The sequence below is a fragment of the Chelon labrosus genome (assembly GCF_963514085.1).
Source record: "Chelon labrosus genome assembly, chromosome: 22".
NCBI classification, from domain to species: Eukaryota; Metazoa; Chordata; class Actinopteri; order Mugiliformes; family Mugilidae; genus Chelon; species Chelon labrosus.
The window spans coordinates 12,288,093-12,417,275 of NC_140355.1; the positions used below are offsets into that span (position 1 = coordinate 12,288,093).

Consider the following 129,183-nt stretch of genomic DNA (forward strand, 5'->3'; position numbering starts at 1 on the left):
AAAGGATCCAGAAGATTGACAAAGCAACATGCTTGTGCGATTGAATGGATCTAGATTTTAACGTGAATATCTGAATGACCATTTGAGACGTGCGTAAAGCGTTCCAGAGATACTCGAGCTTAGCTCAACAGGCTGTGAAGTAAAAGTTTTACATGTCATTTTACGAAATGGCATTGCCTGTTTGCTTCATATCCTGGTTACAGTAGGCTGCCACGGGCTATGCACTGAAACCAAAGGCGATTTAGTATCTGCATTCTCGGGTGAAGACGCACGCCCAGTGCAAGGTGATTGTACTCATATTTATAGCATTATCGAAAATATCCAAAATACGACGAGGTCTGAAGTTTGCGGAGGGGTTTTCCCTGTTTCATTTGTCTGGGATTTTGTCTAAAAATATCAAGGACAGTAGCAAAGGGTCTGCCAAAACTCCGGAGAGCTAGGCTATATGAAGATCGCGACACAGTTGTTGCTTTTCCCTCGCAGAAATGCCAGTGCGTGCTGTGACCACCAGGTTCATGTACAAGGGACTTTGCACTATTCCAGATATCCTCTCATACCGGACCCCTGTTAACCTGCCTGAAGATGAAGTGGAAGGTGAGACTTTTGCTTGTTTGCTTGGCTGGATTGTGCTCGCAGCCTGTTGTTGTGATGTTAACAGCTGTCACATCTGAATGCAACGGCCAAATCAGTTCAGGACCCCGGAGAGCTCCTGTCCGTGTGCGCTTCTTTTCATTTTCCACAAATATTAAATGAAACTGGTGAAAGGTTCAGCCGTGCAGGTGTTCTACGTTATGGTACAATATCTATACTGCTGAACCTTTGGAAGAAGAGGCACAGACAAGCTGAACGCTCTGTGGTCACAGTTTCATCTCTTCAATTGACCTTTCTTTGCGTTATGTTGCTTCTGGTTTTTGGCACAAAATGAATTCATAACTTAATCTGCTGCTTTTTTATTGTGGCTACATCAACAAAAATGCAAGTCTTTCTCTAATGGTTGTAGTACACCGCTAATTAATATTCTGCAGTATATAATACACAACATATTGTGCAGCATGCTTATACATTACTGTGTTATATTTCCCGGCTATATCTATGGCACCTATGAGGATTAATGGCACTTAGTGTAGGTAATCTCTGCTTTTACAAAAACACCAACCTGAAAAAGATCACTCCAGCCCTTCTCCAAAAAAGAGAGGAGCCTCAAATGGAGAAAAGAACTGCGATAAAAGGAAAAATCAATTACAAGTGTAAAATTGCTGATTGCTATAATATTTCAGCACAATCAAAGTCTGATGAAAAATGATAAAAGATGGATTGATTCTAAGGTTTAAATTACATCTTCTCGTCTTTGATGTCTTTTCATTTTGTCGTTAATAACTAAAAACTGCCATCGATGCTGTACTTATATAGGCCGCCGAAAAGAATCACTGGAGCATTAAATTCACTCTTTTCCTTTGTAACTGTGGTGCATAGCTGTTAAAAACTGAGGTTTTGTTTTAGGCAAACAGTCCTCACAATGAGAAAGCACAGCTGGCAGTGGTTTGGAACAAAGCCAGGCAGACTACAATGAAGAGATAAGTCAGATCAGATGTGATATCACGAAGTCTTTTGTGCAAAGGGAATTCCATTTCCCCTTCTTCTGTCTTTAGGTTGCCCAGGCCCACGAGTTGCTGCCTGCCCTTGCTTTGAGCCACTCATTTGACATTGAAAATTCACTATCTGCAATGAGGATGTAAATTTAATTAAACGGCTGGCTATTGAAAATAATAATTACAACAACAGCAAAATGGAAGTGGGAGTGTTGCATGATGCATGCTGTGCCTTCAGTGATGATACAGCTTTTCAGGTAATGGAGGACTCCTTTCAAATTGTTGTTTAGCAATCGAGAGTCATTAAATATTCAGTCAGACACCATTCAGCCATTAATGCATTTACCCAGGGAAGATTCACTGAGCATGTAATGCACTGCTACATTTACATGGCCTCGCACCTCAGCAGTGGCCAGAGTAAACAGCACTCTGTCTTTTGCAGCACCACTGGCAGGTGAAGTGTGTTAAAGAGCACTTCCCTTGTAGTTGTCGAGGGATAAAGGAGTTTCAGATTAACCTCTCACATTTACAAACCCTCAGCCAGTCTGAAGGTTTGAATCTACAACCTCCCACTTACTCTTTACACTGCTGCTGCACCGCCTCATACTGCAACCACAGTGTGGGAGCTGCAGCAAATGAATGCTGTTGATCTGTAAACAGTGCTGCAGTCCGGCGCCTCTGAATTAAAATCGCTCCTTTTTTTCACAGAACACTGAAAATCAGCCTACACATATTGTTTCATCCGCACAATCTTTAATTACTGCAGGGCACAAGTTCCCCCGATTGCTCATGTAATTACTCTGCATAATCATATTCATGATAATAGCTTTTTCTATGCAGTGTGCATACATACGTATACTCCCAAAGTAATTTGACATGAGTAGAATCATCTGTGATTCAGGGGGTGTCAGTCACCCCGAATGAATTTCACAGCAAATCATATTAACATTTTGTACAGGATCATTATTATTCTCTCATAACGCCTTACCGATAATAACTAATTTTAATGTGGAGCATAAGTATTTTTAACTTGAACCATCCTTCTATTCTTAACGACACTGATCACATGATTACGTTAACTTAGCCTATCATACTGTATACTGTATATTCTTCATCAGCTCATGAACACTAGACAAACTAATTGGATGAAAATTTTGAAATATGCATCAATAAATCAACAGGGTTTTTTTTTTCTTGGTGATATTTTGGCAGAGACATGCTGTGGGTTGGTATTCACAGAGGCAAAAAAAAAAGATCTTGCATATCATGCATATGTGTTACACAGTGGACTTTACACGGTACAAACTGCCCCAGATAAACAAAAACTAAAGAGTTTCAGCATCGAGTGGAGTCACAGATTATAGCTGGAAGAAAGTTATGAGAAAATAATGAGAGTTTCCAAGGGTCTCCGAGATGAAATGTGTTGACTACTAAAGGAAAGGTAAAGTTAAGTCTTAGATCTGTGGCTGGTAATCAAAATGTCCATAATATCACTTTACAATAGCACAGAGAAAGAAAAGGACACAATGCTCTGAGCTCCTAGCAGCACTTTAAAAGTTCTTCTCAAATTCGGCCGCTCATAGAAATTAAGCTTCCCTTATGTACACGCATTAGCGAAATGCAATATTGCTTAAAGGGGAACTACTGTTTTTTACAACCTGGACCTTATTTCTGGCGTAAAATACGATCGTTTTCTAACCCATATAACTTTTGTGTAATTTGTAGTCAATCGGGAGATATTTAGATCTGCATGTATCCATATAGTGGGAGTGACTGGGGCACCGAAACGCAGCCGACCGTAGCGGGTGCGCGCGGCGCTCAGAGATGACATCATCCAAGTCAGAAGACATCGTCCGGGGTCTGTAGGTCAATCTACAGAGCTCAGATGACAATAACAAGTAACTCCGGACTTAATGGGGAATAGTACTAGTGTACGATAACAAAATATTGGTGAAATGAACAAGTTTCGCGGCAGATAATGCGTTATTTAGAGGCTGCGTTTCGGTGCCCCAGTCACTCCCACTATATGGATATACGCAGATCTAAATATCTCCCAACTGACTAGAAATGTCACAAAAGTTATATGGGTGATTAAACAATCGTACTTTATGCCAGATATAAGGTCCAGGTTGTAGTTCCCCTTTAAATTAGCCATACCTTGAAAAATAATGAGCAGTCAAGATAAAAAAAGTAGATTCTACCATTTTTTTTTTTTTTTGTATATGTCATATTTCTATCTCCCACCTTTAAAGATGAGTAAATATTCAGATACCAACCTTCTTGAGACCGTTAGCTGATTTGGTTCAGTGTCTTGAGCTGCAGTTTCTCAAATGGCCACAAGAGGCTGTTTTAGGAGCTCTACTCAACTTTATCAAACTAACTGACAATGCAGAGTTTTTATATGTGTAGAATAAAACTAACACTTGATTTTGTCTGTACAAGACTTAGGTACCACCAAAGATGACTTAATTTCCTGTGATTTTGCTCATTAAACAAATTAATGTGACTTATTTATTGGCTCATTTAACGCTTAAATTAATGATTAAACCGAATGAATTAACCAACACAGATAATTATTCCAGTGATATACTCAACAGAGATTATGCGTAAATCTTCATAATCCTGCCGGCGTATTTCATTAGGATCACAATCGTACATGCAATATATTGATCCTCACTTAATTGGAGACTGGCTTCGGTGTTTGTGGAGATTAAGGACACTTACTTGCACTGCGCTGAACAGAGGGGACATTGTCCACGTCGGGGTGAGCTTTAGGGAGGCTGATAAAGTAGCCGCAGCCCTTAATGGATCTGGAGTTTCCAGGGGATGTTTTTCGAACAGATGGTTGTCTAGGTGGGCAGGGTCAGTGGCGAGGATTCCTGCCCTTCCCTTTGCCCTTGTGTCACGCTTTGTCAAAAACCCTGGTGTATACTCAAACCTTCACCCTTGTAAAAAGCAATTCTACTCCTGCCTCTTAAAAATCAGCACACACGCTTTTATGTTTGAACTTTTTCGACCCCTTTAAATCCTCATTAATTTAACTTGTAATTACACTATATTCTGAAACCTTAACCTTGGGATTTATGCTGTTTATGACTACCTGTCTGTGAGGCTGTGTAATGGAAAGCCCATTCATCTATCACAACTTACACATACTGTATGCTACGTAAGCCGCACGGGCTGTTTGTGTTAATGGAGATGGCTATATTAATCATGTCATGTGTGTGTTTATGCCGTGTAACACAATAAATACCGCTTGATGAATGTCTATGTGGACGTAAACCTGCGCCAAGTGGCTTCCCGTTTAATAAGCACTATATTAATACTCAGGTCCAGAGCCAAGTTTAGTCCATTATGCATGACAGACAGAACTAACTCAATACACCCATGATACTTTGACTAATGGACAATGACATGTCTCATTTTCATTGAAAAATAACACACTTAAATCCATACAAAGTCATTTCTAATCATGTGTGAAGGTAGATATGTATGAGGTAACTGCCATTACATTAACTGTACTGTAGACTTAATGGATTAGACTGATAATAGAGATCAGATATCAATAATAGTTCTCATGACGCTGTATAAAAGCCGGGATCTTACGCTACCAAAACACAGCCCATAACTTACAGTGAAACAGCAGATACTTTAACTACACATGTGGCGGCACAGATAAGACTCTCGTTTTATGGCTGAACAGCCGCGGGTTCCCGGCAGTTACACTCTTGGAGGTCTCCGCGAGCTTGTACCGCTCCTCGGCGCACCGCTGACAGAGGACGTAAACAATATTTATAGATCGCAGCCAACGGGAAAATCCCCCAGACATTGGGCATTGTAGTGGAGTGCAGACCATCTTCCACTTTGTATGCAAAGCTGCCTTCTTTTGTGGGCACAAATGGAGAACATTTTGCAGCAATAGCGTAAGCACTGGACTGTGTGTGTGCAGCTGTCAGTGATCTATAACTTTAGTCTGTACTGTATAACATTCATGTCTTCTTCTCTGTTCATTGTGGATTTGCCTACATGCCTTACATCCCTACAAACCAAGCTTTAAGACTTATGTCCTCCGTGTGCAGATGTTTCATCATTACTGCTGTTGCCATCAAGATATAATCACAGTTTCAAACAACAACACTATTACAATATGTTAATTACAAGACCGTGTCCTTACCCTCCCCTTGTCTGCCCAGTCGACAGCAGCCATATTTCATTTACATCATCGTGCCGGAGCGGGAAACACTTGGACACAAAGCAAATGATCACTATATAAATATAAACTCTATGTTCCCACTATCCTCCACTGTCACTCAGATGGGAGTGGAGCCGCGGGTCAAGTTATGCATGAAGATCAGCTAAAAGGTCCCCGTTGATAATGTCAGAAGGCCGTGCATCCGTCTAATTGGAACACATGTGGACAGACTCTCAACAAAACGCAAACGCGACTTAACGAGACGCGGCGCGGGCCAGAGGAAGAACATAAATATTGTCTGTTTACTCTTAAATCCACTCCGCGGTATTTTATGGCGAGAAATCCGTCACGCAACTGCAGCTTTCTAAAGATACGTAAACCACTGCATGTAATAAAACGGCGCGTAAAGCTCACAAATCTGGGCTGTTTACACGAGTGATACATCATCTGATTTGTCCATTCAAAACAGCGACAGCAGCTAATAAAACCACACATCACAGGACTCCTGCTCAGCACACACCTTGTCTTCAAGTTATAGAAGGGGTTCTTTTAGGTGCAGGTCTTGTGCAGCCACAACGTTATGACCACTGACAGGAGAGGTGAATAACACTGACCATCTTGTGATAATACAATGTTCTGGTAGGAAACTTTTGGACCGTGAGGATGTTACTTAGACATGTACCTCCCACCTGGAGGAGACCAGACCAGGCACCCCCACCCCATAGTTGCAGACACAGTTTAGGAACAACTTCCCAAACTGATGAAGTATCCGTGGGATGATCCACAGAGGCCTCTCCCCTCAACCCATAGGACCCAAAGGCCCCCACTAACAACATCCTGTTGTTAGACACCACAAGACACCCTCAGAAGGTCCATGTCCATTCTCTGATGAGTCACAACTGTTTTGGAGGTACAAGGGAGACCTACACAATATTAGGAAGGTGGTCATAATGTTATGCATGATCGCCGATATGCGAGTATCTTATTGTAAGACAACAAATGATAGTGTATCAAACCCTCCTGCGTCATTGTCACATTGTATTTTCCGTCACCACACACAGGAACTGAACACACAACAAGAATATGTGTGTCCTTTAACAGCCCCTACATCCACTGCACATTAAGGCATGTTTGTAATTATTTTGCAAAAGGCCGGTCCTCCTACAGAGGAAATTATGGTCTGTGCAAATTAGGAAATCAATACACCATTTAAGCAGCACCTTAATTCACTGTTATGGATTTGTTACAGAACTAAAAGTTATTTTTACCTCTAATATCAGTTGTATGCGTGGACCTATTTTCATTCTGCTGAGAGTGCATTAGTAGAGCTCAGCCACTTTAATACGATTCACGTGTTTTCCCGCCTTTCATCATCAGAAAGAAAGGATGTCAAGGGTGTCTTCCTGCTGTTATTGATGTATCCACCTGGGAGGGGCTCTTATTTAATGAAAAGGGTCTGACTCATCTCCGCCTGAATATTTCTATCCTCTAACCAATTTTCAGTAAGCCGCCTTTTGATGAGCAAACCGCCGTGTGTTCCCGATCTACGGAACGAGCTCTGAGACGTTTACTTTTAAATGGAGCGTCTCAATTAGGGCAAGTGACTTTCTTTGTGCTTTGTCACCTCTGAAGGTTGCTGTTGTAGAAATGCACATAACTTAGGATTTGATTTATTTACATCCCTTTCATCCCGGCGAGCGGCTCCATCTCAGACGGACACAGAAGATCCTGTTTGATCACTAATTAGTGGGAGGGTCTGAGTCTCCCTTTTTCCTCCCTAAAGTCTCTCAATGTGGCTGGACACATAAAAAAACAGATTCACCTAAAATCTGAGAACATTTGCTTTAATAGCGTGGTGACGGTCATGAGATGAAACCTGTTGTTAGAAGCGTGAAGTCATGCTCGTGCAGCAGCTTTGGATGCCCGAAGACTCCCCCTCTTCTCCTCTGCTCCCGTGGAGCAACGAGAACTCTTCATCTACCTCCCGCTGCAGCAACTCTATTATCGTATTGTTCAATGTCATGATCGTTACTGAAGGTGAAGAGGGTGTTTTTGAATTGGACAATCACGGCGGGGCCCTCTCGGTGGTGGTGATAGGCTTGCACAAGGTGGATGCTTGTACTCAAGGATAACATTGTTTGGTCTTTTGTTCACAAGGCAGCACTTGTTTTACAGCATCCTCTCAGTTGTATGAGAAGAATCCAGAAGTGCCCTCTTTTAAAATGAAAAATAAAACATATTAGTTTGTTTACCCAGGAAGTGGCTCACAAAGTTGGACCGGCCAAAAGTGGTCTCCCGAGAAAAATTCAATTAATTTTTATTTTATTTTATTTTTCCATTGCCAATAACAATTTGCCTGACACTCCCAGAGCAAACACTAAAACTCCTAAACCTTGGGCAGAACCCGGCTCAAACCATCTGCTTGTGACCAACTGGGTAGAGAGACAGGTGAGATAGAGGAGAAGGGAGGTAAGGAGAGAATTAGAGGCATACATGCTAGTCACATAGTTTTACCTGTAGAATCCCAATCAACTATCAAATGTTTGGTGCGCACAGATGTTTATATATATATCACTACAAATTGAGAAGATCTTCTGCAGTGGTGTGTAACCAGTAAGCTAGCAAGGAGCTAGGAGAGCTGTGACACAGCAGAGATGGGATATTGATGGACCTGTTGGTCACCCTGATTTTGGAAACAAGTGGCTGAACACCGTAGCGAAACCTCGCGGTTATAGAGCTTGTAAAGAGGGCAAATGTGACTTCACAGTGTGCTTCTAAAATGAATGTGACAAGAGTTGAAAAAGTCAGAAAGTATTGATTTTAAAACGCAACACCTAGTGCACAGTACAGAAATCAGAAATGTCTGGTTAACTTTTCTTGAAACGCAAGCGACACACTTGGGATATGTAGACGATTCACAAGAGTGTCGCCTTACTCCAAAGGCCGGGTCCGCCGGTGCTCTACATTTAGCTCCCAAAAATGAAAAAGGGATTTCCTCAGTGATTTTGTTAGGAGAGCTTCTGTGGCTTTCTGCCTCTGCCAGCGGCACTGACACTCTGCCAGCGTGCAGCAGCGGCTCCAGCCTCCGTCACGGACCATTTTCATGGATGTTTTTAGCTAACGGCCAGCATGAATCAGCCTGTCGGTCGGTCGGTCAGTCGGATAGAAAGGTCAGCAGGACCAGTTGTTCTTTATGTTCTGTTTTAGTTCACTTGGAAGGTCAGGAGACTTTTAAGTCCCGACCTCAGATCTCAGTATTGGAAAAAAAAAAAGAAATCCTTTTTGATGTTTGAGACACATCAGCTAAGGGTATCCGTTTTATATACTGTACATTTGTTACGTTTTCGAAAGGTTTAGTCTTTAAACAATGAGTTTGGGATCAGGGTTGCTTGATGAATGACAGACAAAGGCGTTAATCAAACCGCACATCAAATAATCTGAGCGCTTACACTGAAGATCAACATATCAACAAGCCCGTCCAGATAACAGCCAGCATCAGGTTTCTGTTGACAGCTGTTGGTCCAACTTTGCCATGAAATTGTCAGTCAGTATTTCATTTTGTCTCTGAGTGGAACAATTTGTTCAACTGGTCATACCACTTCTGTTCCTGTCAACTCAAAAGGGAATTTAATGTATTATTTTTTGTGCATTTTATGAAATATGCTTTCCCCATTTTTTCACCTCAAGTCACATTAGTAATACAGGATGAGGTTTAGGGCAAATAGATGTTCCCAGTCCCCAATGTCCATGTGTTTTACATTTGACTTGACTCAGTTTTTCAGCCAGTGCAAAGACACTACACACAATGACATTTTTACAGTATTTTCACGACATTCATTAGCAATTTCACGCTAATATGAATAGTTAACATCGTTCTGAAACTGTTCTCCGGCTGCAGAGGGAAACGCAAAATTCATTTTATTTTTTTTTCTGTGACTACATACAGTACAGGGATTTTCATGACCTGGCTTTGGCTTTAGATAACAGAGAAGTTTAATCCTCACAGCAGCGCAAGGTTACTTTGATTCTCTGATCGAGGACTCACAGTGGAAACAAAGCACTTTGAATGCAGTTTTAAGCGTTTGCTATTATTACGTATCATGAGTTTTCTCTCTGTAGTTACAGCTGCAATGTGAAATATTCAACCCCCTCACCTCAAGAGATACGATAGTGATGTGGAGGAAAGATAATGACAATAAATGACAAAAGAAAATCATTAAACTTTGACAATAGAAGTAGAATGAAATGAAAAATGTAACTCTTTTAACACATGTGCAGTATTATTCAACCCCCGGCTCCAGTATTTTGTGGAGCATCCATTCGGTGGGTGCCGACAAGCCTCTTACGCCTTTCGATCAGAATCTTTGCCCATTCTTCACGTGCAAACGCCTCTAGCTCTGTGATGATTGATGCTCCTCCGTGCTGCAACCGCCTTCTTGAAATCCCACCAAAGATTTCCAATCGCATTGAATTTGTTGACTGAGAAGGCCACTCCAGGACGTTTCCAGGATGTTTTTCTCAACCAAGCTTTGGCTGAATCGGAGATGTGCTTGGGATCGTTGTCTTGCTTGAAGGTCCGATGATCACCAAGGTTTAATTTGTCAACACGAGGCATCACGTTCTTCTTTAAAATGGCCAGGTGCACCATCAAGATTGCCAGTTCCTGTCCACATCATTATTGACCCACGTAAATGCTTGACCATGGGGATGGTATTCTTCCGGTCATAAGCCTGGCCTTTTGGCTTCATCAGTCCATAGAGCTGTCTCCCAAAACTCTGTAGTCTTAGCCAATGTCCTTCTAGCATATTCTAGTCCACCTTTGATGTCAAGAGTAGAGTGCGTTTTGGAGTCTGTCCATGAAGTCTTTCTTTATTCAGCGCACGTCTTATAGTTGCCACTGAAGCGCTTGTACCAGGCTTCATCACATCATCCGGTAGGTGTCTTGCAGTCACACAGGCGCCCTGATGAAATTTTGGGCTTTCTTCCACGGCCAAGCAGGTTTGCATCTGTTCCATAAGTTTTAAACTTCCTTATAATACTCCCAATGGTGTCTGTTGGAATGTAAAATTCTTTGGAAATCCTCTTATACCCAAGGCCCTTCAGGTGTGATGAAATAATCTCCTCTCTCAGCTTTTGTGGAAGCTCCTTTGTCTTTGCCATGATTGCAACTTGAATACATGTGTTCATGTGTGGGGGTTATATATAGCTGAACAAATACAGGATAATTATATAGTTCCCAGTGGCTTAATTAGGTTTCAACTCTACTTCAGGCCATAAAAACTGTTATATAGGGGTTAAAATATACGTTTTTTTTTCTGAGTTGAGTTTCTCTCACTCATTCACTCACTCACCCACTCACTCATCTTCTGTAACTGCTTGTCCTGTTAAGGGTCGCGGGGTCTGCTGGAGCCTATCCCAGCTGTCATCGAGCGAGAGGCAGGGTACACCCTGGACAGGTCGCCAGTCCATCGCAGGGCTGAGTTGAGTTTCTGTATCAGTCAACTCATAAAGAAGTCATCCAAAGCAGAATTTTGCTCTTTGATAAATCCTTAAAATCTTGGGGGAGGGTTTTAATATTTCTGATGCAACTGTATGTTTACCTGGATCTCTTTTATGCTGATATGTTTGCAAGGATGTGTAATGCGCATTGTTATCAATTCATAATAGTGTAAAGTATTAAGTATAATACTGCCTTTGTTTGAGACTGTATCAGATATTTAAATTCTAGGTGGTGGTGCTGCGCTGTATTATGGTGTTCATGTGTCTGCCTTCTGCATTCCAGTAAAAATGAGCATCAGAATGACGTCCCACAGGAAATTAAAACATTGCTCGGTGCATTCACCAGCCTCCGTGAATGTTAACTTTAAATGTGCCAGAGTTAAGTCTAAATCCTCACCAATATAGAATAAAATCAACATTTATGATGGATAAAAGTGGATATCAGAGAGAGAGAATACGGTGAACTATTTTAAAACACGGAGTTCAAAGAAAAAAGGCAAACATTTGCATATTATCTGTTGTAATTAATTCTAATTGTTTGGCGAAGTAAACACATACTCGTGTCTCTTGTGATTGCATCTGCGGATTTTTAAATTTTATTTATTTATTTATTTAATATCCACTCCACACAGTGTGAAACAATCAGTAGTCCAGCCACCGCTCAGCTGGCTCAGTGAATTCATTATTTATCACTGGCACCAGAGGTCGCGACATTGAATCTAGGATGGTGCCTAAGGAAGATAGCGAAAGCTCAAGCGGCGCTGCTGTCTGTAATTTAGACAAATATGTGGCGTCTGATATGTCAGCATATTGTGTGGACGGTGTCACTTGTCCGCGAGGAACTCAATTTACATGTCGATGACTTTCCTCTTCTAACGGGTTCTTTTATTTCCTCACAGGAGTGTAGGCTGACACTACTTGAGTCTTAGTTTATGAGCTGCAGTCACTCATGTACACAAGATGGATGGCCGGTGTTTGGCCACTTGGGAGCTTGCATACAAATTACGTTTGCCGAGACACATACGTGCGTGTAAATTCGTTTTCTCAATCACTGAAGCACTTGGCACAATCACGTACTTTCAGTGCATATGACCTTCATCAGTTCATCAGAGCTCTTAGATTAGCAGAGAGTAAAATATATAGATAAGTTAACGCTTTAGGTTGTGTTGATGTTTCACGACACAGTCTGTTAATTCTAGTGTTTTCCTCCTCCGCATCCACTGTCAATATGTTTTATTCATAGGCGTATAAATGCTACCACTTCATTTTGTTTCTTGTTTTATCTGATCACATGACTTCTGAGGTAGCGTTGACTAGTCTTGAGGATCTACATCAAAAACAACCACCGAGGTTCTGCACCTTTGATGTGCAACCGCTCTTTTTCACCACTTCAAACAGAATACCGTGATGCAGGGCGAGGACAGGAGCCAAATGGCAGTGTTTATGGATTATTTACCAAAAGTTTGTGTTTAATTATCGGCACATGAAACCTGCTCGCTACCTGCTGTCACAAGCAGTTGGGCTATTGGACACGCTAGCAATTACTGGATCTGAAGGAGGTTTTACGAGAAAGTCAGAAAAGCAAAGAAGTCGCAGTCATAAGATCACAGTGGGAAATCCTTTAAAAATATATTACAGACCAGTTAACTGACTAACTGAACGCCTCTCAATCAGTGACTGTGTTTACATACATGGACAATATTCCTTCAACCCAACTGAAATCATTCTGGTCAGAGATTCCAACTTCCTAATATTGTGTAGGTCTCCCTTGTGACTCATGGGCCTTCTGAGGGTGTCCTGTGGCATCTGGCAACTGAGTATTGTTAGTGGGGGACCTTTGGGTCCTATGGCTTGAGGGGCGGGACCTCTGGGAATCATCCTGCAGATACTTGATCAGTTTGGTATCTAGTGAATTTGGTAGCCAGGCCAACACCTGGTGCTGTTTTTTATGTTTTTTTTTTAGTTGTTCCTAAATTGTTTTTGTGTGCGTGCCTGTGTCAGGCTGCATCCTGCTGGGGATGGCTGCTGCCATCAAGGGGTGTCATTGCTATGGGGTGGGGATGTCTGGTCTGGTCTAGGTGGGTGGTACATGTCTAAGTAACATCCACACCAATACAGTACCAGGTCCAAACGTTTCTCAGCAGAACATTGTATTGTCACAAGATGGTCAATGTTATTTACTTCTCCTGTCTGTAGTCATAATGCTGTGGCTGATCGGTGTACACGGACAATAAATAAAATGATCCAGTGAGATTACACCATACAATCCCCTCCTAAAGCGTTTTTCCTCCTCAAGCTTACTGACATTGAATTCTTTCGGTGGACCCACATTTTCAACGCCATTGCTAAAATAGAATCAGACCTCAAACATTTCTTTGTACAACTCGTTGTTTCTCGTCACGTCTCCTAATGTTTGTTACATGTGGTGGTTATATGTGGCATTTTTATTCTGGCTCAGGTATTATTCTGATTATTAGTGGAATCTCTAGCATCATATCTGTCCTGAAATGTTCAAATGCAGTGCATGCACTCTTACTGAGGACTGGGACGTCCAAAGTTTCAAAGGTTTCACCAGATCAATAACATGATGGAGTTGACTTTGTGGAGTAAAATCTAATTCTATCAAGATAATCTTTTTGAGGCTGGGGATTTTTTTATTTATTTTTTTCTTTCTTAACAAGTCCTGTGAATAAAACTAAACCCACTCTGTCTTCCCCACCAAGTCTAATGCTCAAAATGAATGCAATTAGTTTTATACTTAAGACTTAAAGTCTCTGTAACGGCAGCCCAAAACAGCATCAAATAGTGCCTTTGGAGTCTATGTTCAGCAGCAGATTTAGTGCAGTGGCGAGCATCTACGGCAGCGGGACACTGTGTGTAGTTGTGTCAGGGATTTACTCAAAATAAACCACAGTTTTACCGCAGTGAAGGAACGGGGCTCATGGAAAGAAGAAAAAGTTTTAAACTGTTTGCACCCTTCAAACACCAAATATTCAGCTACGGCTCCCCTTTTCTCAAAACATAAATATCTATGGAAGAGAGATTATACTTTTTAAGCTGTAACCCGAAGTGACTGTTGGAAATTCTCCTTTTACTTTAAACTCTTTATATAAAAATTCACATATTTCTAAGTGTTTAGCCTTCTCGCGTGGTGTGAAACTGTAAAGTGGTATCTCTGTATAAACGTGCTTATTCTGCGCCTCCTTCCTCCCCACAGAGATTCGTGAGGCTTTCAAAGTATTTGACAGAGATGGGAACGGCTTTATCTCAAAGCAGGAGTTGGGGATGGCCATGCGTTCCCTGGGCTATATGCCCAATGAGGTGGAACTGGAGGTTATCATCCAAAGACTTGACATGGATGGTACGTCTCAGTCTCTCCGCAGCACATAATCCAACACGTGGGCTGTACTGTACGGTGACATGTTTGTATTTCTGCTCGTTTCGTCAGGCGATGGCCAGGTCGGCTTTGAAGAATTCGTCACATTGCTTGGCCCTAAACTCTCTGCAGCTGGGATGCCTGATAAGTTCCACGGAGCAGACTTCGATTCGGTTTTTTGGAAGGTACTCGCCGTCACTGGTATCATCAGTCATGTCTCATCAACAACTCATTGCACAAAATCTTCATTCCCTGCTTTTAGTTGCATAATCAAACGTGTTAATGCCTGATTTCCCTGAAGACACATGCTCTACTATTTAATGCTGACCTGCAAATTGCACGTAACTCTGAGGGGAATTAAGGCAGAAGCTTTTAACTCTGCTAATTAGAACGTCCCTGTTGTTTCCCGTGTTCCCAGTGCGACATGCAGAAACTGACTGTGGACGAGCTCAAGAGACTGCTCTACGACACGTTCCGCGACCACCTCACTATGAAAGACATTGAGAACATCATCATGACAGAGGAGAGCCACCTGAACAGTCCAGAGTCCCACGTGGACATTGATAGTATGTCTCCACCAAAGATTTTATTTCACACATTGCTCAGACGTGTTAGGACACACGTGAGTGCTGATCATTTTTCTTTCTATATCTCTCCACAGCGAGCCCAACACAACAGGAAAAACACACATGTGTGCGTAAAAGCCTGATTTGTGCCTTCGCTATTGCATTCATCATCAGCGTCATGCTCATCGCAGCAAATCAAATGCTCCGCAGGGGGATGAAGTAAATGCACGTCGGCAACTGGAAACAGACGGATGCTAAAAATGGAAATGTTAACCAAAATACTTTATCATCTCTGGTTTTACTCACCTGACACCCACTGACTCCCATAATGATCCTGTCACAGCAGGAGATTACGTCATGCAGTGGTTCTGTATGACCACTAATGAAACAGAAAGGTATCTCAAGGGCTGATTAGAATTCAAAACTAGTAGTACAGTAGCTCAAGAGTCAAATGCTGAAGAAATTAGACAGGAAAGCAGATTTTAACTCAAATATTTTAGACGATAGAAACTCTGCTGTGTCAATGTTGTTGATGAGAACGCTGCCAACTGGGAGTGAACCAAATGATGACAACGTCAATGATAGCAATAAAGCAATACAAAAGACGGTTAGCTAAAAACATAGGGAGAAATCACTGAGCACTGTGTCCCTTGTCCGTTCACTGTAGTGTGTCAAGATTTTCTGTCCAGCAGTACAACTCACATACACTTTAAAGGGGAATTACCGTTTTTTACAACCTGGACCTTATAAAATACAATCGTTTACACACATATATAAGTTTGGTGTCATTTGGAGTCGTTTGGACGATATTTAGATCCAGTGGAGCGCCGCGTATATCTATATAGTGGGAGTGAATAGGGCACCTAAACGCAGCCTCTAAATAACACATTATCTACCGCGAAACTTGTTCATTTCACCAATATTTTGTTATGATACGCTAGTGCTATTCCCTGTTGAGTCCAGAGTTACCTGTTATCATCATCTGTAGATCTGTAGATTGACCTACTAACTTCTGACCTGGATGATGTCATCTCTGAGCGCCGCACGTACCCATGACGGTCGACTTATTTACCTGTAATTTGCTACTGCTGGTTTTTTGCAACATGGCTGAATATTTTTCCCATTCTGAGGTTGCGGACGACGACTTTGTTTATGATGGACATCCTTACTGTGTTGAGCCAGAGTATACGGATGAGGAGCTCGTTGACAGCGAAGATCCGAAGGCAGAGAGAGGAGCAGCTGGCCAAAGAACAACAAACAGCTGCATGTCTGCAAATAGATAACAGGTAACTCCGGACTCAACAGGAAATAGCACTAGTGTATCATAACAAAATATTGGTGAAATTAACAAGTTTCACGGCAGATAATGTGTTATCTAATGTGTAATGTGTTTAGAGGCTGCGTTTCGGTGCCCCATTCACTCCCACTATATGGATATACGCGGCGCTCCACTGGTTCTACATATCGTCCAAACGACTCCAAACGACACCAAAGTTATATGGATGAGTAAATCATTGTATTTTATGCTAGAAACAAGGTCAGGGTTGTAAGAAACGGTAATTTCCCTTTAACAAAACACAGGGATGGCCTAGTCAGTCCTGTCGCTCAGCCAACTGTTAGTTAGTCCACCACTTTGGTCGAGACGTTCATGGTCCTCAGAAGATGAGTTCTAATGAATTTATGATTTTGTTCTTCCACCATGAGGTTGATATTTTTGGTAATTTTTTAGTTTAGTGACACATCATAACAAATATCAAATGACTCATCACCTCGTCCATCCTAAACGTTAGCATGTTAACACTGTAAATATCTTGAAAATGTTGCAGTGCTAACATTAGCATGTAGCACAAAGCCAGGCAGTTTCAAGCTCAAGTGCAGTCTCACCAAGCTGCTAGCATGACTGTAGCTTTATAACAGATCATACTGTGAAGTCACACACAGATTAAACCTGTCAGGTGCACTGATTTGTTAGCTACTTATGTTAGATGCAACAAATTTCATCCAGCTAATCCCTGCTCAGCTTGAACTAAAGGCACATGAATGGAACAGAATAAAAAGTCCACCGCCCAAATTTTCTACAGTAACGAGTACAAGATACCCACCAACTGGAATAAACTGGTAAACAAGCACAGGAACACTCCAGAAAGCAAGCACTGATGACAAGAGAAGGATTGGAGACGTGCAGACACAGACTCTGATCCTCAGCCACATGCTACGAACTCCAGTCAGCCCCACGGGGCAGCAAAACCACACAGTCCATGTCTAAAGATGTCACGGTTTTCTAAGAATTAATTACATTGTTTTTGAAGCTCAGAGGGCGACTTCTTGGCTCAGCAGCTCGGGATTGATTTCTAAATCAAACAGAACTGTAGATTTAAGAATTACTCTGAAGCGAACAGCGACCTGCCAATTAAAGGCATGGCTCAGAAGAAAAATCACAAAAGCCCCTCTGACAAATATTAATCAAGATCATGTTCACTGATATTTCTGTAAAGAGCGCAGACACCGAGGAAAATATTGATCTCTTGACCAGCAGACAACTGATGTACGTGCTTTATATTCACAGTATGCCTGTGATACATGCACAACGTTGCGGCATAATTCAAATCTGTGCATTTATAACAGGCATGAGTCACAATGAAAGACATCTGAGTAGCTACGTGATCTGAGCTGTCAGCTATGAATAAATAGTTTAGATGTTAGACAAAGCTATCAATAGTAATATTTATAACAATGAGTGTACAATGCATGTACATTAAATTAGAAATAAATGTATGTATAAATGTGAGTGAGACCAATTTTGGATTTCTGCCGTATGTGTTCAAATAATTATGCAATTTGTAAAGTGATCCGTGCAAAAAAAAAAAAAGTATTTTCCTGTAAATGTCGAATTTTATTTTATTTTATTATTTTTGTGGATGTGCAGATGATATCAAAATACTTTGCAGTATGCTGTGAACAATAATTTGACATATCATGGGGGGAAAAAAAGTTGTTTTCTGGCTTTTACATGGACCACCAAAACAACATATTGTTTAAAGAATAACATGGTTATATTTTCTTACTCGTATAACATTAAATCTATGGGATTTTATTAAGAGTGTTAGCATAATGTTTTGTAAAAAACTAACAGAAAATTTTGGGGGAAAAAAATAATCAGATTTCTGATATATACATATAATTTCCAGGTGTACTGGACATTCAGATACAAGTTCTTGTGTGTATTAAGGCCATGCACTTACATTAACTTTTCTGATTTGTTGAGATTCATTTTTCAGAATGTTTTTTCTTCAACAAATATTTGTCAAATCTGACAGGTTTTACAAAATCCTATATATTTTTTCTTGCTCTTTTTATCTTAAAAAGCTATACCGCAGGAGGGAAGGTACGAAACGGCGGCAGTCACATTCGCAATAAAAACAATATTTTATCTTGTATTAGTAAAGCTGTTTGTGTAAAAACCGTTTATATATGACATCACATTACCTCTTCGTGCAAACATATCATGTAAGGTAAGGGTTTTGTGTGAATGTAAATTATAGTACATGTGCCAAATCTTAAGACGTATAAGAAAATATTGTGTCCTATTCTGTACGTTACGGTGTTTTAATGAGCAGACTTATGTGCACTTTGTTGATAGTCTTAATTGTTGTTGTTCATTTTAGACGTCTTCTGTTCTGTGCCTTTGTCATTTGGAGGTTTAAATACTGCGCTCTCATGCTACTGAAATAACTTCAGACAGAGTCAATTACACAAAATGTGTCACTACTGACAATGTTTGTTTTTTTTTTTTAACCGAAATGACTCATCGGTTAAAACAGTAAGCATTTCTATTTCATCTTTCTCTCTCCTTTCTAAAACCTCCACGCATTATTTGCTGTGCCACCCTAACGTGTGACATTACCTGTAATTTGAATGTTTAGATTGACAATATCCTGCACTGTTTTCTTTCTGTAACTGTTGCCGCACACGTAGAGGTTACTGCATCAATTATACACTAATGTAAGCGGTGTCTAGATGCATGTAGTCCAATAAAAAAAACAAAAAAACAAGTGCATTACAACTGAGCCAGCTGTTTGTTTTTCTGCTTGCCAATTAGAGGATGGGAGGAACCTTATAAAGGAATATTGCACTTCACGGTGTCACAGTCGCACAAATAGCTGATACTATTATCTAGAACAGGGAGGAAAGATGGGAGATGTGTCACTCCAATTCAAGGGACAATGCAAAGGAGAATTCATAAAGACATGGGAAAAGATGGTGGACACAGAATCTGACCCCAGTGGAGCGGGGGACATTCTTGATGTGTGTCCAATATTGATTGATGTGGTAAAACTACAATGTATCTGAAGGTGGACTGCTTAAAGAATATCTAGTTAATAACATATTTTTTAACATACTGTTGAAAGTTCAATACATATAACATAAGAAGTTAACGCAACAGACGGAAAATGTAATGGTAACTTGTGACCATGATGATGAACTTGTGATCATGCGCTTGTGAATGCACCACCCGTCACTGTGGGATAGCACTGGCTACGTTTACATGGACGATAATTCTTTAATCCAACTTAAATCCTTCTGGTTGGAGATCCTAGCTTAAACGTTTTACACGGACACTAGTTGATCTGGTAAAATATATGTGTTTACATGATCCAGAACGTATGTGCAAAGTGGTTCTGCCCAATGTGGAGTCGTCACTAAGTCAATGTAGTTTCCTATGGAGCATTTTATCAAAGGTTTACAATGCCAAAAAAAACAAAACAACTGAAAAGCCATTCTGAATAGGCTAGTTCTTTTGGACTGAGGTAATTACCTGAGGCATTTTCATTCAGATCGGGCTATTATTCTGATATTAGAGGAACACTGGTGTCTCCTCTCCTTTCATAAAGGCTGCTCCATTGTAACCTAGGCTAAAGAAGATAAAAACTAAAACAAAAGCTCATTTCCTTAACATAGGGGAGCTTTAATTGGTCGAGTACGCAGGTCAAGTCGCAATAAAGACATTTTTGCACAGCCAGCCTTACCAGGACAGCAGATAAAACACGTTAATGAGGATTCTGCTTTAAATATTTAAGGTATAGAACATGCCTTTTCTGGAGTATATTCATTAGAATTATAACCTGTGCAAAGAAGAATAGCCTCAATAAAAAAAAATTATTAATCCATAGTATCTTTACTATTTAGGGTTTCAAATTGTGTCTAGTTCCTGTGTCGGAAATAAAATGCAGTGACGAAATCCGGGAATCCCCTGGTGTTGCAACATAGAATTTTAGTAAAAAAAATAAAAAATCTGCTCTGAAATCACGCAATCCTTTTGGGATTACGTGACATCAAACGCAACTCCTTAGAGAAGTCTTACTCTCCAGGCACGCCATTGGTGCACCAGTTAACAACACTGTCAGGATTACTTTCCAGTACCTGTCTATTACTGCTAATCTCAGATACTGATTCTAAATAAATAAAACTAATATTTCTACTGATATGCAAAATGACATTTTTTATTTCTAAATTGAAACAAGTTTTTAGTGTCAATGAAAATCTGAAACCCCGATTAAATTAACAGTGATCCAGTGATTTGTACCACGCAGTTAAAGTCTCTCAGCCCCATTCAGTGTTCATGTTGACTCTCCATCCACCCGGAGGAGGAGGTAGGAGCGAGGGTGGAAGGTCAGGAATGGAGAGGAGTTGTGGAGGAACGTCACTTTCTGCTTGACCCTCTTCACTGTCTTCATTAGATTTTAGATCTCTGCAGAGATGAATAATTGAACAGCTGAATACCAAATCAACGGGTATAACCATTACTCATTACCGCTAACCGTGCAGGACTTGGTATTAAATCAAAAATGAATGTGCGTACCCTTTGTTACTGAGGGAAGATCGCTTCTTTTCCCTTCTTGACAGCCATTCTTCTATACTTCGCCCTGGCTTTATTCTGTCAACAGCGTCCTCTCTCCGCTGGTTCTCATCTGAGGAAGAAAATTATAAATATCACTATTTTATTTACACACCATTTTTATTACAGTTTGAAACATCTTCAACATTCCTCATCTAACAAATGTGTTTGAGGCATCAGCAATCTGGTGAGCATTTCAGAGAGTAACACAAAATGTTCACATGAATATGAAAAAATTATTATTGAAACCATTATGAATTGTGAATGGGCTGTGTATTGAAACATGCGCCGTGCTTTGCTTTAAGAATCTAAATTCACTTGAAATTTATCACATGGCAGACAGCACCATCATCTGGTTGTAGCTTACCTTCCACTTGTCTTTTTAAGATGTCTAAATCCTCTTCGGACATGTGAGAAAACCTGCAGTTGGGGCCAAAATCACAAATTCCTAAAAAAGAAAATTACAACTGTGAGTTTCTGATTAATAATTATTTATACATTTTTAGTCCGACCGTTTCTGTTACCTCTTTGGAGAAACTTCCTGCAGGGTTTCTTAGCTTGCTCGTCACACAGGATTGCTGTAAAGTCTGTGAAAAAGAAATGATTATGTGTCTATAAAGTTAAATAATATTCCAGCCTAAATGATACGCAGTTAAACACAGCCATGCGGCTATGATGAGAGGTGCAAGGACTTCATTCTCCAATCACAGTTTCAAAAGCAGTCTTATAAACTTGAATTTATATATACAAGCAAGCAGATTATTGTCTAGTTTAACACAAAAAAAACACCACATGGCATGACATTCTGTATAAAATGTAGGTTGACCTTAACTGCTGCCACTCCTCAAAGGTCTTCAAAACAAATGTCTCACCTCTAAAATGGTCAAACCAGGCTTTTTTAGCTCTGTGATGCTGAACACCATTCAGGTGTTTTTTCCTGTTATGCATGTTGTCCTGAAAGGACCGGTCGCAGTAGTCGCAGTAGTACCTCCTCCCCATGGTGCAGGTTATTTGTTCAGACCAGTGAGATGTCACTATTTTAATACCTGAAAGAAAGTTAACAGAAAAAAAATATATATAGTGTTTCTGACAACTTATCATGAATGATGTTCCATGAAAATAAATGAGAACTATATTGGCTTATTCTCATTGAGCTACAGGATGGCGAGTGATGTTGCTCTATCCTGCTATTAGCTGTGTTCTGCTAAACCTGTGTTTGTTTTGACACAACGGCCAGATCTACCTTAGCACAAAGCTTAATTTAAAAGCCCAGACAACTTCCATTTTTGCTGGACTTGTTAAATGACAGCTAAGCTAGCCCAGTGCTAAGTCATTTAGCAACAATGATGGCAAATGTACATAACTCTAGAAATATGCACTCACTTAATTAATTTGACATGCTAGTGGTATAACAGTCTTGCACTAAATCTTAGCTTAGCTTAAGGTTATGGTATTCAACATTTTCATAAAATGACAACTGTGTTTTTATTCTGGAGGATGCAGTTTGCAGTACTATTGATCTCTATTGTGTTGTACAGACACGTGTTTCTAAATCGTTCAAAAACTCCAGTTGGCCAAATAACACTAGTTTTTAATTCAATCCAGTTTTGCAGCAACGCAAATTGCATCCTCCATAATGATCATACAGTTGAATTACCACATTTCTTAAACTGTTTCAGCATAAACTGAACATTAAACCAGTCGTGAAGCAAAGATTTAGTGCAGGATTGTTATATGAAAAAGTATTAGTCTCCACGTGTGTACCTAATGTACTGTCCAGTGAGTTTATATGCAGTATATACTTCTCCAGTTGCATTTATTTTGCTGCCATCTACTGGTTTAGAAGTTGCATCGCCTGAGACTAGTTTTATTTTGAAAAGATGTGACTTCCTGCTATACTGTTTGTACCGTAGACATCAAGGCTACAAATAGATTTAACATTTAAACGGACACAGTGATACTAGAAATATTCCCTGTCAAATCCTGTAATAATATTACAAGATATCCACGTCTAAACCACCCTACAAATGTGGATAGTTAGCTAATATCCGGTTTGTCCCACTAATAAAGCATTTCCAGTACTTGTGTGCATTAATGTGAAGCGTACCATTGACGAAACTGCTTTCCTCCTCAGGGATATTTGCTCTGAAAGACCCCGCACGCTACAAAATACTACCGTGAACGCTTCCTATGGATCAGGAGCGGTCCTTTCGCAAGCTTATTATTTCTACTTGACTGCTAACCGACAAGCTATATACAGTCAATGCTAACAACTAACGTTCCAAAAGCGGAAACGGAAGTGTCTCGCTACAACATCCGCTCATGCGCAGTGTTCACTAAACCGCCGACATGTCGCTGGCTAGGTCTGCGTACAATCTCCTCTTCAGGAAAACATCCCATTTCGCTGTAACCGTCATGGTTGGAGCGGTTATCTTTGAACGAGTATTTGACCAAGGCGGGGACACGTTATTTGAGAAAATGAATAGCGGGGTAAGTGCGCTCTTTGGTGTTTTATTATCGCTGACCTTGTAAGCAAAGGGCGAAGCGGCGCTCGCTAGCATTAGCTAAGTTAGCTTGCCCGCTAAGCCGACTAGCAACTTCCTTTTAATAACTCTAATGCTTGTTTACAAATCTCGCAAGTTCGTGTTCAGTGTTTATCCTAACGTGACATTTATTACAGAAACTATGGAAACACGTCAAACGCAATTATGAGAACCAAGGCGAGGAATAAGACGTGGCCCGGGGTCAGACAAGGCTGAAGTGCAACTGTTGTCACACTTCCATTACCCATTCTTCCTGGGACTCCAACACCTTGAATCAAGCAGCAGTCAACATGAACAATGTTCCCCAAGTCATGACCAGGCTAGCAGCGGCTACCAGAGGACCTGTAGGAGCTGACTGATCCAGTCCACAACACCATGAAGATGGAGCAATGGTTCCTGTCGCCTCATCCCCGTTCCTTGTTTTTACCTGTAATTCATTTGTTCTCCTCACAGATTGTAAATTGTTAAATTAAACATGTGCACACGTCTTATAAGTCTCAACGAGTACTCATTTATCTTATTGCATATGACAGTGCAGTTATTAAAATCATAGGAACCATGAGCATTTGTATTTAATGTTCATTATTACTAATTTTATACACCCTGGTTATGTAATACGACTGCGTGAAGAACCTTGCATATACAAATTAAATTTTGTTGGCAAAGGGACATGGAGGTGTTTCTACATAATGCAGAGGCCCTTACATACATGCACTTACAAAAAAAAAAAATACACTTAATATATATATTTGTGGCCTTTTTGTCAGTTAAGTAAATAAATCTTTTGAACAGTGATCAGGCATAACACTATGACCACCTGTATACTGTGTAGATCTCCCCTGTGCCTCCTGGAAATAGGTATCTGTGGATCATCCATGTTCCAGTGCATCCCTCAGATACTTGATCAGTTTGGGATCTAGTGAATTTGGGAGACCAGGTCAACACCTTGTGCTGTTTTTCATGTTTTTTTTTTTAAGTTGTTCGTAAAGAGTTTTTGTGTGTGTGCCTGTGTCAGGCTGTATGCTGCTGGGGGTACATGTCTAAGTAACATCCACATGAATGCCAGGTCCAAAAGTTTCCCAGCAGAACATTGTATTGTCACAAGACGGTCAATGTCATTCACTTCTCCTGTCAGTGGTCATAATGTTATGCCTGATTGATGTATGTTGCTGAGAAAAACTGATCTGGAATGAACTTGTACGTCAGCCTAGAGAATTTTGTAGTATTTCTACACATCACATGCGCTAAATAACATGAACCAATCATGGTGGGTGTTGGAAATGCAGTCTATTACTGTGAAAGGGTTCATACTGAAATCACCAGAGTCATAAACAGTAATTTTTTTTTGCAAGACTGGCTTTTTAAGCACTTCTCCTTTATTACACAGTTCAGGATAAAAATAGACAAGCAGTAGAGGGGCCCACAAACAGGGCAGACACATGTGAGCACTGTCAGCTGCCATTAGCTCCAACATCTACTACATTGTAACAAACATGCATGCATCGGACAAAAGTGTTTATCATAATAATAATATTCATATCATATTAATGTTTACAAAAAAAAAATGGCTTCCAGGTAGATTTCAGTGACACCAGTCACTTGTTTTACTACAATTCAAATATTGTACAGTACAAACATTATAGTACATAGTGACTCACGCTACCCCCAGAAAGTTGTGTAGGCTTTGACATTTATAGTAAATAATTTTCACACATATGGTGATTTAAATTTGTCACTGCATGAAAAGACTACCTCTGAGGTTTGGTTGAGAGTTCTCAGTCAAAACTAATTCTAAGATAAGTCACAAAAGATTGCTTAAGCGTTATTACTGTTAAAATGTACAAATCAGTACGGTTCAATGACGGCGTCTCATGTAAACTTTTGACACGAGGTCAGGAGAGGCCGCAGCTGTGACAAACAACTGCACTTGAGTCTTGGGCCTCTAGAGAGCACACCAACACTGTTTGTCCTACTGCATAATGAGACCTGCACTTTCAAGAGCAATCCAGCAGTCAGTGACGGCTCACACTCTGGTTTGCTTTGAGAGGGCAAATAAAAAAAATGGCACCGGGCTCACAAAATTTGTGTTATGAGCCTTGGAACCGGAGAACAAAAACCAAGCAATAGTTTGGGGCTCTATGTAGAAAAAAAAAAAAAAAAAAAGGAGGAAGGGGTTTGTAGAAAGCATATTTTGCAATGACTACCATAAACTCCATAAATAAATAAAGGCTCCTCAGTGCATCAACAATACTCCACAACCCTCCCATAGGAGCCCGCTGCCTAAAACATACATAAAATCTTTGCAGTAGAAAATCTAGGAAACTTCGCTCAACATTGTAGAAACATTTATCATTTAACTCAGCCATGGAGGCAGCCTCAGTCTTTAGATACAACATCAGTGCTGTTAATGACACGTGGACATTGTTAACATTTTCTACATAGTTGTGGTACACGTGTGTTTCTCTATCTGGGGCCCATCTTTCTGCCATTGTGAAAGCGATGAACATTTTGTTTCTTCTTTTGTGGTATGTCACAAACAAGTATTTTCCTTCAGATTAAAAATTGAAAACTGTACTTAAATAAGTAAAACCATTTGTTAATGTTAAACGTTGGCACCGTGTAGACATGCTGCAGGATCAATGGCATCATTTCAGTGTAGCACACGTTTCTAACTCAAGTTCAGTTATAAAAGCACTCAGTGATTTTATCTTGTAACCATCCCCATAGTCTGGTAACCCACAGGCTCACACCCAAATCTGACAAGTACTGAATTTCAGGTGTGAGCATTTTCTCACAAATCGTCCTGAATTTGGGATCTATATCTTTCTTCATGTTGTAGCCCATTATGGAGGCCTCTCCAACTGGCTGCCAGGGCAGGAAATGTCTGTCCTGAATCTTCTGGGCTTCGACTGCACCTCCACCTTCAATACAGGTGGCCTTCATCTCAGCATTTCTTCTCCTCAGCTGGTTAACCTCCTGCTTCATTCTTTCTCTTCCGTAAGCCTCTATTCTGGCCCAGAAGGTAGCGTTGAAGTGCTGATAGAGTCTCCAGTCAGCCCCGTTCCACTGCAAAGCTTTGGCTCTCATCTCCGGGTTCAGTCGAGACACGGATGAGCTCCTGCGAGCGTTAAGCTTAAAATACAGGATGTCCTCCGTGCTCCAGCAGAGTAAATCCCTCAACAAAATAAGAGACTCTTCAAAATATTCCGCGATGAGGACCAGATGGAAATGTTTCGATAAGTTATGAATGTCTCTCATCACGCGGGGATCATCAGCCTCGAGGTTGTTGTCCAAACCGAAGTCAAAAAAGAGCAAATTCTTCAGGTAGAATGAGTTGTAAGCCTCTGGACTGTAGAAGGCCCGAGGATTGTTCAGAAACTCTTCCAGTTTGTTCTCTCCGTTGATCCTCCACGTGAAGGGAACCGCTCTGTGGTAGTAATGGAAGGCTGACTCAAAGAGATCCACGGGGTCACGCAAGATGGTGATGTACATGGCGTCTTGAGGCAGAAGCTTAGCTACTTCTTGTTGATTAAACCGCATGTGGTTGCAAACGATGTTGAAACACTCTCCGGGCCTGTAGTCCTTCACCTGGGAGCACAGGAAAGGTGACGGGTAGAAAAAGTCATTGCGACGGTCGGGGAACGCAAACCTGAGCTTGTGCTTTTCTCCAAATCTGAAGAGGATGTTGAGGATGGTGCTGCTGGCAGTTTTATGGGTCTTCATGAACATGATGTTCACTCTGGGCGAGCACTCCTCTGACTGGGTTTTTGTGCTTTGATGAGGCTTGGGTGAACTGAATGATTTAGCAGTGCTGTGAGGACACGTGTCTTCTTGGGGGCCCCTGCAAACACAGCATATTCTATGATATTTTATGCCAACGTATCATAAGAAAACAATGCTCTTGTTTTAAATATTTACCTGATGTCCACTTGTCTTGGGTTTGCCAAGCAGTACAGCACCAGGATGATGTTGGGCAACAAAACCCAGGGAATCATCCCTCGTATTACGGACATGCACTTTCTTCCTTTCATCATTAGTCCAAAAGGATACCTAAAAATAAAATTCAAGAGCATACACATTAATTCATTTATTTATTTATTTGGATCCCCACGATTTCTACTTTCAGTGCACACAAGTAGGGAAGCTGCGGTCTGGAGGCTAGAAAGGAACAGCTTTGAGGCCCTGAGGTCACTGGTTCAATCTCCCCTCTTTGTCTACAGCTGAGGTGCCTTGAGCAAAAGCACCTAAATCCCTAAACTGCTCTCCGGACTCTGTGCATGGCTGCCTACTGCTCCAAGTGTACTCACTTGGATGGTTAAATGTAGAGAACAAATTCCTTATACATATACAACGATCAGGCATAACATTATGACCTAATATTGTGTAGGTCTCCCTTGTGCCTCCAAAGCAGTTGTGACTCATCAGAGAATGGACATAGATCTTCTGAGGGTGTCCTGCGGTGTCTGATAACAGAATGTTGTTAGTGGGGGCCTTGGGGTCCTATGGGTTGAGGGGAGGGGCCTCTGTGGATCAAGGTTGTTCCACAGATACTTGATCAGTTTGGGATCTAGTGAATCTGGAGGCCAGGTCAACACCTTGTGCTGTTTTTCGTGTTTTTTTTTAAAGTTGTTCCTAAACCATTTTTGTGTGTGTGTCTGTGTCAGGCTGCATCCTGCTGGGGATGGCTGCTGCCATCAAGGAGTGTCATTGCTATGGGATCGGTGGTACATGTCTAAGTAACATCCACGTGAATGCCATGTCCGAAAGTCTCCCAGCAGAACATTGAATTGTCACAAGATGGTCAATGTTATTTACTTCTCCTGTCAGTGGTTTTAATGTTGTGGCTGATCGGTGAATGTATGGAAATTAAGTTCATTTGATTTAACAAGTTATCATCATGTTCTATCTCCCAACATTATTCAACGGAAGTATAAATTCAAGTCAGTGAACAATAAAAGGCTTCCGTTCACCGCCTGCTGGATGTGAATCCTCTATGAGTGTTGTGTTCTCATTGAACCATAGAGCAGCTGCATGATACTCATAAACATTTATGCCCCGCAGCAGTTTTTGCAAGGCAACCAGTTTCCCCGTTACCAAATCCCTCGAAGCAACTATGTCAGTGGGATTTGCAAACACGGCAGGCCCGGCCTGTTTAAATTAAACATTAGTGATCACATTTATTATCGTCAAAGACGAGGTTTAAAAGAAGATCCATTTGATAAACTGTGAAAGAGGAAAGATTAAAATCTGCTGCATCATTCTTACGGTCAAATAAAACACGCAGCCCCCATGTTGACACTTCAAACATGTTTGTGGTTCTTAAATTTCCTTTCCAACAAACAGGAGAAAGGACAGCAGAGCATAATAGCTGCTTGAATGAAACAGACATACGAATTCCAAAAGAAAAGCAAAACCATTCCCAGTAAATTTAGGCTGGTGGCATCATGTGAGCAGGTGTGTATGTTCAGACCTCTGCTCTGATTTCTTATCTTACCAACCGATAATCATCCACTTGATACATTTGCTGAGAATACGTCCAAGTCGTTCATGTCTTGTGAAAATGAACTTAAACAATGACAGGAATTTAATTTGATCAAGGCCTACGCGAATGGAAGATGTCTTCCTTTGACTAGCAAAACCCTATCAGACCATGAACGGCATGGCAAACAATGCAGGGTGTGGAAGTATTTGTAGAAAAAATAAAAACAAGCAGCCTACCTGGAGATGAGACCATTAGGAGTGCCAGGCTGATTCAAAGAAATCAGTCTCTGTTGTTCAGCGTGCTGTGCACACTCCCAGAAGAGGCATCTTATTGGTGGCTGGGAGGATGGAAGGAAGTCATGTGTAAACTCTCCTCCCACGGGGGTTTGAATTGGTTTGTAAAAAAAAGACGTCGAAGGACACACCTCTAATAACAGCAAATCTAAAAGATGTAAAATCCCAGAGGTAAATGTGAAAGGCGCTCCTGTAAGTGGAGCCTTATTCAAATTGTGCCATCATTGTGTTCTTAAAAGTAATATGGCCGCTGGTGGTTTGTTTGAAAGCAAATTTTGCCCCACAAAGTAAAGGACCACACCTTTATTCATATCTCGACCATTGTATAAACGGTTCAAACGCGGTTTCCCTTAAAGTGAAACTATTTTCACTGCACACCTTTGCCAGGTTTGATTTGCTGCAACGCTCACCACCCAGGTCTCAGCCGAGTGGCTTCATTTGCCTACGTTTAACCATCTAAAAGGCAGCAGAGATCAGAGAGGGTAGATGCACAGGTTATTTACAGATTAACTTGCTGTTGTAACTTGTTGGTCTAGTTATAAGAACGCTGGTTGATTGCCAACATATTTTCGTTGCTGTGATTAAAACAGCTCACTCCGATCACCTGCTATAGACTATACATCAGTTGGCTGCTGTATAGTCATTTATATTGCAGTTTTGGTCAGCACATGTGTCCACAGCCTGTAAAGTATGGCGGTAAAATATGGGAACTTAATTAATCAGATCTCTAATGTGGGTCTAATGTACACCGACCTTATCACAGTGATATCAATACTGTGCAAACCAGCTGCGCACTGGGCACTGGGCACTGGGCGCTGTGGGCGGACTGTTTTTCTTCAGTCTCCAGGCATCTGGGCTCAGGTGCTGCCTCGGCTGTTGACTTTACCTTTGGCTGTGAATGAATCATCTGTTTCAGTTCAGGTCAACCGCAGTTTGGTACTGATATCTGAATACGTCAGAGCACGTTCAGATGATCCACTCCAGCGAGAGATAAGAGCGGAGCCGCATCTGTCCAGTCGGGATGACGACACTGACAGAGGCTGCAGTTTGCATAACTTTGAATGACGAAAGAAAGGGGTGTCTTCTTACATGAACTGGATTTTATTGTATTAATCTACAATCCCACATATTTTTACAAGTGTACAAAATGTTCTCTACTGAAACACAGAAAAAAAACTTGAAACACAACAAATTAAAGCACATATTGAAGCATTACTGCATTAATAACTGATCTCAAATCAAAAGAGGAGCCACAGGTCAATAATGGCAGCATTGTTATACGCTATTGTCACTCGTAATGTTATGTATGTCTACATTACTATAGTGTAATACACAATAACCCCAACATCAGCTACAAAGGTTCAGGTAGGTATGACATTTTCAGATCTGGATTTCTTTTCAAGTTTTCTATGCTATGCTTTCTATGATTCTATTCAACCAACCACGGCCTTTCAGAGGATGACACTGAAACCACATGATCTGACATAACCAGTCTTCGTAAAAATCTTCTCTACAGTACAGCCACAGGCAGTTTCACCGCCCAGGCAGATTATGCAACGATCATAGGCTACTTAAGATGTATTGGGTGAAGTTTCCACGAAAAATCTGAGCAGCAGCCCGTGGCGTGTTTTGGGAACATTCTGGGACATAGGTCATAACAGATCCAGCTTTGAACACCTGCTGCTGTGCGTGTTGAATAACCAGAAGATGTTCTTGACCTCACAGAAAATTTTAGGTAGGACCATCTGGCACGTGTAAACAATGGAACCGCCTGAAGCGTGACTGATTCTTGAAATGGATCACGCCGAGCCGCTCTGTTTGGTGTTTGCTTAGTCAGACACGAAATGCAAGTTAGCTACTGCAAACAGTCACTTCTAAAGAACAGGTGGTTTAGCTGGCTTGCGTGAATCCACAGTAAAGGTTTGCGTTTTATCTGCTTTTTGTCTCGGGGACATCAATGTGCGAGGATCGTGAGAGACTGAAATGATAATCGTCTGAAACGTGACACAGCCCTTTCAACAGTTCGTGACTCAAAACCAGACACATAAATATATATCTTTTTACAAACCAATGACACTTTGATGCATTTAAAGTTACTCCACTGCACTAAAGTTGGCAAACATAATATCAGCAATAAATATACTGATTAAAACAATTTACAATCCCCCTTTAAGGGGGGTTAAATACACACAGAAAAAAAAATAATAGTTGTACAGTAGCTGATTGCTTGCAATGAATCTAGTTAAAAACATCCATAAGGCCCTTTAATTATTAAAAAGCAAATGACAGCTTTTATGTACAAGTAGGCCACCTTTGGTATTCAATCATACCACCACGCTGATTATCAGAATAGATTATCATTTAGAAACACGGTCCGTCTTTATGTTTTTTGGGGGTTTTTTTGCACAAATTATTGCCGGGATCACACAGCCAGCTAATTTTTTAAATAAACTAATGCTGATTTAGAGACAGACAGCAGCGTGTGCATTGCTGCGTTGTATAGTAGGATGGTGCTTTAAAGGGACAGTTATTTTCTTTTCCACAATTAATGCACAGTGCATAGAACAAATGGTTCGGAGACGCAGATAAGAGTACGAGCAGTCGTCACACTGATCTACTGTCTCCTTCCACTCCTGGTCAGAAAGACTGATAATGTTCTAAATATAAAACAAGGTTGGATCAAATCTGGTTGGACTGGTCGTTCATTGCTTGGCTTCTGTGGTGGTTTTTCGTGCCACCATGACTACAAGTAAATACCACGTACAAGCCCATTTCTATTATAAGTATCCCTTTAAGCTGCTCTTCATTACATTAACTTCGAAAAGAAGAATAAATCCATCTCACAATCCACATTACTGAGGCCAGTCTGTAATAAATTCTTCCTGTGCAGGCTAGCAGCCCATAGAAAAGACATTAATTTTCCACTATAGGGAGGAGCTAGCTGGTAGTGATACATTACAGACAGTGGAATGCTTACAGACACATCGGAGTTAGGGTCTCGTGACTCAGTAGACGGGCTTATAGAAAACCTGCCCGCCCAGCAGCCTACGCTTCAGCTCCTTCCACAGCAGGCTGCGCTCTCTCTGGGATCCCTTCATGAAGCCGCGGTTCTCTTGAGCACGCCGAGACAGATAGGGAATCACCTCATTGACGGGACCATAAGGGACATACTTGTAGACTGGAAAACCTGCTTGACCTGTTTTCAACACAAAGCACAAGATGCCAGTTTTAAAAAAAAAAAAGAAACGACGTCCGCTGTCTCCACCGTGCGTGCATTCATCGTCATGACTGACATGTAGCAGAGAAACAGCCAGAATGGTTACAAGACGTAATACAGTTGATATGCTGTTTAATATGAGTGGTAAAGTTAACAAGGTAGATATAACTGAGGAACAAACTGTCCAAACTCGCTCAATATTTGTTTGGTTAACAAATATTGGCGCAGTATATTAAAGCAATGTCTATTTTAAATTCAGAAATAATTATAAACACTGTACACATATAACAACCCACTATATTACTTACTCAAGACAATTATCTTTTTTATTAGAAGTTTGCTTAGAAGGATTATCTAATTAAACACATTTCCAGAACAGAATGTGTGAGGGTTGGATAAGGCCAGGCACCAATGTATTTGTTTGACTTTATTGCCAATTTTTTAAAATCTAAACTTAATAGTGTTTTTATCATAAGAATATTTTTTTCCGCCCCTAAATCCCTAAGTCACAAAAAATCAAATAATAATAAAAGGTATATATATTTCTTCTGTAAAACAAAATGTGTGTGGAAAAACTAATTAACAGTACATAGTATATCATATTACCATGAAACTTCTCCAGTTGATTACTTACATTAAAAAAAATGAAAAAAAAATGAAAAAAATTCAAAAAAATTCAAAAAAAAAAAAATTCTATTACACATTTTATGAATTTTGTCTTCCAGTCTTGAGATCTTGTTTAAATAATAAATCTTCAATATGTTATAACTTCAAGTAATGTCAAACAGAGGAAAGCGCAATAAAATGAACAAATAAATGATAAATTCGATTTTTTTGTCAAGTCTGAAGGTTAAGGTTACACTGGTGTGCAAAGAAAACGGCGTGGGTGATATCACGTATCACGTCAGTGGTGATATCACAAGGTTAAACGAGTCGTTATGTCTCCGTTGAGTAATAAAAGCTACATTATCCCCCACTATTTATCTGCAGTAAACCACATTCTTGCACCACTGTTTAAGCAGCAGTGCACATTTATAAAATAATAATAAAGAGCTTAAAGCCTTTCTCCCTGTTTTGAACTTAATGTTTGTGTCTCAGTTACCCGTGGTCTAGAACATTAATATCCAAGAAAACTGTACATTATTTACACAGTATTATGTCTGATAGCAGCCACAGGATTTTGGGAGGTGATGTGTTCAGACTGATAGCATGCCCTCCATCAAGACAGTCTGTCATAACATTCGGTTGCTCGACAGTTGAGGACTCTGAGAACTTGGGAGTGTTTGCTCTCAACATATCTACAGATTGCAGAGACCATGTCTCGGGGTCAGCAGCCGTCTGATTATAGAAAAGCTGACATGTGTAGGTTCTATGTTTCAGCCGCCACATGACCGTTTGATGTAAGACCCCGTGATTCTGTAACATTCTGTTTGCTCCTAGTAAACGAGCTGAGTGGGACATACCAAGCGGGAAGCTGATCTGGTCACACATGCCCAGCAGCTGTCCAAAGTAAACTTTGTTCTCAGCGGGTGAAAGGCCCATCTCGTTCATCCTGAAAGAAAAACAGGGTGACGCATGTTAGAGGGCTGTTATGCAATCAATACCGCGGCGAGGTGTTCCACCATTGATGTCACAATCTCTGCAAATCCTATAACCGCTTTGGAAAGTGTGCAAAGGATATGTTTTAATTAAAGCGATACCACAGGCATCATGGTTAGCCATTAGGGTTAATCCTTTATGAATGAGAGCTTTACATCTTTTGTATGTGCAAAGTCTGCACTTAGTACAGGCCATTAGCTTCTTTCACGCAGGACTGAGAAAAACAGAACGTACTTATCCAGAGTGAATTTCACTGTGTCCTCGTTGTGAGTCGCGACCATGACGTTCGCCTTCCTGCTGTGTTCAATTTCCTCCAGCACGTATTCCAAACACCTGGACAAACAACAATTCAGATGGTCAGGATTCGTGCGTTTCTCAGCTGAATCACGAAAGGCCTCGAAAATAATGAATCAAGACTTACTTGTGATACATCCTGTTAGTGGCCTCGTAGTCTGGGTTTATTGGATCTTCGTAGCCGATCTCCTCTGCCCTGGCTCTCTCTTGGTACATGTAAGCTCCACGGACGAGTTTGGCGCCAAAGTACCAGCCCTCTCGGCGAGACAGCTCAACGTCCATGGTCACGTTGTCATAGGCATCCTAATTAACATTAAAAAGAAAATAAACCATTTGTTATGTGTCCACAATGCTTTTCTAATATGGCTGTGACAAAAGAGCATTCACTAAAGAAAGAAAATGTTTGATGTTACAATATAATTAGGACTTTTCTCATAATTAAAAGAAAACAACAGATTATTGGGAAAAAGAAGTACAATATTGCTGGATCGGGCTACATTTCACAAAGCTGAAAACAAACATTCAAGCAAATACAGAGTAAGAGACTTGTTACACGGTGATGCAACATTGCTGTTTGTCAGTTGATATAAATATGACATATCAGTCATAAATTGTCAGGCTTAGCTGTAACGTGCTGCAGTCTCACCTTGAGGTAACACTGATAAGTGTTGAAAATCACCGGCTTCTCTCTGTTGAATTTTCTCTGCATTTCCAGCGTCAGTCGACTAATGGCCGGCTGGAAGTACGTCTGTTCGGCGTCCACCATCAGCCTCACCCCATGCTCCATGGCATACTGTAGCACAGAGCATTTAACCGTATTTTAATAAGGAATATCTTCCTATTCCTACAATCTTGTGCACAAGACCAAAGAAGGCATTTCTAATTAACTTAATTTCCATGATCCTTAAATGAACGAGGTTTCTGTGTTTCCTCTAACAAATATGTTTAATCAATAAAAAACTACATATTTTTTATTTGGTTCGCTCACCTTGGCCAGAACGTCCACTCTCTGCAGCATCCTCTTCATCTGCCTCTCCTCCTCAGATGTGAATTTGTTCAGTAAAGGTTCCAGGTGGCCCGTCTACACAACCAAAACACACAATTTTTTTTTTCAATCACTTGCTTGCCCCTAGCATTTTGTCCTGTGTTCCATTTCTGTGATCTAGTTTTGCTTAGTCCCACAAAATGTCATGTTTTTCATTAATCAGACGTATTATCTTGATGGAAAAAATGGATGGAAAAGATCCAAGACTGGTTCCAAGTCTGTTTCTGCCCTGCTGTTTCTTTTTTATTATTATTACTACATCATTAAACTTACAGTTACAAATCCCTGATCATTTTAGGCATCAGGTATGTTGTGTTCAGGAACAGGTAACACATTCATACCTCAATGTCTGGAAATTAAAAACCGTTTCAACTGGTGATCAGGTTCCAGTTGTTTAATAAAGGCTTTAAGTGCAGACTCTTTATTTATATCCAAATAGAAGGAAAGGTGTAGGAATTACAACAATTTTTACATGCAGTCCACTATTTTCAGGGGTTGAGACTTGAATATTTTTTGTAAAACATCTAAACTGACAAAAAACACATAGTCCAAACATATATGGACCTCACTGTGTGTGTGTGTCACCTCTGGAGAAGGGTATCTTTTGAAGATTATTTTCAGGCTTTCTCTGTGTTTTGCACATTCCACAGAAAAAAGTGAACCGACAAGGTGCCAGACGGCCATTAACGATCGTACACAAACAACTTTTAACCTCTTGAGATAGCGGCAGTCAATTTATTGTCCCGTCCCCTTTCCAAGTCAAACCACTAAAGATCAATATGACTCACCTCAACATTTGGCACCATAAGCAGATTTGAGATTTTTGTTGTGTCGTTTATTAAACTGTTCCAGTCGAGCAGATCAATAGCTCTGAAAATAAGATGTGAAAAATAAATTAAAATGCAGAGTATTACATTATGGAGTATTTTAAAGTTATATCTTGGACACAGATTAATCAGAAGTAAAGATTCTTGCACAACTGAGCGCATGCCCTACCCTGATAGGCCCAGCTTCTCTCCTGTAAACCAGTTCTCAATGTCATCTTTGGCTCCAACGCCCAGCTGAGTTAGACTTTTCTACAAGGAAACATTTCAACGATTAAAAAAAATCCAGTGGCACAGAAAGTCAAAAAGGCTTGAATGCCACCTAACACCTTTAAGACAACAGCGCTGCATGAGCATGCATGAACCTGCATTAGGCATTTCTGAAGGCCGGACACACCTTGAGTTGTTCCAGCTCCAACTTCTGTTCCAGTACCATCATTTCAGATTTGCCCTGTAGTGCTGCAAGTGTGTTAAAGAACTGTCTCCATTTAACCAGGACTTCTGAAAACTGGAGCTGTTTGAAGACAGAACAATATATTATGAAGTTAGAATATTGTATTTATAATCTTTATAGAAAGGAAATAACATGCATAATACATATTGTGATGTCAATAATTGATTTAGAGAGAATTGCACCTTTTATCTCAGTATTAATCAAGTGCTAACCTTGAAGCTAACTGTCAATTGAAGCCAATGCTCAAGTGCTACAAACTGCAGTTCCTTAAATGGCCACTTGATGGCTAACACCAAAAGCGAGTCAATCCACATGAAGTTAAAATACCCAAATTTAGAACATAAATATAGTCGTCAGCACTCCTCCTCAATAATGCATTTCTGCTTCTTTGCTAATTTTTGAATTAGCTTGGAGTTCGTTAAAGTCAAGCACTTGCAAGATGGCAGCAGGAGGAGCGCCACACTGAAATGTGGTTCATTTCCTTGTCACTTGTTCGTGCAGAAATGCTATTGCCAAACGAATAAAACTCCCTGTTAATATTAAAGCCATGAAGATTATCTTACAAGGAACTGAGGACGTCCCAGTGCAGTCATTTTAATGGCGGAAAATCCATCAGACGAAGCTCCACCTAAAATTGATAACAAACTTTATGTGTTACTGTGTGTTATGTTGATGTTGCATAATTGTATTTTCGTTTAAATGCATTCTGTAATTGATATTGCCTTTAGACAACAGTTAAAACATTTTGTCACTGTAAAAAAAAACAAAGTCTTACTAATATATTATTTACTTACCAGAGGCTTTAATGCAGTTTATAAATGTCTCCATCTGGTTGTCACATTTGGCCTCATCTGCATAGAAGTAGGTGCGAGCACTGATAACTCCGCCACGCCTGTCCCCAAACTGGCGATGGGCCTTGTACTTCTTCTCACGATGATCAGCACCTGAAGTGGCAAGCAATTTGTTTTAGCTTTTAACATATTTTGAAAGAAAGTTATATCTTGATAGATAATTATTAATTTGGAGCTATATATATCAGTGATAGTTTTATTACATTTCCCTTACTGAGATAAGACACAACATTCAGACTTTACAGCATACTGTAAAAAAAAAAATAAAAATATGGGACAGGATGCAAGATAATATTTAATTTCCTTTATGCTTAAAAGTGACTCTATAATGGGATTTATGGTGTCATCGTCCACATGCTTCATAGGCTCTTTTATAGATTATCAATTATTAAATTAATTTGAGAATAAACAGCCCACACCAACTCCCCAACAGAGCCCAAGCTTTATGTCAGTGTTGACCTGCTGAACTGGACATTTCAGGCCACACTAGATCCAGATATAACCAGAACTAACCGGGCAAGACCACATTGCCACATGACTATGAATACCAACCCTGACACTGGAGCCTAACTGAGGGAAATGAATATGAAAGTGCTTCAGCCCCACCTCCTAAGTGCACTGCAGTTCTTTAGTCAATGAAGCGTGCAGGAGCTGTTAAGTTGCATTAACATTAAATACATTTGCATTTTTCCTTAGGTACATACCTGGACTTTCTTTCTCTGCTTCAGAAACACATGAACTGAAAAAGAAGTAAGGAGTGATATTAGAAAAAGCAAAAAAATGTCTAATTATAGCAGTTTACATTATGGCGTCCACAGTTTTATAACTTCTCATGGCCTTTTTAATTTTTTTAATTAATTAACCAGACACAATGGCAAAAAAGAACACATCAGAGTTTGATACCCTTTAATTGTGTTTGTTTAACCCGTCCAGCTGAAACCTTGCCATGCAGTCATGAGGGTGACCTTTTTTTTCCATTTCCTTCTATGGATAGATACAATCTTAATCTCAACCAGAGCATACATAGTGTTTAGTTTCAGCATGTGTACATTCGTGCTCGGTGAAACAATCCCAAATGTGGTAAATTCCTTCAAGGGGCATTACATAACACTTCCTTGTGTGCGCTGGGGATCATGAAAGGACTGAGCACAAGGACTGCCAACCCTCCGGAGCGGAGGGTTGGCAGCCTGTTTAGGAGGCACACTCCCCAGCCGAATAACTGGCTCAGCCAATCACGGGAGAGGGGTCTGTCCTGGCTGACCAATAGAGAACAAGCACTGTTTTGCTGCTGGGAGTAAAACACATTAGGTTTTGATTGTAGGCTGTTTATCTGGGGGAGTCACACTATAAATTACATGAGAGATTAGAGGTATAACAGAAGCCATACCTAAAGTGATAAGATAACAATGAACTGACCTCAAAGTACAGCCCAGTCGAATATTTTGCACACTATCTTCTGAATGTAAATAAAGGAGCTAAAAGATATTTCGCAGACATATGATATGGACATGGGTCAAAGATCACAGAGTATTTACCTGAAGTGATAAAAAAACAGACGTATAACTTATACTTCAAATACAGACGCTATATTCTAAATCTGTACAATAGTTGGTATAACCTATTGGAAGAGCCAAGGACATAAAGTGCTGGGGCCCATATAATATGTACAGTATGAACTCTTCATGTGGAGAGCCTCATGACTCAAATGCCTTTAATGCTTTGGTGTAAACTTTGATCTGGCAGGTAAATATAAATCTAACAGTTCATATTAGAACAAATTCTTACTGGACCTGTTATAAAGATGCTGTTACTACATATGTGTATGAATATATACGTTGCTGCATTTTTTATTTATTTATGTAACTGCTGCTCTCAGAATGTGTCTCCTATTACAACCATGCATGGATAGGGGCATTGTGAATGGCTCTCTCTATACATGGCCTCTTCAAGGTCCTTCTGATTTCCAGGTTTCATTGTCGTCAGGCATGGGATCAGACCAGACCAGAAACAAACACTGAAGTGGAGCCGCTGTGCCCACAATATGTGACACCATACAGGGTGATACTCATAAACATAACTCGTGCTGCACTTTATGAATTTCAGTCGGCTCTGTCACATGTGATCATTACTTACTCCATTTCCTTCTTCTCTGCCTCCTCTTGAGTCAAGTCTTCTTCCACGCTGTAGTCCAAAACTGCCCCCACACCGAAGGCCTGGTTCTTCTGGATTAACGGTTTGATGGAGTTGTGGTCTTCCCCCGCCACAAACTGACCATAGAAGGTCATCTTCATCATCTTCTCAAACATCCGCTGACCAAGAAACTTCTTACTTAGGTCCATCAGCTGAAAGACAGGAGGGGAAGAAGTTGTCATGTAGTTAATTACATGACTTTGATTTTTAAATGCTATTTTAAATACTTTATACGTTTAAAATAAATCCCTTTTAATGTATGTATTTATGCATTTTTAAATAAATATAAAAACAATGTTTTTGTTATTACACGTTTGAGAAAAGATCAACTCACCTCTTTGTTCTTTTCAACGAGGAAGTCAATGGTGCAGAGTTTGAATACCAGCAGACTTCGGAGCAGTTCCACGTTACCTTTGCTTTTGTAGGCTTCCTCGGTGTTGTCGAAGTCGATGTGGATCTTCTTCAGCGGTGCGTTTGCAGCACTTTTGGTCTGACTAATGAGTTCAACCGGCACAGCTTCCACCACGGGGCACCCATCCATCTCTTTCTCTTCCTGGCTCTTGGTGGATGCGACTGTTGACCGACATCTCGCAGGTGAAACGCTTATTTTCCTGATATTGCCGGAGTTCGCCCTGACGAGGGCTGCTGCAAACTTAGTGTACGACATGGTGTCCTTTCCTTTCTGAGCTTAGAAGACCACAGACCGAGAGCCGATCCTCTTCAAGCCGGTACTGATGTTTCGTAATAAACGTGCTCCCTCTGCACATAGGAGGATGTCATGTCACGCAGGGGGGCGTGGCCTCCCTCCTTCTCACGTCACGTTGTTAGGCATCACGCGCGAACTCATGTTATACACTCCCCTCCAAAAGTATTGTAGCGAGGCAAATTCCTTTATTTTTGCTGTAGACCGAAAACATTTGGGTTTTACATCAAAAGGAGAATATGAGACAAGAGATGAGCGTTTCAGCTTTTACTTCCAGGTATTTACACCTGGATCTGATACTTATCATTATGTGTAACAGAACACCAAATATTTAGGCAAGCAAAGGTATTGGAACAGACAGATTTAAAACAAATTAAATTTAATAAGACTAAGTATTTAGTTGCAAATCCTTTGCATGCAACCTATTGACATCACCAAACATTTGCATTCTTTTGTGAGGCTTTTCCAAGCTTGCAATGCAGCCCCTTTCAATTGTTTGTTTTGGGCGGTTACTCCTTTCAGTCTCCTCTTCAGCAGGTAAAATGCATGCTCTTTAGGGTTTAAGTCTGGAGACTGACTTGACCAGTTTAAAACCATCCGCTTTTTGCTCCCGATGAACTCCTTTGTTGTTTTGGCAGTGTGTTTTGGGTCATTATCTTGCAGCATGGTGAAGGATCTCCCAATCAGTTTGGTTGCATCTTTCTTTAAATTAGCAGATTTTATTTATTTTTTTTCCAGTTCATTTTGCTGCTGCTATCATGTGTTACTACATCATCAATGAAGATTAATGAGCCTGTCACAGCATGCAAGCCCAAGCCATGGCATTGCCGCCACCGTGTTTCACAGGTGAGCTTGTATGTTTGGGATCATAAGCAGATCGTTTTGTTCTCCAAACTTTAGCCTTTCCATCACTTTGGTAAAGGTTAATCTTTGTGTTAATCTTTCCCTCACTGTTCCAATACTTTTGGAGGGGAGTGTATGTCATAGTCACTGGTTATAGTTTAATTTCAGGCTCATTTTCAGTGTTGTTATAAAACTAATTTTATTCTATCGCCTGTTAATACAAACATAAATAATTCCCATGCTTTCCCTTCAATTGCTTTATAACACTCAACACTGTCAAAATGAAGCAAAAGAGTGTGTTTATTCTAATATGTAAGACAGATATTTTGATCTACACTTCTTCCAGCTGGCCACCTCCAGCAGTTTCACCCTGTGTCACCTTCGCAGCTGTCTGCGGTTGTCTCTCACATGAAGCCCACCTTTTGTCCCTCATGATATCATTCCGCCTTAATAGCTGTTTAACTAATGGTGTTGTCCCTGCCAGTTTTAAACATGCAACTGTACAACCGGCAACTGGCATGTCAATTGTGTTGAGAAGGGAAGTTTTTATCAGCTCAGAATCATCACCAAATTAAAGCCATTTTATTTTATTTTATTTTATTTTTATCTCTGGAGGACCTGGAAACAGTTATATAATCTTCCCAGCTTGACTACTGCAACTCCTTTTATACAGGGCTGACCCATTCTACCCTGTCTCGGCTGCAGCTAGTGAAAAATGCAGCTGTGAGACTGTTAAAATCTTACTATTTGGTTTTAAAGGCCTAAATGGTTTAGCTCCACAATACATTTCCGACATGCTAATTCCATATTCTGCCCCCAGGTCACTAAGGTCATCCTCACAACAACTCCTCTCAGTCCCTAATTCTTGTCTTAAATCGAAAGGTTACTGGGGTTTTTCAGTTGCTGCTCCAAAGCTCCATCTTCTGTCCCACATAAAGTCCTGCTCCACTATCGACTGTTTTAAATCTAAAATGTTTCCTCTTTTCTCTTGCTTTTAGTTAGGTTTGAGGTTGCTCTATGGCTAATTCTGTCTGATCTAATCTAAACTGATTTTGATCTGCTCCGAGTGGAAAGCACTTTGGGTCAACTGTTGTTTTTAAATGTGCAATATCAATAGAGTGACTTGACACTTCTTACCAACTGGTGGCGGTATTGTGCGAAATAACTGTTAACCACCCGCAAAGAAGACGAAAACCGCCGTCACTGCTGTTTGGTGTCTACCGGAAATTGAGAGTAGAAGAAGAAGCTAGCCGCTCGTTAAGGCTGCTAACTACCACGGAAGCAACCCCGTGTGCTAACCGGTAGCATTAAGTCTACAAAAGAAGACCTCTTCACTTACTTTGAAAGGTAATTGCACAGTTAATTAACAATAATTCAAGTATTGTTTTTTTTTTTACATATGTAATTTGCCTTGGTGCTATGTTAAAGTGTGAAATATATCCCTGGGTCTTAGCCGAAATCGAAAGAGCCGACCTTACATTATCAACAAAGAGACTGACCTGGTGTCACTACCGCTGTTGTTTGTATCAAGCTGTCGTTAACGTTCAAACCACACGACCGTTGTGCTGTCCGGTCGAGCCGTTGGTGTTACGTGGTTGCATATCAACGGTGCACGTTAGAAATCGCTTTCTTTCCGTTAGCAACGGTCGTTAGCTAACGCTAGCCACACGGCCGCGAGCTACTTAGCCGTAGCCCCAACGTTTTATTGAAGTGCAACATAAAGGTGAATGATTTGCAGCCACCTTCCTTTGCATTTAGTGTTGCTATTTTATTAATGCTCAGATGTATTAACCAGGAGATTTTTCCGATATTCCAGCAAATTATATTTTACAATGAATTATCAAAATGTGATTTATTTATTTTTTCCTGTGAGGCAGCAAACAGGTTTAGTCTGTTCAGCAAGTGTGTGACTAGACGGGATCATCAAGGCCCCGGAAATGTCTTGAGGAGTTTTGAAAAAGAAAAAACAAAGAATTGTGTGTATATATAATATATTTATGTACAACGCAACTTTTTATATAATTTTTATTTATAATATTGCAGCTAATTATATAATTTTGCACTTTTAAAACGATAAACGCAGTTTAAAATGCACATGTTTCCAGATTAGAGGCTGCATACAGGATCAATCATTATATGAAAAGGGCATGACTAGTTTGCGAGGGTCACCAGTTATTAAACTAAACACATGTTTTATATTTTTTTTGTTACCCGTCTCTTCTTATCAGTGTTACAGCTGGACTTAAAAAAATCTTATCTCAGACAGGCTTCTCTTCCTCGTTCCAAAACTTACAGCTGCAAAATACGCATAATGCATGTCTCATAGTCTCTTCTTGGTACATCGCTGCTAGCCTCTTCTTGTGTCTGTGTGTCATGTTAATAAAATTCAGCGAGTTGTAGCCATCTCCCTCCGTACACCACCAATATGCTTATCTTCACACTTGGAACGTGGAAAATATACAAGAGGGTAAGCTAGAGAACCAGCGCCTGGAACGTCCACTACCGAACAGCTGCGATCTTCAAAGCATGGGACAATGATGACATCCTGCACATGTAGATGGGGCTTAATGGTGAATATCTGTGTCACGTGGGTTTCACCTCTAGCCTGCCTCTTATGCGAGACTCGTAGTAGGTGCTCAACCTATTCGCTGCAATTAGAGAAGTTGTTCGAGACCTGTCCACACTCTTCGCAAGATCTAGCAACGCAGATCTCTTACAAAAGTCATATAAATCTACCAAAACTATATTGAATGGGCGCTTTGTTTTTTGCTAAAATATCAGGGTTCCCACGCATCCTGGAAAACCTGGAAAATGATTGACCAATTTTCCAGTCATGGAAAACATATGGAAAATTAGAAAATTATTTATCCTCCCCCTGCCTTCTGACCAAATGCAAACGGGTTAAATGTTATGCGCATGCATGTCTTCTGGGCAACATAAGGCACAGAGTTTCTCTGCTTCTAGTCAGCGCACCGCCCCACGTGACACTACCAGCAAATCAAATTTGATTTTGTCACTAGCTTTAGCAGAGAATTTCTGGCTTTAGCGACTTTTCAGACCCCGCGCCTAGAGACAAAACTCGGGACTACGGTAAGTTGAAAAGTGCCAGTGTCGCTAGTATCATTCCAAAGAATGAGCGGGACAGGGGAATGTATTAGTGTATGACATGATAACTTGTCTCTGTAGCAGCTGAAAAAGTCCTGGAAAATAATTTCAGGTCAGGAGTGGGAACCCTGAATATTTATGAGTAACATTTGTTACATACACATATTATCTTGTTTTTTTAAAGAAAAGACATTACCAGTTTAGCATTAATGTTAGCCAGACTATGTGAGAATTTTGAGCTAATATCAAGCTAGGAAAAGGGAGTGAAGTAATGGGTATTTAAGCAGATTGGGTGTCTTCATGTGATTCTTATAGTTTAAGCTTCACTAGCACAATATGAAACAGTTTATTAAGATTGTTGGACATTCATTACCCTGTGTTTTAAAGTTTTCAGGCTTGGATCCGAGGTCCTGTGCCATTTTTCTCGTCAAAAACTCGTCATTTACTACTGTCATGGCCGCATCCCCCGTTTAAAGATTTATTTTTTTTGGAGTTTTGGATTGGATCTAGGAATAGGATAAGGACCAATCCCACAGCTATTTGTGAAAGCAAGACGTGATCTTAAAGTCTGCAGGTGCCCCCCCATTCTGTGTCAGCAGTGCCATCCACTCCACCACCACCACCACCACCGTCATGTCCGAAGGCCGGATCTACGTGGGGAATCTTCCCATGGACGTTCAGGAGAGAGACATTGAGGATCTCTTCTACAAATATGGAAAAATCCGTGAAATTGAATTAAAGAACAATAGAGGCACGATCCCTTTTGCCTTCATCAGATTTGAAGACCCACGGTGAGTTTTTTTGGAAAGGTTTTTTGCCAAGTCGAATCACATTCCCCTTGTTGGACACCTTAAATTTTGTGGTATAATATCATCTCCAGTGACTGCCAGCAAGGGATAGATGGAGACAGCCTATCCAACCTATGTCCGCTAGGCGTACTTTGGTAAGGAGTTCTTTGCTCTCTTCTCTTAGGGATGCAGACGATGCCGTTTATGGAAGGAATGGATATGGATATGGGGATTCCAAGCTCCGTGTTGAATATCCTCGATCCTCTGGTGCGAAATCTGGTCCAATGGGGGGCGGTGGAGGAGGACCTAGAGGAAGGTTTGGACCCCCAACTCGAAGATCTGAATTCCGGGTCCTAGTGACTGGTAGGTGTAGCTCATGAGTCGTAGCCGGTTAGAATTTATCTCTCTCCCGGTGCAGCCTGGAAGTCAAGGCGACTGGTAGGAAGGTGGACATAGGCGCCGTAGGCAGATGTGTTTCTCACTTTCTCATGGCGGACTCGAGGACAAATGGACAAGTAGATGGACGTCATTAGTCGTAGGCAGATATGTTTCTCTCTCATGGCGGACTGGAGGACAAGGGAACTAGTAGAGGACGTCATGAGGCATAGACAGATACATTTCTCTCTTTCTCACGGCGGACTGGAGGACAAGGGAACTAGTAGAGGACGTCATGAGGCATAGACAGATACATTTCTCTCTTTCTCATGGCGGACTGGAGGACGAGGGAACAAGGGAACTAGTAGAGGACATCATGAGTCGTAGAAAAATACCTTTCTTTCTCGCGGCGGACTGGAAGACAAGGGAACTAGTAGAGGACGTCATGGGGCATAGGCAGATACCTTTCTCTCTTTCTCGTGGCGGACTGGAGGACAAGGGAACTAGTAGAGGACGTCGTGAGTCGTAGAAAAATACCTTTCTTCCTCGTGGCGGACTGGAAGACAAGGGAACTAGTAGAGGACGTCATGAGTCGTAGAAAGATTCCTTTCTCGCTTTCTCGTGGCGGACTGGAGGACAAGGGAACTAGTAGAGGATTTCATGAGGCATAGGCAGATGCGTATTTCTCTTTCTCATGGCGGACTGGAGGTCAAAGGGCTCAAATGGATGAGGTCAAGTCTGCTCCTAAAGTCATGAAAAACTAAAGAGTATACTGAAACCGGTCATGTTGGCTGAATAATCCCAAACACCGGGCTATAGTTACTGGTAGGTGTAATTTTATGTACCATTAATTGTATTATATTGTAATGTAATGTTTACACGACCCATATAAGCAGACTGCATATTTAACACAGAATCCTTCTAAGGTTTCATTTAGTTGCCTGTCTGAACTGCTCATATTACAGCACAGTAGAGTTACAGTAATTTGCCTAAAACACTTTCATTTAAATATATTTACCGCCTCTTTTATCAGCGAGGCTCTCTTTGGCCATCAAAGTGGGTAGAGTTATACCTCTCTAGAGACTTCAAAAGCAAAATAAATAGTTTTTTTCTTAGTGACAGTAAAGGTTTCTGTCCATTTAAGCATTCCCAACTCTTAATTAAATGCTTATCTTTGCACTGGAGGCCCAATCAGCACTGCCCTAATAACCTGCCAGACACAAAGTAGTTCAGTGGCTTGTTGTGATGCAGTTCAGACAGACCATCTCTTTTATCCTGGAGATCCTGCTATATACCTAAATATACACATTTGTGAGCAAAACCCAAACCTACTTCTCCATCTATTTGCATCTTGCTTCACTTTAAATTGGCATTAATATCAGACCTCATAAAAACCCTAGGACAAACAATAAAATCTGTCACTGCAATGATTTCAGGTTTAATGGGAGGCAATTAAAATAGGGGCACTAAATTTACCCCCCAGTCACATTGTTTGTTTGTTTTTTTTTTCCCTCCACATTCCAGGTTTACCACCAAGTGGGAGCTGGCAGGATCTGAAGGATCACATGCGCGAAGCAGGGGACGTTTGCTTTGCAGATGTGCAGCGAGATGGTGAAGGCGTAGTGGAGTTTCTCCGCAGAGAGGACATGGAGTACGCATTGCGCAGACTGGACCGGACCGAGTTCCGTTCACATCAGGTGAGTCCCGACGGTGTTGATTATTTAGTTGTTCTTTACCTTTAGTCGGTGGAAGGCGGAAATGTCATGAACGTTTCTTTTGCAGGGTGAGACCGCTTACATCCGCGTCTATGAAGAGAGGGGCACTCCTAACTATAGCCGGTCGCGATCCAGATCCAGGGGTCGCTATTCTCCTCCTCCCTACCATAACAGAGGATCGCCACCTTCACGCTACCAGTCTCCGCCCCGCCACGCCATGTCGCGGCACAGTCCACCCCCCAGGAGGCACGCTCCGCCGCACCATAGCCCACCACCACGTCATTATCGGTAGAAAGGCTCGCCAGTTATTGATGAATTTGAGGAAAATTTTTGTAATTCTGAATTTTATCTTCTTTTTTTTGTAACCCCAGGCCTCCTCACACTATGTTGATATTTCTTGATATACATTCCATTGTCAGAAACCTCTGAACAACCTGCTCCTCCCCACAGCCTTAAATCATTTTTCCCTCTGTTTTTTACGCGCCCATGTGTTATCTGGAAACAGGATTCTTGTCATTTTGTTTTTCTAAGATTGATAGCTGCATTCGACCGTTGTATAACACATTGGATGTTTCTTTTATAAAGAAATCCTGGGTTGTCATGTAACACAAGTTAATGATATATTGTCCAAAAGTAATTACACAATTCTGCAACTATCAAGTTAAATGGTCAAACTGCTTCTTAAATTAACAAAATTTTCCTTTTTGTGTGTCACATTTCCGTAGCTTTGAATATGAAGTTATTTCCAATATAAGAACCTGTGAAGCTGATCCGTATCGTAAAATTAGTGAGCCTTTTAGAGTAGTGACACATGCTGACCATGAGCCTCACCTGTCTTTCTTTTTAAACGTGTGAATTGCTGACTGAGGTGGCCTGTAGGTGGAGTGTAATTTGTATGCATCTCTGACGTTGCTGTTTTTTCTTTACCAATAAAAGGCAAACTTTTGCTGCGACAGTTTTCATTCCTTAGCCTAAAAACCGTTGAATACATTTGAGAAATATAAACTGAAGCTTGCTTCAATTTAAACACGATTCCATGATCTATTCTGAAACAAACTGTTATAAAACCAACACGTGTGATGCGACTACATTTAAAAAAACTTCATTCAAGGTTTTAACCAAAGGGTATAAAGCAGCTTGAGACAACTTTGTCCAAACTCTCAGCTTGCAACAAGTTATTTACCCTCAACTGATGCAATGAGTAGCTTCTCATTTCTTAAACAACCATGTTGAAAGACACGTCTCGTGCTTGTGGTAAAGATGTTAGTCTGTTTGAGAAGGGTCAAATCATTGGCATGCATCAAGCAGAGAAAACATCTAAGGAGATTGTAGAAACTACTAAAATTGGGTTAAGAACAACGCATTATTAAAAACTGGAAGGATAGTGGGGAACCATTGCATCAGGGTAAGAAGAGAGGTAGATGAAGTGATGCACCCATCATGCCTAGTGTCTACTGTAGAAGCCTGTGGGGGCGGTGCTATGATCTGGGGTTGCTGCAGTTGCTCAGGTCTAGGTTCAGCATCATTACGTGTCCAAAGAATGAGGTCAGCTGACTGTCTGAATATACTCAATGACCAGGTTATTCCATCAACGGATTTTTTCTTCCCTGATGTTCACGGGCATATTCCAAGATGACGATGCCAGGATTCATCGGGCACAAATTGTGAAAGAGTGGTTCAGGGAGCATGACACATCATTTTCACACATGGATTGGCCACCACAGAGTCCAGACCTTAACCCCATTGAGAATCTTTAGGATGTGCTGGAGAAGGCTTTGTGCGGTGGTCAGACTCTCCCATCATCAATACAAGATCTTGGTGAAAAATGAATGCAACACTGGATGGAAATAAATCTAGTGACATTGGAGAAGCTTATTGAAACAATGCCACGCTGAATGTGTGCTGTAATCAAAGCTAATGGCGGTCCAACGAAATATTAGAGTGTGTGACGTTTTTTCTGGCCAGGCAGTGTATATTCAACCTTAATCCTAGGATACGATGTGGTTGAAATGCAATCCATGTGAAAGATTAAAGGATTCTCGTCTCCATGACTGAATATGAGGCAGTTTGCTATTGCCAGTAAATCACTGAAACGTCAGTGGTTCAATCTATGAGCTCAGATTATTGGAAAGATACAAATTACTTTTAAATTTGTCTTGAAACAACTCTAACATGTCCACATGCGCGTTGAGAAAAATCTGACAGTGCAGCAGTAGGTAGAGGGAATGTAGTTCTCAGACTAGAGGAACATGCTCTCTTATTTACTGGACAGCCTGCTGAAATGTCATAGTAACCTCTGATAAGGCGAGGTGCACCCAAAGTGGACAAAAAAAAAAGGCACCGGAGCTTTCAAATATATGATTTATGTGTCTAAAATTTACATTTATTTATATATTTATATGATTATAACTGTGATAAAGTTAATTCATTTCCTGGAAAATACAGACAACAAGACACATGGGATGCAAAATATAAGATTTTTAATACACAATAAATTAATTATACTTAGTGACCATTTTAGAAGACACAGAAAAAAATAAAAAATATATTTATTTCCGATGGCGTACTTTGACCTTTCTTTTCGTTATAATCAGACTAAGCCCATATACAGACATTGTATTGCATTTAATAAATATGTACTAGCTTAGTTGTTTTTTATATTTTTTTGTACAGTAAGTCTTTTTTAACACACATTATACTGCAAATCTTCTGACAACAAACAGCAATACACAAACAGCAATACTCATGTTTTAGAAGAACATATGGAGACACATTAGCTGTGGTAGCAAAACACTGGAGTTCAAGCCACATTGAACCAAAGGCGGATGTGTTTTGGCTATTTAGTAAGTGGCACCACTTAAAAACATGTTTTCTGACTGTACCCCGGTTGGTATCTGGCTGTGTAGAGTGGTGTTTACCTGCTGAGATTTTGAGATATTCAGCTAAACCCAAACAGATCAGAGCAGCAGACATTCTTGGGATTTCTTTGGAAGTACTGTATCCCAGAAGAGGGCTCCAAGACGTTTGTTGCGGGAAAGCCATGCTGAAATTAAATGTTGCAGCAAGGCTGAACAAAGGACACACCATTCACCTCAGTTACAGTGGATTAGCAACAGAAAATATCTCAAAATCTGCGCCGCAAACCTTATCTACACGGCTACAAACCGCCGGCGACCACTCAACTTTTCATTTAACTGTGAAACGTTGATCATCTGGTTTCTACCCGGCTGTGAAAACTCTGCGACGGCTTCACATTTTCCTAGCAGATGTGGTTGACAAGTCTGACCTTCACTGCAGTACAGTACATTAACTCTTGAGTGTTGAGTTTACGCGTTCACTGTAGCTATGTGAACACCCCCCAAGGAACTAGAGGGCACCAGATCAAACTGAGCACAAGTTGGCTGCTCTTTCAAGTTATTAACTGAGGGGGAACCCATCATGCCGGAGGCTGTGTCCTGGGCACAAACTCATTTCACAGGAAATTAAATCCCGAAAAGACGCGGTAAGAGAAATGGCAAAAAAAGAGAATCTGACATTGGAGTTCAGCTACAAAAACAGAAGGTTAGAACGTAAGTGGTGAGCAAGCAGTTGTGGCAATGTTGAGGTAATAGTGAAAGAAAAAAAAAAAAGGTCCGGAAATACTACTGAAATGTTTGTGTGAGAGGTTTGGCATTTAGAAACAGATGAAGTTAAAGACAAGGCAGCCAGGATTGGTAGAGGCAGAAATCTGAAGGTGGTGATTCATGGACTAAGGTAGAAGGAGTGGATTTTAGAAAACTTAACGCTTAAAAAACTTCCTACATTTACACAGATCCCTTTTTTGTGAAAGTCCAGCGGTGACCACTGAGCTCCGTCTGCTTAAATTCAGTAGCCCACTAATTTATCATGCTATTGTTGTTTCCATAGTGTTGCTACCATGTTCTCGTAGACCTCCTTGAGACAGCGGTATCAGACAATTGCCTTAAATCTGATCTTCTCTGACAGTGCTAACTTGCATTTCCGAGTTATACAATCACAGAAAAGCCACAATAAAATATTAACTATCAACTTTTGAGAGTTTCAACTGCGCAGGCATGTAACAAGGAGCTAATGTCCTTCTATCTTAGGTCACAAACATTTCAGTCGCCCCTTGTGTTAAACAGATCTTAAGATGAAAGCGAAAGAGGGAAGTGCAGTGTGTGAAGGAAGCCCGCTGCTATCACTGCATTCCCCTTTGACTTCACCACCAGATGAAAATCGCAGTGTTGCATGGAAGCCGTTGGGTTGATGTTTATGAGAATCAGCAGCTGAAGTGTTTCAGCACGAGCAGCATTGTGGGGGGGTTAAGGGAAGAAGGCTGATCCGAATGTCTGCATTAACTGCCTAAACAAAGCCGATTCTTGCCGATGGGGTTGCACTGAAATAGAACGCAACACAGAAATCAGACGAGGGACCCAAGCAGGTTGATCCGCATGTTAGTCGATGTATAGGAGGAGCTCGGAGATAGAAGGAGCATGCAGTACCAGAGGAAATGGCGATACTTCATATGCAAACCATGTGCAGTCATGCTGGGCTGCACCTTGAGGTCAGGCCTGCATATTCTGCACGTCTGTTGTGCATCGGAGGCATGGCGAGGGTTGTCAATGGTAAGAGAGGCCAACGAGTGGTCCTCAAAATGGCTACTGAGACACAAGCCGGTGACCACACACTACTTGTGCACAACCGAGCGTTGACCAACCCAAGCATATACGTATATCCAAGTGAGTCACAACATGTTTAACCATGGCAGCTACAATTTCAGCTAAACAATATTATTAATAATAATAATACTAAAAATATATTCAAGTGTTTCACAAGATGTAGAACTTAACAAGAAGAATATCAACGCAGTGCAGAGTTTGGTTGCCGTATCCCTGAAAAAACAGCTACATTTAAGGCAAAATAAAGAACATCCTGAAGCAGTTTCAACAAGGGTACATTCACTAGGTGAACAATAACACTTTCAAAATATATTTACTGGCAATGATTGCATCTCCTGGGTATAGAGAGGAGCAACCGGAGACGAGTCGTTACACAACTATCTGGAAACACTGACCAGCTTTAAAGACCGGTTATCTGTTCGGATGGTGCCAAATCGTACAATGCTTTTCATAAACAACATGACATTGCCTCTTGAATATGTGACGTTTATGTGTCGGTATCTTTGAAGCGGTTTAGCGGGGAGGGGGGGGTCGTGGGTGTCGAACATCAGCAGCCTGCATCACTTGTTTTCTATGAGAGTCTGCACTTTGTGGACCAGGTCTCGGGCCATCATCAAGACCTGCGGGACGTTGTGTCGCTCAGCCATTTCTGAAAAGAACATTTAAAAATCATTTTGGCTAAGATATAAAACCATAATTAATAGTTTTTAAGCAACAGAATTTATTCTAGTTATGAATAAACTCTATTGCTTACGTCCACCATATTGTGCATTGACTGTAGAGTTTTCTCATCTTACCGTTGAAGAACTTGATGATGTCCGTGAAGTCCATGTTATTTTCCAAGATGATGTCTCTATACATCTCCACAAGCGCCAGAGCAATGAAGAGCACAAAGTGCTCAGAGGAGGTGTGCTTTGCTGCCCAGGTGGTTTCCCACACAGAGAACACATCATCGTACACCATTTCTGTTTGGAAAAGAACCAGCGAATCAGGTTTTACGCTCAGCAATTTCAAGCAGCTCATGCAAACATCATAATCTTTGGAAGTAATCTTTCTCCGCATCACCTCTTTTGAAGTCGAGAAGAAACCAGCGGTAACAGAAATAGAAGTGCGTGTAGTCTCCGTTCTGCTGCATCAGTTCAAACAGCTCCGAGTCCAGGATCTGTTGAGTATAAAAGCAAAATGTCACCGTTACATTTCAGCTTAAAGTGCATGTATGCGTGTGTTTGTGTAATACAAGCCTTTGATTTACTGTAGAATAAGACATGAAAAGGAATATTATTTTGTCTTTAGGATTGTATGACCCTTTTCTTACTCTTTCACCACAACATGAGAAAATACAACGTATAAGAGGGGCTTATAGATTCATGTTAGATTCATTCATCTTATAGATTCACATTGATCTGCACAAAAATGTGCCTCAGGCATGTTTGACCGGCATTGCATTCAACAAAATGACAGCACCCTGAGTTTATGATGCAAAAACATGTGCGTACCTGGATGAGAGAGCGCATATTGGCAAAGTGAGAGTCCATGGCACCCCCGTGAGGAAAGTTCTGGTTCATCCTCTTCATCAGTTCAGTGAAGCAGCTAAACGCCATAACCTCTGGGAAGCCCCACAAACAAGTTGTAAATTTTTTTAATGGGCACTCCTGCAAAGCTGATATCAAATCAAATGTTTTTACTGACCGTCATCTAGAATAACCAGAAGGGGAGCCAGGAGATCACACATGCCCTGGACGTAACCCGTATCCAGATGTTGCCACACGTAGCTAAAATGACAGCAGCATGTTTCAAATCATTTTGTTTTGGTTTGTCTTCTGGGTCGAAGCAAACTCTAGATGTATTTAGACATATGTACCTGCACATGATGTTACGCAGCCTCTCCAGGTTCTCAGGAGTGAAGTACCAATACGTTCTGTCGCAACGTCTCACGTCTTTGTCAATGCGATGCAAGTTGATCAAGTACATATCCAGCGTTTCTTGCTACAGAAACAACAGCACATTTAGTTAATATGTGTTTCTGATTAAAACAGAGATTGTCTTTGTCATGTGCGGTGCTTACAGAATAGGTTTGCTCCTCTGAGGACTCGTCGTATTTGGCGTCTCCTCCCACGTCTGCAGACTCTGGTTCGGTGAGCACGTTCTCCATCTCGGGCTCCTCTTCCGAAAGGCCCAGGTCAGTGCCCTCAGGACTGGTGTCCAGATGGTGATCTAGGGCAAGATCCTCAGATGCCATTTTCTCTCTTTGCGCCAGAGAGATAGGGGGTGCGGCGAGGCCCACGAAAGGCCTGGCTTTGAAACCCTCAGAGGTCACGCATGTTATCCCTGCAGGAATGTCTTCCATTTCCAGGGCAGAAGGAGAGTCATCTGAATCCGCAGTGTCTGGAGAATGCCGGGACGATAATGAAAGGCTCCCTCTTGATGCTGACTGGAGAGCATTTAGTACTTGCCTGACTGGAGAATTCGACCCAGGTTTTTCAAATGTAATCTCCGCAGCTTTTTTGGTCTCAGCAAAGTCACAAACCGTCGCTTCGGCTTCCTTTTTTTCTGGCTCTGAGGTTGCAGCTGTGATCATTTGTGAGGTGATGTTTTCAGACGTAGTTTCAGGCATCTTTTCGCTTTGTGGATTAGCATCATTTTCCGCTGTGGACATACAAGATGACGCCACCACCAGATCTTTGCTCTTGTGCACCTGAAGGGTCAAGGTCTGCCCGAGCGGGGGTGCTTGGAAATATTCGTTATGAATCTCTGTCTCCAGCTTCAGAACGTTAGTGTTCTCTGAAGCAGATTTCAAATTCATGTTTGTGTCGACTGATTTTAAAACTCCAGACTGGCCTTGTGTTGTTGCATCTTTCTCTTCTGCTTCAGACGTCTCGTTTGACTCATTGATTCCGGTCTCTACAACTACCTCGCTCTCTGAAACTGTCTCCACCTTCTGTGTCATATCGTTGTCTTTGGCTGCTGAGTCCTTCATATCCTCCCCTCCTGATTCACATGCAGTGAGTTGGCTCTTTACGGGCTGTGATCCAGCTGTAGCTTCCTCACTTAAGACTTCAGATGCGTCCTGCTCAGAGGTTGTAGTCGCAACAGCTGGCTCAACTACTGGAGGGCTGTTGTCTGAACCTGGCCGTTGATTTGACACATCTGTGGAGGAGGGCTTGCAGGAGGGATCTTGTGGACTGTCTGTAGTCTCATTTGAAATGGTCTTCACTGGACTAGCGTGCGGTGCTTCTCCTTCCTCAGCCTTGGACCCAGTCTCAACTGGATCTGCCTCGACTGATTCAAACACCTGGGAGCCAAAGGAAAGTGGTGAACATGCAGTGTACGTTGGGTAAAGCAGAGATATAATAGTGCCAGTACACTACACCAGACGTCTGCAAGTGTTTGTCTATAATGATGATTATTATTTATGATTTATAAACCATTAGCTAATGCATTTTAGATCTGTTTTAAGCCATTAATAAGAGCAAATTATGGGTTTTAGTAAAGGATTATTAAACCCTTAATAAATGGTGCATTGTCAGAAAGTGGTGTCTAAATCACATATACTGTAAATATCATACTCCTGATAGCATAAGGATTGATTCCCAACCTTCCACGCTCTGTTTGAATTTCAGTTTATTTTATTACCCAAGCTGGGGTTTCAAGCATGCAAACAGGAAGAAAAGGGAAGCCAAAAGATTCTCAACCACCACTTTAATGGGCCTAAATTTATTGCACAGAGCACAACAATGCAGCATCCATTTTAATCATGGCAGCCTCTCCACTGACTGTGCCAACCTCAGCAGCCTTCTTTAAAAATGGCAGCGGGATGCATTTTAATAACAGACACAGCCTTATCCCGGCACTGGGAGCACCGGGGTGTAAGGGAGTGATGCAGAGCCATTGTCAAGCAACAAACTCACATTTGTCTTTTTGTATTGTTTGTGTCTGCTTATAAATGACTTATTTTTTACCTTTTAACCAAGGATTTGGAGTTTGGAGTGGAGGGTAGGAAATCAATCCAAAACGTTCTGGTATGCAATAGTTGAATCTGCTGAATGAAACTAAACAGTGCTGTGGTTATGTGTGAGAAACTACCTGTGCGCTGCTGCTGCTGGAATCACTCTGTGAGTTGGCATTCTGCTGGTCGGAGCTACTACTTAGAGACGACTAGAGTGGCATAAAGAATCACAAAAAGCAGAACTGTAATTTTAGTTATTTCCCCATATTACTATAAATAATTTGTTTTCCTGTCTTGTCTTTTGTGATTGCATAACATTGCACTTTAAATACAGAAGTTTCAAACTTGCATCTGTACTGATGGTGGAGTCCCGCTGCACCGGCCCCCTTTCCACACTGGCTCCAGATGAACACCTGGCGAGGGCCTCGGCGTGCTTCTCCCTCTCCCTCTGACGGACAATGATCTCACATCCCTGCCATTCCTTCATGGTCTGCTCGTACGTGGCCCGCATCCGCTCGTCAATCTGGAACATAAACCTCGTGTTAACGAAGATTATAACTCAAACCGAGGTGCGCGTATATCTATGGTGTCGACACACGTAAGGCTTACCTCTAGCCGGCATTTTTCAGTCATGGTGAACTGATAGTGCCCCAGCAGAAAGGGCCAGACTTCTTTGCGTAGTGAAGGGGCTACGCCGCCAAAATACACAAGCCTATGTATTTCCTTTTCCTCATAGGCCTGATAAAGATAAGAATGAACTCACACTTAAATTACACAGAAAATACATACTGCAATGGATTACAACACAATCAGCTGGATAGCCTGGTGTGAATGTGTGAATCTTACAGAGCTGTCCTTGAGGAAACGGCCCCAGACCTCTACAGAGAGGCCTCCTTGGGCATCACAGGGTGCATCAGGGTCAACTATAGTGGTGTTGACCAATGCAGAAAGGTGGGTGCGAACTGTGGACAGATGACGGCAGTATGCGAGCCCTAGAGAAGAGAGATAAGACATATTCAATATAGGATTACTATGCTGAAAAATAAAGCGAAGTTGTTTATACTCACATCCATAGAACGCACGGGAGATTATCTGGTATTTCATGGTGTCGCAGAGGAGCTTTAACGGAGCCCTGGCAAAGTCGGAAAATGGCAAAATGAGTCAAGTGGAATAATCTGAGAAGAGATTTTAGCCTGTCACTGGTAAAAAAAAAAAAACACGTACCTCTCCTGATTACAGCCATTAGGCAGAGAGCTGTCGGAAGAGCCATTCTGCGAGCAAGAGGAGCAGGAGGACTTTCTAGGGGGCGGTTGCCACATATTAACGCTCTGATCCATCAGCTCCAGAGCCACTGCACAGCATAGCAGCCTTTATCATTACTGTTACCACTATGAGCACCGTGAGCACGTTAAGATGATTGAATTCCAACAAATTTGAACACTAAAGTTTGTGTGTGTAAATCAAAAGAACTTAAAATCATGGGGGAAACAAACCAAATGATGGAGATGGAGATGGAGATGGAGATGGAGATGTGGCAGAAACAAAACACTTTATGTCCACAAAGAAGCTCCATATTGTCTATGGCTCTATGATGTTAAGTGGACACACAGACGCTAAACAGGCAAGAAAGATATGAAGGACATTAACATTAGACAGAACTTAATTATAAAGATGTGCACTAAAGACATGTCTTCAAAAAAACTGATTAATTTAAAGCGAGTCTAAACTGTAATTTACGTATTAAGAGAGCAAAGTAATCGTAGATGTAATCTCTGATGATTCGTTATTGGATTATCTCGGCGAGGCGGAATGGGAAGATTAAAGACACTTACTGAACTCCATCTGATTGCCGGGAAAGAGGATGCGAAACACGTAATCGGTTGCTTCATCATCTTCCTTATCTGACACAGAATCACACGAGCCATGTGGACTTCTTTTTCGCAGCTTGGGGAAAATCTTTCCCTGTGGATGGAAAGTTCTCATTCATGCCAACTCTAAACTGTTTATGAGGAAAATGAAACATGAAGAGAGCGGCAAGTATCTGATTATCCTCTTGCTCACTTTTCCTCTCTGGTTCCAGAGCGGAGGGTCGAGCTGTCCGTGAGGTAGAAGGCCGGTCTCCAGGCAGGTGAGAAACTGAAGCAGATGGCCTCCTTTGGGGAAATGTAAAGGGGGTCTCTGGATCCCATCCTGGCTCACCAAAACCACCGTCCCACCACTGTTCACTGGAGAAATCAACACAATATGGGCAAAATAAATAACTTCCCTAAATTCCTAATTTGAGGGAAAAAATATGAAAGAATACCTTGCTGATGACAGTGGAGATACACAATCTCCTCCAAACGAATTGTCATCGCGTAATCCCAGTAAACACTGAAAGAAAGACGAGTAAATGTGGATCACAGAGTGTGCAAAACCAAGACTTTTTTTTAAAGGGGAACTACTGTTTTTTACAACCTGGACCTTATTTTTGGTATAAAATATGATCGTTTACTCATCCATATAACTTTTGTGTTATTTGTATTCCTTCGGGAGATATTTAGATCTGCAGATATCCATATAGTGGAAGTGAATGGGGCACCGAAACGCAGCCTCTAAATAGCGCATTATCTGCCGCGAAACTCGTTAATTTCACCAATATTAGACCCCAGATGATGATAACAGGTAACTCCAGACTCAACGGGGAATAGCACTAGCGTACGATAACAAAATATTGGTGAAATGAACAAGTTTCGCGGCAGATAATGTGTTATTTAGAGGATGCGTTTCGGTGCCCCAGTCACCCCACTATATGGATATACGGAGATCTAAATATATCCCGACTGACTACAAATTACACAAAAGTTATATGGGTGAGTTCGTATTTTATGCCAGAAATAAGGTCCAGGTTGTAAAAAACAGTAGTTCCCCTTTAAGGGATTAGGTTCCGCCAGTCTAACCTTTTTTCAGAGTCTAGCTCCCCGACATTGCCGTTCATCAGCTGATTGGGTGTCCATTTCAGAGTCATGAGATCTGCAGTCTGATGCAGAGAGAGGTAGCCAGGAATGGCCTCCATGTCGTCTCTCTGCAGGCACAAGCAAAAGCTAAGAAATCACAACATGTCATTATCGCGTTCAGATCGGTTACACAAAAATCAATTAACAGACGCATCGAGTTCCGCGGAAAGTAAAGCAACCTCTGGACTGAATTAAGTACTAGGATCATGTTATTGTATATATATATTTATATAAATGTGAAACACATACCGGCTGCACCAGGACATTGTTCTTTCCAAACAGAAGTGTGGCTCTGGAGTTTTGGTGGAGTGATTCAACATAGTCTCTCACCCACATGAGAGGGCGATCATCCATGCTACCGCTTGACTGTCTCTTCTGGATCTGGTAGGGGTTAAGAGGACATCAGAAGTGTTAGGCGTGGGGAATGCAGCACAGCAGGGCTGGTTGCTTTGCAAGAAAGGAATCTATCTATCTATCTAACCAGGGCAGGCCTTCTGGAGGGAGAATCTTGCCGACAGTGGCCGCTGTGGATGCGATGCCGCTGCACGAGCTCATCAGCAGACGGATCTGTCCAGAAGTGGTCGGCTGTCTTAACTTTGGTGTACTCCAATGCACACGGGCCGACTAAAAAAAAAAAAAAAAAAAATTAAATAAAAGGTAAATGGATTCAAAGTGAAGTTGTGAAACTCTTATTTTACAAATTCAAAGTTAGCACAGCAGGATAACATACCCAAAAGAGATGCAAGAATTGGGCCATCCACAGGATCCATCAGCATGGCTTCTTTCTCGTAGAACACACTGAAGCAAACACAGAGAGTATATATGCAGGAAATATCACGTGTGTGTAAAGAGATTTCTGTAAGACAAACACATAACATCAACATGTTGTGCACAAAAGGAAGGAAAAAAGCTAAAGATATTTTGCACAAAGTCCAGTAAGTCTGAAAACTATTGAGGTCAAGATGCACAGAAACCGGAACAGAAACTCCTTCAGTTGTTTCTGAAACCAACCAAGGAACACAAAGCTGTTCATGGCAAATTTTAAGTCTAACTTTCTTAAATCTAAAACATATAAATGATGATACCTGCAGTTTTCCACCAAGTACAGGACGATCTTGTCCAGGAGCTTCTCCATCAGAGCAGTTCTTATCCACAGGTGCTTCAGTGCTTGAGGAGGGAGATTGGCCAGCTTGGATTGACGACTGCGATCATTACTCAGCGAGGAATTGTTCTGCTTGCTGGAGAAGGGGAAGCAAAACTCGACAGATGAGACATCTTTGTAGGTTGTTAGAACAGAACAGAAAAATAGGTTTACAATTAATTAGGATGCAAGAATAGCACAAGGGAAACACGGGGAGAACATATAAGAGAGTAAAAAGGTATGATTTCTCTGGCCTCTCACAGGAACAGGTTAACACTTCACCTGTTTTCGATGAGCTGCTCCAGCTCCTGAACCTTGTGACAGAGCTGCTCGGCAGGCGAAAAGCTTTTTCCCACCTTCATAAAGAGTGCAGCGACCTTGTTACTGCACAGCAGGCCCGCAATACGCCGCTTCAGGCCATGAAGGATGCAGGCTTCGACCACAGCTATACACACAAAGCATTAGTCAAAGTTAGCCTCATCAACAATTTTTATTTCAACTTAATTTAACACCTTTTTGCGTACTAGAGGTCGAAATATAATTTCCTCTCTGTGAAAGCTTAAAGTCTTAATATATTTATGTTATATATATAAAAAAATATGGTGAGAGGAAAGCACAGGTGGCACAAGTAGAAATAGACTGAAGTCCACACTGTCTACTGTTGCTAGGATATGAGGGATGTGAATCACGTATACGCATCACTCCTGGTTAGCATCAACGCCTTTGAATAGTGTTAGTCTGCTTTAATACACTGGTATCTACCCATCCAACGTATTAAGTATAAATAGACATGACTAATGGAAATAAATCTTTAGTTTACATTGCTCGAACGGACTGTACAGGACCGTTGAGGATGAACTCGTAGGAGGTCACAGGGCCTGACACAGAGTGAAGTCAGCCATCATTCCCTACTATATATATATAAACGTGGTTGTGACCAATACAGTGAGTTATACTACTAAATACAGAATGTCGTCTGGTACGGCGTAGTGCATTTTTAGATTCTGCAAAAAAAAAAAAAAAAAGATGCACAGAACTAATTTAGGCCAGAGGTTCGTGTCTTTGTTTGCCTCTCTTCTGCAGCCGCCCAGCTGAGAGGCACCGAGCACGCATTTTCAAATAACCTGCTCAAGAATGACGTCTCTGCAATAAAAACGGGCCGCAGATGAAGCATTTACCGCAGAAGGATATGATGTGGCTGCTGTCGGCGTGCACGAATTTCCTCGTCACTGCCTCCTCCATAATTTGTTTCACCTGAAAGAGAGAAGCGCCCGACGAGACAAGTGTTAATCAGTCCGACAGGGTTGCATAAGGTGACAAGGGCAAAACAAGAAGCGTAAGAGAGAGGTAAGGGTGAAGCAGCAGTACGATTTTATTCCAAACACAGTTTAAGGAATAATGCACGAGTAAACATGTGTTCTCCCACCGGTACTCCTGAGAGGATGAGTTCAAAATGCTTCATGCACAAGACTCAGTGGACTCATACCCCAACATTACAAACACCACTACTTCAATTTGGGGGATTTCTTGAGCTTCTGTATCTAAATTCTGTGGGCACTTTCAGTTTAGGCTACCACATCTGCCCTGCACTCCCACGGCTTCTACAAACACCACAAACTTTGGATTCTTTTAAACACACACAACCTCTAAGAGCCTTTGTTTGTTTTACCTTGAGCATCGAAAGAAGAGGACAGAAGCCCTGAAGGAACCTCCGGTCTCAGCCGTGTCTGAGTTTTTTTAGTTATACTTCAGGAATTTGGCCCTTGATGCTGACTGTTCCTCTGGGTTGTCACAACTGATATATGCATAGGCCAGGTACTATTAGATAAGCTATTTCCTCTTGCTTGTCTGACTCCAACTATTTACTGCTGCATTTCCATATATTCGCAGAGTTTACAAAGAACAGATTCGGTTACGATCAAAGCCATGGACGCATAAATATCCTGACCTTTGGTTTCCCGGTACCCTATAGTTTTCTCAGGAATGCAACTTGTGACGTCTCGGTGCAAGATTCCCCCTCCAGGTAAACACCCACAATCTAATACTGTGCTCATAACACAGACCTTTCTTTATAAATTCACAATCTTTGCACAAAAACAGAGAAGCCAGATGACGCCACTGGGGGTTGTTTTGTCCGACTTGACAAATCTCTTCCATAACCTCAGAAAACATTATACGACTCCTGTCTCAGGGTGAACAACACTTCCCATGAACTGATCTTGACATGTAAAATTGGCATTGTTCTCCATTTCACTTTGTAAAATGTCTGCTTTATTTTAGAAAGGTTGCTGCCACACCTGTCACAATCTTCAGAACTGAAATGAACATGATGACTAATAATGAATACATTTGCTACATTTAATGAGGTGCTCTGTGATGCACACCGATCAGGCATAACATTATGACCACCTTCCTAATATTGTGTAGGTCTCCCTTGTGCCTCCAAAATAGTTGTGACTCATCAGAGAATGGACATGGGCCTTCTGAGGGTGTCCTGTGGCGTCTCGCAACAGAATATTGTTAGTGGGGGCCTTTGGGTCCTATGGGTTGAGGGAAGGGGCCTCTGTGGATCATCCCACGGATACTTGATCAGTTTGGGATCTAGTGAATTTGGAGGCCAGGTCAACACCTTGTGCCGTTTTTTTTTTGTTGTTCCTAAACTGTTTTTGTGTGTGTCAGGCTGCATCCTGCTGGGGATGGCTGCTGCCATCAAGGAGTGTCATTGCTATAGGGTGGGGGTGCCTGGTCTGGTCTAGGTGGGTGGTACATATCCATGTAACATCCACATGAATACCAGGTCCAAAGGTTTCCCAGCAGAACATTGTATTGTCGACCTGTCCAGGGCTTACCCCACCTCTCGCCCAGTGACTGCTGGAATAGGCTCCAGCCCCTCCGCGACCCCCCAGAGGATAAGCGGTTACAGAAAAAGAACGAATGAATGAATGAATGAACACTGCACTGTCACAAGATTATCAGTGTTATTTACTTCTCCTGTCAGTGGTCATAATGTTGTGGCTGCTCGGTGTATGTCCACACCATGAAAGAATAGTGCACTGTAACAATGCACAGAACAAGAAACAACATTGAAACCATTGCAAATGTGACGAGAGACACAAACAACCCTCTTCAATAGTCATCCCGTGGTTCATTACAATCAGTGCAGCCGTTGCAAACAAAATCATTAGTGCCAGACAGAAGGAGCTCAGCATCATCGCTCTTCTTCGAGTAAACAACGTGAAGACACAGCTTTGCAACAGACAACTATAGGAACCAAAATCCATACATCACAGCTAAGCCACTCCTTGCTGCAGGATCTGGTACCAGAGCCATGGATTTTTTTTTTTTGAGAAGCAATGAGTCACAGGTGAGGGGGAGCACTGACACTACAAGTCTGGAAGTACCCCGCTTTCTCAGGAATGACTAAAGCATCCTGTTTTCTTTCCGTGTGAAATCATGAAGTGTGGTGGGAGGGTATTCAAGCTGCCCTCACTAAATCTAGACTAATGCTCTAGTGTGTTAATAAAACACTCATGCTTGGTTGGTAGATCTATTAAACTGCCAAATGAAGCAGATGGCAAGGTCACACCTTCAGGTTTTGGATGAGGAGTTGAATTGATGACTTAATCATAATTTAATCAGACAAAAAATCCATGATATGAGAAAGGTGGGTTTGAATGGGCATCACATGAATCCGGGATAAATGGGATAAAATCATCCCCATCATCAGTGTTACCGTCATCATTATCATCACCATCCTCGTCATCACCATGATCCAGTCTACCAGCAGTCAAAAACAAACCTGTAGCCTGAGCAATTGCACTGGCAGCCTAATTGCATCCACTCCCATTGTGTAAAATAACATTTTTATTTATTTTTTTAAATCGTTAACAGGCCCGTTGCGTTGTCAACCCCGATCAGCGATATCCACACATACACACACATGCAGGCAACACACACACTGATCTGACATCGCCGGTAAACAGAAACAGGGATGTGCAAGAAACAAAATGAAAGGCAACGAACCTCCTTCTTCACATTGCGCAGCAATTTCTGGCGCGTCTCGGCCTCTGTCACGGGAGGAAACATAGTGATCAGACCCTGTATCGGAAAATGTAATGTAATAATGATGCGCTCACGACAGGGAAAATAATATCTGCGGCGGCTGTACCTCCCATCGCTCCGGGCAGGGTGCAGCGACTGACACGCACAGCTTTCCGGAGAATGTCTTGAGAGTAATTTAGTCGGCGGTGGCACAAAAGCAGGCAGGGTCCGGGATGTACGATGTGTTCTTTACGACTGAATTAAACCTATCTGCCACCTCGACGTGAACCACCACCCCTTTAAAGTCACAGTAGCCTATACGTTGACAACACCTACACACGGATCATCCACTCCCTTTAACGCAGGCACGCACAAACAAGGTGCATGTATTGTTTAAACTTATGGTCAAATTAATATTTCAACAAAAATATAGGCTAAATTTCCCATTTTATTGGTCATTTAGCACAGGCTCAAAATCACCAAGACCTTGTTATTGCTATAGAAAGTGGGAATAATGACAATAACATTTCAATATAAAATCCAAAAACAAAGTCATCCATTCATTTCTACTCATTAGAGTACCATTCATTGGGGGGAAACAGGATGAACACAATTTCTTCCAAATACAGATGGTCATTAACTGCCCAAGTCATGAGAGTTTCAGGTGGACACCACCCACAAATGTTCCTGAGAAAAACCTAAACTCCTCACAGATCATTTAGAGCTGAAGAATTCACTTGGATGAGTGTTGAAATATCTTCAGAAACACTTAACAAGTTCATTTTCTTGAGTTTTAGCTTTGTTTTTGGATAAACCAAAAACTTGGGTGACTGAAAACCTTCACAGACATAATTCATAATTCATTCATTATAATGAAATCAAATGCAAATATCCCAGAATACTGTTCTCACCATTAATTATATTTGATTGTTGAACTATCTTATGTATTATTTTATGGTCATATTTGGTACACATTTGTTAGCGTTGCAGTCCACTAGGCTAAAATTCTCAGTGCACTCAATTCAGAGTTTAGCTTTACTATTTTGTACAGTGAAGAATACTGCATACTAATACGCAACTTTACGCATGTGGTGTAGTTACAAATGTAGTCAGCAGAAAGTGTGTTAACAAACCATGTTTTAAAGTAACCACAGTCACTCAGCCAGCTTCAGAAGTCGTCAGCGGTTTTTCAAACAGTCTCAAAGGAGGATGCTGTTCAAAGATGCATGTGTACCATTCACTCAGTTCAAACAAGCAACATTTCCAAGCGTCTTTCTTTTTATATATAAGGGGGGCCCTTGGGGTTGTTGTGCAGTACTGTCGATACACTGTAGGTCCTTCATAAGTTTAACAGGGTTTATGGTAGTCATTGCAAAATATATAGCTGCTTGGGTGACGGTGAACTCCTGACCATCCTTCTCTGCGCCTTCCCATTAGTCTATTGTCCATATTGACGGGTACTTCCTCCCACCATCCAAAGACATGCTCATTAGGTTAATTGGTGATTCTAAATTGACCGTAGGTGTGAGTGTGAATGGTTGTCTGTCTCTATGTGTTGGCCCTGCGATAGACTGTAGACCTGTCCAGGGTGTACCCCGCCTCTCGCCCGATGACAGCTGGGACAGGTTCCAGCAACCCCCGCGACCCTTTAACAGGACAAGCGGTTACAGAAGATGAATGAATGAATGAATGAAAGAACCAATCCGCTGCAGCAAAGGTATCAGCCTCAACAAGAGCCAGCATCTTCGACTTTTGATTGTTTTTGAGGCTTTACATAAAGAATCTTTCTTGAAAATGTCCTGATCGACTGATCTTTGAGTCTTAAAGTAAAGATGTACTGTTATTTCTCATAGCGGAGCAGTGCGTGCTATATGGATTACCAATGTCCTTGGACAGGGCTGTTTGCTGCACACCAAACCCCTACACAAGTGACGGCCTCAAACATAAAGAAGACAAGAAATTCCACCCACAAAATGTTGTCAAAGCAATTCCAGGTGAAGACCTTATATATTTCCTTGCTGTCCTTCAAGGCAACAACAGGTTACTGTTAAAAATGTGAAAAATATGACAGGCATACGCACCTTTCTCCTCGCTACATAACGCCATGTGTGTTACTTCATTGTCTTGATGTGTTCTATGCTGAATAAAGAAAAATGAATGGGGAGGAGTTTCCTCTAAGCGTATCTCTGAACGCCATACCAAATAAAGAATCTCACTGACTCACGTCTTTTTGTGACCATTAGGTAGCAATGACTTAACATGGCACTGTGTGGTGCAATGAGCTTACTTCTCAGGAAGCCGCTGCCAGAGTAATCAAGATTGTTACTGAATGCGAGACGAATGCATTTTGGATGTAAATGCATCAAAGTATAAGTCAATGCCAAATTATTTTTTTATCAGAAAACAAATTTACATATGAAAAGAAAGGTATGCTGAGTTTTCATATGTGCATGAGTGGCTAGTTAATCTTTAATTTAATTTAATAATCAATGTGGAACTAATTTGAACAATTATGATATATGTTAAGGAAATGAATGCCTCATATTTTCCAAGATGGTCATGTCCCATTATTCATATCTAACCAGATTTTCCTAAGAAAGCTGGTTATATAAGGAAATATGCGGATTATATTGTGGTCCAGTGGTGGTGGGCTCCAGGCCTGCAGAGTTTATTCATAATAGACTTATTACACAGACCCTCATTAGGATTTATTTGGGTGATGTGTAGTGAGATAGGGAAGGGAACAAGGGAGGAAAGGAAGCAAGGAGACGCACAGGAGGCTGTGTATAAGTGTTGGAACCGGACACCGCTTTGTTCAACAGTAGGAGGGGAGGGCGGACGGACCCAGTTGCTTTTCGCCTGCCTCAAGTGTTAAATACAATCTGCCGGGGCGGAATATCCTGTCTTTATTTCTGTGTAGTCCTTTCTCTAGCGTGCCTTCCACACGTTTGTTCTTGTCGGACTCTGAGGATTTTTTTTTAATTGAGGGATGTCAAAGCGAGTGCGAAGCAGAGAGGTCTGCGCTGATTGCAGTTCTCCGGGTACGATGCCAAACAAGCTAGCTTCAGCGTTAGCTGCCTGGCTAACCAGCTAGCTCTCACTACAACTTATCGCTACGTCCCGGTAGCTAACCTAGTTAACGCTACCACACGATAACTAATTGACAATTAGATTTATTGCTAATTGTGAAAGCTGTACATTTAATGCTTTTTTTTAAACGTTTGGTAAAACATAAGTCGTGTCTGTTAATCACATTAACTTTATCAGTTTGCTTGAAATGTCTTAAATAATGTGTTGTTGTTACGTTAGTAGACGTTAGGTTAGCATATTTAAATAAATTAGCTAGCTCTTGAAGGTTACGCTGTATTAATGCTGATAAATGCTGTTGCACTACGGCTGTTTGCATTTGTGACTGTGTCTCTGGCTGTGTCGAGAGACCTAACCTCAGCTAGCGAATATCCTCGTCTGGTTAGAGGAGATTAAGGTGTTAACCGTTATTATTCACACGGCATTACACTGATTATCTGTTAACAAATGCCGTGTGTGTTTTGTAGAGCCACGCTGGGCCTCTGTTAACAGGGGTGTGTTGATCTGTGATGAGTGCTGCAGCATCCATCGAGGTCTCGGGCGACACAGCTCTCAAGTCCGACATCTGACTCATTCTGCGTGGCCACCCTCTCAGCTGCAGGTAGGAGGGAAGCAGGGACACACAAGCCCCCCCAACAAAACAAACACTTTATCTATTCAGCGTTTAAATATGTAACATACAGTATGCAATGCAGATGTTACACAATCATCAAATAAGTAGGGCAGCCATGAAGGTCAATGTGAATGGGTTTTCTTGTTCAGTTGTTCATGTTGTTTCTTGTTTTAGATGGTCCAGACGCTGTATGGAAATGGGGCTAATTCCATATGGGAGCATAGTCTTCTGGATCCGTCTTCCTCAGTGAGTGGGAAGCGTAAAGCCAACCCCCAGGACAGAGTGCAGTAAGTGATTTTAGGCATTTTGATAATGTCAGTGCCTATTACGCGACGCTTGCTTGCACTTCGATATAAAGCTCTATTGGAGCATTGATTTTCATAGTTAAGGTCAGTGAACACTCATAATTGACCTTATGTACTATAGACACGACTCGTGCGCAGTCAAGTAACTTAGAGAGAACTTTCTTGATCGGTCGATGTGCCGATGAGAAAACAAGCAACACGGCGAACGTTTGGGAGGACAGTTTTGTTGTCCAGCTGAAGGATTGTGCAACAAACAGAATTTTAAAGCGTTTATTCTCTCGTTGTTATTGTCAAGCGGTATGTACATAGGACCTACTGAGGACCTAAGTAAACAAAAATAAAATCTGCAGGCCCGACAGATGTGATGTAGTCACCCACGTTTGTTGCCAGATATAAACACCATGTCAGTCTGGTGTCTGGCTGGTGGAGAAAAGATAAACAGTCACGCGTAAACACAGCCTTGCAGAGTCCGACCGTGACACTCGCTGCAAACGCATTCAATCACCAGACAACACTCGGACGCAGCCATCTTGGATCTATCTTATAACACCTCTCTGCTGCTGGAACGTTCCCAAACAACCAACAACCTTTTAAGGAACTCAAGATCTAAATATTTCAATTGGAAGAAACAAATTACTTTCAGTTCTTGAAGGGTCATCCCAAGTGTACTTTTTTTATTCTTGAGGAACTATCGGGGCAGTTTGCTGGGTTGAAACACAGACCCTGCAGCAGCTTTAGCTTGTGCGCCCGTTTGATTTACGAGGAAGTACTCTAGTATCAAGTGATAGTTTATGTTTTTAATGACAAAGTTATGCTTTGTTGTTTACTTCCACACTAATATTGTAAACCATATTAACTATATCTGTACAGACAGCAAGTTTGTGCTATGTCGGATAGGAAGGATGGAGAAATTAAATCAAATACTGCACATTTATGTGTGCAGTTTCGATACAAAATATTGAGTCTGACTTCACTATTAATCGGCAGAAGAGCGTTATTTGCCTCAAAAACAGCGAAGCACTTAAATCGGGCAGTGATGGTTGGTCATGTTTGTTGTTTACAGTCCCAACAAGACAGAGTTCATCAAGGCAAAATATCAGATGTTGGCGTACGTTCATCGGATGCCTTGTCGGGAGGACGACAGTGTAACCGCAAAAGACCTCAGCAAGGTGAAAATTTCCTGTTACTGGTTTTGCTTACATCCTGCATTTGATATTAATACTACCCACGCTTATGTCACGTGAAAAAGCTTAGTCGGAACGGCACTATTTTTGATTTTTTTTTCTGGTAATTTCAAGAAATGGTATGGCCCATTTTTATATTTGATAGCAGCCTTTGGTCATGCTAGGACAATGGCTTTTAAAGAGTATAGTCTTTCAGATCTCAGCTCAAGTTAAAGCTGACACTATTTGGGCATTTTTCACCATTTATCATTAATTTGGCTAAATTCAATTTTATTTATAAGACAAAAGCACACAAATTAATTTGCATAAACATATTTTGTTGTACATATTCAAAAGGATGCCTCTCTTGCGTCCCCTAATTGTAATAGTTAAACTTTTTATTCAAAGGAAATTTCCAGCAGGATAATACATTACATTCCAGTTCTTGACAGATGTTGTTTTTTTTATTGATCTTCTCGTTGTGTTTATATTCTTCACACTCAAACTACTTGTCAATTTTCTTTCAGCAACTCCATTCCAGTGTTCGGACTGGGAACCTCGAGACATGCCTACGACTTTTATCTTTAGGAGCGCAGGCCAACTTCTTCCATCCGGTAAGTTCAGTGGACTAAGCCAAACATTAAACTCTCTTGGGTTTAAGGTGACACAATACTAATGGTTAATCATTGTTTTTTTTTGGACAATAGGAGAAAGGAAACACTCCATTACACATAGCGGCAAGAGCAGGTCAAATGTTACAGGCAGAGCTGTTGGCGGTTTACGGAGCTGATCCCGGAGCTCTTGACTCAAGTGGAAAGACCCCCATTGATTATGCGAGGTAAAATACGAACCTGTATTTTCATGTTTTATTTGTTCTACTATTTTTTTTTTTGTGTGTGTACCAACACTATGAGATGTTACCAACACATTTGTCCCCAGAGCTCTCTGGTATATGTGTATATACTGTATGTGACACGGTGAACGTAACAAACTGCCAGCACCCTTTGCTATAGTTGCCGTCCCTGTGTCTAAAGTGCGATGCAGCTGCAAGCGTCACCTTCACCAGACAGTGTACAACAGGAAGTGATACACATCCTATTAAGACTAAACATGTACACAGGAAAAAAAACAGATCCTATTTATACACTGAGGTGTTAACGGGGAAGTTTTCCCTTTTAAAGTGACAGAAGAAAACCCGTAACATGAGGAAAAAAGTGGTATAAACAGTTTAGTTAGAAAAAGTATGTTGCCAGCTGCAGTGGCTCAAATGTTTAACATGCTTTACACTACAATGAACACTAGACACAGACACTAGTGATACTATGTCAGTCTGACTAATTCAATAAGGGAATGGCAGAGGCAGAAGAGGAAGGGGGGGAAAAAACGGTTGCTCAGTATGCTGGCTGACTCAGCTGTTATACAAGAAGTTGGAATGAAGAAGAAAAGATATAGTGTAGCTGACCGTAATCCGCCATACTGCACTGTACAATAATACACTCGATTGCCTGTTCATTAGATGCACTAGTGAAAATGAAGGCATTCCATTATAACAGTGTTAAATCTTACCTTCCTAAATGTTATGGCCTTCAGCATCCGTTTAAATTAAGTGAGAGAGCCGTTGGAGGCTGTGGTTTGTAGAACTATTGGACTGTGTTGTGTTATTGTTATTTTGACAACCCCATATCAGTCAGTGGGCTAAATACCAGAAGAACTTTTGAGTGTAAATTACATCCTCCACAATAATCATACGGCTTAGTTACCGCGTTTTTTTACCCTGTTTCAACAGAAACCGAACATTGTTGAAGTCATGAGTCACCGTCATATTGGAATACGTTGACTTATATTATTTGGCGTGTCCTCCTAATCTTGTGAATCATTGCACTGAAAAATATTTTAGCTTCTTTTGTGTTTTCAAGACAAGTTCGAACACACAAGACAGTTCTCGTCGGTGCAAAATACATCAGATCAAAACTGAGTCACGTGTTTAGCTAAATGACTGTAGAGTAATTGAAATGCTCTGTACCTGACCTGAGGCATTATTATCAAAAGAACAGTGACATATTTTTGAGACATTTTTTTTTGTTATGTGTGCAGACAAGCTGGGCATCAGGAGCTGGCAGAGAGGCTTGTGGAGATACAGTACGAACTTACTGACCGATTAACGTTTTACCTCTGTGGTCGACGGCCAGGTAAGTGCCGCAGAAGCTCCAAGAACAGATGCTGTATAACATGAGACTGTTGATGTTTTTATGTCTGTTATGGTAATCTCTCCGTGTTATACTCTTGTTGTGTTATAGATCACAGAAATGGGCAGCATTTCATCATTCCACAGATGGCAGACAGGTAATAGCTCCAAGCTGTGCTCGTTTTTCCACCTTAGTTGCAAAGGTTGAGATCTTGTAATGCACAGAAAACAGTACCGTGTTGTCTCGTCATCTCCAATATGCTCCTGGCTACATGTCAGTGCTGCATTGCTTTCATTATAAAGCATGATAGGCATCCACAGTATAATCACAATCCTATTTTTCTTATGCTGCATTGGATGGGTAAGAAACCAGTAAGTATGTTTGTTGCTTTTGCTGTCGCTTCTCTCCTTGTTAGACGTTTTTCCAGTGCAAAAATAATCAATTTAAATATTTTGTCCATAGCAGTCTGGATTTGTCAGAGTTTGCAAAAGCTGCAAAGAAGAAGCTTCAATCGGTGAGACTCTTTTGCGTGTCATTTTTCTTTTCCCCCGTGAATGTAGTTTGTTCTAAAAGTGAACTAGAAATTCTGCTTTGCTGTCTTCCAGTTAAGTAACCATCAGTTTGAAGAACTCGCCATGGATGTTTATGATGAAGTTGACAGAAGGGAAACGGATGCAGGTGGATTTAAAACACAAGCTTTTTGCTTCCTTTTTAGTTTCTATATTGGGGTTTATATGCAGCTCACTTTGTGTTTTGTTGTTTTTCCCTAGTGTGTTTGGCCACTCAGAACCACAGCACACTCGTGACAGACACCACTGTTGTACCTTTTCTTCCTGTCAATCCTGAATACTCTTCTACCAGAAATCAGGCATGTGTTTATATAACATTTGCTTTGTGAATGTTGTGTTTAATTGTTCTTGCTATACCTTCTTCTTCATGTGTTTATTTTATGCGTTTGTGGTCTCAGGGTCGCCAAAAATTGGCACGGTTTAGTGCTCACGAATTTGCCACCCTGGTCATCGATATTCTGACAGATGCTAAACGGCGGCAGTGGGGTAATTCCTGTGAAAGTCCGAAAGGTATGACATGACATTTTTAATTTTAACTGAATTCCTATGCTACTGTACTTCTGCTTTGGGTTACGTAATGTTGGTATTGCAGTAAATGTGCTCATTAGCATATAAACAGAGGCTGCAGAGAAAAACAGAATTAGTTGTCGCAAATGAGATGCAGAAAGCCAGTATTTGTGCATTGCTAATGTGAAACATGTGGGCACAGTTATATAGGCCACACTTATACATGTGTAGACCATGTGTGAAATAAACACGAAAAATCATGTTGCAACCTACGGCAAACCACATCCCAGTCTGTTATTTTTACCTTTTGCATGCTCAAGGCATGTTGTAAAGGGTAGTAAAGAGGAAGTCTTGATTTTTGGTGAAGTAAATGCAGTCCTAAGCCTTTTGCATTAAGACTGCTGCCTGTAGCCCACATTCATGTTTGATCTCTAATCCTTTGATCTTGCGGCCCGCCTTCAGAGAACGTGGAGCTGATCCTTCAGGGGATAGGCAGCCGCCATAACAGCGAGAGCCAGGACAATGACCAGCCAGATTACGACAGCGTGGCATCAGATGAAGATCCGGTACAGGAGGCCACGTGTGGGGACAGCTGCAATGACGGAAGGACCAAGGTTAATGTCCTCAGGATTCAGCTGGCACTTTTGAAGACAATATCTTGCTTCGCTTCTCACACGCCTTCTATCCTGTTTGCGCGTGTTTTGCTGCAGAGCTCGGAGTCCTCTGATCTGTCCGATGGGCCTATCACGGTGCAGGAGTTCATGGAGGTGAAGACTGCCCTCACTGCATCGGAAGCCAAAATACAGCAGCTTCTCAAAGTCAACTGTCACCTCACTGAAGAGCTGAGGGCGATGCAGAGCAAGGTTAGTTACAGTATATGGTATAGGTATCGTGCATTGTACTCACAGACTGGCTACTATTACTTAAATTAGACAATAGTGCACATTATGTCAATATCTATAAATAAGAAGTCATTGTACTTGTTGCATTTTTGTCATGATGTTACTAAAACGGCTACTTATTAATAACACCTTTCGCTTTTGAGGCCATTAAATAAATGGCCAACCTACAAATAGAAATGTGACCACACTTTATAATGATAGACACCTTATTTGCAATATGTAGGAGGCATGTTACAAAAATAAATAAAGATATTAAAAAAAGACAGAACTAAATAAGCAATAAATGGGAGGGTATTAAGGAAAAACACAGTACAGTATACTATTCAGATAAATAAACAGATAAATAAAAATTAGTCAGTCAATAAAATGGGAAAGAATATTCATATTGTATTTATTTTTCTATTTCTAGTCAGATTGACTGTATTCACCAGTGCGCAGAGCCTCTCTCCTCTTGACTATATATAATACACTCGCTTAAACTGTCAGGGGTGTAGCGGTACATGTATGTCAGACAATGCTGCTGCCCTATATAAACTTATACATAGGGCAGCAGCATTATATGTAAAGTATGACTAATTCATGCGCACATTTTTAGCTGCACCCGGACCTGAGAGGAGTCACGCTCTCCTCTTTTGGGACTGAGAGCACGGCTGCTGTTTTTCTGAATAGGTTAAAATTCTTGTGGTAGTCATTAACAGTCACCAGACTTCCTCTGCTATGCACCAGAGTGAAGCAGCAAAACAAGATTAATGTTATAGTTCCCTGTGACGTAAAGCAGAGAGACGATTTATGTAGGATCCCGAGGCCGATGTCAAAACAGCCGAGCACCGGCCCAAAAATGGTCTCCGCCGAGGACATTATGATCCATCATTGTAAATCTGAAGAATCCTCAGCCGTCAATTATAAACCACCCAACTGCTTGAGTGTGGGTTAATCTGGAGAGGGTCTCGCCGGAGTTGTGATGTCAGGGCTTCATTATAACAGAAATGTCATTGAATAAGGCTCCTGACACCTCCGGAAGGCATGTAACAAATATTGGCAGTTCATGATAACCCACAGCTATTTTATGTATGATTTTATTGTGGCCCAGCTCCTCGTGTCTTTCAGAAAACTCCCAGTTAGCCCTGGTGGTATTCAGACATGCGTGCTTTTTACTTTTTCCCTGCTGAGGTTTTAAGGAAATCCTCCTCTGTCCAGTTTTCTCCCCACACCCTAATGCAGTGTTGCAACGCCTCTTTCTAGAAACTTAATCACACTTACTCAGAAAAATACACTGACCCCGTTAGAGAGTTTTATTACCATTTTCATTAAAGTTAGCATAACTTAAAGTAACTGTCCTTTCCTTTCATAATTTAAGTCCATTTAGTCAGGCTATTCTATTCACTTACAGCCCCTCATCCAAAACAGTTTTCTCTTCTTGTGATCTGCCTCTATTAGACATATGTGCACCTGATAATGTTGCCATGTGTGTCAACCTAAGCAAAATCTACATGCTTAGAAAAAGCAATTTATAGAGTAAACTACTTAAGTTAAGACTATAAGGTTTGACACCCTGCAGTTCTGGTTTTCCTCCGCGTGTCAGATTTCACCACAGCTCAGCTTCTTTCTCTTGGCAGTTGTGTGAGAGTTGACATGATGTACTGTCTCCTCCTGCTGGCTCATTGTCTCTTTGACCAAAGTTGTCTTTCGTTGCTCACCATTCTTGCACCAATCCAAACCTAAACCGCTGACCCAGCAGAACTGTGTCCCATGATCTTTCCTAACTTAAAGTCCCAAATAGCCTCAGAAATATTGTAATATTTTCATGTCCTTCATAGTGTCACACAAAAAACAACCTTTATGTTATCTGGGTATGACTGTCCTCTCTGTGCCCTTCCAGCCTTCGTTGTGAACTTAACATGGTAACTCCCATAATTATATGGACTCCTCATAATTATCTTGTGGAAAGCTGAACAAGTCAATTTTCTCACTGCTCATTTTTTTTTCAGTTTCTAAGATCTGTTTATGTAAATAAGGGCAACCACTTTAGTGGCTGTTTCTCAAGAGGTTGTACTTCAAGAGTTTCCATAAACATACACTGTCAGCATTTCATTTGTCAAGGAAACAAACCTTCTGTTGTGAGAAAAATCTTGAGGAGCATCCCAAAAACAAAACGGCGATGAACTCTTAGAGGAACTGCTGATTTACCTGGAGGCGTAGCTGTATTCTGCTCTATTATTGATAGCTGAGCTTTTGTGAGTAGGTCAGCCTCCAGCTAGAGTGGAACTGAAAGATGTTTTGTTCTCTTACAGCTGAACTCCCTGCAGACTGAAAACACAACACTGCGGTGGCAAACCCCCAGCGGACAACAACACCCCCAGGGGCCGTTCGGTCGACACCCTCTCCGCGGAGGTCGCGCTATGTCCATGTATGAGACGGGCTCTAATCCGAGGCAGTACCCCCACCGAGCAGAAACGGCTCGGCACGACGACGGAGTCGTTTTACAGCCCTTCCCAACCAATGTAAGAACCAGTGTTCCTGATCCTGATTGTCCCAAATAGTGATGCCTGGCTTGGGGCTGGTGTCGGTTTTTATTCATTCAGTCATTCATTGCATCTCAATAGAGTATGCTCAACTTGGTTTGACCCCTTTCTAGATTGGTAGGGGTCCTTTGGGAACGGCCGCTTCCTCCCTCCCTACCTTCCCTTCTTCCCCGTCCTGGTCCTGGGATGAGAGATCTCGAAGGGTTAAGTACTGAAACTCCCCTCGGCTCAGAGACAGCCTCAGGGGACGGTGAAAACTGTCCTCCTGCTTGACCCCACAGTCTTCTCTCTCCTGACCTGCGTCTTTAAACTGCTTTTTTTTTTGTCAGTATCGCCTGCCTGCATGCATGCACCGCAGTGCCTCTACTACCGTTCAGTTATCTGAGCAACCCCTGCGTCTTTCAAGTGAACAGCGGACGTGAAAATGCTGCACCAAAGAAAGCTCTCTGAATGATCAGACAGCAGAGTCCAGTATCCGTCAAAGTAGATAAATTGCCTCCTCACACTGTGCTTATTAGTGACCACCACTGATAAGAGAACCCTCCGTTGACGGCAGGGTTTCTTCGCATCTACTAATCGCATCCTCTGCAGTCACACCACAATGACCTGATCGTACTGCACATTTCCTGTCTTTTCCTCTGCATCAACTTTAAAATGAGATGTATGGTGTGAAGTGCGGTCGTAGCTTTGATTTCAGAAACGCATGATTCTAATTTGTACGTGGCCACAGTTGCTGTGACATTAGGTCTGCGCTAATCATGCACAGTATATCCTGTTTGATTGACGGTAATCCACTGATGTCCCTTTAGGGCTGTAGTCTGGAAGGACAGAGCACCATGATGGAGAATGACTATGACACCACGCCAAACCACTCTGAACTCAACGAGACTGGGTAGGAACCTTTCACTATAAAACCAGCTGATCCAAAGTAAAACATTAAACAATTATTTAATTGACAAGTTGTGAGCTACATTTATAGAAGAGGAAGCAATTAAAGAAGTATATGCACGAAAAGAGGGTGGAGATTAAATACAAGGGAAACTGTTTGTCTCCATGAATAGAGAAGAGGAAGCCAGATCAGTATCAGTTTTCACGGGTGTTTATTCTGATTTTTTTTTATTGTCTTCCTGCCACAGAACTCATTTAATATACACTTGCCCCCACTTTAAAATACTTAAGCCACCCTTTAAAATATATTAATTGCATTAGACAACAAAATGTTAAAGCTAACCAAATTTATTTTAAAGAAATATATACAGGAAAACTTTTGGGCACTCAAAAGTGACTTCATTAAAGGTCAGTTACAATGACTTAGCATTGCATAAATGCTCGACCATGTTCAGGTCTGATATCTGGGCTAATATCTCTGGTGAAAGTTGCCTTCGTATTTGAGCCTGCAAACTTCAGTTCATCCTCACTTATGCCTCAATGAGCTGATGTTTATTCTCCATGACAGCCCATAGGTTCTAGGTCAAGCCTCTGGGTGGGACTTTATGTTCTGCTGGGGAAAAATAATCTTTCGGTCGGCAGCTGGTATTTTTTGGATCATTACCCGGTTGAAAGACGCTGTTCCGTTGCTTGAATCGATTCTTGGCTGAATTCTTCACCTGCACCAGTGTCAGAGAAGCCGTTTATTTTTGCATTTGTAGCAGCCCTCTCAGAGCCTCTGATGCAGTGGAAGCAGAGGAGGGGGAAGAAGATGCCACCCTGCCGTGCACGGAGGACGTCATCTGTAAGACGGAGCAGATCACTAAGAACATACAGGAACTGCTGAGAGCTGCCCAGGAGACCAAACATGAGAGGTACATTTTTTTTTTTTAAATGGTGAACAAAAAAAAAAAAGGGTATAAAATGTATTGAATGATATTTCAAAAAGTATTTGAATTAGTAAAAGCTCACTCTTCTTGTTTTCTGACCTGCTGTCTGCCTCAGTGTGCACTCTGTCAGGTCACATATTTCAACCGTGGCTGTATTTCTGTCATTCTTCCTGGCCTTTTTAAGAGCGAAAGTGGCTCAGCTGCTTTTAGGTCACTGGTTTTCAATAGCTGTCCTCAGGCTCAAGGATGCTGCAGGCTCTCATCCCAACCAGCTAACTGGTGACTGATTTACGCCTTGCAACGTGAAAGCATATAATCTCGAAAACCAGCAGCACCCTGGTCGTAAACCGCAGGACTCGCTGAGTTTGAGCCTGTTAGCCTGGCTGCTTTTCCTGTGTCACAGAAACTGTGTGTCTGCTGGGGGTAGGTCTTGTGTCTGTTAATGCAGCTGACAGGAAACAAACACCACATGATCGCATTTTCCCCTGTGGCCTTCCAGTGAGTTTGTGGTTTCATGCATTCATTTGTGTATTAATTTCCTGTGTTTTTACCACTTGATTCCCCCGTTGCTTTAATAAGGATGTGAGACATTAGTTTTATGTGTACATATATTGGCATAAACCGTGTCTACATAAACAGTTCCAGCTCTAATGCAGCTCTACCATATAGTATTTTAATTTTTACAAACTTTTATGTAGAAAGAGCGTAGCCAAGATCCAGTATTAATTGGAAGTTGTGAGTAATACTTCTTTCAGAGATATCACTGGCCTAATGCATGCATTCATGGATAAATCATTGGCCTCTGGGGTCTCTTTGGCCAAATAAAACTGCTTTCAGTTTGAGTATAAGTCAAGCTGTTGATGCAATGCAGTTTATTTGGCCGTTCAGAGTTGCTTTAAAAGGTTGCACCACTTTTTATGTATCTGCTTAGTTACATAATCAAGACAATACGATGCGTATACATTGGGTCAAACGTGGCAAATGCAAATCTACTATTAAAAGATACATTGATCAGCCTCAACATTAAAACCACTGACAGGAGGAGTAAATAACATTGACCATCTTGTGACAATACAATGTTCTGCTGGGAAACTTTTGGACCTGGCATTTGTGTAGATGCTACTTAGACATGTAGCACCCACCCAGACCAGACCAGGCACCCCCTCCCCATAGCAATGACACTCCTTGATGACAGGATGCAGCCTGACACAGACACAAACACAGAAACGCTTTAGGGACAACTCAAAAAAACATGAAAAACAGCACAAGGTGTTGACCTGGCCTCTAAATTCACTAGATTCCAAACTGATAAAGTATCTGTGGGATGCACTGGAACAAGCCTAATCCACAGAGGCCCCTCCCCTCAACCCATAGGACCCAAAGGCACCCACTAACAACATTCAAGGCCATGGACAAGGCCAGTGTTCATTCTCTGATGAGTCACAACTGTTTTGGAGGTACAAGGGAGACCTACACAATATTAGGAAGGTGGTCATAATGTTATGCCTGATCGATGTATAGGCAACCAGTCAAGGTTTGCTGGATTAAGCAGTTTCACGTCATGAAATAAGGCATCAAGTGTTGTTCTACTCAACAAGACGGTAGAGTTTATTTTGGAAACAATGAGAATTAAGTCTCCATTATTTTGTAGGGATTAATTGTATTTACGGTTGACTCAAGGATCGGTTGATCTTTTTGATCCTCAGTATGAGGGAGGTAAATTGTTTTGCATTAATCTTTCTATAAATGGCAAAGGGAGTGGTGGATTCAGCCTTTTGTGTGCTCTTCCCACAGCTTTCTGCCTTGCTCTGAAAAGATCTGCGTGGCGGTGACGGAGATGGCCGCCCTGTTTCCCAAGGTAAGATGACTCCCACCAGCAGCTCGGTGTCCATCCCCCAAGTAATTAAAGGATTTGTTGTGTGGTGGAAAACAGCCAACGGGAATCTAAAATGACTTGTGTCTAGATGGGTAGGCTCTGCCCATTGCATTAGTTAGTTGTACCATTTATGTGATTACTTTGCTTTATGTTCACTCACATCTGGTGCCCACAGAACACAACAAATAGTTTATTTATAGATGCTGTCAATTCAAACATTTATCAAACCCTCATCATCCCCCCTCACCCCACAGAGGCCGTCCTCGGAGACGGTGCGAGGGTCTCTGTGTCTGCTGACTTCGAGCGCGAGCCGGCTCCACGGAGAGTGCCAGAAGGCCGCGGTGCACAACCCTTGCCCATCGGACATCCAGCTGGTCACGCAGCAGGTCATCCAGTGCGCCTATGACATTGCCAAAGCTGCCAAGCAACTTGTTACTGTGACAACCAAAGAAAACAACAACTAACTAAAACCCAAAGACGTTTCTGATGCACCCAGCGTACAGTTCATCGAGTCTGTTGCTAAATCTTCTGCTTTACCAGTGTTTTGTTTTCCCACATAAATCAGTGTAAGCAGGTCAGGTCAAAGACTGTGTACAAAATGTTGACGTAGCCAATGAGGAAGTGGCTTAATACAGCTAGGTGCTGGCTCCAATAGACTCATTCAAAAAAGTCTCACAAAATACTACAATGGCTCCAATCGCTCCTCCCCAGCACCTCCCCCTCCTTCATATTTGGTCACTTCTCTCTTCAAAACACAAACTAATGAGTGACATTTATATATATATATATATACATATATACATACAGCCTGTGGTTCTAATACATTCCTTGAGTTGGGAAAATCTTAAAAAAAAACAACAAAAAAACTTCAGAAGCTTATTTATTTTTTTGTCTTCGTGCCGTGGTACACAAACATTGAAAACTGTAGGAGAAAACACATTACCGTTCTTTACCTCACAAAGTTAACCCGCTCAGTCTCCAGAAGTGCAATGTTGCGTGTATATACACAATAATTAGAACAAAAGCAGTAGTGCAGAGCTTGTTTTACTTTGTATTTTCCTCCATAGTCTTTAGTGCACATCAGAGGGAGTTAGTTTTGCTCCTTGACGTCCGGTTTCCGTCGCGGCCGAGCTTTCAGAGAGGACCAAAAACCTTCCCGGCACCAAGGATCAGAACAATCGGTTCGTTTTCCCTTTCGCCATTTTAATTTTAAATGTCGGCAGTATTATTATCTTGAGTCGGTGTGACGCCGCTTGCTTAATGTTCAAATGTTTGTTTAGTAAGAGAACTGTGATTATGAAATCAGCTTCAGTGCATTGAGCAGGCCAGCAGTACAGAGAGTGTGCAGACTTTAATTCCCTCCAGCAGGTGGTGATTTAAGCGGTCCAGTCCCTCCGCCGGTTGAAGATGTGTTTAAGTATCAGTAGTTTTTGGAGTTCTAATGTTACAGCCATACTAATGATGTGTGTGCGAGCGCGTGTGTGAGTGGGTAAAAGGCCTCGATGGCCCGCGTGAAATCCATTCTGAATCAATTTTAATAGCATTTATGCAAATATGTAAGATGTATGTATCCATGTAATTCTTTATCAGAATAATCCAAATGCTATTCTATTTATAAACTGTATGTCATACCTCTAAGAAGATATCAATGTTTATTTTCATAAGCTTTTTCTTTAACATGATGCTCCTCACAGACTAACATTTGGTTCTGAGGTTTGGGACGTCTCAGCTGGCAGGTAGTTTTAGGCGACTTGTGATCTCTGTTTATTCGGTGTGGTGCCGTTACTCCGGTGTTTTTAGATGCTTCCTGTGGTCAAATACGTACCGCCGTGGTTTACAGCCGACGATAAAACGTACCTGTACCCTCAGAGTTTAGAGTACCTGTTGTAGAACATGGGCCTAATGTGACACTCGTTGTGAGCCGGATAAGTTTGCGCCAGGGGTGGAAAGAAAACTAGAATACACTGCACAAGTAAGATATCTATGTGGTAATGTAATCAAAGTTCTTAAAAGTGTAAAAGAGCCAATGAAAGTTTGACATTTCAGTATCAGTATGCATATTCTCTGTTGAGCAATGTCTTAACCATTCAGTGATCAGTGCCAAATTAGTTTGTTTTTTTCTTATAAAGTTTAGGACGCTGAATAAGTCTAAGGAAATGTGTTATTATTAAAATGTATTATTTCTGCCTGTGAAGTTCCCAAGTCATCCAGATCATATTATTGCTAAAACAAAGTTGAAACGAAGGCAACTTTTCCTAAAGGAATTTTTCCCCTCATCCAAGTACCTTGCTCCGTTCTAAATTACTTGTGGGTTGTCTATGTTTTTATTAAGTGAACCGCTGGGTGGTCTCCACCTAAAACCTAAAATAATGAGAGTCTCTTCCTGTAATCTGCAAAGTTTCCTCCATGACCTTTCGCACTCTCGCACCAGTCGAGCGTGGAAATGTGTCCGTGAAGATTCTCAGTCGTCCAGGTAGATGTCTGCAGCTTCACCTGCAAGCTCAGATGTCACGGGAACCGTTTTATTTTTAAACCTTTTTTTAGAATATATGTTCATTAATGATGGTAATTTCTTTTATTTTGCAGGCAGTGTTACTTTAAATTAACTTCTTAAATGTCCATTATACAGCAAACAGTTCCAGTTGACTCTCCTTTCATTCATTTTATTTATTTATTTTCAAGACCAGATATCTTTTTTCTTTTCTTTTTTTTTTTTCAGGGGAACATTATCTAACGTGGACAAACTCATTAGAAAATGAAAGTGAAATGATAGATTTTTAAACAGTGTGCTCTTTTAAAACTAAATAAATTAAAAAAAAAAGTGCAGGTATTCAGTTTCTTCCCACCCTGGTGTCAACCCTGACATTTAATTCCCTGTAACTTAAAGCCTTCCACTGCCTCTGTGGTTGAAAACAATCCCTGCCTTAGGTATAATAAAGGATCCTTCATACCTCTACGTCTTGCTTGTCTTCTTCTTTCCGTGTGCGTGTGTGTGTGTGTGTTGTGGACATACAGTAGATTTTCGGCACGCCCGTGCATTATTTCCCACCTGTTGGAAGGAGGACGAAAGTGATAGCGGCAGATCCCCACCCATCTGCTAAGAGCACAGTTCCGGGTTCTCTTCAGCCTGGAGCTGATCGCTGCTGCTGCTGCTGCTGCTGTTGTGTTATTACGGCGCTCACAAGCCAAGGACCATGTCTCTTTTACTGGAGAATCAGTTCAGTGAACTTCCCTCTGACAAGTCCGTGAACACAGAGACGTTCCTGGAAGCCGTTTCTCATCTACCTTCGTTTTTTGGTAAGTATACCTCCACCTGAACGCTGTAAGAAAAAAAAAAAAAAAAAGCGAGGGGGTTGACTGTACGAGGCAGAGTCGGCGCGCCGCTTGCGCCGTCACCATTCATACTTGACTGACTTGTTCCTCATGACATGTTGATTCAGGTGACTCGGCTCTCGTCCGATCTCGTGAGCCCACCTTTCATGTGGGATATTTCACACACACACACATACACACAGCGTATATTGAGATGTCGGGTCACGGCGGGGATCGGAGCCAGCTGCGCCTATAGAGAAACTCTTTGTTTACGCACCGAACACGGCAAACACTGACCTCATTGTGACTTTACAGAGAGTATGCATTCCCCAGCGTTTCCCCACACGGCTGTTTGTAAAGGCTGATTCGCATTCATCCCGCCACCCCCCCCCCCCCCCCCCAATGAGCCTGGGACGTGTGATGAAGTCATTCATATTTTATTGCTTTGCTCTCAAATGTCTGTTTCTCTTTCAGACTGCTTAGGATCCAAAGTGTTTTCAGTCATCAAATCAGACATTAATGGCAACATTACGGTAAGATACTGATCTGGCTCTGTGTTTGTGGGCCTCTGCTGTGTTTTCATACTACTGTTGGGGGGGATTAAATTGCATATCTGGGGCCACATGGTTGCAGCTACCTACATGCAAACTAAACCCAAATGCGTATTTATTTATTTATTTATTTTAGAAAATCCGAGCAGTATATGTGAAGGATCCTGCAAAGTATGTCACCCTGCAGCACATTCTGGAGGCAGAGAGGGAGGCCCACGGAGCAGAGTGGCCTAAAGTTGGTGCAACGTTAGCTCTGATGTGGCTCAAGAGGTGAATGCTCCCTGAGCTCGCTGTTTGTCGTAGCTACTGTATGGTGAACTTTAAGCTACTGAAATGAACTAGACAAGCCTTTAAATACCGTGTCTCTCCTGTAGGGGTCTCCGTTTCATCCAGATCCTGCTTCAGAGTTTGGCAGACGGAGACAGAGATGAGAACAACCCAAACCTGATTCGGGTCAATATCACCAAAGCCTATGAACAAGCGCTGAAGAAATACCACGGCTGGATTGTACAGAAGATTTTCCATGTAAGAAATATGTCCTGTTACTGTTATACATTACACAGAGCGTGAAAAGACCTGACCAAACCTGTACAGCGACTCACATGAGGGTTTACCTTGTGGTGTTGTGTTAATGGAATACATCAGATAAGGAGTTTGTATGACACACACATTTACGTTGCACCAGTATCATGTGTTTAGGTATGTGCTTCACATTTATTTAACCAGTAATAAACCTCTCCAGTTTCACATCTGCCTTGTTTTAATTTTGCTTCTTCTTGCACATTGCAGGCTGCGCTGCTCGCAGCACCCTACAGATCAAACTTCCTCAAGGCTCTGTCAAAGGGAGAGGAAGTGAAAGAGGAGGACTGTCTGGCCAACGTGCTTCAGTTCCTCGTCAACTACACTGTCACCGTAGATGCCATCTACGACATGTACACGAATCTAAACGCAGAGCTGGACTACACCGTTTGATGTCGTCGTGACCGGACTGGCGGTGCAGGGGTGTCACGCAAGCCTAGTTTTCACGTTTTACGAAGATTCTTAATTTGTGTGATATTTATTACTTGGATTATGCCTTAGCAAATACTATTGCTATACATTTGGTCTTACGAATATACAAATCTGTTCTCGTATGTGCAGGATTATAAAAAACAGCGGCGCTGCTCTCAGTCTGAGGCAGGATTATGTTATTTGTGTGGGTTGCTGCTTTATTTATGACATTATCAGGTGGCTTTCACCTGTTCCACCAAAAGAATGTAAACACTATCGTTGCGGGAACAAAATCCTGTTAATGTGTCACATTCAGATTTGCTCTGCCTCCAGAACACTGGACTTGCCTCCACTGTTAAACTGGGAACAATAGCCCCAGTCGCTGTTGTTTTGTTTAGTTTCTTTTTAACATTTTAAAAGCTCATCTCAGTAGTTTTTTTAATTTCCTGAATCCACTGAGTGCCTTGGTATTACTGAAGAATTGCACAATGTTTTCAAAGTAAGCTAATAATTACCTTATATTTGCAGGTTTAATGTCACCTGCAAAGAAATGTTTGTGGAAAAACCAGAATAGTTATTTTTTTTTTCCTCTTGAGGGCTAAGATTGTGTTGACTGTCATGTTTGGAAGGTGTGGTTATGTTGTGTTTGCTTTGTTCTGTGGCGTGGTTAGTCCCCGTTTGATTCAACACACAAGCATTATAATAGTGTCTCAAAATAATAGTCATTCATTCATTCATTCATTCATTCATTCATCTTCTGTAACCGCTTGTCTTGTGAAGAGACGTGGGGAGCTGGAGCCTATCCCCAAAATAATATTCTTTTTAGGAAAACATGCCAGATTTTTTAATAATATATTGACTGACAGTTTGTTCATAGATAATTTAATTTGTCTTAAAACGTTTGATTCTAATGAAATCACATTCAGTTCACAAATCTCACACTAGGTGGCGACATGCACTAGCTTTTTGTCTTGAATCGAGTTTGTGATTCCTCTTCTGCATGAAATATTTGAGAAGATGTTCAGTGATAACAATCTATGCAATGTGCGGTTCTGTTTTCTGACTACTGGGATATTAAATGACTGATTTCTGATACATGTTTTCAATTATTCTGGAAGAGCAGGTTTGTGAGAAACTCTCGAATTGCAAAAATACATCGATCGGCCACAACATTAAAACCACTGACAGGATATCTAAATAACACTGAGCATCTTGTTCTGCTGGGAAACGTTTGGACCTGGCGTTGATGTGGATGATACTTAGGCCTGTACCACCCACCTAGACCAGACCAGGCACCCCGACCCCATAGCAATGACACTCCTTGATGGCAGCAGCCATCCCCAGCAGGACGATTTAGGAACAACTCAAAAAAACATGATGTGCACAAGGTGTTGACCTGGCCTCCAAATTCACTAGATCCCAAACTGATCAAGTATCTATGGGATGATCCACAGAGGCCCCTTCTTTCAACCCATAGGATCCAAAGGCCCCCACTAACAATGTTCTGTTGCCAGACACCACAGGACACCCTCAGAAGGCCCATGTCCATTCTCTGATGAGTCACAACTGTTTTGGAGACACAAGGGAGACCTATTAGGAAGGTGGTCATAATGTTATGTCTAATTATTATATTTTTGAGGCTGACTACTGACAAAACAGAAGTAAATCAGAGGGAAATGTCTCTTCATCGCGTGTCTCCACGTCTCTTAATCCTTTAAATCAACCGTCCTCTTCCTCTGCCCAGCCTTACTTATCAGAAGTGTGTCCCAGAGGCCGGAGTGGCTCTGGTTCCTCTCCCCGAGGAGCCCAGCCTGAGCTAATCGTCTCTGAGCAAGAGAAAGAGGAGCATGTCCGTAATCCTGTAGGTTTATCAGCTCTCCAGCCTGATGGGATGGAACGGCTCCAAGCAAAGCCAGGACACAACAGACTAAAGACCGGAAATCATTTAGAACAATGCCTCAATGACAAACCCGCTGACCTTTCTGTCATATCTGTTTTCCTGCAACGAGGCCCTCGGTTGAATATCGCAGTTTTATTCCATCAACATCCAACGCCATCATTCACACCATTTAGGTTATTTGTTTCATAATGGGCTACTTAAAGTGGCATTTTATGTCTACGGCGATCTAAATTACAGCTTTAGCATCCAATTTACGAGGACAAATGACGCAAAATAAGAAGCGCAGGCAGGCACATCATCTAAGATTAGCAATTCAATAGCTCGGTAAGAGCCGGCCCATTTCTACATAATGCAAACAGTAATATTCTTGCAAATTCATCTCCAAGAAAGCATGTATTTTTCATATCGAGATGTAATATCTTAAGGAGAGGGCCTGCACATTTCCATTTACATGTATGTATTTTGAAGTGTTCAATGGCTTCCGCCTCGAGCGTGGGACATCAATCTGGGCTAATGTAATTCACAGTGATAACAAAATCCCAGCTTGCATCATTTATAAAGGAACCGGTCCAACGTATTTGAGACAAGGATTGACTCACATCATATTATAAAGCTAAAATCCTTCAGCGTAAAAAGATGGATCTTAATAAATAAAAATATAAATTTGCCCGGTGGTTAAGCTTTAAATCCTTTTGCAATAAAACCAGGAAAATGTCTCAGCTTCCCACAACTAGTTCATCACTCAGGAATATAATAAAGGCTGCACGTGTGCCAGATACTAACCATTAATACATAATAACACGGTATTTGCAGGGTTTAGAAAATTTAATTTACTTGACAATCTTTATTAAGAAGAGGCAAAAAAAGGGGACGTTGTGGGGGGGGGATTAGGGTCATACATTGCAAAATGTAGTTATTCCGTCGACATAATTCATGGAGAGCGCTCACATGTTTCGTATATATAATAATTGCACTTCATAATTATAGAGACAGTTTGCCGTATAAGTCAGCGTAAATAAATAGTATTACAGAACCAGTGCGGACACACGGAGAACTACTCAGTCAAACATTTCAAACCGTCAGAGATGATAATATAGCCCTACGGAGAAGACACTGTAAATGAGTCGGGTGGCTTTAACATGGCACTCCTGTTATACATATAGTGTTGCGAAGCAGTGTCACGACCTCTCAGAGAAAAGGAAAAGAAAACACAACAAACTGAAACGTCACGTCTGAACGCCACAGCGTCGATTTGGATATGCAACAGTCCTGGTAGCTGAGCGTGACGAAACGAGATCAAATAAGGCGTTAAATTACTTCGTCTATGACTGTGTAACAAAACAAAATGAAAGAAAAAGAATTAGGGATGCACGGAATTTTTTTGGCCGAAAACCAAAAATGCACTTTCTTCCATTTTCGGCTGAAAAAAAAATTGCTTGCACGTGTTGTTTCGGCGACAAAAGTCGGAAAATTTTCGGCCGAAAAACGGAAATGCACTTTCAGCCAAAAATTTATCGCCAAAACAACATGGCTGAAACAGGATGTTGTGATTATACAAGCAACACCTGCAGCAATTTTCGTCCAAAAATAGCCCAAAAGTGCATTTTCGGTTTTTGGGCCGAAAATTTTCGGTGCATCCCTAAAAAGAATGTATGCTCACATTTGTATGGAAATAAAAAAGCTCGTCTTTTAAACACACCACAACAAAGTCCAGTTAACAGCAAAGAAATGTTCCCTCTCAAATAAAGAAGCAATCTTATGGAAAAATATACAATATATTCACAAAAGAAGAAAAAAACTGTTTCCAGAGATCCTTCCCAGATTCAAGTTTCTGAAGGGAACCAATGATTATTTTGGGTTCAGTGTTTTTTCTTTTTTCTTTTTTTTTGTCGTCAAGGCCTACAGAGGGATCACCTGCCTGTGTTTGGAAATTTGATTAGGTGCTCAGCATTAAATGAACAACAGCAGTCATGTCCGATGGCCATTTGTGATATAAAAATAAAACATGAAAAGCCCGTGGGATGAACCTGTGTCTTAAGTCGTGATTATCGTTTACCTTTTCAGGCTCAAAAGCCGCCTACGAACGCAGCACATGCACGAACTAAAAAGGCGCGTCTCTTCTCTTTCTCGTCTAAACCGACAGTCTAGAAAAGGTTTGTCGCTCCTGGGTCCCCGTTGTGCGGCAGCGCCGTGTCTTATCTGTAGACGGGGAGCTGGATGTGGGTTTGCTGTTGGTGCTCCAGCAGCTGAGGCATCCCCATGGTTTCGTACCCGCGGCCCAGCATGCGCTCTTTGATGCAGGGAGGGTGGATCTCACTGATGAGGCACTCCAGAGACTGCAAGCTGCTGCTAAGTACCGCAGCGTGGCACAGGCTAGAACTAGGCAGCCCACAACAGAGGTTTTGGTCTGTGCTGTAAGCTTGGGTATGAGGAGGAGGCGGAGGAGGAGGAGGAAGGGGAGGGTGGAGCTGAGGATGGTGACGCTGTGGGTGGTGGTGGTGGTGGTGGTGGTGGCGGTTTGGGTGGAAGTGGGGATGGGAGAGCCTCAAGTCTCTCGGCCTGGCTGCACATGTACCCGTTGCCAGCACCTGAGAAGTATAACAGTCAGTGTTAGGGGTCGCCACGACGCCGTCCCACAGAGGAGCGAAGTACTGTCCGACAGACAGCTCCCCCTGCATGTTCAGAGAGGAGCTGCTGGCTCGCTCCTGCCCGCCAGGATGGGGCCTATATGACAGCTGTGAGGAGCACGCCAAAGGGAGGCAGGTTTCAGGAGACTGGCCAACCCCTGCCTCTGCTGCTCTGTGCCCCTGAGCGCCGTTACTCACGCTGTACATCCTCACTGCTCCCTGCTGATAGTGCTGCTGCTGCTGCTGCATTTGAGCTTTGCGCTGCCACACGGTGTAGTCTCCTTTCTCCAAGTACCCGGCTTTGGCTATGTCTGCGCCCTGTGTGGGCAGCACCGCCCCCACGAAGGCCAGACTGCTCTGGGGCGGCACTCCCAGGACAAAGTCTGAGTCCGAATGTGCCACCGCGGCCACGGCCTGCAGCGAAGGGCTGGCTCGGGCCTCTCCCCCCAGCTGCAGGGCCTGGCTGTGGGGGACTCTGCTCATCTGCCTCATCAGGCTTTGAACCTCCGCCAGCTCAGTCTGGGGGGCCAGGCTCTGATCTCCGGAGGCTATCCCTGCACTGGAACAAAGTCTCTCAATGGGTACATCGGGGGGCTTACATGAGCTTATGCGATAGGCCTTGTGCCCATGTCTGACCGCGTAGCCATTATTCAGAGGATTATTATAGGGTGCCACAGAAGTCTGGCTGTTTGCATGTTTAGTCCTCCTACCCTCAGAGGTCTTCACCACACCTTTGACCACCACGGAGGCTTTGACAACGGCCAGCAAGCCCTGGTAGCCTCCTGAGTACGGGTGCGAGCAGGGGCTGTAGCGCTGACCTGTAGTGTCTAAGCCATTGACTGTTTTGTTAAGCTGTTTGTGTTGCGGCACCCGCACGTCGGACGGAAAGATTTTGATGGACAGCGGGCTGTTGGCGGTTTTCTGGGCGAAAGCATCCAGCTCTGCAGGAGAAGGGTACCGGGAAATGATGGAGGCCGGCTCGCCTGAGGAGGAAGGAGACAGAGAAGTGATCAGTGTGCAAACAGAAATCTTCTATTGTTTTTCTCTCTTTTAGTCAAACCTGTTTTGGAGGTTAATAATGGACATCAATCATACTTATAACCTAATTTTAAGGAAGGCATTGCCTCCTAAACTGCTTAATAGAATTTAAATAACAATTAATAATGAAATGAATTGATGAAAGACTAAATGTAGCAGCAGAAGAGCAGGAAGGTGCTAATTTATTATTATTTAGCATTAGAGCCAAATGGAGGATGATTCTAGTCCCGTCAAGGCATTAAATATAGTACAAGACTATTCATTTTCACAATCTTTAAAAAAAATATATACACTTACAGCTTAGCCATAGCTCATAATTAAAAATTCTCATTTAATTACTGATAGATTGGCGATCCACACCCTATTTTCAGTTGTTTCTCACTAACATTTTAATCACTCAAGCGTCACCAGCTCCTTCCCGTGAATTCTTTTGTTCCACTTTACGCTTTCATAAACTTGAACCGTTCCTACTGTAAAAACCCCCGGAGCCCAAACCTGGGATACAGACGGAGAAAGAGCAATCATCAAGAGCACCGCTGATTGAATTGTGTGCGGGGAAAGCTGACGGGACAAACTAAGATTGGATTTAAACACTATTATTCAGGCAATTTCATGGCTGCTTAACTCCCGGCGAATAAGGGAAAAGGTGGAAAAGGCGTCCCCATTTAAAAACAATAAGTCACCTGGCAGAAATTACCGCCACCTTTCAGGGGCGACACTTTTATGGAATTTCTGACATAAAAAGAAAAGCCGGCGAAATTAACCCGGATCACGCTGCAAGCCGGTGGAAATCACAGCAGGCGAAAAGAACAAGGCCGTAATCTGCAATAAAGGGCAAAACTAAAAAAAAATAAAAAATAAAAACAAAACACTCCATTTCATTTTCAATAACAAAACCAATTCCAGCTATGCAGGGGAGAGCTCACTCGTTGTTCCCATTTGAAATTGATTTGGGAGTTCATTTCATTTCGGGCCTACAGTGAGCCTCCCGACTGTGAAAATGAGTCAATCTGCAAGATCCATCTCATGAAAGAAATAAATTGGGTGTTTAAAATGGAGGAAAAAAAGGCAAGGTGGAGTGTTCAATCCATCCAGCAATCTCCCAGCGGAGCAGAAGGAACGGCACCATGGTGCCAGGAGCATGAATGAAATCTGCAGAGAAATACAACAAAGCAAAACACTGCTTATTATGTATCACAGTGTAGTGCTGCTATAGAAAACAATGACATCTGGGATGTTGGAGAGGTGTTTGTACTGTATACAATGTCAAGATGTGAGCTCTCTCTTCTCTGGTTTCCCATAATACTACTTGTGGAGAAAGAGGTAACAAGAAAAACCAGCTGCAACAACACTTTCCTTGCTTTTGGCTAAAAGATTCAATATTCACAACCAACAAAAGGTAAAAAAAGAAGAGGATCCACCTGAAAGGAGCTCAGATGATCTCATTTGAAAATATAATAACTCCTAGCATCACGACAAACCAGGATTGATACAGCAGCGCAACATTTGTCTCTTTTACCGCCTCCAATAATGGTGCTCAATTACCGCAAGACAGATAATTTAGCGAGGCAAAATCAGAGACAGACATTTCAGCCATTTCTCGTCGAGTAGAAATGTCAGCGCTAAGCCCCGCACGCTGCGACCGGCTTGCTGTTCCACAAACACTTCAAACACTTTGAATGCTAACACGTCTTCACAGGGTGTCTGATATTGTTAGTCCAGAGATTACAGCCCTGTCAGAGCTACGGAGACACAACACAACTGCACTTCCCACTGTGGCTGCCTTAATGTGGCACTATGGAAACCTCATTAGCAAACAGGGCCTCTGCATTCACGCATTTATCATTTGAGGACCACTACTGTGTGACATATGCATTAAAAAAAAGGGATCATTTTTGGCTATCGTGATGGAAGCCACCAACAACACGCGGTTACAAGCATTAAAATGGCTCTAAATCACAATCAGATGTAATTGCTTCATTCTCCAGGGCTTGCAGACAGATCAGTAGTGTTAAAAGGCAGCAAACTGAGCACCACATGTCTACCAATCATTGCTGGCCCAGAAAGAATATCTTGATGCATTATTTTACAATATTACTCTCAAGCATACCCAAGTCAAATATTACCTAAAATGTGTGGCCAATTCATTACAACCTGGCACTATGATACCAAAACTCTCAACGTGCAAAACTCTCAACCTGAGGGCCAATGCATAGGAGTCAAAGTGATAATTGACAATGTGCATAAAGCACGGCTTCAGCAGTACCACGTGCACACTCTAAAACCAGACCTGCAGCTTAAATTAACAAGCTTCAAGTCAAAATACTAAGGTGTATTTCAAAGTGCACGTGCCGCTACCTGCTCATTTTAGCCTGAAAACATGCAAAACCAACAATAAATGAAAAAAAATATATATCCCCCAACTTATTATTGCACACCAATAATTATATCCAGAGCCGTTTGGTTCGTTTAAATCATTTGAAGTGCGGCGCAGAAATGGATGAGCCAGTAAATTAGAAAGTATTTTCACCTAGCAGACTATCTGAGCTGCCAAAGTGCTGCATATAAGAAATATACGATTTCTTTAATCAGCCCCTGGCGCCTCTCCGGAAATGAGATTACTCATGTTGTTCCTCTGGTAGGTTTGGATTAATGCGGTCTTAATTTTGTGCGTATATAGTGAGTAGTTAAGCCAGATAAAGGGGCGGAAAGTGGAGCTAAAAAAATGAAATCGCGTTATAGCTTATCTTGGCGCCTTCCGACCTGGACGTTCGGATCCCTGAAGAGGTCAAAGTATAAATCTCAGCGGTCGCAAAATTGTTAATGAGGTAGGAGAGAAGAAGATATCTAAAAAAGTGAAGAGGAAGAAGAGGAAAAAATTATGTGGTCATAGCTCGTAGCATTGGTGATGAGGGATCACAGGATGTGCTGGGCTGCAAATTTAACAATAGATTTGCTATCAGCTCTACATTTCTCTGTGACACAATGTTTTTTTTTTTTATGCTGAGGGGCGCTGTGTGGGTACAGACTCCCACGGTGTAAAAAAAAAAAAAGATAAGAAATGAAAACTAAGTCCGTTCGTATGACAATGAGGAAATGGCAGCTACTGTACGTGTTGTTGAGGTAAGGAATGGCGGAGAGATAATTAGCAGTCTGACCTTAAGCACTTAATCACCCTGAACCTGCAGACTGCACGCTGCTTCTCCCTTCAGCTCTGACAGAGAGCAGAGGCAGAAAGAAAAAAAAACAAAAAACAGCAGCGAATAACATCAGCCACTTTTCGCAAGCAGCTTTGGCCGAAGCCACCGTGCCTTTCTTTAAACATGCTTTGACCTTTTAGCATTTCCCGCCACTTGCTTTTAAGAAGGGCCGATGGAAGCAAGACACACAGGGAGTCGAACAGCGTGCTTATAATTTTCTTAAAAATTAAGGAAGTGACAGTGATGCGTGGTTCAACTAGACCCCCCTTGATAGATTTAATGGTCCCACTAGCCGGTGCCTCCGCGTTTCCTCGGTTCAGAGGCGCTCTGCACGTTAAATGTGCTGCTCAACAGTTATGGCACAGAGTGAAACTGGCACACTTTCACAGGAAACACCTAATCCTGATTTCCTCCTTCTGCGCAGGAGTCGTGCTTGGAAAGAAAGAGTTGGAGGTGGTGGTGGTGCAGGGGGATAATAAACTCTCCATCACCACTATAGTGTGACGTAAAGAAGGAGGCTTGATAAATGTTAATATAAAAAAACTAATCTGCAAGGATAAAACACTGCTTTTTTTTTTTAATCACACTGTTGCATATACATAACTGCATGGTCTTTCATAACCTTTATTCCACCCACGTACAATCCCACTCAGTGTTTTCTGCCACTTTAAACTGGCTAATCTTTTTCCCGTGGTCACACTCGAAGCCATTTCCCCCCCTCCAGATTAGAGCAGTAGACCTCATTGTTTTGGAGCAGTTTGAGTTAATCACTAATTTATGGGCAAAACAAGCCCCAGAGGCAGGGCTGAAACAGGAGTTGGACAAGCTCGTTGCGTTTCCAAAACCACGGCTTCCAACCATTTCATAACCGGAGGGGGAACATAAGGAAGCGATTACAGCGGCTTCTAGATAGGATTCCCACATGAGATAAAACTAAAAAACTCATAACGTATTCCTTGTTAATAACCATACATGTTGACAGAAGTGCCAGGCAGTAAAAAAAAAGAAAAAAAAAAGGCATCCCGCAGGTCTTTGATGTTAGGCTAAAGATTTATCTTGAACATTTCTGTGAGATAACATGTTTACGAGTGTCAAATCCTCAGCAGGAACGCCGCGCTGAAAACTGGCAGTTAATTACAGAACAGTGCTTCTCAGCAGGCATAAATACTTGTTTACCACACCAATAATCCTGATATTTAAAATACTCTGGCCTACCTTAATAACCAGGGTCTAAGCTCAGCACACACTCGCATTTAAAACCTATTCCGCTGTTACCATGACAACGTCTTCCGTGCACCCAGTTGGCCAAATGAGCCCAGTCATTAAAACCATGTAATTAATTGGCCCTGCCTTCATTCATCTGTTTGAGACAAGCCTCTCTGACTATGTCCCGGTTAGACGGAGCAAACGGCTAAACCAGCAGCTGCTAGGTGAGTCGGTGAGTGGATGTCAAACCTCATATAACACATTAAAAACCGAATGTCAAAAACTTAATGCGCGACGTTTAAAGTTACATCCAAGAACTTGCCAAACAAGTTTACTCGATGCTGATTAAGCCCACCTGAGGCAGGTATACCATTGTTTTAAATCGGCTGCCTGCGACGACACTCCTCCACTGAGGCACTGGTAACCATGTGTTAACCAGACCTGAAGGAGGAAGTAAACCTTGTGATAGGGATCTAGGCAGTATGACAGAGCCTATGGTGGAAAATGACAAGTAAAAAAAATTTAATTAAAGGTCAGAGAAAAGTTTCTGACGCATCAGATAAAAGGGAAAATCGGCATTCAGAAGAAGGATTGCGATTTTAAGGAGAAACGGTGAGGATTAGGGTTAGGAACAGTGGATTACCAGTGGTGTGGTTTCTCCTTGTTGGAGACCACACCAAGAAAAAGAGACTGAGGGACAGTAGACTGTTAGCAATTTGTAGCTTTAAAGCTGCGGTGATTGGTTTCTGACCACTGGAGGTCTTAAAAAAGTAAAAACAAGGAAAAAACCACAATATGAATGGCTAGTAGTGCTATTATAAAGTACCCAGAACGCAAGTTATTTGAATTTCCTTTCGTCATTTCTTGGGGAAATCCCACATAATTTCTTTAAATGGTTCACTATTATGGACATAAACTGTGTCTCCTTGACAAAAAAGAAGTTAAAGGACCAGTGTGTCCGATGTAGTGACACCTGGTGGCGAGGTTGCAGACAGCAACTGAAGGAATACCCCTCCCCCATTTCAAGTGTATAGAAAAATCCTAAAGTAGCTATCAAAACAAAATGCAAAATTTAGAGCCCGTGTTTGGTTTCACCACTCTGGGCTGCTGTGGAAACAGGGCAGCTCAACACAGTGAACTAACTCTTCTTACGTGGATATGAATTTAACCTAAAAAAAGACAAAACAGTTCAGTCACAATGGGTTGTTGTACACTAATGAAACATTATCCTGCAAACTATATTAAATTTTTGCTAATGGATCTACCTGTGTGCAATTCTCACGCCTCTGATGGGCTTTTTCTCCAGTGCAACAGTGGCCCGAGGCTTGTATTGTAATGTTTAAAGCCATCCGCCCAACCAACCAACCTGAGCTTCAGATCTGAGAGTTAATTCTCTGCATTTCACCAAACAGAGCATGCTCACACCTCGGCATATGCTTTCAAATCTTTCTCACACTAACCTCTCTATTCACACCCTTCTTCTGCAAACGCACAAAAATAAAAACAGAGACACTCATTCACCCTGTTTTCACATGCCTCCTTCTTTCCGAGTCAGTAATCTGTATATGAAGGGCGCACGCGGAACAGAGTAACCTCCGGGTTGAACACTTAGTTATGTGTGCTAGAGGAGGCTCTTGCGAACGCTTCTTTGCACCAGTGTCATTCCTCATTTGTTTCTGTGCCGCTCGGCCCAGCTCGGGCAAAGTTTCCCCCTCTCAAAGCAAGCCCGAGCGCAGGCCAGCAGCGTGGGAAAAAAAAGCACTTCCAGCCACTGCTTTCAAGCCGAGATAGTAGAGAGGCGCACATTCACTCTCATCACATAATTCCTAACACTCGTTTCCCAGAAATCTTTCACACGGGTTTGTGTGGCTGAGAGTCCTTTGCCTTCAATTTATTGATAGCTAAAAATGGAAATGGCTTTCAAAAGCACAGCAGCGGCTAAAGACCGTCCCCATTTAACTCGATCCAGCAACGACTCATTTAATGAAGAAGCCTGGACCACACAGACTGAGCTCCCATCAGCAGTCTATTCCCCGTGGCTGTGCTTGAAATGTCAGACCGGAGCAGGAGGGTGCTACACTACGCACAGTCGCAGTACATAAAACTCAAAGGGGGGGTGGAGGCCCTGCAGGTAAACGGAATGAGAAATGCATTGCTGGTTGTGCCTGAGGCAAACTAGGCCCTTCTGTTCCAACATTTAGCAGACAAGTGCTCCACTGATTCCCAATTAATATTTAATAAGATTAAATACAAAGAGGTTTTTCACCCCAGGAAACGAGAGATGAGTAGATAGAGCATAAAAGGGATGGAAATTCCAATATTTCAGATCCGAGTACGGTTGGATGCACATTGTTGGGTTGCAAGTAAATAAGGCGCAGATAATAATCAACTACAGAGCCTGTCACAGCAAATGATTTCACTTATTTTGTCTAATTAGAGCTTGTCTCACGACCGTGTCCCTGTGTTTCCTGTTAGTTGTGTTGCACCTGTTAGATCAGGACAGCTTTTAGGGTTCTTTCAGTTCTACGTGGCTTGGTGACCCCTGCACACTCCCAGCGTGGCTCCATTCAGCGTCAGCCCCGAGTGGAGGTCTAATTATCCAGAATAAGTGAAAACACCTGCACGAACGTGCAGGTGTTGGGTGCAGGTATTATGTCGCCGGAGTCTGATAATTACACGGCCATTAAAGCCGAAAACAATGACGCGCCTTCTATATTTTCCATACATCAAAAACAGACTCGGTGGAGGATTTGTATAGGTGTGCATTTAGAGATATCCTGTTTGAGAGGGGCCCCTGCAAACAAACATGCCATTTACTGGTAACATGATCAGTCAGATAAGATAGTCCCGACTGTGGTCTGCAGACATACGTGAGACAGACTGAGCTAATACCGATAGTCAAATTTAGGTTTCTCATCTGAGAAAAAAATCGAAACGTGCACATTGTTGCTGGTCAATATTTGCACGCTCGTGCTTTCTGTGCAACCAGACTGAGCCGCACAATTTAATTTTCCCCCCTTTTTTTTTTTTTTTTCCTCTGCTGTGGATCCAAACAAAACACAGCAAGTGCATGCACAGCCTCCAAATGATAATGACGCAACACCTGTACCAAAAAGAAAACAAAATGTCTCTAAATGGCCTAAAGATGTGAGTAATTTCACAAGACTCAATTGCACGCGACGTGCAACAACTGATATGTTGCATGAGCATTTTTAAAGCACTTGAGAAAACAAAACCACAACAGAATAAATTAATCTAGGCTACTCTGATCTCAATGTGTGAAAAAAAAAAAACACAGCACATATAATATGGATGTAACATAACCTACATAAATAAAAGCATCATCAGACCAAGACCTAAATCTCCACACACCGTGTTTAATCAGCTAATTGAAAGAAATCTAATCACAAATCCCCAGTCCCGAAGATACCCACTCAACCTTTCAACGAACGCGGTCTAATCAGTCAAGATGAAGGTCAAACAACACTGACATGAAGCCCCTTCTGCACAAAATGTGAGGATCGTTAGTAACCCTGTATGGCAGAGTTGATTAACTCCGTAATTTCAGAGTCCACTTTGACCTGCACACATTTGCACTGCAGGAGGACACTGATTACTAGCCTGATTAACTGGCATCATCATCAGAGGAGGCCCATTATTTGAATTCAAGAAGCCCAACAGCACATGAAATCTCAGCACACTGCTAAAAAAAAAAAAAAACTGTGCATGATCTTTATGTGCGCTTGGAAGGGGGCAAAGTCAAGCAGAACTTTTACATGAATGTGGCCAACACCCATTTTTGTCCTGTGTAAATACAAAAACTGTGTCCCCTGCTGCTGCTGCTGTGATATAAACTCACCTTTGTGGGTGCATGGCTGCAGCGGTGGTACTGGCAGCAGTAACGGCGGCGGTGGAACATCGAGGCTTTTGGGTGTGCAGGCCAAGCGCTGCGACGAGAGGGTCTGCCGTCTCTGGATACAGGCCAGCATGATAATTCACTATGGCTGAGCACAGCCTGGGTAAACCTGCTAAAGTAAAGAGAGATAACAGGTTTTCACTTTACAGTTAATGCTTTTAACACCAAACAAAATGCTGATTAAACAAGACAGACACAGACGTATTGGCACCCCTCCGAGTCTGTACTTTGAGCTAAATGCTAATTTTATCCTGCTCGCTGACCCTTAGCTTCTTGGATCTTCACCGTCTCACATTAGCCAATGAGCGCATTAGTCTTTGCATCCAAAGTTTGGCACGAACGCCTGTAACTGTATTTGTTGGCAATCCATTTATCAGTTGTTGAGACTTTTCAGTCTTAAGCACAAATGTCGAGCGCAGTCACAGGAGGGAAATCAAGACATCACCAAGACCAATAAATCGTTTGGAAGGACGCGTAAAATCCATCCAACAGATATTGCTAAACGGCACGGGATAATTGAAAACTGTGGCCTGCTGGGGACATTAAAGGAAAAGTCAGGGAGATTACCAAATTAATTAGAAATCCTCCTCTGGTCAACACAGTTATCTGTTTGAAGTTTAATGGAAATAAATAGTTGTTGAGACTACAATACACCTGATCCTCATAGCGGCACTAGAGGTTAACAAAGACCCCTGGGGAACGTGAATGTTTGCACAAAGTTCAAAGGAGTCTATGGGCTAGTTGGTGAGCTATTTCAGTCTGGTGAACAAACTGACAAATGGTGGCAACCGGTAGCAAAAGTGAGGACGGCAGTGTGGATTAAAACCTCACTACTGATAACTAATCCCCCATACTTCTGTCTCTCATTTTGATTTCATACAATTTAAAGGGGAACTACTGTTTTTTTTACAACCTGGACCTTATTTCTGGCATAAAATACGATCGTTTACTCACCCACATAACATTTTGTGTAATTTGTAGTCCTTCGGGAGATAATTAGATCAGCGTATATCCATATAGTGGGAGTGACTGGGGCACTGAAACGCATCCTCTAAATAACGCATTATCTGCCGCGAAACTCGTTCATTTCACCAATATTTTGTTTTCGTACGCTAGTGCTATTCCCCGTTGAGTTACCTGTTATCATCATGATGTCTTCTGACCTGGATGATGTCTGCTATGGTACTGCAATGTTTCGTCCACAACCACAGAATCGGAAAAATATTCAGCCATGTTGCAAAAAAACGGAAGTAGCAAATTACAGGTAAACAAGCTGAAGCGGATGATGATAACAGGTAACTCCGGACTCAACGGGGAATAGCACTAGCGTACGAAAACAAAATATTTGTGAAATGAACGAGTTTCGCGGCAGATAATGCGTCATTTAGAGGCCGCGTTTCGGTGCCCCAGTCACTCCCACTATATGGATATATGCAGATCCAAATATCTCCCGAACAACTACAAATTACACAAAAGTTATATGGGTGAGTGAAAGGTTGTATTTTATGCCAGAAATAAGGTCCAGGCTGTAAAAAACACTAGTTCCCCTTTAAGTCTTTTCTGCTTAGAAATCTATAGAAATAAAGTAAATGCCAGCTTTAAGTTTGGAAAGCCTATATGCAGTAGGCCTACATTCAAACCATTGCAAAAAAAACCTGATGTTAGGAGAAGACTGCCTGCTTGCTAGGAACAGTAAAATCCCACAGACGGCTCCGTTATCTCCCCTTTCAGTATTTTACATATCTAAACCTCAGCAACAACTTGGGTCCCTTTAACAGACTGAAATTCAGGACCTCATTTAATGACGACTCCTTCTCCCTCCGCTGCTTAGTTGTTATGATGGCTCTTTCCCGTTATCAGCCTCGCTGTGTCGGTTGCGATCACGCAGATCATTTACAAGCTCTCCTGTAGCCGCAGGCTGCGCGTTTCAATTTCTTACCAGCCTTGAGATCTTCGGTTTCTTGTTGTATAAATTTATGGCCGTATCGATCAGCAGAGAAAGCCAAAAACAGGTCTCTCCTTAAAGCCGGCTGTTTGCGGGGTTAAGTATTGTCAGAGGAAATGAGAGCCTGTGTCTGAACAAGACTGCGCCTCTCCACAGCTGTGCTGATTGAAGCAATCATTTTGAAGAGTAAGCCAGGCATTGGGGGGATATTTCAGCGATAATCACATATGACATTCTCTTTTGATTATTTGAAAGAGTCAGCAAATCTGAACGCTAGCATTGCAAAACTAAAAATCCTCAGGCTACTGTAAAAACCTCAGGCTACTGTAAAAAACTCTATGTGAACCATGTATCCTGTTAACAGGCAACTGCTATCAATGCAAAATGATATTAATAGTTAATCAATCCAGTGATCACAACTGGAAACACTATATTTCCAGTGTCCCCAATGCAGCTAGTCTAAACCTACAGCATACAGACGCCAAATTTGTTTCTTTTCTTGTTTGCTTTCAAGTTCCTTTTGGATTTTTCTTGTTTCATTTCTCCCTCAAGGTCTGAAAGGCAGCTAAATTGAGTCAACCAGACTGAACAAGATGTTCAGGGATGGGCCACAGAAACATGATTACCTTCGCCTCAAAAGGAAAAGGACACAGAGTGGCTTTTATTTTACTCAGGTGCTGACAAAAAAAAAAAAAAAAAAAAAGAGAGAGAGAGAGAGAGATTCCCTCACTCTTCCCTTTTCCCTTCCCTGCTCCCCTCCTCCACTCAACATCTGTCCCCTGGCGACAAGCTCACTTCAAACTGCTCAGCGCAACCTGTCTCGTCTGAACACACACATCTGACGAGCTAAAAGCCTCGGTATGGCCAGATTCCATTTTGAAAATAATAGCAATTTCACAACAACCCTCCCATTACCACACATTTGTGGAGAGGGAGATAGCGAAAAAGCAGAAGGAACACGAGAGAGAGAGAGAGAGAGAGAGAAGACATCTCCAGGGAAATCCCTTCACAAGCAGAAAATGAGACATGAATTGGAATACCCTCCATTACTCCCATAATTTGCAGCTGGAAGAAAATACATCAAGGAGGACATTATAATTCAAAGAGAGGGCCAGCAGTGGCTTCAAGAAAAAAAGTTTCTCCGAGAACAGAAAGGGGAGCGAGAAATGATGCATGAAGCGCAAGGTAATGACGGTTCCTTTCATGCTGCTATCCGAATTTAAAATTTAAAAGAGATTTTATGAAAACTTAAGCTTAAAATTGCCTCCTCACTCTTGAATACAGCTACCTGAAGAAAAAAGAAAGAGAGACATAGGAGATGAAAGTCGTCATGATGTTATCTGTGCTTAAGCAATTTCAGATTTGGACTTTCCTATGGTATGTTATATCAAGATATCTCATGATTGTGATTGGCTGAAATAATACAGAACGCGCAAACTGCAGCCTTTAAAAGCCGTTATTTGCATAGTTCCACTCAACCTTAACAAATAAGGTCGAGGACCTTGTCATTAACGTAACGATCTCCTTCAAAGCCAGTTTTCATCAACTTTCCAATCAGTGGCAAATGGGCCCGGGCGAGACATTATTAGAGAGTTTGCAAGCCAGATGTCCAGCTTCTCACAAACTCTATAAACTCGCGCCCCCAAGGTCTCACTGAGACAGGTATTCAAGGACTTCTCCGACAAGCATAATCAGAAAAAAAGGACACAAAGTTTAAGCTGCAAGAGCGTTTAATTCTCACCACTCCCAGACGACATCCATGCAAGCTGATAAGCAGCGTGACGTTGTCCACTGAGGGCCTGCCAGGGAGATAAAGACCTTGTGCTCTGCAGTCCATCTAACTGTCCCCCGTGGTGTTCTGATAAGGGTATTTTGGCGGACAAAGTTATTTTTCAAGGCTTTTCCCTTGTCATTGACAGAATGCAAAACGCTTCATGTCCTAATGGCACATCCGTCTTGGGATCGGGGCGTTTTGTGAGACGTTGAGGTCAAGAGAGCCACAAGCAAAGTGATGTGGAAACTTTTAATAGTGTACTGTCATCTAACTAGCACCAATCCACTCCATGTGATCACATTTCATGAGATAAAAAAAAGCCGGGTGTGCACTATTGCCCAAACAGTGCATCGCTACGTTAAAAATAAAAAATCCCAAATAGCTCATGCCTTGCTTTACCTGTTTGCCTGTACAGAGAGTTTCCATCAAAGCAGGAAAAAGCCCTAAATTATACAGAGACTGAGCCGAGAGCATCTGTCTGACCCTCTGCAGTCTTTTATGACTTCACACAGCATCAAGGGTCACAGAGACGGTAAAAGCAAATTGCACAAAGAACCTCCCCCTCCACAAACATGAAATGCACTGATAAAAGACGCACACACACACACATACCGCTCTCTCTCGCTCGCCCTGCCACATTCACACACCCCTCCTCCCCACCATCCACAGCTCCCGTTAGCAGTTCTCAGGATCCTCAGTTAATAATTAGATGATAATGAAAAAGGTTTAAGACGAGCACCCTTTTCACTCCCTGAGTGGATTAGCATGAGTGCTATGCTAATGTTTTCTGTTCCTTCTGCACAGAAGCTGCAGGCGAGTAGAAAGGCGAAAAGGAAAGAACAGTGAGGCGAATAAAGAAGGTTAATTTAGGAATAAATAAATGACTAACAAAGAGCAATTACAGAAGCGGAAACGCCGCGTCTCTCTTCAACTGCTATACATCATGAATAAAAATCCACTTGTATAATTAATTGTATACTACGTATGGCTGTTATACAGTCTTCAAGGTAGGAACCTGTCTGAGTAATGGAGAGCAGACAAGTAGCACACACACAGAACTCAACAGTAATGCTGCTGCAGCTGCTGGATTTGCCTCCATACACCCCTCCACACACACACAGCTCAGCCACAATCCCCTCATACATTTTTAATAGAATCTATTACTTCTGGATTAGCCGATAAGAGCTGCCCTGGTTAAATTCTATAATAGTTTACATAATTGGTATCAGAGCTGCGTATAAGAGAGACCCAGATTTCTCTCCTCTTTTTCTGTTCATGGAAGGGGGGGGAGGACACAAAGGTTCACATACAGGATAACCAAACATCCCCAAGTCACTCCGCTCCGCACTGCAAGAACACTCCGGGCCTGCGGCTGATAACAATGAGCCTCATTACCATTAAGATTAGCTCATGTAAAAGGCATTACAACAGTGTTAGAAAGCATTTCCTATAAATTTTTTACGCAAGCACAAAATTTATGCAATTTATCGCTGGGGAAAATATTCAGCCAGATGTCCGGGGCGTTCGGTTGGATGTAATTCGTGCAGCATTAATGGCTGAGAAAACATTCAAATCGCAGCTTCTCTCATGCTAAATTTAATCGAAGACCTGGTTTGTCACAAAAAAAAAAAATGCATTTCAGTCTGAAAATCTCAGGTCCTTAACAATATGTCACAGATGCTGACATATTTAAGTGGGCGAAACAATGAATATATGTAAATCAAGCTTGTTTTTATCGTCACAGCTATCATTGTGGTGTGTTACGGTTTGCATCTATGTTATGTTTAAGGTATTGTATTATACCGGAACTGTATTAATCTTCTGCACTAGCCCTGTAGGAGGCCTTTTCATCTGTCAAAAGTCATACATAAGCTATAATTTCCGTGTAAATGATTAGTTCTAATCAGCTTTTTGTTGCCCTCTACTTATGTTGATGTGCACACGCTTACCAATTTCCTTTTTTTTTTTACAGCTTCTACTGATGTTACTTGGGCATCAAAGTTAAATATCTGTATTTAACTAGGCGGGGCATGTAAACTTAAAAGCAAAGCAGATACGGAGAATTTTTGCAAACCTTGCAATAACACGAGTCGTACAACCCACACACACCCTTCCCCTAACAGTAACAGAAACTGGCATCACCTTGAAACACTCTCAAGCGTGTCAGCTGAACTTAACGTTTAATACCGCAGCAACAAATGGTTAGAAATGAATAACAGCCCGAGTCCATGGGATCAAAGCTTGGCCCATTAATTTCTGCAGCAGCAGCAGCAGCTACAGAGCTGCCAGCATGAGGTATTTAGTCTACGAGGTTTACAGTTATGACAAACAATTAATCATTTACTTTGATTTGTGTGGAAATGCACAAGAAAAAATTTTTTTTACATATAACGTTGAGCACAAATTTAGCCATGTGTCCAAAGCTGCACAATTAGGTGTTATCTTTGACAACAGCCTTGGTTCGAGGAGTAAAAAGCCTCATAATGACCCGACTCTGCCCTTGCACACAGACGGTGCCAAGGCAAAAGAAACACACTGCATGGGGTAAAGTCTGGCCTGTGCCAAGGCAGCACTAGAGGGTAAACATGCCCTTATCTTATCCTTATCCCAGTACGAACTCTAAGACATACTGTCAAAGAGCTATGGGTATGCGGCACGGCCTTTAGAAAACTTCAAAGATAACAGATCATGAAAAAGTGAGCTGTAGGTTTTGGGGAAAGATTTTTTTTTTTTTTTCTGAAGCAAAAGCAAACTATGATTTTAACCTCATGTTGACATCTGTTGGCTGATAGGCAGAGTTATACTCAGTCTATCAGTTCCATGAGGATGAAAAAATGTTAGACAATCATAAACTCATTATACTGTTACACTGGGTCACCGATTCCTTCAAGCCATTAAAAACTTGAAGCAAACATACGACTCATTAGAGGAAAATGCTGCGTCTCCGGCTCTTATGTGGGGAGATAACCTAATGAGGAGCGCTCATAGATGCTTTAAAATGTTCTGTGAGGATGTCGTCTACGGTGCATGATCTCACCCTCTCCCTGCTCCTCTTTTCAGGGCAAATGAAGATCAGCACTTGCAATTTAATCGTTAATTTAATAGTAATTGCAGAGTGGTCGCATGACAAAAGACAAAATATTAATAATGACCTTAGCCGCCCCGTCCCCTCCCCGGTAACCTCGGAGGCCCAGTCCTTAACCTTCCACCCTTAACCCCCGTCTCACTACCCCTTCATCCTATTAGGAGGAAAATACCAATTAGACAGATTTCCAAAGATGGCAAGCCGCTCCTAATTACACATGACATCCCCTGGCAGATAAAAAGGTGATTACAAGAGAAACTGCTAGGCAACCGAGCCGTTGACATTATCCCGATAAGATGGACAAAGAGGTTCGGTCTTGTCATTCAGTCTTAATGCACAACACTTCCGCAGGCCTGAAAAGCAAAAGGCAGTGCATGACGTGGCAGGAGAAAGACGTGACCTTATTCAGCCCTTGCACCGGCCGGGGTAATAATCTTCCAAGAAAAGGTCATTCTCGTGGCGAGCAGTTTCCTCCAGTCAGTAATTCGGTAGGCCTGGAGATTGAGCGAGCCTGGGGAAACTTCACAATAAATCAGAGCTCAGCTTCGCTCCTCAGAAAGCAAAGGGAAGCAGGCAGCCAAATGACAAATCCCTTTTTCTTCACAGAGTTGGAATTACTGCCGGGGTGTGATGCGAGATCAGAGGGAAACCCCCATGAGGATACCTGCACAGCGGCTGCTCAACGAAGCCTCTCAAGCGAGTTCAAACGCACATTTCAAGCAGGCAACGTATGTAATTAGACCGAGTATGAGGTGTTAACCAAACATTGGCTGTCTTTGTGAAAGTTGCATATTTAGAGCAAATCCATGGACTTATAGGATACGCAGCGTTATTATTTTTTAACAATGACATTGTGGTAAATCAAAGCCCACAATGCAATGATATGTTTATAGGGAACCCACGAGCAATAAAAATGAGCCAAATGCCTATAAAACCAAACCCAAGGGAGCTGACATATATTTGGTCAGAAAACAGCCATGGGGGGGGGGGGGGGGAAGAGGAGAATAATAAAACACCAAATTGCAAGCTTTTCTTCTGTGCCTCTGGTGGTAAGCTGTGACATCCCATCTCTCTGGGTAATAAAGGCTCTGGCACAAGCAGGAAAAGCACGCAGGGTAGAATTTCACACCTGGCCAATAATCTATAGGAACCTCTGCTGCGGCTAACCTTCAACCTCGGCTGCCACCGGTGCAGTGAGGTGCGATGATCCCACCTCCGGCTTCTAGACAATAGAAATGGAAACCTTCTGAGGCAGCCCCTCAATGACCGATAATATACTTCAAAGCACTTCCTCTATATCCACTGAGATGCTGACATATAAAAGCGCCTTTCAGTGCGCGCAGGGTGCACACGGACAGGGGCTCAGAGCAGTTCTCAGAGAAAGAAACTAGATGTTACTTATGCAAATGTTTCCTGTCTTTAATCCAACGGCAAATTCAGGCCCAATCTCAATAATTAAATGTCACATGCATTTAAATAAGACATTAAATACCCCGAACAGAAGTGGGTTAAATCATACTTGGACTTTATCCATATGAGCACGCATTAGTCAACAGATATGATATGTGTGTGGCTATAATGATAGTAAGGGCGAGACGCTCCTATCCATTAGTGCGCGCTGGGCATCTTTCACCACTTCAGCGCCGTCGACCTAAAATCAATCCCTAAATTACGCACGGAAGGATCTTTACTACCCTGCATCTTTTTCTTATTCTATTGTTATTTAGTGCACATAGATAGAATTTAAAAAGCAATTCAGCTGCTAGAAAATCAAGACAAACACAAAATATTTTCTCTGAACTAAAAAAAGAAAAAGAAACATTTTCCATGAGCCAAAACAGTTCCCTTTAAAGATGAAGATGGAAATAAGAAACATGAGTGTCTTACAGAGTTGTGTCTTATCATAAGGCTTGTTTATCTTTGGTTCGCCACGGCTGATTGGTCGCTCCCCTGCTCGGAAGGCGTATTTCCTCTGCAAAAGCAACCTCGCCACTGATTTCGCGATGCGCACTGGAAACCTCGGGAGATATATCCATTGATAAAGCCGGCTCCGTCAACTGCACTTCCTCGACATCGTTCGGCTCTCCCGCAGAAGATGATTTCACCGATCGGGCTCTCCGTGCAGCAGCTTGCGTTTCATCCCAGCAGCCGACCCCACCGAAGCCGTGTGAGCCACGGAGACTGATGTCGGAATGGAAATGAGTCCTCTGCGCTGTTGAAACCGGCTCCGGGCCAATCAATCAAGGCTGCTATTCCCACGGCTCGGCCAATCGTGTGAAAGGGAAGGCGGCCGCTGCCGTGATGCCAGCCCCGTCAAAGGAAGCACGTTCCTATTTAGTGGAAGAATTTAAAGGGGAAGAGCGTCTGCTGGCTTAATGAGCCCAAAACAAATGGGAAGTTTTTGGTCAGCATTGACCCATGCGCATCTGATCGATCAGGAAAGACAGACCAGATGTTTGTTGTTGTTTTTTTTTGTTTTTTCTTCCACAGCTCATTCAGTGGTGCTTTATCAACTCTAAATGGATGAGAGTTAAATTAAGTAAGGTATTATCATACAAATATAAACTTTTTGTGCACAATAAACCCATTATAGTGTCATATCATAAACACATTGTATAATTTTTGATGCCTTATGAAGCAGGCACCGTAGCTGGTCAATGTGATAGTTAAACAACTTTAAAGAATTGACATTTCCATTAAAATCTGTAAAATCAAAACACTATTTCATATGAAAAGCCCTTATATTAATGCAATGGAGTAACAATTACAACTTATCCCACTAAAATCTAGTCAAGAAGATGTATAAAGTACAAATTCTTTCAAAACTGTTCATCAGAAAATACCTTTTATTTCATTCTTAGATGCTGATTTGGAGACATGATACAAAGCACACCTTAAAATGTGGCATCTAACACAAACAAAGCACAAAAACTACATCTTCATTAATTGCTTGATGAGCTTTGAATCAACCCCTCACAGCTAAGAAAACAAGCACATGGGAACTACTGTGTTTCCTACAGTGGCTCCTAAAAATATCAGCCATCTGCAGCAAAAAAAAAAACAAACAAAAAAACATCTTTAACTCAGAACGGCCACGGCATCACAAACCAAACATGCTATTCAAACATGAAAACATTTCCAATTCAAATAACTACAGTAATGTGTCCCGGCAGCAAACAGCATACTAATTTTACTATGAATCCCGTCTCTCGGGTTGGAAATAACTCAAGATAAGAGCGTGTCACAGTTATTTGGTCTGCCATTTTAACTGCAGACAGTCTGAACTGCTTTAGGATTTAAAAATATACAGGTGCAGATACTATGATAAATGGTCGCTCTGTGCAAATTAGGCCTCCTGGTTTAGCCAAGCATCATTTATTTTGCAGTTCCTGTTCATTTTCATTGTTTACTCTGAAATGGATTGGAGCCCCAATTAACATAGGCTAATTATTTACAGCAGTGTAAATAAGCATCTCAAATGAAATGTTTTTAAAGAGAATTTGACTGTTTCTGTGCTTTAAACCTGCTTTGCTTCGACCTGACCTGGATGCACTTTAAACTAGAGCATTTATCAATATAATGGCCTTCTGTCTTGTTACCCTTAAGGACATGAGGTATGTGGCACATTCAGATAGTAACCACAGTCTATGCTTGACTACTCACCCAGCCTTAATCTAATAATAGTTCCCCCTGGCTGCCAAAATGAACATGCTGTAAGTGTAATGGCATCGCAGCATGATTTGACTACATTATAGAAGAGAGGTTAACGTACCTGTGCGTTTGTAGGGGTGCGTGTGAGTGTGCATAAGCACATAGTCTAGGTCTGTGAGCGTATTAAAACACTTTGACACGTGACAATGTTGGAAATAAGTGACTGAACTGAAGGATGAATGCTGGCTTCAAGTGAGGTCGTGTTTAACATGTTTTTACATTCAGATTCAGAAAACTTTATTTGTTCCCAAGGGGGATCTTTAAGGCACATGTGAGCAGCATGATGTGCGAGAACAAGATACTTTTAAGTAACAAAGGAGGATGTAAACATGACTGTATGAGTAAAGTGAATAAAGTGCAAATGTAGACAGGAGTAACAGGGATTGCAGAGGTAGCCATAACCTACCTGCTACCTGGCAGTTAGCTTGCTAAACCTCTGTGGCTTTAAATCACAACAGTTACCTGGTAACCCGGCAATTTACAGTAGATTTTACCACTTGAATGACGAGAATTTTGTGTACACGTCTTCCCATGTCATTACCACAAGTTCACAAGTTCCATTTGAAGGCAGCAGCGCTCTCATGGCCTACTGTGAAACTTCACTAGAATGAAGACATTGTTAAGGTTGTTAGTAACAGATGGGCTTTTCTTATTATGACAAAATGTCATAAATGATCCACCGTGAGTATGTCTGATGAGAGAATACTCCTCTAAAACACTTTAAAAAAATTGGTGCATGTGCTTTGTCTTGTCTCTCTGAAGATCCCTGCCAGTCTCACATCTATGCTGCTGGGAAACTTTTAGACATGTACCACCCACCTAGACCAGACCAGACAACCCCACCACATAGCAAGGACACTCCTTGATGGCAGCAGCCATCCCCAGCAGAATGTAGCCTGACACAGGCACACACACAAAGATGGAATAGGAACAATAAAAAAACAAAACATGAAAAACAGCACCTGAAAAACAGCCAGTGTTGACCTGGCCTCCAAATTCACTAGATCCCAAACTGATCAAGTATCTGTGGGATGATCCACAGAGGTCCCTCCCCTCAACCCATAGGACCTAAAGGCCCCCACTAACAACATTCTGTTGCCAGACACCACAGGACACCCTCAGAAGGTCCATGTCCATTCTCTGATGAGTCACGACTGTTTTGGAGGCACAAGGTAGACCTACACAATATTAGGAAGGTCATAATATTATGCCTGATTTGTGTATAATGCTTCCCTCCAACAGTGTTGTGTTGACCATATCTATGATTAAACTCCACATGAACACTGCCCTCTTTGTGGTATTCACAACCTCGGAAGTGGAAATTTCACGAGTTCACAAGTCATGTACACGACTTCCCACATCCTAACCACAAGCTCATGAGTTTCACTTGAACGCAGCGTGAGAGCTAACAGCTAGCAGCTAGTTAGCTTAGCATAAAGAGTGAATACTAATTGATATGTTCATTCATCTCAACTAAATCAGTAAGTGTTTCTGGCTGGAATCATTTGTTAGACGGTTTCAATAAGGCCAACAAATCGTCCAAAACGTAACCACCCCAGTAAGACCACAATTTTCTGTACTTCAGTTTTTGTACAGATTAAACATATCAAGAGTAAAGTGAACTTTCAGTGAGCTGTGTAGCAGCTGAGAAGTGGATTTTCTTACCTGACACAGACTCCCTGTCTTTCATCATTCTAAGCAAGTAAATGTCTTCAAGCATTTTCTCCAAAATGTCAAAGTGTAATTTTAAACTTATCGTTTTCTGACGTCATCCTGAAAGTCGGCATCTATGGCCCAAACCATTTTTATTCTGACATTTCTTTCCTCAGCAAAGGCTCAAACAGACTGTGAACTGTGTATTAATTCACCAATTACGCAGCACACAATCCTGCGCTCAGCACTCCACACACTTATTAATGATCCCAACAGCGACAAAAACATGTGATGATGGAATTAAACCATATTCAATACAAATCCAACCCTTCAGAGCCATTTGTTATCCTCTAAGGGAGGCACACCAAGAACTGAGATTTACAGCAGACACACTCTGACCCACTGTTGCCGAGGAATATTGAATTGTTTCTTGACAGCTCCCCGAGTGTCATTTTTCAGTATGAATGAGGCCCGCAGATGGCAAATGAGGTTACCATGCCAACTGCTGTCCCTGTATTGAACGGCGAAGATGGGAAATAGTTCTCAAGTTAATCAGACATTGTTAAGTTGAAAGCAAAAGGAGTCCGCTTTTAGCGTGTGCTGAGGGAGCGTTGGCAAATATGATCCCACAGCCTCATTTTCATGTGCAGCAGCATGGCCTGCGAGAGGATCATCCAGAAATCCGACATACCTTGTCGAGATAAGCAGCGGCATTCAAATAAATAGAGTGGAAGTACATTACTCTATACTTGAACTATGTTTCTGTAATCTGATGTGGCTCTGTGACATGCCTGTGTTACTGAATTCTGGACACAAGAATTTGCATTTTGCACATTGCAGCGTTGTTTCGCTGTAAAATAAGAGCATTGCTATGATTTGCATTCAGTGATGCACTTAACTAATTGTGTTTCAGGCTTATTTATTTATTTCCCCCTCATTTTATTGCTTTCCATATCAGAGGAAATTCAGACCAGAATGCTTTCATGTGATCAAAGGAGTAGACGGAGGTGCATTTGGGTAAACACATCGATTTTTGAATTTTACTCATGGGTTTTTGCATCACATGTTCCTGTCACATATTGTTCAGATCCATGTTTTCTCTGTTGTGACCTTTTACAAAGAGACTACACTGCATACAGCAACTCTTTGTGAGAGGAAAGACGCGCACAGATGCAAACGCACTCCAATTACAATAGATAAAATTAATTAAAGGAACTGAAACCTCACAGCTACTAAGAATTGTCTTGAAACAATTATCTCATTCAGATGACAGTGCAATAATGGCAGACAAAGAGTCGACAAAGAAAGAGCTAGCTTATTTTGTGCAGCCACAAAGCTTGTATCCAGCTCTAACAGTCTCATACTGATTCTGTTTTAGCCATGTCATCATGTCCTCATAGGATGTCAAACTCTCCCTCTTAAGACGCTCCTCATCAGAGCAGAATGAACCTGGCAGTGACAGTAATAAAGAGCTCCATCTGCGCCTGGCAGTCAGAGGCAAATGAACCAATTAAGGTCTGGTGAAGCCTCCTCTTTCACCTATTGGCAGTGGCAGCCGTCATCTCCATCACGATGAAAAGGGGAGATTGCGAGGGTAATTAAATACCAGCAGGGGCCGCGGGGCAAACCTAATAACTCTCTGTAACAAGCCAATAAGAGACTTTATTGCTGAAGGGTTCATACAACCCCAAGCATGTTAACAGCGAGGAAGATCACTTACAGCACACAAACATTCAGATAGTTAATTCACAGTTTCCACGTGGCGTCACGTTAGCAAGGGGAATGTCCCCTTGGAGATATTGTAAAGTGGTTAACTCGTCGGGATATGCAATGTGATTTTATAATCTAAAATCTGACTGTTTCACATTGCCTTATCACTGATAATACGCTATTTATCACAACAGAGGGGGACATACTCTGACGGCTGGCCTCTTCGCTGTCAGAATCTGTACTTTATATCAGGGAAGCAGCTTTAGAAGCTGCAAATATGGCAATTCTGATAGCTGCAGGTGTGATGTTTCTTATAGATGCAGCAAGAAGATGTCTGTCAGCCACTTATAAAATGGTATGTTGCTCCCCCTGCTGTTTGAAATGGAGCTAGAGCGTGTGCCTTGACTTGTCTTTTGTCTCATGCCAATCCTACACATCATAATGAGGATTAAACTCATCATATTAACTCATTCTTTTTAACTTCTATCAAGTCTGGGTCCAAAATGTTTAGAAAAAAATGGAGGAAGGAATCTTGCTTGATAAACTTTCTTTGTTTCTCTTGTAAATGGGCAGGATAAATGGAGCGAGGCCTCTCCAACACACCTTCACCATGAGAAGTAGACAACCAGTGAGGAGAACACACACATTTTGTGCTTAAAGATAAAGACGCCCCTCTGTAAACGAGCAAATGTTAATGTGTAGAAACGCTAAAATCCATTACTGAGATACTGTAGCAGGAACCAGAACACCTCCCTCTAGTGGCCAGAAGAAAGTGCAGAAGTAATTGATCACTGGATCCTTTCCAGGGTAAAGACAGGCCCCTTAACAACATCCAGAAGTGAAGAACACTCTCCTGGAGGTACACGTATCGTTATAGTCTACCCTAAAGAATAAACTTCACATGAACAAATACAGCAGACTCAAAAACTTCAAGAATAGAGAAGACGTCGATTTGATCTTGGTCAGTCACCTGAAGTCAACCAGACTGAGAATGAGTTTCATTTGTTGAAGACAAAACTAAATGCAGAATTGCACAAACAAACAAACAAAACAAACAGCTGCATTAAAGGCCTGACAAAGAATTGCTAATTCTTTGTTGATGTTCATGGGTTCCACGCTTCAGGCAGTCATTACGTCAAAGACAGGACACCAATCAAGCCCGTGTACCACACAAAGACAACTGCACTGCCGCTGCAAGGACAGTGCAGTGCAGAGGGGTTTAACACGTCTTTATTTTCAAGTACAAAATGTGTAAATAATATACTGAACCAATTTTTGTGTATTCTACAAGGAAACAACTGTATCTCCTTCCTCGCCGTCTTCTGGACAAAGATGGAAAGTTTCTGAAGCGAGATGCCTTCATGTTTTTTTCTGCAGGTTTGTGAGCCTCAGTGAGGGGTGAGGAAAAACATTCACAACAAGAAACACACAGACAAAGACGATAAACCGGCAGTTCTCTGATCAGAGCCAACCAAACCAGGACAGAGGAGAGGACACGTTGCTTCCTTCAAACCAGATGGGACCCAGAATGGATGAACTTCAGAAGAACCAGTGATTGAGCTGATCCTCATCATGAGCTTAGTTTACTTTCAAACGGCAGAAAACACAACTTGAAACTGTCAAGTTGTGTTTTCTGTGGGCAGCAAACGATTTCACATACTCTCTTAAAAATACAAAATAATGAAAAATGAGTTATTCTGTTAATATCAAGCAAATGAAGCAAATTCATACAATGTATTTAGTAACTGAAATTAAAATGCCTGAAAGTTCAACATGTTCTTGTTCTTTACTGTTGTTTGAGGTTAAGCAGATGGCTGGAGAGAATGAGCAGCATGACCTTTAGATAAGGTGAGTATAAAACAAATTTATTGCTCATTTGCCACATGCACGGCTCTGTTCTTTGTCTGTGCTGTGATCTATAGATGCTCAATTAAACTAAACCAAAAGACCAGAGTGTTCTGACTTCATTTTATTCCCAGTACAGGGGCCGTTTGAGTCGTTATCCCAGAGAACTGCATGACAGTAAGACACTTTTCAGTAGAAAGCTACAGAAAGTAGAGGAACTTTATGTTTCATAGTAGAGCAGCTGTTCACGCTGTTTAACAAGGATGTCATTTGGTGAATAGAATCTGCTCAGTTCAAGAGTTGATGGAATTAATAATCCTCCTCTGATTCAAAATGACTGACACCAGTGTTTTACCTCTAATGCCAACACCATGACAGCATCAACAATTTCACTGATTCACCAAATGTAGAAGAAGCCAGTGAAGAAAATAAGAAATCAGACATGAAAACTTCAAATATTCTTCATCTTCATCTTCTGTAACCACTTGTCCTGGAGCCTATCCCAGCTGTCACTGAGCGAGAGATGGGGTACACCCTGGACAGGTCTCCAGTGTATCTCAGGGTTATCACAGAGAGACAGACAACCTTTCACACTCACACTCTCACCTACGCCCAATTTAGAATCACCAGTTAACCAAATGAGCATGTCTTTGGACAGTGGGAGGAAGCCGGAGTACCCGGAGAGAACCCACACAGACACAGGGAAAACATGCAAACTCCACACAGAAAGGCCCCAATCAGCCTGGATTCGAACCCCAAACCTTCTTGCTGTGAGGCAAGAAATACATATCAGGAAATGATCAGTTCTTTCTACTGTTTCCAGTGACTCAGCATGCACAATACCAACCTGACCCAACTAAACAGAACAGCGCTCCGTTTAGAGGGGCCTCTGTGGATCAGGCTTGTTCCAGTGCGTCCCACAGATACTTAATGAGTTTGGGATCTAGAGAATTTGGAGGCCAGGTCAACACCTTGTGGTGTTCTTTGTTCTTCGTTTTTTTTTGTGTGTGTGTGTGTGTGTGTGTGTGTGTGTGTGTGTGTGTGTGTGTGTGTGTGTGTGTGTGTGTCTGCATCCTGCTGGGGATGGCTGCTGCCATCAAGGAGTGTCATTGCTATGGGGTGGGGGTGCCTGGTCTGTTCTAGGTGGGTGGTACATGTCAAAGTAACATCCACATTCATGCCAGGTCCAGAAGTCTCCCAGCAGAACATTGTATTGTCACAAGATCACAAGGTCAATGTTATTCACTTGTCCTGTCAGTGGTTTTAATGTTGTGGCCGATCGGTGTATATTATTCTAATGTATGCAAACAGTGACAATGTTATATGAAACAAACAAATGTTTAAATTATGAAATAATAAAACACCTGTAGGAATAAATCCCAACATCCACCTAACATGATCCACAAGAACACAATACACTTCTTTTCCTCGTGCAACTGTTTTGGTCCTCGTGGCTCTCCGTACACATGGGATCACATCCCGACGAGGAAACAGACTCTGACACAAAACTTCACGATTATTAGTTAAGTATTTACACCAGCAGGCTAACATTTAAGATTTAGTTAGCTATAATAACCACTGTCGTGTATGGACGTTGTAAAGCGGAACCAAAAAATACCGACGCCGGGTTACAATTTCTCGTTTTACGACCCGGAAGTACAGGTTAGTTGCAAGGACGCTACTCACAAGCTCTCTGTGCTCTGAGGCATGATCACTAAATTAATTAACCTCAGTGTTTACAAGCCAACCTTACGCTAAACCTTTAGAGAATAATATAATATATATACTTTATTATTTGTGTTGCTTTGATTGTTGCTGCATAAAAGCTTCTGTAGGTCCTTGCAGCTATTTAAAATTCGTTACGATTATAGTAAAATCATGTCAGTCCTTATGATAACTGTTTGACCTTGCAAGAAAGAATAACACTGGTTAATTTCTGTATAATTTTAGCCATGGAGTTACTGCCAGTGCTGGACCCTCTAGATAAGCCCAAAGAAGGAATATGGTATGTAGGCTACTTTAGGACTGATTAATTTCTCTTGTGATGTTAAAAGGAATATAACTGTCTTTCCTTTCTCCTGAAATTGTTTTTTGCTGTCCAAAGGTATTCTTTGATGCCCAGGGGAAGTGCTCCAGGTGTTAGTGTAGGTCACACTTGCGTTTATACTCCGTCTGAGGATGGAGGAAAAGGAAGAATCCTTATTGTTGGGGGAGCCAATCCCAGTGGCAGTTTTTCAGATTCCCATATTATAAATCTAGGTAAGAGGTTTCGTGCTCAAAGCCTCTTTCAATTAACAGAAAATTGTGAAAAAAAAAAAAATTCTTAATGGGGAATTACGGTTTTTTACAACCCGGACCTTATTTCTGGCATTAAATACGATCGTTTACTCACCCATATAACATTGGTGTCATTTGGAGTTGTTCGGAAGATATTTAGATCCAGTGGAGCGGCGCGTATATCTATATAGTGGGAGTGACTGGGGCACCGAAACACAGCCTCTAAATAACACATTATCTGCCACGAAACTCGTTCATTTCGCCAATATTTTGTTATGATACGCTAGTGCTATTCCCCTTTGAGTCCGGAGTTACCTGTTATCATCATCCGGGGTCTGTAGATTGACCTACTAACCGCTGAACTGGATGATGTCATCTCTGAGCACTGTGTGCACCTGCGATGGTCGACTTGTTTACCTGTAATTTGCTACTGCTATTTTTTTGCAACATGGCTGAATATTTTTCCGATTCTGAGGTTGTGGACGACGACTTTGTTTATTATGGACGTCCTTACCGTTTTGAGCCAGAGTATACGGATGAGGAGCTCGTTGAAAGCAGGATGCGGAGGTAGAGAGAGGAACAGCTGGCCAAAGAACAACAAACTGCTGCACATCCGCGAATAGACAACAGGTAACTCCGGACTCAATGAGGAATAGCACTAGCGTATCATAACAAAATATTGATGAAATGAATGAGTTTCGCAGCAGATAATGCGTTATTTAGAGGCTGTGGTTCGGTGCCCCAGTCACTCCCACTATATGGATATACGCGGCGCTCCACTGGATCTATATATCGTCCGAAGACTCCAAATGACACCAAAGTTATATGGGTGAGTCGAACGATCGTATTTTATGCCGAAATACGGTCCAGGTTGTAAAAAAAAGGTAGTTCCCCTCTTACTAATAATGGTTTTATTTGTATTCTTTATCTCCATTAGTTATGATAAGATGCGTTCAAGTTCCCATCAGGATTGAGTCTGATTGACACATATTAATTTGTGATGTACTTGGCAGTGTGTCTCTTTGAAACTAACAGGATACGACTTTTACAGACAGTCATGAATGGGACATTTCAACATGGAGAGGATTGGAGGCACGGTATGAGCACTGCAGCTTTGTGCCAGAGAGCTGCCCACAGACCCTGTGGGTGTTTGGTGGGGCACAGCAGACTGGCAATCGCAACTGTGTCCAGAATGTACAACTAACAGGTAAAATCACCCAGTAATCTGTAATCATAGATAAATGTAGCTTCACTTGAAGTGGGCATGTAGATCTATGGCGATTCTGTGAAAAAGTTTGCATCCTTGCATAACCATACAGATTATATAATTGTGGTAAAAGATTAATTAAAAACAGTACAATCTATACTGTTCTTACTTTGTATATGTGCTCAGACAGTGAACCTCGTTGGAGGAATGTAGCAGCGAATGGGAAACTCCCCTGCCCCAGGACATACCACACCAACTCAGCCTGTCTAGGGGACAAACTATTTGTCTTTTCTGGAGGGGAAGTAGGAGCTGCACCTGTCTCAGACCCCAAACTTCACGTCTTCGATACAGGTTTGTGAACCTGCTGCTTAGCATTATTGTAACACACAATTATTGAATTAGCTTTGATTTCACCTTAACCAAGGCAAAACGATCAGATCAGTTGTTCTGATACGAGTGTCCATGTAAACGTAGCCTCTGTCTGATGCCTCTCTATTATCTTATAACGAATCAATTCTGTGACACATTTAATAGCTGCCATAAAACACTGCATTATCAATGGAAGGTATGACTCTGCAACACTGCCTCCGGTTGTTGTTCACAATGACATTGTCTCGGTGCTGACAAATAGCAGAAAAGTGTGAATACTTAAATGACAACAGCGATCGAAGCTGCACATCAACCACCTGTATGCGTAACTGTGTTCCAGTGTCTTCCACTTGGTCCCAACCGGACACACAAGGCAGGCAGCCACCAGCCAGACATGGCCACGTTATCGCAGCAGTGGGTTCAAAGATCTACATTCATGGAGGCATGGCGGGAGATAAATTCCACAGTGATATGTACTCTTTAGACTCGAGTAAGCCTCTTGAATCAATGTTCACCTGTATCTAAATGGGGTTCTGGGATGTTGTATTTTCTAAAAAAAAACAAAACTGTCTCCTGTTTAAAGGGAGCATGAAGTGGGAGAAGGTGCAGGCTAAAGGAGATATCCCCCCAGGGGTAGCAGCCCACTCAGCGGTAGTACTGGGCAAGAACATCTACATATTTGGAGGGATGACTGCAGGTGGTGCCACCAACTCCATGTACAGATTCAACACTGGTTTGTTTGCTTTAATTCAACTATGAAATTAAATATAGGTTCTGCCAACTCTACATAAAACAGTTTATATTTTAAGGTTTCTCTTTGGTTTCAGACAAAAGTAGATGGGTCCTGATGAAATTCGAAGGAGATTTGCCACCTAATCGACTAGACCACTCCATGTGTTTGTTTCCATGGAAGGTGTGTGGTGAGGGGAAAGGAGAAGATGGACAAGCCAGCAGCCCAACAACTTCTGAGATAATACATCTGGCCTTTGTATTTGGAGGAATGGACACTCAGGGCGTCTTACATAATGACTGTAATGTGACTGTTGTGACATGAAGATTTATATTGAAATAAAAAAATGTATTGAGCTTGTGGAACAGGAAGTAGGAGTGTTAGTTGTTTGAGGATGTGGTGAAAATTGGATGAGCTATTCAGTGACCAAATGTTTTTCTGTGTAGACAAAACTTATAAATGAATGTTACAGAAGTCGAGCAACAGTTTGTATCAAACATTTATTTCAATGTCTTTCCAGAGGTACAATGTCCAGATTCAATAAATAACTTTTAGCATTGCCTGTGAACATAAGGAGCCCTTGAACCCACAGACACCCTACTTAATGTACCCACAAATACCTGCCTGTCTGCCCTCCCATTACCCACCCGACTAAGTCCCTCCCCTTTACAGAATCACATCAGATCTGCATGAGAACAGCAGCAATAAGCCTCATATCCGGGCTGACGAATATCTCCGCCTTCCAGCGAAGAGAACACCTCTCACACACTGAAACTTATTTTAAAGTCTTTCAGAAGATTCAGTATGGTTGCTTGTTTTCGTCACCCCTTCCCTACCGCTCCTCTCACTATTTGAGTCCCATCAGTTCAATATGTACAGATGCCACTGTCAGAGAGGCAAGGGGTGACAGAAGACTTGAAACCTGCCTACAACTCATCTTTGTCTTCGTGTTCACCCTCAGCGCCCTCTGGTGGGGGTCCGCCTGCGCTGCCGTAAAGCTTGCTGATAATTGGTTGAACCACCTCCTCCAGCTCCTTCTTCTTGGCCTGGAAGTCTTCCAGTTCAGCATCTTGGTGTGACTCCATCCACTCAATCTTCTCCTCCACTGCCTTCTCAATGGTTTCCTTATCATCATCTGACAGCTTGCCACCAAGCTTCTCCTTATCGCCAATCTGGTTCTTCAGAGAGTAGGCATAGCTCTCCAGCTCATTACGGGCGTCAATCCTCTCCTTCAGCTTCTTGTCTTCATCAGCGAAGCGCTCAGCGTCAGTCACCATGCGTTCAATGTCCTCGGGAGTGAGGCGGTTCTGGTCGTTTGTGATTGTGATCTTGTTCTTGTTGCCGGTGCCTTTGTCCTCAGCAGTGACACGCAGAATACCGTTGACATCGATCTCGAATGTGACCTCAATCTGTGGTACGCCACGAGGAGCAGGAGGGATGCCGGTCAAGTCGAAGGTACCCAGCAGATGGTTGTCTTTTGTCAAGGGACGCTCACCTAAACAGAGACAATAATCAGGTTTGTTAAACATTTCTATACACGTGCAGAGTCAAACAGATTTTTGCCATCAAATATTCATTTTAAATCACATCAACCCCTTACCTTCATAGACTTTGATGGTGACAGTAGGCTGGTTATCAGAAGCTGTAGAAAAGATCTGGGATTTCTTGGTGGGCACCACAGTGTTCCTGGGGATCAGCTTGGTCATCACTCCTCCAACGGTCTCAATACCAAGAGTCAGGGGGCACACATCCAGAAGAACCACATCCCCTACAAAAGATAAGGTTCATTTAGTAAACAAGAAAAACTTCCAAGAGCTCATTTCAGTGTAGCAAATACAGTCTACATATGATCACATACCAGTGTCCTCCTCTCCAGAAAGCACTCCAGCCTGCACAGCAGCTCCATATGCCACAGCCTCATCAGGGTTGATGCCTCTAGAGGGCTCTTTGCCATTGAAGAACTCCTTCACCAGCTGCTGGATTTTGGGGATACGGGTGGAGCCACCAACCAGGACAATCTCATCAATGTCAGACTTCTTCAGGTCAGCATCTTCCAACACTTTCTGTACGGGCTTCATGGTGGAACGGAACAGGTCCTAGAAATGACAAAAGACAATATGGTTAAAAGCCTTATCAAACTTTGTTTTATAACTGGTTTGAGTTGTGACAACTAAACCGATAACCTACCATGTTCAGCTCTTCAAACTTGGCACGGGTCAGGGTCTCAGAGAAGTCTTCTCCCTCGAAGAAAGACTCAATCTCAATTCGGGCCTGGTGCTGGGCAGACAGTGCCCTCTTTGCCTTCTCAACCTCACGACGGAGCTTCTGCACAGCACGGTTGTCTTTGCGGACATCTTTGCCAGTCTTCTTCTTGTACAGCTTGATGAAATGCTCCATGACGCGCTGGTCAAAGTCTTCACCTCCCAGATGAGTGTCACCATTGGTGGCCACGACTTCAAACACACCATTGTCAATGGTCAGGAGGGAGACATCGAAGGTGCCACCGCCCAGATCGAACACAAGAATGTTCTTCTCGCCATCCCTCTTGTCCAGGCCGTAAGCAATGGCAGCAGCGGTTCTAAAAAACATAAATATAGAACATTATTATAGAGTAAGGAGGGAAAATATTTTAAATGTCACAATTAATTTCTTTGTCGGATACTTACGGCTCATTGATGATTCTCATAACGTTAAGACCAGCAATGGTTCCAGCGTCCTTAGTGGCCTGGCGCTGGGCATCATTGAAGTAGGCAGGAACGGTGACCACAGCATGTGTGACCTAGGGAAAATAAGAAATTAGATTTTATTACACACTGAACATCTGGAAATATTATATACTCTAAAAGGTGTAGTATTTGCTGTTATGTTTAATTTATTTTGTACCTTTTTGCCCAGGTAAGCTTCAGCAGTCTCCTTCATCTTAGTCAGCACCATGGCAGAGATCTCCTCAGGAGCAAATGTCTTCATCTGGCCACCACCGATGTCAACCTGGATATGGGGCTTGCTCTTCTTCTCAGTTACCTTAAGAGGAATATACATCAATTAAACCAGTGCATGTCACTGAGAAATTACTCATAACACCCTTAAACCTTAACTTTCACTTTAAACCATGGGGAATTGAAACTCACCTTGAAGGGAAAATACTTGACGTCCTGCTGCACAGTGGAGTCACTCCAAGTACGGCCAATCAGTCTCTTGGCATCAAAGACTGTGTTCTCAGGGTTAGAGGTCAGCTGATTCTTGGCAGCATCACCGATCAGACGCTCACCTTCGCTGGTGAAGGCCACATATGAGGGGGTGATGCGGTTACCCTGGTCATTGGCAATGATCTCCACACGCCCATTCTTGAACACTCCAACACTACAGGGAAAACATTTTAGAGATTATTATTCAGTGGCCTGTCATTTCAAACTACAATAATTACATCGTCTTTGACATCAAGCTTGAAGTCTCCATTTCTTACCATGAGTAGGTGGTCCCCAGGTCGATTCCAACCACAGTCCCCACGTTTTCTCTCTTGTCGTCGTCGTCGGCAAACACAGTGCCGGTCACCAGCAATACAACCCACAGCAGCTTCATCTTTGCTTTTTGATTCGTACTCAAATCAGTGAAAAAGACCTGCGGAGAAGAAATCTGTTAAATCGTGGCCGCTCCTTCATGACGTGGACTCAGTCTCCCCAAGTTCATGTAGCTCTCAGCTAATGCTAACGCTTGATGCCACTGACTAAAGCTTTAGACCCACTATAAGCGGAAGTGGGGCCTTAGCCATTAAAATCCTCCCAAAAATGTCAAATCAAATGTCAAACCCAGTCTCGAAGGAATAACAGCCTCGTCCTAACAACAGCAGTAAATGTGATTTTTGATCCAACCGCCGGTCTCTAGCTAACCACGTTAGTTAGCATGCCTGTCAGACATGAGTGGAAAAACGCCATGCCACAATGCACAGCCAGAAATACCCAGTTTGCATGTTATGTTAGAATTAAAATAAAATAGTAACGTCAAACTTTAATACACCACGGTAGTCAAACGTTTGTTTAACGGCCTGTTTGCTTAATAATTAAACGGTTTAGGTTTACAAAATATCGCATAGCTGCATTACCATATTAACCACAATGTTTAAACATACCTTAATAGAAGTTGTGTCTATGAATTAACGGCCTTGCCGGTGTCTCAACTGGAACTCGCCTCTCGTAGAAGTTGTGTCTCTCCTTTTGTCTACTCTGAATCCTTGCCTCTGTGAACTGATGTTGAATGAACCGTGCTCTCTCCATATATATGCCGTCACTTCTTTCCCGTCGTGGAGGCCCGTGATTGGCTGAGCGGCTGTTCGTTGGAACGCGGTGATTGGTTCCTTACAGCACGCTGGCCGCCGCTGATTTGCACACATCGTGTTGAGGCGACGTCACCGCATGTGTCCACTGCGCCGATGCTGATTGGCTGTCTGTCAAGGGAGCAGATGAACGCAGTTGGTGCAACGACACGCCACTCTAATAATGAGAGCTGAGTGGATGGTAGCATTTTTACATTTCATACGTTTCAAAGTTTGTACTGCATTTCTTTTTATAACACCCCTCCGTGTGTTAGATTCATATTCTTATGTTGCATTCGCCCTCCACATTGTGTTGATTCTGTGTTAGTATCATGCTTTAGTAAGGATGACTCACAGCACTGGGAAACAAATGGCCTAACCCATGTATTCGATTGTGACTAAATGTCTTGACATTTAAATTCAAATGCAAATGATACATCAGATTAACAGGATTACCTTGATGTTTCATCAGTGTTTAGACACCTGTCTTGAAATGCAGTCTGTAAAAGGTTTCAAATTTTAACATCAAGTTACTGTTCCATCAGTCACACACTGCATACAAATATAATACGTTTCTTCATAGTTTTGGTGGTACTGAGGCAGGATACTTACAACCTTACGTCAAACAAAATCACTGTGGGATAAATTAAAGGATTATCTTATCTTGAAAAGCCCTAATAGCCCAAATTATGAAGCAGGCACCATAGTTGGTCAATGCGATTGACACTGACATTTTCATGATTTGTTTTGCATTTAAAATATGTAGCTACTGTATATTCAAAACACTATTTCATATGAAAAGCTCTTACATAAATGTAATGGAGTAAAGATTACAACTTATCCCACTGAAAGTTAAGAAGATGAATAAAGTGGTACAAAAACCTCAAAACGGCTTCAAGTGTGGTCATGTTTACCATGTTTTTACATTCAGATTCGGAAAACTTTATTTGTTCCCGGGGAGGTACTTTAAGGCACATGTGAGCAGCATGATGTGCAAGAACAAGATATTTTAAAGGAACAAAAAATAGAAGAATACACAGTATATATGCCATAAATGTTTGAAATGTTCCAAACCATCCATGGAGGATGTAAATATGACTGTATGAGTAAAGTGAATAAAGTGCAAATGTAAACAGGAGTTACAGGTATTGCAGAGGTAACCATAACCTGCCTGCTACCTGGCAGTTAGCTTGCTAAACTGTTAGCCTCTGTGGCTTCTACATCCCAACATTTACCTGGTAACCCCGTGATTTACAGTAGATTTTACCACTTGAATGCCGAGAATTTTGTGTACATGTCTTCCCATGTCATAGCCATATTTGAAAGTTCCATTTGAAGGCAGCGGCGCTCTCATGGCCTACTGTGAAACTTCACTAGAATAAAGACATTGTTAAGGTTGTTAGTAACGGATATGCTTTTCTTATTATGACAAAATGTTATAAATGTTCCACCGTGAGTACGTTGGATGAGAGAATACTCCTCTTAAACACTTCAAAAAATTTGAGGCATGTGCTTCTTCTAGCCTCTCTAAAGATCCCTACCAGTCTCACATCTATTCTTTAAATACACAGATTAGCCACAACATTAAAACCACTGACAGGAGAATTAAATAACCTTTACCATCTTGTAGTCGGCACGAGGTGATTAGCATTAATGCCTCACAGCAAGAAGGTCCCGGGTTCGAATCCATGGGTAGACTGGGCCTTTCTGTGTGGAGTTTGCATGTTCTCCCTGTGTCTGCGTGGGTTCTCTCCGGGTACTCCGGCTTCCTCCCACTGTCCAAAGACATGCTCATTACGTTAATTGGTGATTCTAAATTGGCTGTGGGTGTGCATGTGAGTGTTAATGGATGTCTGTCTCTCTGTGTTAGCCCTGCGTTAGACTGGCGACCTGTCCAGGGTGTACCCCGCCTGTCGCCCGATGACAGCTGGGATAGGCTCCAGCAGACCCTTCAAAGAAATAAGTGGTTACAGAAGATGAATGAATGAATGAATGAATGACCATCTTGTGACAATTCAATATTCTGCTGGGCAACATTTAGACATGTACCCCCCACCTGGGCCAGACCAGGCACCCCCACCCCATAGCAATGACACTCCTTGATGGCAGCAGCCATCCCCAGCAGGATGCAGCCTGGCACAGGCACACACACAAAGATTAGGAACAACTAAAAACAAAACATGAAAATAGCACAAGGTGTTGACCTGGCCTCAACCCATAGGACCTAAAGGCCCCCACTAACAACATTCTGTTGTCAGACACCACATTCTCTGATGAGTCACAACTGCTTTGGAGGCACAAGGGAGACCTACACAATATTAGGAAGGTGGTCATAATGTTATGCCTGATTTGTGTATAATGCTGCCCTCAAATGGTGTTGTGTTTACCATATCTGTGATAAAACGCCACATGAACTCTACCCTCTTTGTGGTATTCACAACCTTGGAAGTGGAAATTTCCCAAAAGGTCAGAGTTCACGAGTCATGTACACGACTTCCTATGTCCTAACCACAAGCTCACGAGTTTCACTTGAAGGCAGCGTGAGAGCTAACAGCTAGCAGCTAGTTAGCTTAGCATAAAGAGTGAATACTAACTGATATGTTCATTCATCTCAACTAAATCAGTAAGCGTCTCTTGCTGGACTCATTTGTTGGACATTTTCAGTAAGGCCAACAAATCGTCCGGTACGTAAACCCCAGTAAGACCACAATTTTCTGTACTTCAGTTTTTGTACAGATTAAACATATCAAGCATAAAGTGAACTTTCAGAGAACTGTATACCAACTGAGAAGTGGATTGTCTTACTCGACAAAGACTCTTTGTCTTTCATCATTCTAAGCAAAGAGTCTTCAAGCACTTTCTCCAAAATGTCAAAGTGTTATTTTAAACTTACCATTTTATGAAGTCAACCTGAAAGTCGGCATCTATAGCCCAAACCATTTTTATTCCACATTTTTATTCCTATTAGGGCTGACCTCATAAAGCAAAGACGGAGACTTGTTAAAAGGCAAAATACTGACAAATGGTTTGATCAAGAATGCAAAGCAATCAGAAAAGAGCTGAGAAAAATAACCGAACAACCCAGCCCTGCACATTCGATACAATGAAAATTTAAATACATATAAACACACAATTAGGATCAAAAAACAAAATTATACCCAATTGAAACTTCAAGATATTGAGAATGCCATTAACCAAAATCAATTCTGGGATATGTGGAATAATAATAATAAGTTCAACACAAAGGAACAGCAGAATCATCTCAAATTCAAATTCAAAATTGGCTTTTTTGGCATGAAAGCTTTTTAAAAAACAATATTGCCAAAGCAAAGATCAAAGTACAATACAATAAATCAAAGATATATACATTATGAACATTATATTAGTTATATACAGTGTGTGTGTGTGTGTGCCTCGATCACTCACTGTCCCTCAGGGTGTGGCATGTTAATACATACTGGGCAGCAAGGTGTGCCCGCTCTCCTTCTCCAAGGAGTATTTTTAATTTGGAGAGGTCGTCCAGCTCTTTGAAATCTGGTACCAAAGAGCTGAACTTGTTCCAATAAAATTTTCTAGTGTCATTTAATTTTGTGCATTATAGGAGAAAGTGCATCTCCGTCTCAACTTCACCTGTCGAACAGTGACCACATATTCTGTTTTCTTTTGGTCGCCATGATTTTTTGTGTCTTCCTGTTTGGATTGCCAGTTTGTGGTCACTGAGCCTGTACTTGGTTAGGATCTGTCTCTGCTTTCTATCTCTGACAGTGGAGAGATATTCTGCTAATTCATAACCTCTTTTAAGGGCAAGATAACATTCCAATCTACTTTGGCTTTTAGTTGTTTCTTCCCAATGGTCCAGATAGCTTTCTTTACATTGTGCTATAATTTGCTTTACTCTGATTACTGTTTGAAGAGCAGTGTTGTTGTGAGGCTGGTCAGAGTGTGTCTGAGAGGGGGCAGTTAGCCTCAGTACCAACTGACATAGGGGACTCTTTTCTGGGCTCAGCTCTTGGGTTTGGAGGGCTTTGGAGTGGAGGGTGTCTCTGGGGCTGGCTTTCAGGTGGTTAAAAAAGTTGAGCGTTCTCTTCTGAATGTTAATTATCAGTGGGTATCTGCCTAATTCTGCTCTACATGCATTTGTTGGTGTGTTTCTGTGTACGTGTAAAATGTATCTGCAGAATTCTGCATGTAGAGATTCTGTTGGATGTTTGTCCCAACGGGTAAAGCTCTGATGACTGAGTGGACCCCATACTTCACTACCGTACAGCGCAATTGGCTGGATGACACTATCAAATATTTTAAGCCAGATTTTTATTGGAATATGGAAATTATAAAATTTTCTCTTAATTGCATATAGAGCTCTTCGAGCTTTTTCTTTTAGTGCATTCACTGCCATGTTGACACTCCCTGATGCTGTTATGGGTATACCAAGGTAGGTATAACTCATGCTGTGTTCAATGACATGATTATTGATGGTAAATTGGTGCTTGTTCTCATGACACCTGGGGCATTTTATAAAGATCATGACATTGGTTTTCTTCATGTTTACTGCCAGGGCCCAGTTCTGACAGTACTTTTCTACTACGTCCAGCTGTAGCTGTAGTCCTTGTTCATTAGGAGACAGTAGAACAAGGTCATCAGCATAAAACAGAGACTAAGACAAACCATATGCGAATCAGCAGAAACAGTTTATTTTCTCAGAATTTTGAAAAAAAATAAAATAAAAAAATAATCAGCTGACGTAAGCTCAAAAGTAGCAAGTAACAAGAGCATCAACAGAAATGTAGTGGAGTAAAAAGTACAATATTTGTCCTTCAAATGTAGTGGAGTGAAAGTAAAAGTATCCCCCAAAAATAATACTCAAGTAAAGTACCGATACCCAAAAACTGTACTTAATTACAGACCTCAAGTAAATTTACTTCGTTACTGTCCACCACTGCTCACACCTACGGCCAATTTAGAATCATCAATTAACCCAATGAGCATGTCTTTGGACGGTGGGAAGAAGCCGGAGTACCCGGAGAGAACCCACGCAGACACAGTGAGAACATGCAAACTCCACACAGAAAGGCCCAGTCGGATTTGAACCTGGGACCTTCTCGCTGTGAGGCATCAGTGCTAATCACCTCACCACTGTGCCGCCTTATTTAATAATAATTTAAAAAAATTATTCATTTGATAGCCAAATCTCGAGTGACTTAGTACACAGGCCCAACTGTAGGCATAGCTCGCCAACCCATTACGGGCAACAATCGTCAACTTCAACTTGTCTTCATCAGCGAAGCGCTCACCGTCATTCATGCGTTCGATGTCCTCGGGAGTGAGGTGGTTCTGGTCGTTTGTGATTGTGATCTTGTTCTTGTTGCCGGTGCCTTTGTCCTCAGCAGTGACACGCAGAATACCGTTGACATCGATCTCGAATGTGACCTCAATCTGTGGTACGCCACGAGGAGCAGGAGGGATGCCGGTCAAGTCGAAGGTACCCAGCAGATGGTTGTCTTTTGTCAAGGGACGCTCACCTAAACAGAGTCAATAATCAGGCTTGTTAAACATTTCTATACACGTACACAGAGTCATCAAACAAATGTTTCATTTTAAATCACATCAACCCCTTACCTTCATAGACATTAATGATGACAGCAGGCTGGTTATCAGAAGCTGTAAAAAAGATCTGGGATTTCTTGGTGGGCACCACAGTGTTCCTGGGGATCAGCTTGGTCATCACTCCTCCAACGGTCTCAATACCAAGAGTCAGGGGGTACACATCCAGAAGAACTACATCCCCTACAAAAGAGGAAATTCATTTAGTAAACAAGAAAATTTTCAAGAGCTCATTTCAGTGTAGCAAATGCAGTCTACATGTGATCACATACCAGTGTCCTCCTCTCCAGAAAACACTCCAGCCTGCACAGCAGCTCCATATGCCACAGCCTCATCAAGGTTGATGCCTCTAGAGGGCTCTTTGCCATTGAAGAACTCCTTCACCAGCTGCTGGATTTTGGGGATACGGGTGGAGCCACCAACCAGGACAATCTCATC

General features: G+C 41.9%; 12 protein-coding genes across 15 annotated transcripts in view; 5 read left to right on the forward strand and 7 right to left on the reverse strand.

Moving 5' to 3' along the window:
- Positions 1 to 485: 485 nt before the first annotated feature.
- On the forward strand, positions 486 to 15,445 carry cabp7b (calcium binding protein 7b; the record flags this gene model as incomplete). The annotated part of the gene is made up of 5 exons (XM_084572862.1): positions 486 to 594; positions 14,498 to 14,641; positions 14,729 to 14,841; positions 15,075 to 15,222; positions 15,318 to 15,445. The coding sequence occupies 5 exons, from the start codon at positions 486 to 488 to the stop codon at positions 15,443 to 15,445; spliced, it is 642 nt and encodes a 213-aa protein (XP_084428988.1).
- Positions 15,446 to 20,176: 4,731 nt separating this feature from the next.
- zmat5 (zinc finger, matrin-type 5) lies at positions 20,177 to 23,450 on the reverse strand. Its single transcript, XM_084572354.1, has 6 exons — positions 23,226 to 23,450; positions 21,991 to 22,164; positions 21,643 to 21,705; positions 21,486 to 21,566; positions 21,083 to 21,191; positions 20,177 to 20,971 (listed from the first exon to the last, which is right to left on the reverse strand). Exons 2-6 carry the CDS (start codon positions 22,115 to 22,117, stop codon positions 20,824 to 20,826), a joined length of 528 nt encoding a protein of 175 aa, XP_084428480.1. The 5' UTR covers positions 22,118 to 22,164; positions 23,226 to 23,450; the 3' UTR covers positions 20,177 to 20,823.
- Positions 23,451 to 24,771: 1,321 nt separating this feature from the next.
- LOC311507460 (galactosylceramide sulfotransferase-like) lies at positions 24,772 to 27,692 on the reverse strand (the record flags this gene model as incomplete). Its single annotated transcript, XM_084571799.1, has 2 exons — positions 24,772 to 27,502; positions 27,580 to 27,692. 2 exons carry the CDS (start codon positions 27,690 to 27,692, stop codon positions 26,341 to 26,343), a joined length of 1,275 nt encoding a protein of 424 aa, XP_084427925.1. The 3' UTR covers positions 24,772 to 26,340.
- A 2,641-nt stretch (positions 27,693 to 30,333) lies between these two features.
- Positions 30,334 to 40,675, reverse strand: LOC311508224 (proline dehydrogenase 1, mitochondrial-like). Its single transcript, XM_084572916.1, has 14 exons — positions 40,245 to 40,675; positions 39,854 to 40,062; positions 38,425 to 38,459; positions 37,664 to 37,813; positions 37,433 to 37,497; positions 36,813 to 36,929; positions 36,588 to 36,667; positions 36,380 to 36,461; positions 35,535 to 35,627; positions 35,193 to 35,339; positions 34,674 to 34,849; positions 34,487 to 34,585; positions 34,117 to 34,205; positions 30,334 to 32,632 (listed from the first exon to the last, which is right to left on the reverse strand). The coding sequence occupies exons 1-14, from the start codon at positions 40,575 to 40,577 to the stop codon at positions 32,442 to 32,444; spliced, it is 1,866 nt and encodes a 621-aa protein (XP_084429042.1). The 5' UTR covers positions 40,578 to 40,675; the 3' UTR covers positions 30,334 to 32,441.
- Positions 40,676 to 42,823: 2,148 nt separating this feature from the next.
- Positions 42,824 to 48,392, forward strand: srsf9 (serine and arginine rich splicing factor 9). Its single transcript, XM_084571958.1, has 4 exons — positions 42,824 to 45,352; positions 45,534 to 45,712; positions 47,249 to 47,421; positions 47,507 to 48,392. Exons 1-4 carry the CDS (start codon positions 45,195 to 45,197, stop codon positions 47,729 to 47,731), a joined length of 735 nt encoding a protein of 244 aa, XP_084428084.1. The 5' UTR covers positions 42,824 to 45,194; the 3' UTR covers positions 47,732 to 48,392.
- A 4,252-nt stretch (positions 48,393 to 52,644) lies between these two features.
- On the reverse strand, positions 52,645 to 64,287 carry sgsm1b (small G protein signaling modulator 1b; the record flags this gene model as incomplete). Its single annotated transcript, XM_084572499.1, has 24 exons — positions 52,645 to 52,767; positions 52,916 to 53,083; positions 53,184 to 53,280; positions 53,615 to 53,724; positions 53,808 to 53,890; positions 53,980 to 54,104; positions 54,184 to 55,410; positions 56,202 to 56,256; positions 56,397 to 56,587; positions 56,674 to 56,802; positions 56,911 to 57,056; positions 57,132 to 57,196; positions 57,289 to 57,415; positions 57,897 to 58,026; positions 58,126 to 58,289; positions 58,370 to 58,437; positions 59,004 to 59,128; positions 59,310 to 59,441; positions 59,542 to 59,684; positions 59,791 to 59,858; positions 60,146 to 60,298; positions 60,484 to 60,646; positions 61,380 to 61,455; positions 64,225 to 64,287. The coding sequence occupies 24 exons, from the start codon at positions 64,285 to 64,287 to the stop codon at positions 52,679 to 52,681; spliced, it is 3,897 nt and encodes a 1,298-aa protein (XP_084428625.1). The 3' UTR covers positions 52,645 to 52,678.
- Positions 64,288 to 66,875: 2,588 nt separating this feature from the next.
- git2b (G protein-coupled receptor kinase interacting ArfGAP 2b) lies at positions 66,876 to 81,983 on the forward strand. 3 transcript variants are annotated; one of them, XM_084572027.1, is made up of 20 exons: positions 66,876 to 67,283; positions 67,797 to 67,930; positions 68,117 to 68,229; positions 69,311 to 69,416; positions 69,938 to 70,024; positions 70,118 to 70,248; positions 71,505 to 71,599; positions 71,708 to 71,753; positions 72,059 to 72,110; positions 72,202 to 72,274; positions 72,367 to 72,464; positions 72,564 to 72,675; positions 73,135 to 73,286; positions 73,383 to 73,535; positions 75,866 to 76,075; positions 76,210 to 76,299; positions 76,906 to 76,988; positions 77,746 to 77,898; positions 79,708 to 79,771; positions 80,044 to 81,983. In XM_084572027.1, exons 1-20 carry the CDS (start codon positions 67,232 to 67,234, stop codon positions 80,251 to 80,253), a joined length of 2,214 nt encoding a protein of 737 aa, XP_084428153.1. In that variant the 5' UTR covers positions 66,876 to 67,231; the 3' UTR covers positions 80,254 to 81,983. The 3 variants fall into 3 exon arrangements, with proteins under 3 accessions (XP_084428153.1, XP_084428154.1, XP_084428155.1); XM_084572028.1 differs by having other exon boundaries at positions 72,062 to 72,110; XM_084572029.1 differs by lacking the exon at positions 76,210 to 76,299.
- A 146-nt stretch (positions 81,984 to 82,129) lies between these two features.
- On the forward strand, positions 82,130 to 85,735 carry LOC311507623 (glycolipid transfer protein-like). The gene is made up of 5 exons (XM_084572037.1): positions 82,130 to 83,086; positions 83,576 to 83,634; positions 83,789 to 83,922; positions 84,027 to 84,177; positions 84,442 to 85,735. The coding sequence occupies exons 1-5, from the start codon at positions 82,984 to 82,986 to the stop codon at positions 84,622 to 84,624; spliced, it is 630 nt and encodes a 209-aa protein (XP_084428163.1). The 5' UTR covers positions 82,130 to 82,983; the 3' UTR covers positions 84,625 to 85,735.
- Positions 85,736 to 86,673: 938 nt separating this feature from the next.
- LOC311507621 (protein FAM222A-like) lies at positions 86,674 to 107,540 on the reverse strand. The gene is made up of 3 exons (XM_084572034.1): positions 107,221 to 107,540; positions 98,473 to 98,641; positions 86,674 to 90,152 (listed from the first exon to the last, which is right to left on the reverse strand). Exons 2-3 carry the CDS (start codon positions 98,600 to 98,602, stop codon positions 88,738 to 88,740), a joined length of 1,545 nt encoding a protein of 514 aa, XP_084428160.1. The 5' UTR covers positions 98,603 to 98,641; positions 107,221 to 107,540; the 3' UTR covers positions 86,674 to 88,737.
- An 8,055-nt stretch (positions 107,541 to 115,595) lies between these two features.
- rabepk (Rab9 effector protein with kelch motifs) lies at positions 115,596 to 119,294 on the forward strand. Of its 2 annotated transcripts, none has more exons than XM_084572036.1 (8): positions 115,596 to 115,914; positions 116,203 to 116,257; positions 116,357 to 116,511; positions 117,581 to 117,736; positions 117,923 to 118,087; positions 118,446 to 118,595; positions 118,689 to 118,838; positions 118,933 to 119,294. In XM_084572036.1, the coding sequence occupies exons 2-8, from the start codon at positions 116,205 to 116,207 to the stop codon at positions 119,157 to 119,159; spliced, it is 1,056 nt and encodes a 351-aa protein (XP_084428162.1). In that variant the 5' UTR covers positions 115,596 to 115,914; positions 116,203 to 116,204; the 3' UTR covers positions 119,160 to 119,294. The 2 variants fall into 2 exon arrangements, with proteins under 2 accessions (XP_084428162.1, XP_084428161.1); XM_084572035.1 differs by having other exon boundaries at positions 115,596 to 115,774.
- Positions 119,295 to 119,316: 22 nt separating this feature from the next.
- LOC311507617 (endoplasmic reticulum chaperone BiP) lies at positions 119,317 to 123,116 on the reverse strand. Its single transcript, XM_084572030.1, has 9 exons — positions 122,962 to 123,116; positions 122,299 to 122,453; positions 121,964 to 122,195; positions 121,719 to 121,856; positions 121,502 to 121,614; positions 121,023 to 121,413; positions 120,694 to 120,931; positions 120,436 to 120,603; positions 119,317 to 120,330 (listed from the first exon to the last, which is right to left on the reverse strand). The coding sequence occupies exons 2-9, from the start codon at positions 122,412 to 122,414 to the stop codon at positions 119,762 to 119,764; spliced, it is 1,965 nt and encodes a 654-aa protein (XP_084428156.1). The 5' UTR covers positions 122,415 to 122,453; positions 122,962 to 123,116; the 3' UTR covers positions 119,317 to 119,761.
- A 4,521-nt stretch (positions 123,117 to 127,637) lies between these two features.
- Positions 127,638 to 129,183, reverse strand: part of LOC311507890 (endoplasmic reticulum chaperone BiP-like) — a gene marked incomplete at its 3' end in the record, with an annotated part of 4,377 nt that continues 2,831 nt past the window's right edge. The window contains exons 7-10 of the mRNA XM_084572434.1: positions 129,018 to 129,183; positions 128,761 to 128,928; positions 128,350 to 128,663; positions 127,638 to 127,646 (exon numbers count right to left, since the gene is read on the reverse strand). The exon at positions 129,018 to 129,183 is cut by the window's right edge and continues 72 nt beyond it. Of these exons, the coding sequence (XP_084428560.1) occupies positions 127,638 to 127,646; positions 128,350 to 128,663; positions 128,761 to 128,928; positions 129,018 to 129,183 (657 nt within the window). The remainder of the gene's footprint in view (positions 127,647 to 128,349; positions 128,664 to 128,760; positions 128,929 to 129,017) is intronic.

Coding starts and splice junctions, on each gene's coding strand:
- zmat5 (XM_084572354.1), bottom strand. CDS start 22,117: ATGGGGAGGAGGTACTACTGCGACTACTGCGACCGGTCCTTTCAGGAC. Junction 21,706..21,990: donor CTGGTTTGACCATTTTAGAG/GTGAGACATTTG, acceptor TCTTTTTCACAG/ACTTTACAGCAATCCTGTGT. Junction 20,972..21,082: donor TCTTCCCTCAGTAACAAAGG/GTACGCACATTC, acceptor TCATCTCTGCAG/AGATCTAAAATCTAATGAAG.
- LOC311508224 (XM_084572916.1), bottom strand. CDS start 40,577: ATGTCGTACACTAAGTTTGCAGCAGCCCTCGTCAGGGCGAACTCCGGC. Junction 36,930..37,432: donor TGGGACGTCCTCAGTTCCTT/GTAAGATAATCT, acceptor GTCTTCAAACAG/CTCCAGTTTTCAGAAGTCCT. Junction 36,462..36,587: donor GAGAAGCTGGGCCTATCAGG/GTAGGGCATGCG, acceptor TCTTATTTTCAG/AGCTATTGATCTGCTCGACT.
- srsf9 (XM_084571958.1), top strand. CDS start 45,195: ATGTCCGAAGGCCGGATCTACGTGGGGAATCTTCCCATGGACGTTCAG. Junction 45,353..45,533: donor ATCAGATTTGAAGACCCACG/GTGAGTTTTTTT, acceptor CTCTTCTCTTAG/GGATGCAGACGATGCCGTTT. Junction 45,713..47,248: donor ATTCCGGGTCCTAGTGACTG/GTAGGTGTAGCT, acceptor TCCACATTCCAG/GTTTACCACCAAGTGGGAGC.
- git2b (XM_084572027.1), top strand. CDS start 67,232: ATGTCAAAGCGAGTGCGAAGCAGAGAGGTCTGCGCTGATTGCAGTTCT. Junction 71,600..71,707: donor CCTCTGTGGTCGACGGCCAG/GTAAGTGCCGCA, acceptor GTTGTGTTATAG/ATCACAGAAATGGGCAGCAT. Junction 73,287..73,382: donor GCAATGACGGAAGGACCAAG/GTTAATGTCCTC, acceptor GTTTTGCTGCAG/AGCTCGGAGTCCTCTGATCT.
- LOC311507623 (XM_084572037.1), top strand. CDS start 82,984: ATGTCTCTTTTACTGGAGAATCAGTTCAGTGAACTTCCCTCTGACAAG. Junction 83,087..83,575: donor TCATCTACCTTCGTTTTTTG/GTAAGTATACCT, acceptor TTTCTCTTTCAG/ACTGCTTAGGATCCAAAGTG. Junction 83,923..84,026: donor GCTCTGATGTGGCTCAAGAG/GTGAATGCTCCC, acceptor TCTCTCCTGTAG/GGGTCTCCGTTTCATCCAGA.
- LOC311507621 (XM_084572034.1), bottom strand. CDS start 98,602: ATGCTGGCCTGTATCCAGAGACGGCAGACCCTCTCGTCGCAGCGCTTG. Junction 90,153..98,472: donor GCAGCCATGCACCCACAAAG/GTGAGTTTATAT, acceptor CTTCCTCCTCAG/GCGAGCCGGCCTCCATCATT.
- rabepk (XM_084572035.1), top strand. CDS start 115,648: ATGATCCACAAGAACACAATACACTTCTTTTCCTCGTGCAACTGTTTT. Junction 115,775..116,202: donor ACAAAACTTCACGATTATTA/GTTAAGTATTTA, acceptor GTATAATTTTAG/CCATGGAGTTACTGCCAGTG. Junction 116,512..117,580: donor TTCCCATATTATAAATCTAG/GTAAGAGGTTTC, acceptor CGACTTTTACAG/ACAGTCATGAATGGGACATT.
- LOC311507617 (XM_084572030.1), bottom strand. CDS start 122,414: ATGAAGCTGCTGTGGGTTGTATTGCTGGTGACCGGCACTGTGTTTGCC. Junction 122,196..122,298: donor CTGGGGACCACCTACTCATG/GTAAGAAATGGA, acceptor TTTTCCCTGTAG/TGTTGGAGTGTTCAAGAATG. Junction 121,857..121,963: donor TCAAGTATTTTCCCTTCAAG/GTGAGTTTCAAT, acceptor ATTCCTCTTAAG/GTAACTGAGAAGAAGAGCAA.